Source organism: Schistocerca serialis, chromosome 9 (assembly GCF_023864345.2).
Source record: "Schistocerca serialis cubense isolate TAMUIC-IGC-003099 chromosome 9, iqSchSeri2.2, whole genome shotgun sequence".
Taxonomy (NCBI): Eukaryota; Metazoa; Arthropoda; class Insecta; order Orthoptera; family Acrididae; genus Schistocerca; species Schistocerca serialis.
This window is the reverse complement of record NC_064646.1, coordinates 374,647,925-374,792,103: the sequence shown is the minus strand read 5'-3', so window position 1 is coordinate 374,792,103 and position 144,179 is coordinate 374,647,925.

Genomic DNA, 144,179 nt, shown 5'->3' with positions numbered 1-144,179 from the left:
ATACCATTAATGTAACGCAAGTGTTTGGCAAATTAGCATCTTTTGTGTGACTTCCCGTATCGAACAACGTTATTTCAATTTTGTAAACAAAATTAGTAACAAGCTAGACTCCACTGACACACATTTTCGAGGAAAACATTAACGTAAAATACAGAGAGAAATTAGTCAAACATCTTGTACAATATTACTCTAATCTGACGCTAAGGAAGTCAAATAAATATGTTTTAAGTTGCCTTTCATTTTAAGTGCAAGGAGCATTTCATCTCTGAAATAATTACAAAGAGAACACAAATTTGCTGTGATACCGAATCATGTTTTCTGAAGCAAGCCCGCATTGTCTACCCATCGTACGAAAGAACTTTCTAAACATTTTTCATCGATTTTAATCGGAACATAGTTTCCACGTAACATATTTAAATTATTCTGGATACATTTAATGTACAAGTTTGGCGTACAATAGTTGCTGTAGGATTATGTTGTCAGTTTAATCAACCATGCAGAGATGCCTTGCAATATCAATTAATATTTGTACATCCGTTATCTGGATTTCGGTTCTTGGTTGAAGCCGTTTTTTTATATTACAATACTAAATGACTCTCGAGTATGGCAGTAATAGAATTTCTATTCTTTACAAAAAAGAGGGGTGACGGGATGCTTTCATATTCACATACTGGTGTGTTAAATTTGATTATTTTTCTGCTTATTTCTTAGCTGTCTTTGAGGAAGTACCGCATGAGAGCTGGAAGTCAGTCGCAGAGACTTAAGTAAAGGACATGGATCCAGAGGACACTCCAGTTTGCAAAAGAGTGTTGCAGTATGTACCTGCTCCGCGCTTTGTTCGCAAATATGGATTTCTACTTTGAAGGCAGTCTGCCACTAAGCCACTGCAATACAGTATAACTGTTTGTGACAATTTCACCTCACTGTGCATAGATCTAAGAATGGGCTGATACGGTGCTGCTCGCCCAATATGAGGAAATTCGTTGCCTTCGTACTCCAAATCTTGTTATCCAATCAACTGAGCCTAGTACGCCAACGTGTTCAGGCACGAAGAGGTCGACCAGTGAGTGGAACATGGGTAGCAGTCGATACCAAATTCTTGCATGTGAAGACGATTTCAATACAGGAATGAGAAAGCAGGCTGTTCATGTAAATAACGCAACGTTTCTGACGTCAGATTGGCAGTAGCACTGGAGTTTTCTAAAAAGTGGGGAGTTAGTTTCAGAGGAGGGCAATTTTCACACTTACAATCCTGCGGGGCTTATAAAAGCACCATTTGTTCATGGGCGGTTACTGAGAAAAGCTCAAAAAACCATGGTATTTGGGAACCAAAAGTACCAACTATGGGATTGATCACTTCTGTAACTTCTATTCATACCAAATCGTCGAAATTTTAATCATATTCTCTTAAGAAGATGTTCTCGAGTAACCTTGGAACTTTTTCCGATATCGTTTCCCGTGTTTCAAAGCACCTGGCGCCAGGTGGGGGATACACTTGATGGCGGCGACATTGATGATTTTATCCCGTGGTTATCAGCGAGGTCTGGTGCACGATCGCATTTCGCATTAGCGCTGTCCATTTTCTGAGCCGCTCACAATTCTGGGAGATTTTTTACGCTGCAGATTAACTGTATTTTTCCGAGGATTTTAGACTCATTTACTTTTCATTTGCAAACTGCACACATTAGAAAACCTTATACCGTTTTCCAAGCAGTCTTCCACAAAAAGAGGTTTTTTTGCCACAGTGTTAGCTGGAGAGTCTTGATTAAACTGAGCTTCTAGAGAGTTTTGTATTTCATTATATTATGTGGACTGGTGCTCGTTGCTTTGTAGCAAATTCTCAATCAGCTTTACGAGTCGTTTCGTTGTAAACTTATTCTCTGTCATTTCAACTTATTAAACGTAGGTCTGATTTGAATCGCAGAAGGAAACTATTGTCCAACTGATCTTGGTTGGGCGACCCTCAAAAACATTAATATAATCAGTTTATCTGCATTTTTAATTTGTTTGATTATGACTTTGTTCCGTTTCAGTACAGTGGCCAAAGCCTCTGATCATTCAGTTTATACTCAGATATTGTGACCATTTCCTTAACTGATACATAACGAGCATTGCACTCGCTCCTCTAGCATGCTACTAACGATATCGTAAGTACAGTCGGATAGCGTTCCACACGTAACAGAAGCAACATACGAAGCATACATATTACTTCAATTACGTTATTAATCAATGAATTACTTACTCTTACGGACAACACATCATCATTTCTTTAGATAATTACGGTCTCCGAACTTTGAGGTCACTGAGGGTGATGGCAATCTGAAATAGAGTACAGTCTATTCCAAGTGTTCCGAACACGGCCGACTTTTAACTATCGGTGCTTGGGTGCCGGCAGCCAACTTATCACGCCCTTACTATGGTTAGTATATTGAAGGTTTATAACAGACTAATTTATGTAGGTGATCAATTAAGAACAAGTTCCGTACGCATGAGGTCCGAGAAGCCACTCCACAGTGTTGGTATTGACTCTTGACCAAACAATTTGACAACAACTGTTGCAGGCCAATGGACATCATCATTCCAAACTTTTTATTGCTGCAGTTTGAACAGACAACATCTTCGACAAGCATTTACGATTTATGAACAGGGGCAATTTCTGCACTGGACACATTACAGCCAATTATGTGTTATTTTGCAAGAGAGCGAACTCAAGGTCGGTGCCGCAGGTAGTTGTAAGGACAACTAGGGCAGCTGACAGACACGTTGCTCACAACGATTACTCATTCAAGTCCTTATGGCGTCTGAAATGCGAATATTCGACGAGTTGTTCACGATCTCGTAATATTCTGTTTAAACCTCCTTCACACAGGACGTAAAAGTTGATGTGGACGTGGAGTTGTACTATTTTTCTGACGTCAGTTCCTGTCATATCACGTTGTGGGTGCATTCCCACGCGTGAAATACGAGGTACGTTCTGCTATATTTCGGCAGCGTGCAACGAAACGTGTAACCAAGAGGAAAGAACGACCTCTACGTAACGTACACCTTTCTTCCCGCTTCCATTCAGAATTCAGAGCAATGTGGTTACCTCGTCGACCAAGGAACGAATGTGTGTTTTAAAAGAAGCTGTAAAAGGACGGTGTCTGTATAGTGTGAAAAGCAGCAAACTGTTGTACGCAGGCGTTCTCTCGTATCTTTTCCAAAGCGAAACATGTTAGTTCTTAACTGAGCGAGCTACACTACTGCCAGACAAAGTTCTTCAACACGTACAATATGGAAAATCGAAAGAGACAAAATAGTCCGAGAAGTGGAGCAGGAACAAATGATGTAGGTATTTACCCTTTATCCGCCTGATTGTTAACTTAGGTACTTAACAGTACGTTGTAATTTGAAAATGAATTGCAAAACATTTTACAATTCATTTTAAGCTTATACACATATACGTACACGGGCTTTGTGGTATTTTCATAATCTAGACTTTCCAGAAGAGCATTACATACTTTGAAATAGCAAGGCGACGCCATTAATGTCTACCGAAGACGTAACTGCCGTTTCCATGTTTGCACAGTTACTTAAAGCAGGTTTTGCCGAATTGTTGTTAATTGCATGCATGTACTCGCCTCTTATTTTTGCAGTTATGTTTAGATTTATTGATACTGGCGACTTTTCGTAATAAATGTCTCGCATACAGTGTACTTAGATATTCGTCCTGCCACGATCACGATTATTCACTAGAGCTTGTATGTTCACAGTAGATTTGTACATAATATTGCATAATCCACGCATTGTGTGGTTTTAATTAAAGTGGAGAGGAGGATAAAATTTTAAAAGTCAGTTATAGCATATTTCATTAATAATACAAACTACACAGTTACCAATGAACTTGGAGAACTGAGAGCAGTGATTAATGAATAAAGGATACACCTGTAACCCCTGTCACAGTACAAAACCTGATCAAAACGTAACGATTTTACAAGAGAACCATGTACGAACATGTGCAACAGATGATACTAATATCTTGTAATTGTGTTGAACTCAACGTCTTACTCGTCATTAGACTGGTTCTCAGGTGGATTGAAAGGAGGACATGAAGAAATGCATGAGACATGGTTGCATGTTAACAGGCATGGAGTCACTTGTCCCAAAAAACTTGAATTAGCACAAAGGATATAGCAACACGTTTGTGGCCGAAGAGTAACTAGTGGGCGTCCGTAGTATACGTAGTGATAAATTATATTTTATACTATAAATTAACAGCTGCAAACTGTGAATGTTCCAACGACAATTGTACTATAAGAACCAACCGAATGAGGCAACGCGGTTGTTTAGGAACTAACCTCATATTCGAGAGGATGGTGTTTGCTCTATCCACGATCTTGATTTAGATTTTCCTGAATAATCACAGGCAAATGCCGGGATGGTTCCTTCAGCAAGGCCACGACCAACCACCTGCCCTATCGTTGTTAAAACATACGAGGGTGGGAGAAATGTTATGCCTCATCCGCCATAAAAAATTCAATAATGCAGCAGAAGTAGTAGAGATCACAGCCTGAACTGTGCGCTGCACAACACTACCATTGAACACAGGTACCGTACGTCTGCACACATTTACGTAATCGCTGAACCCAGGCACGAAAACCAGTCAGCGGAAATTCAGTGTTTTACTTCCTCTCCGGAGATTTTAAACCTGTTTTAAATCTCATCCAAGCCACTGAGCCTGTAACCATGTGTTTCATAGATCTGACCAGTAGAAGTCAGACGGGGCCAAATTAGGGCTGCAGTGTGCATGAGGCGCCATCAACAGGGCCTTATTTGCAGTCACTTGGGTCTTGAGAAATTACGTGTATGGGCGTGCATTATCACCTCCATAAGTTTCTTAAGAGTGTTTTCACAGGATCCGCTGTTTATTGTGAACTATGACGCATCTGTCTCCTTTCATTACGTAATTAGCTCGATTTCGACGGATGTTGTCAGCCGGCCGCTGCACTGTTTATCTGTAACGTCCTTTTCTCTGTTACCAAACTTCTTCTCCCAGCGCGGCACGTTACAAATATCCGTTACGTGGATGAAGTTGAGAAAGCTTTAAAATCATGGTTCAAAAATTAGAACCCTACATCTTTCCAAACTGATTTATGACTGGGTTCAACGATAGCGCAAATGTGTACAAATGCTATATTGCATGGTAGTGTTGTGTAGAGGACAGTTCAAATTATGATCTATACTAATTCCGCTACTATATGTTCATCATTAAATTTTTATGACACATGAGGCTTTAGGTTCTGTACTACTTCCATGTTCTACGTGTGTGAATATGAGCTATCTGTTTTCAACATATTATGATGATAAATCTTATTCCATTGAGTGATGACCCCTGAATGCATAAAAAAATAAACACACAAACTGTTACCAAGAAATCAAAAAAGCACTTTCTTATAATACATTTCGATTCCTACTGTACTGGTAGTTAGCGAGTACGTAGTGTTAGAGATACATCAGTTTTATGCACCTGGTTTCGAAATTATTAGGAATTGTACGTATTGTTTCTGAAATCATTACCGATAATGTATTTGAAGCTATTCGAGTGACATGACCTGCAGACCGGGAAATTTCTCCATCGGCCAAAAGTCTTAAAGTGACTGCCAGTCTACAATAAAATAGGGGTAAACATAACTTTATAGAACGAAAATTTGTGCTGCAACGAACATTATTGTAAAAGACAACTACCTGCCTCTTGGCTTTCTCGATTCTCTCTTCTCTCGCACTGATATTTTGCTGGTGCGTAAGGAGGTTTGAAAAAAAAAGTTCTCATCTGTTCGGGCATAATTACCGAAACGCTCTGGCTCTTTAAATCTCCGTGACAAAATAAGTTACATTTAGGGCAATATGTCTACAGAGCTTCAAGAAGGCGGTAATGACACAGAAGGTGGACACTAAATTTTAAAGGTATTCAACACAAAATCGAGAATGTGTGACTAAAGCATTTTTGGTCATGAACAATTTGTGCCAACACATAACTCAGATCATTGTGCCAACATATACGAGGTGTGGCTAGAAAAAAACCGGACTAGTACTGGTGAAACAATAAAACGAATGCAATAAGGCTGAAAGTCGCGTGGCCTGTCACGTGACTCTCGCTCCGCCTACTGCTCGAGTTTCATCTGCCTCCTGCACTCAGTCTGCCCGTGGCGTCTGTTTTAAGTAGTTGACGTTTTGTCTGTGCGTCGGAAAATGTTGTCAGCAAAAACTGATGCAAACATTGAAAAAATCGGTAAACTTGTTCGACAAGATCGCCGTTTAACAATCAGAGCAGTGTCTGAGTTAACAGGAGTTGACAAGGAAAGTGTTAGGCAGATTCTTCATGAAAGTTTCAACATGAACAAAGTGTGTTCAAAAATGGTTCCAAAGTGTCTCACAATTGAACAGAAGGAACGCCGAAGAATGATTTGTTCTGACATCCTGGAAAACATTGAAAGTGATGCCACCTTTTTACAAAATGTTATTACTTGCGATGAATGGTGGTTTTTTACTTACGATCCCGAAACTAAACGCCAATCGATGCATTGGAAAACTCCTGGTTCTCCACGACAAAAAAAAGCACGAATGTCAAAATCGAAATTCAAGGCAATGATGATTGTTTTTTTGACATCAAAGGGATTGTGCACATTGATTGGGTACCAGAGGGACAAGCAGTGAATCAGCATTACTACATTAGCGTCCTGGCTATCCTACGTGAGCGAGTACGGAGAAAACGGAACGATTTGTGGAGAAAAAAGTCATGGATCCTTCACCAAGACAATGCCCCAGCTCATAGTGCGTTTTCAGTGAAGACGTTTTTGGCAAAACACAACATTCCCATCTTAGATCATCCACCCTACTCACCTGATTTGGCCCCCTGTGACTTTTTTCTTTTCCCTAAAGTCAAGTCAGCTTTGAAAGGAACTAGATATGAGACTGTTGAAGCAGTAAAAGAAAAAGCGACGGAAGTAATTTATGGACTTACCGAAAATGATCTGCAGCATTGCTATGAACAGTGGAAAATTCGTATGGAGCGATGTAGAGACCGAGGAGGAGAGTACATTGAAGGAGATAACATGAAATTGTAAATAATTGTAAATAAATGTTTTTTCCAGCATCAGTCCGGTTTTTTCCTAGCTGCACCTCGTATATTGCCTTTCTCCCAATACTGGGCTGCTAAATCGATTACCGTGTCCAGATTCATCTTTGGGATTTTCTCCGTCAATTTGCATACATTTTCACAAGCTTCTTTGCGCGGTAAACTTATGCTTTGCGTGCCGAATAAAGCCAGCAACTTTCTCTGGAGCACTGATAACGCAAGTCATGTTCAGCATACGTCCCATGCGCCGCTGTCTCTCGTTCGGATGGATTTAGCGTCCGTGTTCACGTCCACATCAGTGCCACTCCCCGTGTGAGTATGGCATTAGGATCAGTTACCGGCTGTACAATTTTGACACACCTACATAAAGGGAACTTAGTTACAATTTGACCCACCGATATTTTCCCATGATGATGATGGCAATAACAGGGTTTCACAACTTACTTTACACAATTTGAACGGAAGAAAATATTTTTACGTTTACGAGTTTTTTCTGCAGTGATATAGCTTTTGACACATCAAGAAAAATATACGTAGAAAATATGCTTCTATAGAGCAAGAAAAAATTGTGATCAATTGTGAGCCAGCATAAGCGGAACATTAATCGCCGTTCCCGACAACTGTAGTATATGATGTAGGATTTATTTAGCACAATCAGCCCAATCGTCCAGCTTGCGTATGGTTGTCCGCAGTTGTAATATCGCAAATAGGAAAGGACGGTCATTTTTTAGTACAACAAATATGTTCTTCAAGGGCGTAGAAGAAGAAATGAGACGAGAAACCTGTCTCCCGGGACTGTTCGACACATATACAACGCAGGCCTACCCGATCTCTGGCTCGTATCCAAGTGAGCTTTCACTACATTTTATTTATGTGTACTGAGCAGATTATGGCCTTCAGCCACTCGCTGTCCAACTTTTTTGTAATATTTAAAGTTTTCATAACACCGTACATGTCAACACGCGAGGCAATACTGACCTTACGACTTATCTTAGAAGAAAGATTAAGGAAAGGCAAACCTACGTTTCTAGCATTTGTAGACTTAGAGAAAGCTTTTGACAATGTTGACTGGAATACTCTCTTTCAAATTCTAAAGGTGGCAGGGGTAAAATACAGGGAGCGAAAGGCTATTTACAACTTGTACAGAAACCAGATGGCAGTTATAAGAGTTGAGGGACATGAAAGGGAAGCAGTGGTTGGGAAGGGCGTAAGACAGGGTTGTAGCCTCTCCCCGATGTTATTCAATCTGTATATTGAGCAAGCAGTAAAGGAAACAAAAGAAAAATTTGGAGTAGGTATTAATATCCATGGAGAAGAAATAAAAACTTTGAGGTTCGCCGATGACATTGTAATTCTGGCAGAGACAGCAAAGGACTTGGACGAGCAGTTGAGTGGAATGGATGGTGTCTTGAAGGGAGGATATAAGATGAACATCAACAAAAGCAAAACGAGGATAATGGAATGTAGTCGAGTTAAGTCGGGTGATGCTGAGGGTATTAGATTAGGAAATGAGACACTTAAAGTAGTAAAGGAGTTTTGCTATTTGGGGAGCAAAATAACTGATGATGGACGAAGTAGAGAGGATATAAAATGTAGACTGGCAATGGCAAGGAAAGCCTTTCTTAAGAAGAGAAATTTGTTAACATCGAGTATTGATTTAAGTGTCAGGAAGTCGTTTCTGAAAGTATTTGTATGGAGTGTAGCCATGTATGGAAGTGAAACATGGACGGTAAATAGTTTGGACAAGAAGAGAATAGAAGCTTTCGAAATGTGGTGCTACAGAAGAATGCTGAAGATTAGATGGGTAGATCACATAACTAATGAGGAAGTATTGAATAGGATTGGGGAGAAGAGAAGTTTGTGGCACAACTTGACCAGAAGAAGGGATCGGTTGGTAGGACATGTTCTGAGGCATCAAGGGATCACCAATTTAGTATTGGAGGGCAGCGTGGAGGGTAAAAATCATAGGGGGAGACCAAGAGATGAATACACTAAGCAGATTCAGAAGGATGTAGGTTGCAGTAGGTACTGGGAGATGAAGAAGCTTGCACAGGATAGAGTAGCATGGAGAGCTGCATCAAACCAGTCTCAGGACTGAAGACCACAACAACAACAACAACAACATGTCAATCTTTATTTTCCTCTATCATAATAGACAAAGACGTAGACCTAGTAGCAGACAAAAGGATGAAAAATGAATACTAATATTATGTTAAGCAGGTCCACATTAAGGTGAGCAGGAATAGCATGAAACCACTAAGGAAAAAAAAGAATGAATCACTAAGTAAAGAGTCTGTAGTTATCAAGAATTGAAAGTACTCGGTGTCTCGCCATAGGAAACATAAATACGCAGCATTTTCCTTCCAGAATTTCACCAATCCACATATGTGGACCAGCCGGAGTGGCCGAGCGGTTCTAGGCGATACAGTCTGGAACCGCGTGACCACTACGGTCACAGGTTCGAATTCTGCCTCGGGCATGGATGTGTGTGATGTCCTTAGGTTAGTTAGGTTTAAGTACTTCTAAGTTCTAGGGGACTGATGACCTCAGAAGTTAAGTCCTATAGTGCTCAGAGCCATTTGAACCATTTTGAACATATGTGTGCAAGTCGGCTTGAGCTTCGTTTACCAAAATTGACATTTTCATTGATTAATTAACGTCAAAATGTTCCAAGAAAAAACATAGGAGAATAATGAAATATAAATTTTTGTTGAACTGATAGGCATTTACTAAAAAGGCTCCACCGCTGTGGTTAGATTACAAACATTGCTCTATCATATTCCGTTGGACCAGATATTTGGAACCTGTTATCTCCGTCACGGGGTTTGTCGAATCATGGAGCGTGTGGGCGGTTCAGTCTCTCGAATTAAAGTCTATATCACCATAAACATATCATGGCATGAAGGCATGTGGCATAGTTGGAGCTGTTTGCCCTATGAGGAATTCAAGTTTTGTGCTATTTTGCAAGGAGCAGATTACGGGTGATAACCAGCTTTCTTCTGAAGCCTTGCATATATCAAAAACAACAAAAACACCGCTAGGGAATATTAGATTGTCTAATGTGAAAGTATGGTAATTGGTCCTACTGTGTGACATCAATTAATCAGACACCCTCCAAAATAATGAGTTAGAAATTCAATGATGATTAAGTGAAACAAGAATAACAATTAATTCGGCTAATTATGATCATAAATCATCTCTCAAGCAATAATAATTCCAAAGTGGAACCTTGGCACCTATGACCGAAGCGTCTGGGCAAATATTCCAATAATCACGTAAGAAAATAAACATTTGCAGTCGCGAAGCTGTACCATGATTGTTGTGATGTTAGTGTAAAAGACAAATACACTCCTGGAAATTGAAATAAGAACACAGTGAATTCATTGTCCCAGGAAGGGGAAACTTTATTGACACATTCCTGGGGTCAGATACATCACATGATCACACTGACAGAACCACAGGCACATAGACTCAGGCAACAGAGCATGCACAATGTCGGCACTAGTACAGTGTATATCCAGATTTCGCAGCAATGCAGGCTGCTATTCTCCCATGGAGACGATCGTAGAGATGCTGGATGTAGTCCTGTGGAACGGCTTGCCATGCCATTTCCACCTGGCGCCTCAGTTGGACCAGCGTTCGTGCTGGACGTGCAGACCGCGTGAGACGACGCTTCATCCAGTCCCAAACATGCTCAATGGGGGACAGATCCGGAGATCTTGCTGGCCAGAGTAGTTGACTTACACCTTCTAGAGCACGTTGGGTGGCACGGGATACATGCGGACGTGCATTGTCCTGTTGGAACAGCAAGTTCCCTTGCCGGTCTAGGAATGGTAGAACGATGGGTTCGATGACGGTTTGGATGTACCGTGCACTATTCAGTGTCCCCTCGACGATCACCAGTGGTGTACGGCCAGTGTAGGAGATCGCTCCCCACACCATGATGCCGGGTGTTGGCCCTGTGTGCCTCGGTCGTATGCAGTCCTGATTGTGGCGCTCACCTGCACGGCGCCAAACACGCATAGACCATCATTGGCACCAAGGCAGAAGCGACTCTCATCGCTGAAGACGACACGTCTCCATTCGTCCCTCCATTCACGCCTGTCGCGACACCACTGGAGGCGGGCTGCACGATGTTGGGGCGTGAGCGGAAGACGGCATAACGGTGTGCGGGACCGTAGCCCAGCTTCATGGAGACGGTTGCGAATGGTCCTCGCCGATACCCCAGAAGCAACAGTGTCCCTAATTTGCTGGGAAGTGGCGGTGCGGTCCCCTACGGCACTGCGTAGGATCCTACGGTCTTGGCGTGCATCCGTGCGTCGCTGCGGTCCGGTCCCAGGTCGACGGGCACGTGCACCTTCCGCCGACCACTGGCGACAACATCGATGTACTGTGGAGACCTCACGCCCCACGTGTTGAGCAATTCGGCGGAACGTCCACCCGGTCTCCCGCATGCCCACTATACGCCCTCGCTCAAAGTCCGTCAACTGCACATACGGTTCACGTCCACGCTGTCGCGGCATGCTACCAGTGTTAAAGACTGCGATGGAGCTCCGTATGCCACGGCAAACTGGCTGACACTGACGGCGGCGGTGCACAAATGCTGCGCAGCTAGCGCCATTCGACGGCCAACACGCGGTTCCTGGTGTGTCCGCTGTGCCGTGCGTGTGATCATTGCTTGTACAGCCCTCTCGCAGTGTCCATTTCCAGGAGTGTAGTACTAGAGAAGGGAATGCATTGTATCTGTGGCTGGAGTTGTAAGCAAACTGGTCATTCGAATCTGGAAGCAAGTTTTGAGATTGAAGATGAGGTTATTAAAATTCTACAAAAATGATTTTGCTATTCCGATGGACAATCTCACTGCCTAGGCTCGATCTTACAGCATCGATCTGTAGGTGTAGGCTGAAGGGGCTGCACAATCAGCCATTGGTGGTGCATCAACGACCCGCACCTGCCTGAAGATGGACCTTGAGGGCAGCGAAGACCAGTGGAGGAGAAGTCTGACGGTAAATACTCTCGAAGATGAAGAAGTCAAAGATTCAGATGCCCAAAATGGAATGAAGTTGTATCGGTCGATTCTTTTTTGTGTTCTTTACTCCGTTCGAATTGGTTAGGCTACTGATATTCCAAGTGACAACCAGTAGAAAGATTCCTTAAAACTACTGGTTCCTTTCCCTGATCTCATCTTCATGTGATTAACCAGTAAGGCACTTCCTACCGTTTAGTGTTGAAAAAAGGCACCTCACTCTCGTTAGCTAATCCTGGCAGTTATTATATTGCTTAAACATTTCTTTTTTGTCGACCTGACTTTCAGCGGCATCCCACGCTCACAAATAGATCCCAAATAGTGGGTCCTTAACCCGTTTTATAGATGTTTTCTGTGGCCTCCGGTGTGTCCCAAAGAAGCACAGGTTTCTACGTTTTGTTCCCAATTGTGTGTTTTCTGGATCTTGTTAAAAATAGTATTAGTATACCTTCAAGTCGTAAAAGTGTCACTGCTGGAAGCCTTACACCAGTGGAGATCGTATCTAATTCGCCTGTGATGTTCCCGGTGTCCAGCTGTGGCAACTCTAAACGAAAGTCTGGTCAAGGGAGTTGCATTGACCTGCGGCCAATCCGGCAAGCCGCTCTGGCAATTCACCCTGCGGTGGTTCCTCCGCGTGGCTACAGAGCCTCGTTATTCGCTCAAGGACTGTCAGCTCGTTCCAGTGTGCTTCCAAATGGTTTCATAGTCATATCCAGCATGCAAATGTGAATAAAAACATAAATTGAGATAATTAACTAACATCAACAACTGTTATTAATATGTATTTCTCTTCTGAGTGTGGATTAATTATTCTGTTATAATGGTTCTTTATATTCTGTTTTTATGTTAGTTATTGGACAATTTTGGAAGAAACGATCGCGTAACAACACGATCTGCATTATCTGAGTTCTCCTCACTTTCGTCATCGCAAACCTATAAAGGAAAAACCGTTTAAAAATTGTGGTTTACTCAGTCAGCAATGTCAGTACGTCCGCAATTGACATGAAAGACGGGGAAACAATAAAAATTGATCTGGTAACAACCTGGCGTGAAGAAGTGTTTATGGTTATAATGTAAGTGGGACGAAGGCGGTTGGGATGTGTAGCCACACTACTGATTGGTACGAGGGGGCCCATAAGATTTTAATTAACACTTCGAAAAAATAGAGTTACATAGGTAATCTTTTGTTTAGTTCCAGGCATATGACTGCAGACCAGGAACGCTCTGAAACTCCCACGTCACAGCTTTGTCTAATGTCATTAGAGGTGCCAAAATAAAATGTCGCGGCCCATTGATAAAGTTATCGTACGGTAATTCTTTTCCAGCAACGGTGGGCCCGTTGAAGCTGTGTCAGGCCAATCGACACGGCTACAGAAGTCATTGAGGTTGGACTGAAACATCTGTAACATTTCTGATTACCACACGGCATTCTGCTTCATCAGCGGGATGTGCCATATAGTTTTGGCCCCTCTTTCGGCGTGCTGCCGTACTATGGCGTGGGTATTTTCCAGTGTATACCAGGCCTGAACACATATGCCTGCAAACAAACAAAAATTACCAGAATGAGATTTTCACTCTGCAGCGGAGTGTGCGCTGATATGAAACTTCCTGGAAGATTAAAACTGTGTGCCGGACCGAGACTCGAACTCAGGACCTTTGCCATTCGCGGGCAAGTGCTCTACCAACTGAGCTACCCAAGCGCGACTCACACCCCGTCCTCACAGCTTTACTTCCGCCAGTACCTCGCCTCCTACCTTCCAAACTTTACATAACCTCTCCTGTGAACTTTGCAGAACTAACACTCCTGAAAGAAAGGATATTGCGAGACCTGGCTTAGCCACAGCCTGGGAGATGTTTCCAGAATGAGATTTTCACTCTACAGCGAAGTGTGCGCTGATATGAAACTTCCTGGCAGATTAAAACTGTGTGCCGGACCGAGACTCGAACTCGGGACCTTTGCCATTCGCGGGCAAGTGCTCTACGGACTGAGCTACCCAAGCACGACTCACGCCCCGTCCTCACAGCTTTACTTCTGCCAGTATCTCGTCTCCTACCTTCCAAGTTTGGTGACGGCAAGTAGTAGTAGTAGTAGCTTTATTCATCTGTAGATTCCTTTTTACAAGGATATATTACATGTCAACGTATTTACGAGTTTAGACTAACTTAAAATAAGCTAATTCGTATACACATATATTTACAGACTTCCAGTTAGAGACAATCACTAGAGTTACTCCTGGTATATCTTTTTTTACAAATAATTTATTAAATAATGTAGCGACACACTGTTCACTCATATCTCACTATCAGTCACTGCACACATTATACACACATTGTTTCATAACACTTCACTCACTACACACATAAACTCACATTCACACACATTCACACACACACACACACACTCACACACACACAGACACACAAACACTGGTGATCTCTGGGCCATTTCCTGTACCGCAACGTCCCATTTTCTACCCTCAAAAACTAAGTCAGCACGCCTCCATAATGAGTGAGATATCGAGCTCAGAAAGAAGACGAGGTGTCAGTATTGTACTATGTATAGCTTGGGGGAAGCATTTTTAGAAAGGAAAAAGAAGGGAAAGAACACAAAGTGAAGGTGTTATGTAGACTGCTGGATGTTTTATAATTGTTATTATTATTATTATTTATTTGTATAATTTTTTTATCAAACCCCTACTCTGTTTTATCTAAGTAATCCTTCAATGTATAAAATATATTGCATAACAGGTGCATTTTAGGTGCCTTTATAATAAGTGTATTTTTGCAGTTTCTTTAATCTCTTCTGGTAGTTTATTCTACAGTTTTATTTCTTGGTGGAAAATACTGTTTTGAGTTTTATGTTTACTTTTTTTTGGTAAATGTAAGTTGAGTCTATCTCTTGTTGCTTGGTCATAGACAGAGCTGTTTTGCGCAGCAATTTCCAATGTTATTTTTGATGTGTACAACTGACTGGTAAATGTATTTACATGTTGCAGTTAAAATCCCCAGTGTTTTGAACAGATCTTTACAATGAGCTCGACTTCTATTTTTAGTTATTATTGTTATGGCTCTTTTCTGGACTTTGAAAATTGTGTTCATATTTTGTGCGTCTGTTCCTCAAAAAAAAAAAAAAAAAAATTAAAAAAAATGCCATAGCTAAGAGCTGAGTGTACGTATGAATAATATGTAACTAAAAGACACTGATGACAGGTTTCTAAGTGCATAATATACTGATGACATTCTGTTTGCAAGTATGTTTGTGTGTTCACACCACTTCAACTGAGAATCAATATTCATTTCTAGAAATTTTGAATTTGTTTATCAGTCTATAGAGGTGCCATCTACATTTAAGTTAACACTGTCATATTTCCTCTTCAAACTGAAATTCATGGCACTAGTTTTCTTTATGTTCAATGTCACTTTATTGCTTATTGACCAATCATAAACTTCCTGGAGAGTTTCATTTGGTTTCTCGGCAAGGAGTTCTCTTGTTTTCTCAGTGACTATAATATTGCTGTCATCAGCGAAGAAAATTTTTTCGCTATGAATAAGACTACTGGGAAAGTCACTGATGTATATCAGGAATAGTATTGGCCCTGATACGCTACCTTGCGGAACTCCTATGTTAATGTATTTTGCTTCTGATAAGTGTTTTACTAAATGCTTGGATCTATTTGAAGTATGTGTTAGCTCAACTCTTTATACCCTATCTGTTAGGTATGATAAACCATTCATTTGCTACCCTCTTATTCCTAATGCTTCTAATTTATTTAATAGAATCTCGTGGTCGACTGTATCAAACGCTTTAGAAAGATCCAAAAATATGCCTGTGACACACTCATCTTTATCAAGAGCATCAAGTAAATCTTTTGTGAATTCTACTATAGGTGACTCCGTATTTTTGCCACTTCAGAACCCAAACTATGATTCGCTTACAAGATTGTATTTATTCAGGTAATTCATTAATCTGTCTTTCATAATTGCTTGTATTATTTTTGAGAATGCTGACAGCATTAAAATTGGCCGGTAATTCTCTATGTCTTCTGCATTACCTTTCTTAAGCAAAGGTACAACTCTTGGCTGTTTTAACTGCTCTATAAATGTCCCTGATGTGAAGGATTCATTTATTATATTTGTTAAGGGGCTTTGTATAATTCCTATGCATTGTTTCAGTACACACATCGGTACCTCATCTAAGCCTACTGACTTTTAATTTTTTAGTTTTTGAACAGTTTTGTTGACTTCATTCTGTGTGGTTGGAAGTAACATCATTGTATTTAGTGCAACATTATTTAGAGGTGTTATATTAGTTCTGGGGAATTTTTGTTGTAACTTCTCTGCAAGTGTTATACAACCATTAGCTGACTCAATCGAAATGCAGAGAACAAAAAATAAATAAATAAATAAAACCGCTATGTGGACCAGGTGGCCTATGGTGTAGCCAATGTTCTTAAAACTGGTTAGTACTGTCCACTCCACCCCTTCCGCTCTACACATCGGCGATTTTTAAGTCGGCTACCCGCAGGAGTAAACGCTGCAACACGTACAATGTGGACACGCCTAGGAAACGACATATTATTTCCTTAATGTGTGACTTATTTGTGTTACAAATACGGAAAACCGAGCGAGGTGGCGCAGTGGTTCGCACACTGGACTCGCATTCGGGAGAACGACGGTTCAATCCCGCGTCCGATCATCCTGATTTAGGTCTTCCGTGATTTCCCTACATCGCCCCAGGCAAATGCCGGGATGGTTCCTTTGAAAGGGCACGGCCGACTTCCTTCCCGCCCTTCCCTAATCCGATGAGACCGATGACCTCGCTGTTTGGTCTCTTACCCCAAACAATCCAATCCAAATACGGAAAATCGTGCTGTAGTGAAGAGCCTCTTAGAGAACATATGACCATCGTATGTGATGTTGGATCAACTACAGGTGAAGGTGATCTCTGATCTATAGTAGTAGGATATACTTCATCACGGTTCAAAATACTGATATTGTTCCTTGATGATGACATTGACTAATTATGGAGGTTTTTGGCAATAAATATATTGCAGATGCTGCTGGTTGCGCTCCATCTAGTACTCGCTACGTCTTGTTGCAGAGCCATAACGTTAAGTTCGGACACTTTGCATTGTCTTGTAGTACACCTTCAATTAGTTGTCATTTGACGTTTCAGTTATGAAGTAGCGATGTTGTTGCAAGAAGTGCACTGGTTTTCAAAAGCTAAGGACGAAAGAAACTTTCGCATTATGTATAACGGCCAAGAGTCATAACTCGGCTAAACTTGGATCATAGAAAGAACTATTACAGTGTAGTATAGTGGGTAACTGAAAGAAATGCGCAATGAGACGAACAGATACGACACTTTTATTCAAAGACAATAATTACTTTGAAGTAACCACGACTTACAGTGGTACATTGGACATTACAAAAGGCGGGACATGTTTCTTAATAGGGCGTGTGATTCCTACGGACGACAAGGCATACTCTGAAACATGCTACCATTCTGATCATAACGTTAGTAAGACGTTATTGTGGTAGAGCGTTCCATTATTCCACCAGTGCTGCTGACAACTGCTGAGTGGTCGCTGGTGCATATGGACGTGCCGAAAAACGACTTCCCTATGCATGGCACACTTGCAGGGTGGGATTTATGCGTTGTGGCCGAGCGGTTCTAGGCGCTTCAGTCCGGAACTGCGCTATTGCTGCTGTCACAGGTTCGAATCCTGCCTCGGGCATGAATGTGTGTGATGTCGTTAGGTTCAAGTGGTTCTAGGTCTAGTGGTTCTAGGTCACCCATAAACATGAAGTCAGGACCGAATGCATCCACGCAACGACGCACATGGGACGGAATACACAGAAACTTAGGAACACAGTATGTTTCCTTACCGCTGTTTCAGTCTAATGTTGTAGTCTTCAGTTCCAAGATTGCTTTGAAGCAGCTGTCCATGCTACTCTATTCTGTGGAAGCCTCTTCATCTCCGAATCACTACCGTACTGCAACTTACATCAGTCTGAATCTGTTTACTACATTCATCCTTGACTCGCTCTAAGATTTTTGCCCTCCGCACTTCCCTTCAGCTCTAAACCGGTGATCCCTTGGTGTCTCACAATTATTCTATCAATTGATCCCTTCTTCCACTCAGGATGTGTCAGAAATTTCTTTTCTCTCCAATTCTGTTCGGTAACTCCACATTAGTTATGTGATGTGCCCATCTAATTTTCAGCTTTCTTCTGTAGCACCACGTTTCAAACCGATTATTCTCTTCTTTTCTAAACTGTTTTTTGCCCGTTTTTCATTCCCATAGATGGGAACACTCCATACAAATACTTCTAGAAGAGACTTTTGAACACATAAATCTATATTCGATTTTACCAAATTTCTTATCTTCAGAAACGCTTTTCTTGCCATTGCCAGTCTATAGTTTATATTTGCACTACTTCTGCCATCAACGTTATTTTACTGCCCAGACAGCAAAACTCGTCTACTACTTAAAATGTCTCGTTCCCTAATCTAATTCCCTCAGTATCACCTGATTTAATTCGACTTTATTTCTCTACCCTTGTTTTCCTTTTGCCGATGTTCATCCTACATCATCTTTTCAAAACACTGTCCATTGTGTTCAAATTTTCTTCCAAATCCTTTTCTCCCTCTGACAGAATTATAATGTCATCGGCAAATCTCAAATCTTCCTGAACGTCAATTCCTTCTTCAAAATTTTCTTTGGTTTCCTTTATTGCGTTTGAAATGTACGCATTGAACAGCATCAGCGGTGGGTTACAACCCTGTCTCATCCACTTCTCAATCTCTGCTTCCTTTTTGTGCCCCTCGACAATAATAACTGCCGTCTGGTTTCTGTACATGCTGTAAATAACCTTCCGCTTCCTGTATTTTACCCCTGCTACCTTCAGAATTTGAAAGAGAGTATTGCAGTCAACATTGTCAAAAACTTTCCCTAAGTCTATAGATACTATAAACACACGTTCGCCTTCCCTCAGCCTCTTTTCTAAGGTACATCGTAGTGCTAGTATTGACTCATGTGTGCCCACATTTCTCTGGAATCCTAACTGATTTACCCCAAGGTCGGCTTCTATCAGTTTTTACATTCTTCTGTAAAGAAATCGTGTTAGTATTTCGCAACCTTAACATATTGAACTGAGAGGTCGATAATTTTCACATTTGTCAGCACCTGATTACTTTGGAATTGGAGTGATTATATAATTTTTTATGTCTGAGGGTGTTTTGCATTTCTCATGTATCTTGCACACCAGATGTAAGAGTTTTGTCATTGCTGGCTGTCCCAAGGCTATCAGTAGGTCTCATGTAATGTCGTCTACCCTCGGGACTTTGTTTTGACTTAGGTCTTTCAGTGCTCTTAAAAATTGTCTCGAACTATAATGTTTCCCATCTGCTCTTCATCTCGTCCTCTTCTATTTCAATAATACTACCTGCAAGTGCATCTGTCTGATATAGAACCTGTACAACCTTCTTCTTCCACCTTTCAGCTTTCCCTTCTTTCTTCCATCTAAGCTCTTGATATTCATATAGCTGCTTCTCTTTTTGCCAAAGACCTTTTTAATTTTCTTGTAGGAAGTATCCATCAATCCCATAGTGATACATGCGTCTATATCCGAATATTTCTCCTCTAGCCGTCCTGCTTAGCCATTTTGCACTTCCTGTCAATCTTATTTTTTAGAAGTTTGCATTCCCTTTCGCTTAAATCATTTGCTGAAATGTATATTTTCTCTTTTCATCAGTCTAGTGACTGATTTCAGAATCACATCAAGCAATGCGCACTAGAAACAAACATAAGCAGTTTCCCGCATTTTATACGGTTTTTGTTGTTCTGAGACATGAGAGTGTCTTGGGCAGCGTTTATAGCTATTACGAGTTCTGTGTATTTAAGCTCTGTAACATACATTTAAGCTATCTGTACGATATTGTTAATTATTTAGTCAGGAATGGAGAGAGAACTTCTGTATATTTTTAAAACTAGTTACATAACGTGCAGACGGTTAAGTCATACTTCCTCGGTCGTGCACCACCTTGTACAGTCTTAGATATAAAAATTTACCGCTGGCCGGCCCCCACTGAGACTAAGTCCGAGTCGTTCACTTAAGGTGGCCAATAAAGCCAACCGCCCCTGACAACGCTAAGTACAGCCATCTGCACAATCTGACAACAATGTAAGATGCGGAAGTGTCAAGAGGAAGTGCTGTCTACTTGCAGAAACAATTCCGTAAGACAGCTCGTGGCTGCGTCGCGATCAGAACTGCTCACGCTCGAGCGTTACGTCGCGGTGTAGCGGCTATAGGCCACGGCCAGACGCCACCCGCCGCCTGAAATCGGGCGCGACTCAGGTGAACGCGGCGCAACGCTGTCAGTGTATGTATCAACTGTCACTTTCGAATTTGAAGTTTCAGGTATCATCTCGCAGTTGAACATTGGATTTTGCATACTTGAAAATTATGAACTACAGTTAAACATTGCAAAATTGGGTCGCGAATGGAAAAAGATGTAACATCTGCAACACAACATTAACTTTTGGTATAATAGAGGGGTGAATGCAGAGGAGGCACTCGAAAGATTTGAACTGTGTGTGGAACGAGTGCTTTTTGGGAAAATATACCAAAAAAATATTCTCGTTTCAACAAAGACCGTTCTGGCATACATGATTTTTCACATTACGGAATTCTCGACTGCTGATATAAATGTTAGATTACCATTTAACTATCATGCGACATTTGCATTCAACAGGCAAGCTTCAGAAGTCTGGTGTAGGAGTACTGCATGCTCTAATTCGAAACAACAAAAATCAACGGAGTGACTATTATTGCAATTTTGCTTGAACGTCATCAGGTCTCTCATGGGGCACTTCTACGCGATACTGTTATTGTGACGAGTTATGATGCCTTTATCGTTAACTTCCCTTGAAGAAATGCTACCAAAAGACGTAAACTCGAGCAAAGAGTAGTGTGAACATGAGGAATCCTGTAAAATATTAACTCTTTGACATCGCTGCAGCCGGAAATAGATCCTGCAAGAACGGGACCAACGACGACTGAAGAGAATCGTTCAACGTGGCGGAAGTGTAACCCTTCCGCAAATTGCTGCAGATTTCGATGCTGGACCGTGAACAAGTGTCAGCGTGCGAATATTTCAACGAAACATCATCGATATGGGCTTTCGGAGCGGAAGGCTGACTCGTGTAGACATTGGACTGTTGATGACTGGAAACATGTTGCCTGGTCTGACGAGAGTCATTTCAAATTGCATCGAGTGGGTATAAGTGTACGGGTATGTAGACAACCTCATGAATCCATGGACCCTCTATGCCACAGGGGACTGTTCACCCGGCTGAAGTGGCCGTGCGGTTCTAGGCGCTGCAGTCTGGAACCGCGAGACCGCTACGGTCGCAGGTTCGAATCCTGCCTCGGGCATGGATGTGTGTGATGTCCTTAGGTTAGTTAGGTGTAACTAGTTCTAAATTCTAGGGGACTAATGACCTCAGCAGTTGAATCCCATAGTGCTCAGAGCCATTTGAACCTTTTTTTTTTTTGGAGGGGGGGGGGGGGGAGGGACTGTTCAAGCGGCTGGAGGCTCTGTAATGGTGTGGGACGTGTGCAGTTGGAGTGATACGAGACCCCTGTTACATCTACATACGAATCTGACTTGGGACACGTACGTAAATACCCTGTCTGATCACTTGCATCCATTCGTGTCCATTGTGCATTCCGACGAACTTACGCAGTTCTAACAGGACAATACGAAACCCCACACGTTCAGAACTGCTACAGAGTGACTCTAAGAACACGCTGAGCATTTAACGCTTTCGCTGGTCACCAGACTCCCCAGACATGAACGTTATTGATCACATCTGGGCTGCTTTGCAATGTGCTGTTCCGAAGATATCGCCACCCTGTCGTACTCTTACGGATTTATTGACTGTCGTGCAGAATTCATGGTGTCAGTTTCCTCCAGCAGTACTTCAAACATTAGTCGAGTTCATACCACGTCGTGTTGCGGCACTTCTGCGTGCTCGGAGGCCCTACACGATATTAGTCTAATGTACCAGTTTCTTTGCTCTTTAGTGAAGAAAAGTCGTCAATAAATCATCGAACATCTTTATGGTGGTTCACATGACAGTCATTGGGGTAGCATTCGAGGCCTGTAGCTGTAAGACTGCACGTTGTGATTGGCCGCTTCGTTTACTATATATACGTTTCAATTTTTCGCAACTTGAGTTCTATTTTTTTAATGCTTTTTAGCTCTTTGTTATTTATCTACTGAATTCTTTTTCGTTTGAGCTTATATGTTCTGCCGAGCGGAGTGGCTGCGCGGTTAGAGGCGCCATGTCACTGACTGTGTAAGTCTAGGGACCGATGACCTCTGCAGTTTGGTCCCTTAAGAACTCATACATATTTAATATTTTATATGTCCCTAACAATTCTTTGGCGAACAGGGTAATGGCTATACTACTACTATTCATACTTTAGTCTGCGTTTTTTTTTTCATTTCCTAGAACCTCTTTCCCCTGTTGAAACTACTTTTCATTTCAGTGGAAACATAAATGATTTATGGGTGAAGATTTATTGCACTTTGTGCGCGAGAGAAACTAAGTGTCCAGTCGTTGCTGTAGCATTCTTGTAATATCTCGTCTGCACGAACCTGTTTGTCATATTAAATGATAAACGTGCTGGAGGGGTTTTCCCGTCCGCTCACTGTAATCACGCCGTAATATGTAGACTCGCAACGTCGAATAAAAAGGAAGCTGAAGTCAAGTCTAATTAGCATCAAAAAAACACTTGTGTTATTGAATCACAATAAATGGCTGTTACTGTAAACGACTTTCAGAAAACTGACACAGGCTCATACAACTAGCACAAACACTCAACAGGAAAAATGTTAAGCGTATGACATGGTTCCGAACCTCATGCTAATAACTTCATATCTGTGTTACTATCTCTTCCAACGTCTTTAATAGTACGTCCTACGTTTTTCTTTTTCATCTTGCTAAGTCAGTTCGAGTTTTACTTCTCCCTCCCTTTGTGGAGTTACGTCCTGAATTCCTTGTCCAGTTATCACTAACCTCTGTCTGTTAAAGTTAAAAAGTAGTGTCTTCTTCATTTAATCCATTTACATAGGTAGTTCCGTCAAGGAACAGGATCGATACCGTATAGGCCAATATATTTTTTACCAATAATGAACTCATAAGAAACACAGGAAATAATATTTTTGTAAACATTGTTTTGCATATTAACTCCTAATACTAAAATTACGTTGACAAGTTTACCTGGAAATACTTAGTAGTGATGCTCTTCAACACCCGTATATACATTGGGATTCTGGAAGCCATTTTTCGATATGCAATGTAGTTAGTTAAAAAATTCAGATATCCGTAACTGTCTCGGTCAGGTCATTTGTTTTGTGTGGCAGATATACACTATGTCATCAAAAGTGTCAGGATAACTAGCTGAAAATGACTTAAAATGGGTAGCGCCCTACATCGGTAATGCTGGAATGCAATATGGTGTTGGCCCACCCTTAGCCTTGATGACAGCATCCACTGTCGCTGGCGTACGTTGAGTCTGGTGCAGCAAGGTTTCTTGGCGAATGGCAGCCCATTCTTCGCGGAGTGCTGCACTGAGGAGAGGTATCAATGTCGATCGGTGAGGCCTGGCAAGAAGTCGGAGTTCCAAAACATCCCATAGGTGTTCTATGGAATTCACGTCAGGACTCTGTGCACGCCAGCCCATTGAAGGGATGATATTGTTGTGTAACCACTTCGCCACAGGCCGTGCATTATGAACAGGTGCTCAATTGTGTTGAAAGATGCAACTTCCGTTCCCAGATTGCCCTTCAACAGTGGGAAGCAAGAAGGTGCTTAAAACATCAATGTAGGCCTGTGCTGTGATAGTGCCACGAAAAACAGCAGGTGGTGCAAGCCCTTTCCATGAAAAACACGAGCACACCATAACACCACCACCTCCGAATTTTACGGCACTACACTCGCTGGCAGATGACGTTCACCAGACATTCGCCATAGCCACACCCTGCCATGAGATTGCCACATTGTGTACCGTGTTTCGTCACTCCACACAACATTTTTAGACTGTTCAAGTGTCCAGTGTTTGCGCTCCTTACACCAAATGAGGCGTAGTTTGACATATACCGGCGTGATATGTGGCTTATGAGAAGCACTCGACCATGAAATCCAAGTTTTCTCACCTCCCGCCTAATTGTCATAGTACTTGCAGTGGGTCCTGATGCAGTTTGCCGGCCGTGGTGGCCAAGCGGTTAAAGGCGCTACAGTCTGGAACCGCGCGGCCGCTACGGTCGCAGGTTCGAATCCTGCCTCGGGCATGGATGTGTGTGATGTCCTTAGGTTAGTTAGGTTTAAGTAGTTCTAAGTTCTAGGGGACTAATGACCTTAGAAGTTAAGTCCCATAGTGCTCAGAGCCATTTGAACCATTTGATGCAGTTTGGAATTCCTGTGTGCTGGTCTAGATAGATGTCTGCCTATTACACATTACGACCCTCTTCAACTGTCGGCGGTCTCTGTCATTCAACAGACGGGTTCGGCCTGTACGCTTTTCTGCTGTACCCGTGTCCCTTCACGTTTCCACTTCACTACCAAATCGGGAACAGTGGACCTAGAGATGTTTAGGAGTGTGGAAATCTCGTGTACAGACGTATGACACAAGTGACGCCCAATCTCCTGACCACGTTCGAAGTCTGAGTTCTTCAGAACGCCTCGTTCTGCTCTCTCTTGATGTCTAATGAGTAGTGAGGTCGCTGATAAGGATTACCTGGCAGTAGGTGGCAGAACAATGCACCTAATATGAAGAACGTGTGTTTTTGGGGGTGACCAGATACTTCTGATCACATAGCTTATCGTTAATTGTTTTGTATATAGGTGATATATGACTGACTCTATACTTCTCTGCAGCGGGCAAAGACAGCAGCAGCAGGGAAGTAACCGATTTTGTGACAGTACAAGAGTTCCTGAGCAGGAGAATATTATTTAATTTCGTCTGTGTTCTTTGGTAGTTTAATTTTTGAATTTCTGGGTGTTAATTTAATGTTTACTAGACACAGATTTCATGTTTTTTGTTTGTGTCGAAAAATAAGCCGACATTTTCACGTTCCTAATCAGGAGCGAATTATTTAGACACACTTCTTGCAATTACGTTATTGTCTACAGTAGAGTCCTGTGGTGCGTGTCGACAGTCCTTTGTTTCTCTGTGTAATGTACTTTTACACAGACTTTAGTGTGGATAGAGACTGTGAATGCTGTGTGCGGATCCGAGCCGAGGTGATGACACTTGACACTCAATTCCAGGTGTCGATTACACAGCTTGAGGCTGCAGTGGATGGTCATCACTGTTGTGGACCAGCCGTGGGGATCCAATGGACGTCCAGTAGGGCCCATGAATCCATTTATCAGTCTACTCCATTGGCCAGCCCAGTTACTTTGAGGTTGACCCCTCACCAATGGTTGGGTGGGAGGTCGCCTCGGGATGTGGCGGGCGACAAAAGACTTCCCGAGGGGCTAATCTGACAAAAAATTTCCAAGTGCTGTCTGTGGCTGACACTGTCCTTCAGCTAGATGCAGTCGCTTGTCCTTTTTCAGAGGAAACCTCTCACCCTGCAAAGTCCGAGCAGTCACAGAGGGTTGAATTATTGGTAGTTGGGAGCTCCAATATTAGGCATATTATGAAACCCCTTTGATATGTCTGTGTAAGCAGAAGAAACTAACGATCAAAGTCCGAAAACAATTTATTGGACTGTTCAATTAACCAAAATAAATTCATCAAGTATAACACCAACACAAAATAGTGATCTGTCTTCGAATCACAAATACATACAAGAATAAGATAGAAAACAACTGAAATAATTTCCTACCAGTCTCCGCCAGAGACTTCTCCGATATACCAAGCCTAATCCAGAGATCAGCGAGAAGATCCAAGCCGAGCTGCTGAGGCGGCAGCTATCCAAGTCTGTCGATGAACTGCCGATGTGCGGCCGAGCGCCGGCCTTTATAGCGCTTCGGCAGATGAGTACCTCGGAACTGTTTTTCACCACGTAGTTTGTTTGACATGTGAAAATAGTTCCGGGATCTGCAGCGACCTTTTCCTTATGTTTATGTGGGCCGGTAGTGGCCCCTGGTGGCCGCTGGTGTCTTTGCTGTGGTGTTGTTGTTGTGGGTGTTGCTGTGGCCGTTCATCAATATTGCCTGTCGGTTGTGTAGTGCTTCGGTGTGCCCGCGAGGCGGGCAACCCGCGGCTGCAGGCTGTCAGTTTGGTTGCTGATACTCAAGGGGCCGTGATGTCTGGTGGAGAAGGCCACAGCACCCTTAAAGATATGGCTGCTAAGGAGGGGAAGAAAGCCTGTGTGCACTTTGTGTGCAAACTGGAGAGAGTCCCTTCAGATGTGCAATAGGTCCTTCAGGATGCCATTCATGCTATGGGACACAGGAACTAGCCAATTGCAGGAGTTGGCTCACATCAGTACCAATGACGTGTGCTACTTTGGATCAGAAGACATTCTCTCTGGTGTCAAGCCTCTATCAGAAGTGATAAATATTACCAGTCTTGCTTGTGAGATGAAAGCGGAGCTCACCATTTTCGCATAGACGACAGAAACGATTGTGGACCTCTCATACAAAGCCGAGTGGAGGTATGAAGCAGAGTCAGATGGTTTTGCGACTTTGTGAGCTGCAGATTGCTCGACTTCCTCCATAGCGTGGTGGGATTTTAGGTTCGACTAAATAGGTCAGGAGTCCCTCACACGCAGGAGGCTGCTACATGGGTAGTGTGAGCTGTGTGGATTGGACTGGCAGTGTTTCAGGTTGAAGGGTCTTTGGGAAACATAAAATGGGCTTCAATCTGAAACGTTACAGGTTCAGCACATGGTGAACATAGATCTAGGAGCCATCGGTATAACAGTTGTAAATTGTCGTAGCTGTATTAGGAAAGTTTCAGAGCTGCAAGCGCTAATAGGAAGCGCTGTTATCGTTATAGGCACTGAATGGTGGCTAAAGCCAGAGATAAGTTCAGCCGAAACTTTTTCGAACGACCTAACGGTGTTCATAAGGGATAAGCTGAATATAGTTGGCAGCGGGCAGCGCGGGATTAGCCGATCGGTCTGAGGCGCTGCAGTCATGTACTGCGCGGCTGGTCCCGGCGGAGGTTCGAGTCCACCCTTGGGCATGGGTGTGTGTGTTTGTCCTTAGGGTAATTTAGGTTAAATGGTGTGTAAGCTTAGGGACTAATGACCTTAGCAGTTAAGTCCCATAAGATTTCACACACATTTGAATATTTTTTTGAACAGTTGGCAGCGGCGTGTTTGCTGCTTTTGGAAGTAGTTTATCTTGTAACTAAACTGAAGTAGATAGTTCCTGGATGGGTAGAGGTCATTCTTGGCAACCGCAATAAAATAATTATTGGATCCTTTAACTTTCCAACTCAGGCGATACAACTGCTGAAAGTGTAAAAGAAAACTTGAGTCTAATTTCAAACACGTACCCGACTCATACAATTATAGTTGGTGGAGACTTTAATTTACCCTTGGTATGTTAGCAAAAATACAGGTTTAAAACAGAAGGATGCATAAAAATCATCCAAAATTGTGCAAGTTCTCCGTAAATTATTTCGTGCAATTAGTTGATGGGTCCACTAGAACAGTAGAAGTTTGTGAAAACATATTTGAGCTCTTAGTAAATATTCCAGAATTCGAGTCAAAATCAGTTGCCAACATGAGTGACTTAAAAGTAGACATTCTCGGAGTATTGAAACAATTTAAATGATTAAATAAAAACAATTCAACCAGTCCAGACTGTATGGGAATTAGGTTCCGTTGAGAGTATGCTGAAGCGACTGCTCCATACTTAAAAACCATATACAACCGCTCGCTCGACGAAATATCCGTACCCAAAGGTTGGAAAGTTGCACAGGTCACACCAATATTCAAGAAAGACAATAGGGGTAAACCAGTAAATTATACGCCCATATAATTAGACTTTAGAACATATATCCATATGATTTTAGAACATATATTGTGTTCGAACATTATGAATTACGTTGAAAAGAAGGATCTACTGACATACAAGTGTACTCAACACTGATTTAGAATACACTGTTTTGTGAAACATAACTGACTCTTATTCACACGAAATATCGAGTGTTACCGACAAAGGTTTTCAAATTGATTCCGTATTTTTAGATTTCCAGAATGCTTTCGGCATCGTGCCTCACAATCGTCTTGTACACGTTACATGTCATGTTTCGGCGTAGTCTCCCTAACGCTGAATGCACGTATTCCACCGCCTCGGAAGGGCGTAGATATCAAGGTAAAAGTATTCTTTTGCTTGTATGCGTAGTCAGTCATGTACTGCGGTTTCCACCTGTTAGTCATTTATGAAAGGCCCTGCCTCTCACTGCTCAGAGTGCACCAAACTGATACAAGTCACTAGGAGTCAGGTATGGCGGACGAAGAGGATGTACCAGGCACTTTATTTCCTGTATATCGTCAGCTCTCTTACTGTCTGTACGTGGTTGGCCGTTGTAATGCTGTAGCAATACTCCTCGTTGCTTACTACTGATTGCTGAATAAGCATGATTTTTCAGAATGTCTAAACAATAAGTCTCGTTACCATCTCTCCCCTATCCATATAATGCTCCCAAATCAGTCCATTTGTGTCCCAAAAGAGAATGAGCGTGACTTTTACAGCAGAAATTTGAATGCGGAATATTTGTGGTTTCGTGGTGAGCTATGGCGCCATTCATGTTCAAAATGTTCAAATGTAAGTGAAATCTTACGGGACTTAACTGCTGAGGTCATAAGTCCCTAAGCTTACACAATACTTAACCTAAATTATCCTAAGGACAAACACACACGCCTATGCCCGAGAGAGGACTCGAGCCTCCGCCGGGACCAGCCGCACATTCCATGACTGCAGCGCCTTAGGGCGCCATTCTTGGTTTGATCTCTTCATTTCTAGCTAGTGGTCATGGACCCAAGTCTCATCACCTGTAACAACTTTTCCCAGAAGCGCATCCCCTTCGACATGGAAATGATGGAAATGTTGTTCGCATGCGTCAGCACAATGGTGTTTCAATTCGGCAGTCGACTGACATGGTACCCATCTTGCTGGCGCCTTATTGAAGTGCAGTACAGTGTGAACAATATTCTGCACTGATGCAACACTAATCTTCAAACATGTGGCTATTTCGTTCAGAGTTACGCATCTGGACCCCTTTATAACCTCCTCCCCTAACGCCATGCTCTCGTCCATCACTACACGGTGAACCTGCCCTGGGCTATGGGCATCCTCCACAATATTTACACTGGTTTTAAACGTCGTGCAACACTCACACGGTTGCTGCAACGACAAATGCGAATCACAGTACTGCTCTGTTGTTCTACGACGAATTTCGATCGGTTTGACTCCTTCACTACGTGAAGAACGCATCACAGATGACCGTGTATGTTGACAGTGGAATGCCCATTTTGTTGTGGAAGCTGCTGTCTTCTCCTGACTTGCAGCATCATCTGCCACCTGTCGATCACTTTCTGAACGTCAAGTAACACTACTGTCACCTACCATTCCATGACACAACTTTTTGAAACTGTTTGAAACTTTTAAGGTGTTCATTCGAATCGCACTCTAAGACCTGCAACTGACCAGAGTCTTAATAAATGATTCATTCTTGCCTTTCCTAAAATTATTCGTGAAAACAGAGACATACCTAAATTTGGAAAACCTACTAAATCTCCGTATCACAGTACACCTCATTACTAGAGTTGCCATCATCTACATCCACATCTACATGATTACTCCAAAATTCACTCCTAAGTGCTTGACTGAGGGTTCGTCGAAACACCTTCATACTATTGCTCTACCATTCCACTCTCGAAACGGAAGGGAGAAACGAACACTTTAATTTTTCTGTGCGAGCTGTGTTTTCACTTATTTCTTATCCCAGTGTAGGTAGGCATAAAAATGTACTTTAGCATTCGGACGAAAAAAAAAAATGCTATCGAAATTCGAAATTTCGTAAGACGATCTCGCCTCAACGAAAAGTGATTTCCACCCAACCCTCCTATCTTATCCGCGATAATACAAAACGAGCTGCTGCTCTTTGGACTTTTTCGGTGTGCCCCGTCAATCCTATCTTATACGTATTCCATACCACGCACCAATGTTCCAGAAGAGGATAAAAAATTAGAGTGCAGGCAGACTTTTCGTAGATCTGTTGAGTCTTGTAAGTGTTCTGCCAAAAATTCTGTCTTTGGTTCGCATCCTCCACGCGGTTTTCTATATAGCAGTTTGAATTTATATTGTTCGTAAACGTGACATGAAACGTCCCCTTTGAAAAATTAAGAATGACTGTGCTGGTAAACTTCTACGTCATTTGATACAGAAACAACTGAGTAAAAGTCAACGTACTCAAACAGTTTTCTCCTTACTTATTCTGATCAGCACTAAACTGACACACAATATGTTTGGCGCAACGCAATCTGACTTTCAGTAATCCATACAAGAGAATGGCCCTGACTAACAATAACATATACCTTTAATGAATCACTTACCTCACAAAAATCTTCGTTACTCGAACTACTGCAATACAGTGAGCGCCAATACTGCGAGCTAAATAAAAGATTCTAACTACTGAAGGCACTAACTACTGATAGGCATAGTTAGCAAATGAAAGATTTTGATGGAGTACAAACAATGTATTTACCTTAATTGTGTTCAAAAGTCATATATCAACTCATGACATCCATCTTTACAAATTTCCTTTTTCTGGCGGACACACGTCCAGATGGTCTGCTTATAGTAACTTCTCAAAACTATGGCATCTCTCTCTCCACATCCACCACTGCTGGCGGCTCACCTCCAACTGCCCAACGCTACGCGCTGTTCATATCCAACTGCCCAACACTACAACAGCAAATATTCCAACAATGAGTCTAACCAGCCACAGACTGCACACGGCGGAGTCAGCGATTTCCATACAGCGCACTACGTGCCGTTGCCAACATAAAAACCTAAACAGCCTACCTACAGTAATCCCTAGGAATTTAGTTGCATTTACAGCCTTTACATGTGTGTGATTTATCGCGTAACCGAAATTTAACGGATTCCTTTCAGAACTCATTTAGATGACCTCACTTTTTATCGATTAGAGTCGATTGCAATTTTTCCAACTATCTCGTCAAGATATTTTGCAATTGGTTTTGAGTTTCTGATGATTTAGTTAGACGATAAACGACAGCATTACCTGAAAACAATCCAAGAGGGCTGCTCCTAAATCGTTTGTGTAGATGAGAATAGCAGAGGATCTACAGCACTTTATTGAGTAACGCCAGATGTAACTTTTGTTTTACTCTCTGACATTCCGTCAGTTACTGCGAACTGTGACCCTGACAGGAAATCACGAATCCAGTCGCACAACTGCGACAATAATCGATGTGCGCGCTGTCTAATTAGGAGCACCTTTCGAGGAACGGAGTCAAAACTTTTGCATATCCTTAAATATCGGCTGCCCTCTGTGGATGAGGGGTTCTAGGCTCTTCAGCGTGGAACCGCGCTACCGCTGCAGTCGCAGCTTCGAATCCTGCCTCGGGCATGGATGTGTGTGATGTCCTTAGGTTAGTTAGGTTTAAGTAGTTCTAAGTTCTAGGGGACTGATGACCTCAGATGTTAAGTGCCATAGTGCTCAGAGCCATTTGAACCTTAAACATTGAATCAATCTGAGATTCCCTGTCGATAGCACTCATTTGTTCATGAGAATATAGAGCTTGTTGTGTTTCACAATATATGTATTTTTTGTATCCTTGCTGATTATGTCAATAGGTCGTTCTCTTCAAGGTAACTTATAACGATCGAAAAGAGTATACATTCCAAAATCATATTCTTGGAAGTTTGTAAACTGGGTAGCAGGTGGTGGCAGAAAGGAGGCTGTTACAACATGCCATATCTTTTGTCTGGAGTGCTCATTCTGTAAGAGCATTGCCCGCGAACAGCAAGGTTCTCGCTATCAGTACCTGCAGGCAAGGTTCATTAGTCAGGAAGTTTCATTAAATGCAAATGTGGATGACCCTGAAGTGGGTAATGTCCCGCTGCACCACACAGCAAATAAATATCTGAAAGCATTTTATCTAGTATTCCTCCATCATCAACAAGTCTTATATTGTCAACAATAGTAAACTGTGCTAAGGACACTTCAAAGCTACCTTCACCATTGTCGATGTTGAAGGCTGTTGTTTGTTATGAAACACGTAGACACTGCATAGCGCAACATTGTCGTCGTTATTTATTTTTAGACGCAACAACCTGCGATGATCGATCTATAAAACAATAGTAACTGATTGATCTAACTATGGTAGTTCAACGCTAACAATGAAATATACTCAGCAGTTAAAACAGATCACAGAAGAAAAAAAATCTTTTATAGAACCATAAAAGTATAGAAAGCTCACTGGGAAGAGATTTACTTAGCAGACGGTGCCAAAGTTGTCTATCATAATTGCCAACATTCAGTAGTGATATTCCTTCATGTATTGTAAATCGTCGACATCTACAAAGAAATGTTCTGTACCGACAAATCGCTATCTGAAAGTATGAGTGTCTAAAATAACCTCAGTAGGAGTCCAAGAGAAAGCGCTACAGCGAGGCAGCTATTGCGGCCAACGAGATGCAAACGCCACGCGTAATTTTTAAGGACTGTTTAGTCAGAATACACAAAGAAGGTACTAGCTGGATGCTGACAGCCCGCATGGGCTGGTATATTGAAGCTTTATTATGGCAGGGTAAGATATAGGAAGAACTGAAGTCAGAGTCTATTGTTCACTCTCGGGTCTGGCGTTACAGCTATTTTCTGAATCGTATTGCAATATTTGGTCCAGTGAAACTGACAGTTTGTACAGAGCTTTAGCGAGAGGTTATCTGTGGTGAAACGATGCGTTCGTTGCTTGATGAGACTGATAACTTTTGAAGGGTGGTACAGAATGGTGTTTACATTAGCCCATCCGAATATTAGGCCAGCTGAATTCATCTCAGCCTCATGTTGTTGTTGTGGTCTTCAGTCCAGAGACTGGTTTGATGCAGCTCTCCATGCTACTCTATCCTGTGCAAGCTTCTTCATTTCCCAGTACCTACTGCAACCTACATCCTTCTGAATCTGTTTAATGTATTCATCTCTTGTTCTCTCTCTACGATTTTTAACCTCCACGCCGCCCTCCAGTACTAAATTGGTGATCTCTTGATGCCTCAGAGAATGCCCTACCAACCGATCCCTTCTTCTAGTCAAGTTGTCCCACAAATTTCTCTTCTCTCCAATTCTGTTCAATACCTCCTCATTATTTATGTGATCTACCCATCTAATCTTCAGCATTCTTCTGTAGCACCACATTTCGAACGCTACTACTGTCTTCTTGTCTAAACTATTTACCGTCCACGTTTCACTTTCTTACATGGCTACACTCCATACAAATACTTTCAGAAACGACTTCCTGACATTTAAATTTATACTCGATGTTAACAAATTTCTCTTCTTCAGAAACGCTTTCCTTGCCATTGCCAGTCTACATTTTATATCCTCTCTACTTCGACCATTATCAGTTATTTTGCTCCACAAACTCACTTACTACTTTAAGTGTCTCATTTCCTAATCTAATTCCCACAGCATCACCCGATTTAATTCGACTACATTCCATTATCCTCGTTCTGCTTTTGTTGATGTTCATCTTATATCCTCATTTCAAGACATTGTCCATTCCATTTAGCTGCTCTTCCAGGTCCTTTGCTGTCTCCGACAGAATTACAATGTCATCGGCGAACCTCAAAGTTTTTATTTCTTCTCCTTGGATTTTTATTCCCACTCCGAATTTTTCTTTTGTTTCATTTACTGCTTGCTCAATACACAGATTGAATAACATCGGGGATAGGCTACAAACCTGTTTCACTCCCGTCCCAACTACTGCTTCCCTTTCATACCCCTCGACTCTTATAACTGCCATCTGGTTTCTGTACAAATTGAAAACCGCCTTTCGCTCCCTGTATTTCAACCCTGCCACCTTCAGCATTTGAAAGAGAGTATTCCAGTCAACATTGTCAAAAGCTTTCTCTAGGTCTACAAATGCTAGAAACGGAGGTTTGCCTTTTCTTAATCTATTTTCTAAGATAAGTCGTAGGGTCAGTATTGCCTCACGTGTTCCAACATTCCTACGGAATCCAAACTGATCTTCCCCGAGGTCGGCTCTAAAGAATTCGTCTCTAAAGAATTCGTGTTAGTATTTTGCAGCTGTGCCTTATTAAACTGATAGTTCGGTAATTTTCACATCTGTCAACACCTGCTTTCTTTGGGATTGGAATTATTATACTCTTCTTGAAGTCTGAGGGTATTTCGACTGTCTCATACATCTTGCTCACTAGATGGTAGAGTTTTGTTAGGCCTGGCTCTCCCAAGGCTGTCAGCAGTTCTAATGGAATGTTGTCTACTCCCGTGGCCTCAACCTCATATAGGGACCTTATTCCGATTCCATTGATGCATAGAACTAATTTGCTTGAAAATTTAAATTGTAGTGACTCACTTTACCACGTTTTGCACGCATTTGTGTTGTGCATGTTATGGTGACCATAATTATGTCTTAAACGCGATTTCATATTTTCTTATTTAAAGATTATAATATTTATTCATCCCTTGCCAATAATTTAATTTTTTGAGATATTTACTACTGAATGTGCACTTTGCAATCAACATCGAGCTCTCTGACGTTACGTTGATCACCATCCACCCTCAACAGAGATACTCATTCCTATCAACCATTACTGAAATAGCCCTATACGTCTTTAGAAACAGAAGTAAGCGGCATACTATGTCTTTTGTTTTGCTGGCGAGAAAGTTGCGTCAGCTGTTGGAGTTGTAGAGAGAGATGACAGTTCATCACTTTACACAGAATGTGATTGCTTTGTGTCTTTGAATATCAGACCTATAGGCAGAAAGATTAGGCTAACAGCTTGGGACAAGCATGTCAACTGAACGTAACTTGGCTATTGGATAATTCCTAGGACAAGGTTTAGCCAACTGTTGAAACTCCATTATTAACAACATCACCATACCCTGTTATCTTTTATTAAGAAAGCAAAACTCAAGTTCTTTGCTGTAAAATGAAACACTCCGAGAATAAAGCACAAACTTCTTGCAGCGTTATTAAGCACGAAACAAACTGAGATAGTTACACAACTGGAATTGAGACTCCAGAAATTTTTTCTTGTGGAAGCAGTGACACAAATAATTGTCCACCAAACTCAATGACCACTTTCTCGCAGTGATGTGAAATACTGCACCCTGTAATGAGCAACGGAATACAGATCTGTTGGATTTATTATGTGCAGACAGTACAGGTGCAGCCAATAGACATTAATTTCGAAATGTAAACCCTGAAATATATTAAAATATTTATGAAGTGCCTAAAAGTAATAATTCTGCAGGCTAGGAATGTATTTCTGTGCTGAATTTCATACGATTACCAACAGCGGTATCTTTGGACACAGTTGATAACTGTGCTTATATCCTGATTGACAAAATATGCTGTAGTAACAGGCATCTATAAAACAGGAAATAAGCAAACCACACCCCTTTCAGTTTTTTTCGGAAGTATTTGACAAAGTGTCCTGTGATAGAATACTAACTCGTTTAACTTAACAGAACTTTCACCTTGGCTTTTGTAAAGGATACTTCACGGAGAAAGCAATATGACACCTTCGAAATGAATTGGTATAATTTGTGAGTTTTCCAAATCCGTTAACTGTTTAGGCCACAAAACTTTATTTGGGACCCTAATGCGTAACGACATTAATGTAACTGCTTTAGTGTATATGAAATCTTAACCTTCACAAAATAAATCAGAGGGTGTCATTGACAGCCAGTGTCACGAACGCAAAATTACTCTCAGAAACGAGGAATGTAAGGTGTGGGGTGCCACAAGGACCAATATAATTCCCACTCTTGTTCTTAAACTTCATAAATAATCTTCAAATGACTTTGAAGGGCAGTTCAGAAACCATAACTTCTGCTTATGACTCAAGGATGCTAATCAAGGACAGAAACCCAACATTACCACGCAAGGCTCAGATAATAGCCGAACCGCCCTTCAAGTTGAGAGGAGATGGCTAGCCACATCTAACCCTTGAACAAAGATAGTGAGAACGAAGATGCAAATGATAGACGGGATGTAGAAAATACACACAAACATAACAGTAACTGCAGAGCCACTAGTAATCATCCATGCCCGCTCTTAATTTTCTGGGACTCTGTATCCGGGGGTGTAAGAATATGGACACTTGGCCCTTCTGGGCAGATGATTACGAGGCAGAATAGGACCGATGTAATGGGCGCTCGCTCGGGAACCCTCAAGACCCCTTAGCGGTGCTTTTAGATCATGGTCGTGTAACGCAGCGACGAGAAAGCAGGCAGGATAGCTTCGTGCAGGCGACTGGACTGGCCCTGAACAGACCACTGACTTAGGGCAATGCAGCCAGAACAGGTTGGGGTGATAAAAATACGAACTCCCCTATTTTACCGCCAGCCCTGTCCGCAGGAAACATACGCCTTTGGAGGTGGACGAGAAAAAAACATGGCAGTGGCATGAAGGAATTCGGAGAGACATTCTTCTGCCTGGAAGGAATATGGGCTGTGAAGGGAGGTAACATCTTCCGATACAATGCTAAAAGAACATAAATTATTTTTTCCCTTTTGTAATCCCAGGGTGGCGAAATCGCTTCAGCGCAGCGAGGAAAACGTCATTGGTGGATGGACAATGACGCAGGTCTCATGTGCCATGTTTTTAGCGGAAAAACGCTCTTAAGGAGTGGATTAGACGAGGTGTTAATATGGAGCTGAAGGAGGGAATGAGAGTTTATAGTGTTGGCAGATTTCGCAGCAAAGCTTTCGACTGGAAACGACGCGACCCGTGGACATTGAAGCTAATGTGGTCAAGGAGTTTAGGAATGCAGAACTCGATTCAACAGCTAGGAACAGCGCGGTCCGTGCATGTACACATTAACATTAGGAATATTATTCAGATGAAGATTAACATTCGGACCGAAAGAATGGGGATCAGGAGAATACACACCCAACAACAGTGGTGGAGGGGCACCACAGATGGACAACTGCGACTCGAAAGTAGACGCAGCTCACTGGGTAAGGTCGCCCTGCGGCAGTGTCAGTGGCGGGCTCTGTAATGGCACTTCCGCCCCAATAGTAACGTTCCTTCACTGTCAGTTCAACGCCTTGAAATCGCTGCTTACTTATCATACAACGTTGCGTAACTCCGCATGTTATGACACAGTACATCCTTCTTAATATTCTTACTCGTCTCCAAACTTTGCCAGCACGTAATAATAAGTATTTATATGAAAATATGTCCAGTAATTGACATGCGACTGTGAACCAAAACTGGCAACCCTTCCAAACTACGTTATTAGTGTAAAAATTCCAGATATTGTAGTTAATAACTATTATTTCAAAGCTGCTCACAATACTTTGCTTAGAGGCCTTAAAACTAGTTCGTATAATCCAATAATCCATCGTACTGATTTATTAATTAGCATTATTCCCAGAAACGACATCTCTTACGGGGTCAAACCCGTCAGACCCGACAGTGGAAATCCGTCTGAGGCAAAAATTACTCCGTAACAGTTAGAAAATTAAAATATTTGATTATCGACAATTGGTGGTGCTCTTCTTCTGGTAGCAGGATGTTAAATTGCTCGTCATTTGCATAGGGGCGTTGACGAGTCTTGGATAGGGTGGAACAGCACCTCACTACGTGTATACGGAGCATCTGCAGTGGACGAGGACTAACAGGGTGCAGGCAGACCATCACTGAGTGGCCAGGTAGTTCCTGTAAATATTAGACGCCATTTTCACACATTTTTGCAGGGGCGCAAATTTCACTGAATGCAGTTTTCGTACACCAGTAATTGGGAATATATGAGCAGGCAGAAGTGCCACAACACGACGTGCCATGGACTCGACTGATGTCTGAATAGTGCTACGAGGAATTGACACCATGAACCCTCTGCAGGGATGCATAAATCCGTAAAAGTACGAGGGGCTGGAGATCTCTTCCGAACAGCACGTTGCAAGGCATCCCAGATATGCTCAATAACGTTCATGTCTGGGGAGTGTGGTAGCTAACGGAAATGTGTAAACTCAGAAAAGCAGCAATTCTGGACGTGTGAGGTGTCGCATTGTCCTGCTGGATTTGCTCAAGTCCGTCAGAATGTACAACGGACATGAATGGATGCAAGTGATCAGACAGGATGCCTCCGTACGTGTCACCTGAAAGAGTCGTATCCAGGCTTATCAGGGGTCCCCTATCACTCCAACTGCACAAGCCCCACGCCATTACAGAGTCTCCACCAGCTTGAACAGTCTACTGCTGACATGCAGGGTCCGTGGATTCATGAGGCTGTCTCCATACCCGTACACATCCATCCACTCTATACAATTTCAAAGGAGACTCATCCGACGAGGCAAAATGTTTCCAGTCGTCAACAGTCCAATGTCGATGCTGTCGGGCCCAGGCGAAGCGTAAAGCTTTGTGCCGTCAGTTATCAAGGGTAGACGAGCGCGCCTTCGGCTCCGAAAGCCCACACCGACTATGTTTCGTTGAATGATTCGCATGCTGACACTTGTTGATAGCCTATCACTGAAATCTGCTGAGGTTTGGGGAAGGGTTTCACTTCTATCACGTTGAACGATTCTCTATAATGAGATTTTCACTCTGCAGCGGAGCGTGCGCCGATATGAAACTTCCTGGCAGATTAAAACTGTGTGCCGGACCGAGACTCGAACTCGAGACCTTTGCCTTTCGCGGGCAAGTGCTCTACCAACAGAGCTCAGAGCTACCCAAGCACGACACTCGCCCCGTCCTCACAGCTTTACTTCCGCCAGTACCTCGCCTCCTACCTTCCAAACTTTACAGAAGCTCTCCTGCGAACCTTGCAGAACTAGCACTCCTGAACGAAACGATACTGAGGAGACATGGCTTAGTCACAGCCTGGGGGATGTTTCCAGAGATTTTAACTCTGCTGCGGAGTGTGCGCTGATATGAAACTTCCTGGCAGATTGAAACTGTGTGCCAGACCGTACTCGAACTCGGGACCTTTGCCTTTCACGGGCAAGTGCTGTTCGTAGAGCACTTGCCCGCGAAAGGCGTAGGTCCCGAGCTCGAGTCTTGATTCACTATAGTCGTCCTTGGTCCCATTCTTGCAGGATCTTTTTCCGGCCGCAGCGATGTAGGAGATTTGATGCTTTAGCGGATTCCTCATATTCACGGTCAGCTAGTGAAATCATCGTACGGGAAAATCCCCACTTCATCGCAGTTGCTGGGTTCCATCGCTCTTACGCCGACTGTATCACCACGTTCAAACTCACTAAAGTCTTGATAACCTGTCATTGTAGCAGCAGTAACTGATCTAACAACCGCGGCAGACACTTGTTGTCTTATATAGGCGTTGCCGACCGCAGCGCCGTATTCTGCCTGTTTACGTATCTCATACCTACAAACATTCTTAGAGAACCGTATTCTACATGAACTGACTGGCTGTTGTGTGAAGCAGTCTCTATGAACATAACGGCACAATACACGTTGTGATATATAAAAGAACTATTGGATATTACGTTTATACTGTTTCTCTTCATGCATGCACTATACAAGGTAGAATCGGTCGAACCTCAGTCGTTACATAAAATTTACGTACGGAGTCCTCTGTGACCCTGCAACAGTCGAAGATGCGAGGGCGCGGTCACTCAAGGACACAGCGTCCGTATTTCAGAAGAAATCTGATCAATTGGCACTAACGACGAGCTCGCAGAAAAAGAAAAAACAACCGACCGCAGCCACAGTAGAAAAATCTCGTCCAGCTGCTGCCGCGGCACGAGAGCGGCTGCGCAGTGAGTGGCTGAACAGGTTCTGAAGGTCAGGCGGCGGGTAGGTCGGCAACCAGGGCAGCAGGCAGCCTCTGACCCGCCGTCTCTCGCCTGCCGTTGGGGCATCCCTACTGTCCTGGCGGGCCGTACTTCGGACCTCGCTGAGCTCAGGAAACAGCTGGAAACTTAGACGAGTTGTTCACAGATTACAGTCACACTATGCATTTTGCACTTTCAAAGAAGCAATAAAGAAACGATATCACCAGTACTAGACCTCAATTATCATATTCTAAACGAAACACACTGTCTAAAATGCCCCCAGAGAAGACGTACTAACATTTCAGTTTGTACTGGATGGGAATTTTTTTCTTGTTATTCAAATGGCTCTGAGTACAATGGGACTTAACTGCTGAGGTCATCAGTCCCATAGAACTTAGAACTACTTAAACCTAACTAACGTAAGGACTTCACACACATCCATGCCCGAGGCAGGATTTGAACCTGCGACCGTAGCGGTCGCGCGGTTCCGGACTGTAGCGCCTAGAACCGCTCGGCCTCTTGTTATTACCAGTCTGAATTTTATTTTACATTATTTCGTCTACAGTCAGTATCTTGCTGCACAAACAACCAAATTCATGTAATTACTATTTTTAGTTTCTGTTTACCTAATAGAATTGCCTCAGTAGTGCTCAATTTAATTCTACTGCACTTTCATATCTTGTTTTACTTTTGTTGACATTCACCTTATATCCTCTTATCAAGACATTATCCAACCCCTTCAACAGATCTTTCGAATCCTTTGTCGCCTCTATTACTTCTCTCTGAACTCCGTTTCAGAATTACTCCTATGTTTCCTGAACTGCTTGTTCAATGTGCACGGCGAATGGCAAACCTGTCTGACCGTCTGCTCTTCCATAGCTTTTGACTCTTACATATGTAGTCTGATTGCAATACAAGATGCTGATAAATATTCTCCCCTCTCTGTTTTATCCCAGCTGTCTTCAAAATTTCGAAACAGTGTATGCCAGTCAGTTTTTCAAAGTTGTATCTGGTCCTACAAATGCTATTATCGTAGATTTACCTTCACCTCTCGTCAGCCGGCCGGGGTGGCCAAGCGGTTAAAGGCGCTACAGTCTGGAACCGCGCGACCGCTACGGTCGCAGGTTCGAATCCTGCCTCGGGCATGGATGTGTGTGATGTCCTTAGGTTAGTTAGGTTTAAGTAGTTCTAAGTTCTAGGGGACTGATGACCTTAGAAGTTAAGTCCCATAGTGCTCAGAGCCATTTGAACCATTTTGAACCAACCTCTCGTCAGGCAATATTGCCTCCCGACAATCTCATCCCGGAATATCATCTGCTCCAGGTTAGTTAATTACATATTGCAAAGATCGTTTGAAAGATTCTTTTGTTGCAATGATGTGAAATTGACAGGATAAATGTACGTCGTTAGTGCTGATATTACTGAAAATATTACATTTTTAGAACTTCTCCTAGAAATACACTTACATAATATTTTTTTTATATCGACAACCAGGTTTTAAGTATTAATTCAGGCATCGAATAGAAGGAATTGACCAGAAGAAATGCTTTAGGTTAGACTTACTTCGCTACTTCTATGACATTTTGTGTTGATGGACAAGTGATAAAATCTTTTTGTTGTTGAACACGGAACTCCCTTCTGCGCCACTGCAATCTTTAATAATGGGTAATAAAGGTCATTTTCTTTCTTTACTGTCGTAGGTGTGGACATCAGTGCTCTCAGACTGTGATCGATTGATCAAGACGAATTTCGTTATCAAATGTACGTGTTGTGACGGTGGAGTTAAAATATAACTCCATGAAGCGGTGCTTATATGACAACCACGGGTGAACACCACATACCATTGTTACTGTTCGACTTTGTGCAATCAGTACTTCCTTCCTAAGTGAAGAATTAAATGGGTAAGTCACTCTATAAGCCATTAATAAATGGAATTATGCGAAAAATGTCAGGAAATTGATTCATTAGTTTTCAAGACTAATAATTGTCTGCAAATAAGGGGTAGCTAACATTAACAGTTTGTGCAGTTCAGTAATATATGCTTCTTTCAGTTAAAGTTTTCATCAATATATAACCCTAAAATTTGGGCATTTATCTTCTTTAGTGACTCTGTTCATCTGCTACATCACTTGTTGATATGACTGCTTTTTTTTTTTACTGATACAGTGTTTTCTCAAAATTAAGAGTGTGTTCTCTGTCAGGAAAATGCTTAGTAATTCTCTGAAAAATATCATTAGCAATCACTTTATTGCTTTCTTTCTAAAGGGATTTATTATAAAACTAGTATTGTCTGAAAAAAGCAGTAGCTCTGCTTGGTGAATGTTAAGTGGAAGCTCAGTCACATACCTTAGCGGTAAGAGAGGACCCCAGTTGGTCCCTGTGTGATTCACTTCATGATTTTGCACCACTCAATATAATTTCCTCTCCTTTCAACATTGTTTGAATCATTCATTGCAGGTTCTAGCATTCTGTTTGTTAAGTATAATTCAGATCAGTTTTGTGTTAAGTCATCATTTCTATCAGGCTTCGGTTTTTCTAAGAAAGTAACATGGTGTCAAACGTCTTGAAACGCTTCTAACACTTGGTGAGTGAATGTAAAAGTTACACTCTCAGTCAAGCAACACTTTTGGAAGCCAAAGTGGTGATATGCTAGGTAAATTGTTTCAGCTTAAACGTTAGACTACCCTTGACAACACTAATTTTTCCGAATATTTTGGAAAAGACATCAGTAAGGAGGTTGGACGATAATTATTTAAGTGTTCCTTGACACATTTATTATTAAGAAGCACATTTTAGTCTGTTGGGAAGAATTCCCTATGCCAATGAAGTATTACGGGTATCAGTGAGGTTATTACTTATGAAGTCAGAATAACTTTTCAGATTTCTGTTTGATATTCCACCAAGACCACATGAACTTTTGTTTCTTAGAATTTTTATAATTCTGTTAGTTTCAGTTAACGACGCCGGTGCTACTTGTAGCCGCTTAAATTTTTATGGAATGACATTTTAAATATAGTTTTTTATTTCTTTATTTGGATCATGTATTCCTACTTTTCCTGCCACATTTAGAAAGGTACTTAAAATAATTGCAACTTATTAATTATCAGTCACAACATTGTCATTTAATTAATTGCTGTGGTATGTTGCGCGGCGAGTGGTTGTCATATGTCCCATTTCACACTGTACCATATAATTTTGTTCTTTTTTTTTGCACTATAAAGTGCATATTTCTGTTTACCTAATAGAATTGTCTCAGTAGTGCTCGATTTAATTCTACTGTATTTTTATATCTTGTTTTACTTTTTTTAACATTCATCTTATAACCTCTTATCAAGACAGCCAAGACACTATCCAGCCCCTTCAACAGATCTTTCCTCATGGTATTACAAAAATTTTTTTTAATGAAGAATTGAAGTAACATCAGATCTTAAGTTATTCTGGACTCTATATATATGTTTGCCACCATCTCTTCTATAAAATTTTAATCTCTACAGATAATGGTGCCTTAATTCTTTTCTAACTTTTTAGGTAATCTACTTTCAAGTACTGACACAAATTTACTATGGCTTATATAGAATTTTACAATAGGCTGTTTGTCTACATACACCTTGGCCCATACCATTTTCTCTACGTTGTTCTTAAAACATTGTATCCTGTTCTCATTAATAAGCTTTACTGATTTTATGTGGACATTTGTCAGAGCTATATGGTGTTACATTGTTTATTTCTATTAATTGCAAATTCTGCATTCTGATCAGATAGTCCAGTAGCAATTTGGGTTCATATTATTTGTTTCAGTCTAAGCACTGTCTAGTTGAGAACGCCTCTCTGGGAACCATCCAATGACTGGCATCAACATGTGACATACCACCCTGTAAAATTTATCCCTCATTGTTGACATGACCACAGAAATTCCTGGTTTTGACCATCCAGGAGTACTCTGGACGAGGTTAAATAGAATAAGGTCTGGAAGAGGTCGCTATAAAAGCTCAGTGACAAAATGGAATCCTGCAAATCATCCGTACTGTATGGTCGATTTCAGACTACAGAGCATCTGAGAATTGTGTAATTTATAATTTGAAAGGAAGAAGAATTAATGACATCCTCCTTGAGGAGCTCTCCAGTGACAGAGTAATCTTTGGTATTCTATTTGATTATAGTGCATGTATTGTACTGTATATCTTACCTCATTAACAGACTTCTTTTTATTTCAATAATTCCTTTAGATTGATGATGTGCTGTACCTTCACTTGAGATTTGATTTCTGTATGCGGAGTCGATAGTGTATTTTCTTATGTACTTAATATTTTTTTCTCATTTGTTATTTTGTTAAATATGATACTTGATTTTTACTTTGTACTGTATTATTCCTTAGTAGAGAAGCTTGAATTACTTTTTAAATTGTCTTTGCCATGTCGAACACACACACAAACACACACACACACACACACAAACACACCCACACACACATCCACACACACACACACACACACACACACACATATATATATATATATATATATATATATATATATATATATATATATATATATATATATATATATATATAACTGGCTATTAAAATTGCTACACCACGAAGAAATGCAGATGATAAACTGGCATTCATGGGACAAATATATTATACTGGAACTGACATGTGATTACATTATCACGCAATTTGGGTGCAGAGATCCTGAGAAATCAGTACCCAGAACAACCACCTCTGGCCGTAATAACGGTCTTGATACACCTGGGCATTGAGTCAGAGCTTGGATGGCGTGTACAGGTACAGCTGTCCATGCAGCTTCAACTCAATACCACAGTTCATCAAGAGTAGTGACTGGCGAACTGTGACGAGCCAGTTGCTCGGGCACCATTGACCAGACGTTTTCAATTGGTGAGAGATCTGCAGAATGTGCTGGCCAGGGGAGCAGTCGAACGTTTTCTGTATCCAGAAAGGCCCGTACATGACTTGCAACATGCGGTCGTGCATTATCGTGCTGAAATGTAGGATTTCGCAGGGATCGAATGAAGGGTAGAGCCACTGGTCGTAACTCATCTGAAATGTAACGTCCACTGTTCAAATTGCCGTCAATGCGAACAAGAGGTGACCGAGACGTGTAACCAATGGCACCCTATACGGGTGATACGCCAGTATGGCGATGACGAACACACGCTTCCAATGTGCGTCCACCGCAATGTCGCCAAACACGGATGCGACCATTATGGTGCTGTAAACAGAACCTGGATTCATCCGACAAAATGACGTTTTGCCATTTGTGCACCATGGTTCGTCGCTGAGTACACCATCGCAGCCGCTCCTGTCTGTGATGCAGCGTCAAGGGTAACCGCAGCCATGGTCTCCGAGGTGATAGTCCATGCTGCTGCAAACGTCGTCGAACTGTTCATGCAGATGGTTGTTGTCTTGCAAACGTCCCCAACTGTTGACTCAGGGATCGAGACGTGGCTCACGATCCGTTACAGTCATGCGGATAGGATGCCTGTCATCTCGACTGCTAATGATACGATGCCGTTGGGATCCAGCACGACGTTCCGATTCCATATTCTGCTAACAGTCATTGGATCTCGACCAAAGCGAGCAGCAATGTCGTGATACGATAAACCGCAATCGCGGTAGGCTACAATCCGGTTTCGGCTTATCGCCATCTTCAGATCGATAAAATATTCCGACATACATCATCATCATGTACCATGCACTTAGATGTGTAATAGATTATTTATGTCAGAATATTTTAACGATCTGAAGATGTCGATAAGCCGAAATCTGTCATAAAGTGTAAAGAAATTAATGTGATCAAGACGGACTTGTGAAAATAAAAGTGCTAAAAAAATGATCGCGGACTCTTATACAGACTTCGTGTCTTCAGCTGATTAGTTACATAGTTGTCATTGAAGCCTGTTGGAGCCAACAGGTTGTCAACTTCAAGACAAAGAGGTTAAGGAGTTACGTAAGTAAGTCCAACATAAAGTAACGTATTTCACTGGCCAGCAAATAGGGTAAGTCTATGAGGAAGTATTCCCCGCTGTTGAGTTAAACATATATTATTATTATTTTGAATCATAATGGCGTTGTGGCAAGTTTTAGTGACAGGGTTAATAACATCTTCTCTCTTATTTTTGTCTTTGAAACATAATCGTTTTGATTTACACACTTTGATTTTAGTGTCTAAGGAATGTATTAGTTTCTGTACAGTATCCCAATAGCGAAATATACAAATTCAGCACGTCCTACGTGGCAACTTCAAGAGCAAAACCGCTTCTTCAATATTATGAAATGAATTCACAAATTTTGAATACGGTCTGATATCAGCTGCACATTTAATTCATGGCACATGAAAATCTGTTTTGGACAGGGACCTGAACTCACATTTTCTCCTTATCACAAGCAGTCATCTTAATTACATTTCCTACCGATCCAAACTTCCATATGTTATATCGTCAGAATCTGCTACGCTAGCACTCTGTAGTTCCAGCAGAGGAGAGATAAATTTTCGTTATCCTCATTTTAAGCTCATGATTTACACAGTGTCCGTGTTCATACAATATCCATATACTACATTAAAAAGTCTTTAAGACATGCATGCATGTCTCAAGGACACTGTAATGTACTATACAGACACTGTACAAACACAGATATAGTGTAAATCATTATTTCTTTAATATTATAGTTTCAATAGAAAAAAGAAGGGAAATGGTGTGAATATTTTGTATCAGTGTCACCACTCTTACTGATGATGGGGTCGAGGCTAATTGCCCAAAAATAACATGCATAAGACGTTTTGAGATTGATTTGAGTAATTTTTGTTGAATATTTTTGGAGGCCAGGGTAACTGGGGTCTCTATTTCTTTGGGATGCATAGCTTGGAAAGTGGGATAGTGGTCTAGACGCACCCTCGAGTCTGTCAGTAAGACAGTGATGGCTGTAATAATATTTGTTATTAGGATTTATACAAAGCAAAATAACTTCTCCATGGCATTGGCCGAGAGCGGTAGATCTGCATGTGTGGTTAGGAGTTGCTGAATGGCCCAACTCAGCAGGCGTTGACGCCACTTGGTGTGGTCATGGACTGCGCAGTCAGCAGAGGCAGATACCAGCCTGGAGGTCTGCAGGAACAGCCCACACAGAGAGGATGCTATCAGCTTGGAAAACTGTTCAACCAAAGCTTTCCATGGTCATTTGAGTTTCGCCTCTGGTCGGAGACCAACATCTCTGTGCAGGATGACTGTAGCTGTGCAAAAGTATGCCTTAGCCTTCCAGCAACAGACGGCAAAGACACCACAAGTAGCATGCAGGTACAGTCAGGGGGTACGAATCGCCCTGTCACAGAAAGCCCGACGTCAGAACCAAGCAGACCACTCTCAATTGACCCCTCCAGGTGGTCGTTGGAATAAAGTGCTCAAGTCTTCATATCAGTGGCAGCAAGGAATGCAGCAACAGCAGTTCACAGCAGTGGAGTGTGTCAGGTTTGAAGTCATCAGACGAACGGTAGGTGGAACGTCAACAAACTGATCAGGTGCACATTCACTGTACATTACAAGACTGTAATACCCACTGATTCTGTGCTTCCGAAGTCAAAGTATTGATACAGGTTGGCTCGCGTCTGTGACGTTATCAAACCGTGGTGATGAGTGAATTTGGCACTGTGTTCTCAATTTTTCGATGCCCTATATCCCACTGTGGTGTCCCAATTATTGCTTTCTTATCTGCAACTTTGCACTATCTGCAACATCTGGATGTTGTGGAGGCGCCGTTGCATGTGTGTTAGGCGTTCTTACTTCACCTTGGGCTCCCGTCAGAGTGATGTTATAGGGTGACTATTGTGCTGTGGTTCCATGCTGCGCTCTCTGCTCAAGTGCCCCAGAGGTGTGTATCGCTGTTTGCAGCATTGTCTTTGCTTCCTTGTGTACTTTCTGATTGAGACAGTGCTTTCGTGCCTATCTTGGCTTGACTCTATAATTACCAGGGAAAATCTTTGAAAACATTTACTTTCACCCAGAAATCTAGTGCGTGATGCAACATTCCCTCATCTGTAAGAAATTCAGCCAGATATTTCCGCACAGTACTTCTCAAATCATGTCATTACACATATTTTGCATCAATACTTATACACTATACAGGTTTTATAATTCGGGTGCTCATGAGAGCTGAACGATAGAATTCTTACTCTGCTTCTTAGTTTCATGACACTACTTTATATGTTCAGTTCATTGAACTCATATGGTTTAATCCCACGCTATCTCTGATTACTACTAATATGCTAATGGAAATTCACAACTTCATTATGATATTCTTTCTGATCCCTATTTATACTAGTACACCATTCCAAAAATGTCTGATTTACTATTAACTCAGGTGTATGGACATTATATGTTTAAAGCGAAAGTATAGTGAAAAAAACTGCTATTAGAACCTTAGCAATACTGGCAGTCATAATACTTTATAGTCATGATGTAGTAACGTTGATTATGTCGGTATTGCTAGAAATGTCGGAAAATTGTCTCCCGGAACTTAATCCGCTCGTTGATGCTACAAGTTCATCCAATAAGTGTAATAGAACATGTTTCAATGCGTCATTTAGGAGAGTCAGGTAACAGTGGTAACAGTTTTTCCCGCCATTACAACGTGGGATGTGATAACTTGATTGTAGTGATTTTGGTGATTGGAACTGGTAGGGGAATTTACGCTCCTGCTATATCAGAAGTTGTACCATTTATCAACATATTACTGTTCTGTAACTATTTTTTTGTCATGCCATGGATTTTCCATTCTAGTAACAATTCATGATTACTATTCCTATCGAGAGAACTGAATAAATCCAGTGCAGTCCCACTTGCTGGAAATGAAATCACGGCGCAGTCACTTCCCTTTGGCACTCTGTCACTTCCATTTTCCCCGAGAGTAACTGTGTGTCAAATGCCTATGCCTTAGTCTGTACCATTCTGGTTTGCTTTGATGTCCTGGATATGTTTTCGTCAATTTTCCGTAGACACGAGATTATCAATATTTCCTGAGTCCCAATTTGAACCACTTGCCTATAATTCCCCATTTCATTGCATACAGATGAACTGTGAAAGACTGATTTGTGCGTTCATGCCCACTATCGAAAAACAGTTTTCCTTTGTTAATAATAACATCGACAATTGCTAGAAGATGCAATAGTAGCAAGTTTTTCTCAGTTAATGCTACCACTTTTCTAGTTCCCGGGAAATTACTTTTTCGCCTGGCGTAATCGTTCTAAGAACTGTTGCACAGGCAACAGTGCAGAACCCAGTTGCACACGAGCCCGGTGTGGTAAACTGCTTTTCGCAGCACTGCTGCTTCCATTCTTGCATCACAAAGTCTGTTCGTGAATGCTCGTAAGATAATAACCTCAGAAGTGACACAAAAGCCTGATCATAAACTACGTATTTATCCCATGATCAGAGTGCCACATACACTGTGTGCTATATACGCTAGATGTATTCTGGATATCATTACATAATCGTTTCTTTGGCTCTTGCGCTGCTCATAGAACTTCCTGTAATGAATCCTCAGCCCCTCCGAATGGCTTAACCCTGCTCGTATGAGAAACAGATGTTTTTGCTAGTAATTGCAATTTTACATTTACTGGCGAAGTAATTCCAGTAACTTGGTATGGACAGTTAAAAACTTCTTAGTTCTACCATCAGGAGCATATGGATTTGTTACTAACACTGTCTGTACTGCAGCAGTTTCTGTGCAGGTTGCATCGTCTTTTCCTGACTTACTAAAGCTTTTGTGTTGACTTCTTTCACATATTGCCAAACTTAGTACAAAGATTTTAGAAATTCCTTTACTGGATTACTACTAACACTAAGTCTAGATTGTATAACATTGAAAGGAGATAGCATCTTTTTGCCATACATTTCCTCATATGGTGAAAGGCCAGCACTGGTACGTACTTTGGAACTGTACACCAAGTCTACGAATTCAAGGTCAAGTCCCAGTCGTTATATTGCCTGTTTACACATTGAGTTAAACTGTATCATTAAATTTGAACTGAGATTCGTAGATTGATCAGTAATTAAGGTATCCAGGACATCTAACTTGAGTACCCAACTATTTATCATTGCTTGTGTAAGTGTGTTAGCTTGATTATCAGAAATTGCTGCCATTTTTATGATTTGCAAAAAGTGGTATGTTATCGTGAGTATACACTTATTCCCTGACCTGACAGTGTTCTATGAGATTTCTAGACTAATCATTTTGAAAGGCTTAGATACCTCTGGAAATCTCTGTAACAGGATTTGAGATCTAACTGTCGACAAGCGGGCTAGCCTCACGTGAGTCTGGCATTTTGTATATTATACAACTGCCATTGCAACAAAAGAAAAAATTGGACGAACTGCACTTGCAACACACAACAAAAATTGACTACATGTGTTTACAGAATATCGTGGCCCAACAGGATTCAAAATAGTCCTGCGCCAAATGACCAAATCGTCTACAAATGACCACGTGACTGATACTGCCTTAGTGCATGGCTGCTCATGCACTTAAAATTACAAAATTTATACCTGTTTCGTGTTAAAACGTTCGCTACACTTCTCTTTAAACTGTGACAAGTCAGCTGATTGCTGAGGTTTCAGAAATGTAGCCCAGAGATTATGGTACACATCAGCACGTCCTAACATGGCCACAACAAAATAAACAAAAATAAAGCCAGCAGGAAAATATTCACTCGCTGCTCTAGATTGTGTCGGACCGCAAGTCCAGACAGATGATGTCGGTTGATGCTGCAGCCGTGATTCCACTGTCACTGAAGTTCAGAGTTTTGTCATGTCTGATATCGACTGTGGAGATCTGGGCAAGCATGGTCTCTACGTACACATGACGCAGAGCTTGGACTGCGAGAGTGCGGTCTGGTGGTGCGCTTGAGGATGTCAGTAAGATAGTGTTGGCTGTCAAAAAAATTTATTGCCAGGATTCATAAAATGTAAAATAGCTTCTCCATGGCGTTGATCGGCGACGGCAGAGTGCTACGTGTGGGCAGGAGTTGCTTACTCGCCCGGCTACATAGGTGCTGTGGTCATGATCTCCACACTCAACATAGGCAGTGTCATACAGGATACTGGTTTGGAGGTCTGCAGATGTTGCTCATCCATCCAGGATGCTAAAAGTCTGGCAAACTGTTCCACCAAGGTGCTTTCATGATCATTGTAATTCAGCAGCTAATATCTCCACATGAGATGATAGTAGCCACGCAGAAATATGCTGTAGCCTTCCAACAAGAGACGACAATGACATCAGCGCCTCCTCATGGTATAACCAGAAGGTGTGAGGTCAGTAGCTCACAGCTCACTGTCAGTTGACCCCCCAAGAGCGTTGTTAGTCTAAGCTACTCCAGTCTTGACAATAGTGGCAGTAAGGATGGCAATCCACGGCAATGGAGTGCATAAGGCTGGCTGGATGGTGTCTTGTAGCTGAAGTCATCAGTTGAAAGGTAGGTGGCACATCAAAGAACAGCTTCAAAGCGGATTCACCGTAAATTACGACTGTCATACCGAATGAGTCTGTGATTCAGAAGTTTAAGTATTTATACCTGTTATCTTACGCGGTTTAGGTTATCGAGCCGTGCGGAAGAGCGGCTATGGACCCGTTTTCTAGGCTTTTCAGTACTCTGTAATGTAGCAAGTTGCCACAGCTGTCACTTTAACGTCATGTATTTAGCATTTTCTGCAACCTCGGATGTTATGAAAGCGCTCTTGCGTGTGTGTTACATGATCTTACATCACAATATGGTGTTATCAAAATGATGCTACCGTGTGGTCAAGCTGCTGCTGTTGCGTTCTGCACTCTCGGTGCAAGTGTTGTGTGGTAATTTCTCAGAGGTGTGTTCAAAAAATGGTTCAAATGGCTCTGAGCACTATGGGACTTAACATCTGAGGTCATCAGTCCCCTAGAACTTGGAACTACTTAAACCTAACTAACCTAAGGACATCACCCACATCCATGCCCGAGGCAGGATTCGAACCTGCGACCGTAGCAGTCATGCGGTTCCGGACTGAAGCGCCCTAACCGCACGTCCACCGCGGCCGGCTCTCAGAGGTGTGTCTCGCTATTTGCAGCATTGACTTTCCTTACTGGTTTACATTCCGATGGCTACACTAAATTCGAGCAAGATTTAGTTCGACTCGGTGTTTGCCGGAGAAATGCTTTAAAAATTCTCATTCACCAAGAATTTCATTTTGCAGTGTAGTGCTGTGTTTATTAGTAGGACTTAGAGTAGTCTGGAGCGCAATTATTCGAAATTTAACACCACTAATGTATATATCGTGGCTTAATGTTAATTAGCATAGAAAATTAACCGGAATGTCACTCTCTCCTTTGCAAAGTTATTGGAGGGGGGGGGGGGGGGGGGAGGAGGAGGACACTACCTCAGTTTTGCAGGAAAGCAAATGGGAAGTTGCGATACATGAAAGGAAAGGAGGCATCATCTTCATGATCCAAATGGCAGATCTTAGTCTGTGGAAAGTGTGTATGGCGATACGAGCTGGGAAATAAATGAACTGTATAGCAACAGATTTCTACAATGTTAAATAACTTCTTTGCAAGAATATGTAAACAAAACAATAATGCGTATTAGAAATTATATGCTCTTTTAAACAGAATAGCCTTGTATTCGGGAAGATAGTGCGTGTAACCTCCATACGTGTATCCCGATTTTGATTTTGATATTCACTTTCGCTGTCTTTCAGATACAGACACTGAGGGTGGTGACAACTTTTGTGGTATTTTTTGCAGATTGAATGCTGAGGAACAAAGGTACACATTTCAGCTAAATGCTGGAATGATTCCAACTGTATCCTTTGTCAAACCAGCACTTTAAGTATGGTAATGCTATGTCATTTTTGTTCTTAAGGTGTAATATTCTCATACAACGGGTTCACAAATGAATAAATCTACCACTACTAGTAGTAGTATTTTGAGAGAGAAAAAGCTTTCGAATTAGTCGTAGGCCCTCATCTACCCTCATATACCTTGACATCAGGTAAGTGGAAGTCCTAATAGAGACTCTGAAATCTATTCGAGAAAGGTTGGAAAGGTATTGTGAGGTGCTGCGAATTTGCGGATAGCAGAATTAGGGCATGGTTTAGTCTTTCCCCTTGTCTGAAAAGTCTTCACTTGGATCTCTATACTTCTTCAATGATTATTCTCAGACACATGTCTTTGTGTATCCTATTACGAAAATCGAAATATATAATTATTCACCTTCGACTGCTTGTTGCGATGAGATTACGAATGAAAATTATGTTGCTACATTAATTTCTGCCCATATCCACCTTTAAAAGGGCATCAGTTCACCGATCTCAGTGGCAAGTCTAAATTTTGTCCTCTTGTGTTTCATGAAACTTCGAGAAACTCTCTAGAAACATAGTTTTTTTTCTTTAAAACAGAGAAACATAGGATAACAACGGCTTTCGTCCTGTCTCTTTGCAAATGGTATGTTGCGGAGTGCGTACGGAGAACTGACGATGCGACGTAATGAGGTTCTCCGACCATCTCACTGGTGGGGGGCCTGGGACGGGACACCCACTCCTCTTTGACTTTGTAATCACTCAATTAGGGCACCTGGTTTGTCTAACCCCGTCCCTCTCCTCTGTCTCAACAGCCCGAGGAATCTCACTCGTCCTAATGTGTCGACGGCCGTCCTCGCTCTTTTCAGAGGGCTTTTTAAATGAACAGGGAGAATGGAGACTGGCAAGTGGCTAGGCGTTCACTAAAACGCTGAAGATGTCATTTCATAAAAATAAGAATCGTTAATTTGCACTATTTTATAAACACTATGTTACAAATTCTTTTGAAACAATTATAAAAATTTTACTAGTGAGTCTGACACGTTGTAAACTCCTCCCTCCACGCAGACTTACGTTTCGTGCAAATTAGAGATCGTAGGTTTAATTAAGGCAATATGAATTTGAATAATTGGCGTCAACAGCTCACTTACAGGTAAACAAGGAAAGTTTCACTATCTGTGCCGTGTAACTAGTACCACTCCAATGTTTCTGTCTCGGTTTTAATAAAGCTTGATTGCGTTTGAATTGCATAGATCGTACCACGACGGAAGAAGCAAGGGGGACATAAAAAGCAGACTAGCATAGACAATGAGGACAATTCGGCCAAGAAAAGTCCACTGGAATTCATGAAATCCTGAGAATGTACGCCTGAAAAACAAAATTGTTAGTTGGTGGATCATGGACAGTGGGTAAACCGGAACAGAAGAGAATCCAAGCGTTTGAGATGTGGTGGTTCAAAGAACGACGATAATTTGGTGGACTTTATGTAATATGGAACGAAGAGCTTCCGCACTAAAACGGCGAAGAAAGAAACATACGAAAAAAATTGACAAGAAGAGGGGGCTGCGTGGTAGGTCATGTGTCACGATAGCGTTGAATAATCTCCATGGTACTAGAGGGTAAAAACTGTGAGGCAAACCAGGTATTGGAATACATCGAGCAAATAACTAAGGAAATAGGATGCAAGTGCTACTCTGAGGTAAAGAGGTGGCGCATGATAGGTATTCGTGACGGCAGCATCAAACCAGTCAGTGGTGAAAGGATGTACATACTTGTATTTAATAATTCAGAACGATCAAATATTCGTAAGTGCAGTTACTATCTTCTTGACAAGCATTTAAGTCCTAATGGTTGGACTTGCATTCTGAATCGTCATTATAGTAATCAATTTGGTCAGCGTCACGCACTATAATTTCCCATGGAAACAAAAATTTAGATGAAATGTCGTGTACTAAATTTACCTTTCGTATCAGTCAAACCTCTTCTAATGATCTCTTTGCAAAGAGCTGGTAACGCTAATCTACTTCCTGTTTTTGTAGTTCACATATAACTGTTAACTTCAGTTATTGTGAATATTTTGTTTCAAACGCGGTGTGAGGTATAGACAGGCTTACGGCACTTTTCCAACGGACCAGGCTGATTTTTGTCGTGATAAAAACACCGCACGTGGATGTACCTATCTTGTTTCCTCGTTACTCTGCAACAGAACTTATGTGCGGTACCAATGTTGCCACTGGAAACAAGTTGACACTGCTCCTCACCGAAACTGCCAGGCCACAAAATGTTTGACGGTGATTCCAACCGAGAAGTTTCACGTACTAGTCGGAACAGCACGACCCGACATCGGACGGATAGTTGCAGTCAGTTTCAAAAGGAGCAAAGTAAACACTGAATATAGATGCCCATTCTATGAGCAAGAACCTGCTGCTCAACGTCTTCGCAATAGGAAATTCTTTATCTCGAGTATCGCTAACCTAGTAAAATGAAAGGCAGAGCTGAGAAATAGTGATAATGTGGCTGAGCTAAGCTTAATTGGATACCAGCAAAAGAGAAACTGCCCATCGCAAACAGCATTCCTTGGCCCAAATGGAGACCACTTAACAGGCTTCAAGTGGGAATTGGCTGAAGTAAAACTGCCATGTTAAAATGAGGTAACCAAGAAGGCTCCCTTGTGTGTGGTGGGACGGTGACGATCAGTCATTTCCTTATCTATCCCACTTACACTGTCTCCTCAGGCACTGTGACGGAAGAGGATGTAGCAACAGGAAGCCCAGCAGTGTACCTTGTGTGGTGCACCATTCAATCTACAGGCCATACAAACGACTGTCACCGACAGGCTAAGAAGAAGCACTTTAATCACTTAAGTGACATTAATGTCTGCTTCTTACCATTTTTACAAATGTTTATTAGCTGATATTCCTACTCCCATCACATTTCCCAGCTTTACTTATCGTCTGTACTAACTTTACGATTTACGTTCATCAGTATTCTACATTAGGAGATTCATACAAATTTTAATTGTCTCCTCTAGACTCCAATTAACCATGTAGTACATGTAAACGCATCACACTTAAATCAATAAACCTTGCACTCTCAGTACTAGAACCCATGGTGAATGTCTGTCTAGGTACCCTTGAAGTTAACACCAATGAGATATGGTACACTAGTGAGGTGGTGTGTCCAGAACCATCCCTTGCTGTTTTCTACAGGGATGATGGATGAGCGTTCATAATGTTTTATAAACAGGTTAGTATACTGAAATACCACTTTTTTAACAAGTCAAGTACACAGAGTTGGAGTATTTCGTTTTGTAATCAATATACGGACGCGATTTATACAGCGTCATTCAGATGCCCCTACTGGTGTTGTTTTATGCAACACGCAAAGTTATACCTGGTCTACATAAACCATGGGTGGGATTTTCATATTTTCTCTCCCACTACATGCAAACTATTAGTTGTCCAGAAAAAGGGAGGAGGACCCGTCTGTAGGAACATTAATATAGTTAAAATTTGTAATGAGATACACTTATGTTGGGGGATACAGTTTCCAAATTAATCAAGAAAAATATAGAAAAGTGTCCATCAAATTGACTTCCACCCCACAGTCATCAATCAACAGCCAATATTTCTAATATATTGTTCATGGGACTCGCTGCTACCATTCTACAAAAATATCTGACTCCACAAACTATTCCCAATATTTGGCTTGTCTTGATCTCTATTGACTGGACTATTGTGGCCCAGCTACTTCGCTAGCAATAACAATTTAAACGTGCGCCTGAAGGTTGTTGTTGTTGTTGTTGTTGTTGTGGTTGATCCGAATCTGCTTAGTGTATTCATCTCTTGGTCTCTCTCTACGATTTTTACCCTCCACGCTGCCCTCCGATACTAAATTGGTGATCCCTCGATGTCTCAGAACATGTCCTACCAACCGATCCCTTCTTCTAGTCAAGTTGTGCCACATGTTCCTCTTCTCCACAATTCTATTCAATACCTCCTCACTAGTTATGTGAGCTACCCATCTAATATTCAGCATTCTTCTGTAGCACCACATTTCGAAAGCTTCTATTCTCTTCTTGTCTAAACTATTTATCGTCCACGTTTCACTTCCATATATGGCTACACTCCATACAAATACTTTCAGAGACGACTTCCTGACATTTAAATCTATACTCGATGTTAACAAATTTCTCTTCTTCAGAAACGCTTTTCCTGCCATTGCCAGTCTACGTTTTATATCCTATCCGACTTAATTCGACTACATTCCATTATCCTCGTTTTGCTTTTGTTGATGTTGATCTTATACCCTCCTTTCAAGACACTGTCCATTCCGTTCAACTGCTCTTGCAAGACCTTTGCTGTCTCTGACAGAATTACAATGTCATCGGCGAACTTCAAAGTTTTTATTTCTTCTTCATGGATTTTAATACCTACTCCGAACTTTTATTTTGTTTCCTTTATTGCTTGCTCAATATACAGATTGAATACCATCGGGGATAGGCTACAACCCTGTCTTACTCCCTTCCCAACCACTGCTTCCCTTTCATACCCCTCGACTCTTATAACTACCATCTGCTTTCTGTACAAATTGTAAATAGCCTTTCACTCCCTGTATTGTACCCCTGCCACCTTCAGAATTCGAAAGAGAGTATTCGAATCAACATTGTCAAAAGCTTTCTCTAAGTCTACAAATGCTATAAACGAAGGTTTGCCTTTCCTTAATATTTCTTCTAAGATAAATCGTAGGGTCAGTATTGTCTCACGTGTTTCAACATTTCTACGGAATCCAAACTGATCTTCCCCGAGGTCGGCTTCCATCAGTTTTTCCATTCGTCTGTAAAGAATTCGCGTTAGTATTTTGCAGATGAGACTTATTAAACTGATAGTTCGGTAATTTTCACGTATGTCAACACGTGTTTTCTTTGGGGTAGGAATTATTATATTCTTCTTGAAGTCTGAGGGTATTTCGCCTGTCTCATACATCTTGCTCACCACATGGTAGAGTTTTGTCAGGACTGGCTCTCCCAAAACTGTCAGTAGTTCTAATGGAATGTTATCTACTCCCGGGGCCTTGTTTCGACTCAGGTCTTTCAGTGCTCTGTCAAACTCTTCACGCAGTATCATATCTCCCATTTCATCTTCATCTACATCCTCTTCCATTTCCATAATATTGTCCTCAAGTACGTCGCACTTGTATAGACCCCCTATGTACTCCTTCCACTTTTCTGCTGTCCCTTCTTTTCTTAGAACTGGGTTTCCATCAAAGCTCTTGATATTGATGCAAGTCCTTCTCCTTTCTCCAAAAGTTTCTTTAATTTTCCTGTAGGCAGTATCTATCTTACCCCTAATGAGATAAGCCTATACATCCTTACATTTGTCCTCTAGCCATTCCTGTTTAGCCATTTTGCACATCCTGTCGATATCATTTTTGAGATGTTTGTATTCCTTTTTGCCTGCTTCATTTACTGCATTTTTGTATTTTCTCCTTTCATCAATTAAATTCAATATTTCTTCTTTTACCCAAGGGTTTCCACTAGCCCTCGTCTTTTTACCTATTTGATCCTTTGCTGACTTCACTATTTCATCCCTCAAAGCTACCCATTCTTTTCTACTGTATTTCTTTCCCCCATTCCAGTGAATTGTTCCCTTATGCTCTCCCTGAAACTCTGTACAACCTCTGGTTCTTTCAGTTTATCCAGGTCCCATCTCCTTAAATTCCCACCTTTTTGCAGTTTCTTCAGTTTTAATCTACAGTTCATATCCAATAGATTGCGGTCAGAGTCCACATCTGCCCCTGGAAATGTCTTACAATTTAAAACCCGGTTCCTAAATCTCTGTCTTACCATTATATAATCTATCTGATACCTTTTAGTATCTCCAGGGTTCTTCCATGTATACAACCTTCTTTCATAATTCTTGAACCATGTGTTAGCTATGATTAAGTTATGCTCTGTGCAAAATTCTACCAGGCGGCTTCCTCTTTCATTTCTTAGCCCAATCCATATTCACCTACTACGTTTCCTTCTCTCCCTTTTCCTACTTTCGAATTCCAGTCACCCATGACTATTAAACTTTCATCTCCCTTCAATACCTGAATAATTTCTTTTATCTCATCATACAATTCATCAATTTCTTCGTCATCTGCAGAGCTAGTTGGCATATAAACTTGTACTACAGTAGTAGACGTGGGCTTCGTGTCTATCTTGGGCACAATAATGCGTTCATTATGCTGTTTGTAGTAGCTTACAAGTACTTCTATTTTTGTTTATTCATTATTAAACCTACTCCTGCATTACCCCTATTTGATTTTGTATTTATAACCCTGTGTTCACCTGACCAAAAGTCTTGTTCTTCCTGCCACCGAACTTCACTAGTTCCCACTATATCTAACTTTAACCTATCCATTTCCCTTTTTAAATTTTCTAACCTACCTGCCCGATTAAGGGATCTGACATTCAGCGCTCCGATCCATACAACGCCAGTTTTCTTTCTCCTGATATCGAAGTCCTCTTGAGTAGTCCCTGCCCAGAGATCTGAATGGGGGACTATTTTACCTCCAGAACATTTTACCCAAGAGGACGCTATCACCATTTAATCATACAGTAAAGCTGCTTGCCCTCGGGTAAAATTACGGCTGTAGTTTCCCCTTGCTTTCAGCCGTTTGCAGTACCAGAACCGAAGGCCATTTTGGTTAGTGTTACAAGGCCAGATCAGTCAGTCATCCAGACTGTTGCCCGTGCAACTACTGAAAAGGCTGCTGCCTTTCTTCAGGCATCACATGTAAGTCTGGTCTCTCAACAGATTCCCCTCTGTATCGTTGAGGCACGCAAGCCTCCCCACCAACGGCAAGGTCCATGGTTCACGGGGGTAATGAACGAAAAATTACTTCTCAAACATTGAAAAAAACCTGAATTTGAGTAGTGGGTTAAAGGAGGTTCTGATGCATTTTGTTGGTGCAGATTACATACATCCAGTGGCAAATTTTAGCCCACTCCCCGTAATCTATTGTTACACTAACAAATTTATGACCCCTGATGGTTGATTCATCATCGCATGGGGATAATCTGTCATTCTAAGAAACCTCCTACCACTCTCCCCCTCTCATATATATATATATATATATATATATATATATATATATATATATATATATATATATATATATATTTAAAGACCAACTACTGTAGTCCACAATATGACCACCAGAGGGTGCTCAAAACTGTCTTACAAAATAACCGCCACTCATAAACGATGGATCACAATGTAGTACACTAGGAGTTGAGAGCAAGCATTGTAATAATGCAACTACGACAAAACCCGATGCCACAAGATATCACCAGAAGAGAGCAGCGGTTGCTGCACATGTTTTCATCTCAATATGTGATTACTGATCATTCAGCTTAGAAATAGTCTTATAACCTCTCCTATCTCCCCTCCTGCCTCCCCCTCATTGTCCTCTACATACAGATAACAGTTCTCCAGGCGAATTCTTGCCTGTTGTTCATGTCACACAGGAATTCAGGTTGAAATCTTTATAATCACAAGATGACACAAGCATCCTTCTCCATTTGTTGCCCATCCTATGAACTACTACACGACACTGACTGTGAGATCGAAGCAACTGCGGCATCAGAAATGACTGTAAGTAGTCCATTTGCATGACCCCGTCAAATTAATGTCCGCCCCTGGGTAGCTGAATGGTCATCGTGACGGATTGTCAGTCCTCTGGCCCCGGGTTCAATTCCCGGCTGGGTCGGGGAATTTTCTCCACCGAGGGCAGGATGTTGTGCTGCCCTCATTATCATCCAATCATCCTCATCGCCTACAGGTCACCGAAGTGGCGTCGAATTGAAAGACCGGCACCCGGTGAGTGGCCTGCCCGACGGGGGGAGGGGGGGGGAGGCTAGCCATATGATTAAATAAACTAAATCAAATTAATTGCTTAACAATTTGCTAACTAACTAACTAAAAACTCTCGTCACCACCATCGCCTTACAACGACTCTTCTTCGTAATAAAACATATTTTCAATGTTTGAGCCTCACTTACAAACGTTTTGTACAGACAGATTAGAGCACAAATATATCCAAGGTCTTGCATACCCTGATTTCTGAGAACACAGGAACTCTCTTCCACCACAACATTTCCACTGAACATATCTGGAAGAAACAACCTTCCAATCAAACACATTCCCGATCATAAAACACGCACCATCTTCTGACTGCCAGGCTAATGTGTCTCCAGCAGTTGTGAGACACTGACACCTGTGTCGGCCACGCCGAAACTTACGCGCACATCTCCAGCCATAGCCGATGCTCAGAGGTATTGGCACGCTGTTATTGTGACTTCCAAGCAATCAGTATTATCGATTTACATACAGTGAATAATCGTCCAGCACAAGCATTTCCATATTGAATCTTCTCATGCAACATGCATGTCTGCTTCTGTCACCATTCAACCAGCATATTTGCTACTTCGTTATTCAGCACCCATTTGGAACTGCTGCCAGGGCTGATCCCCTTGGCTACAGGCAAGAGCTGACAGGTAAGAGCATTCTTTGTAACTAACCAGTCATCACAGGCTAAGCAACAGCTTCCAGATGGTGAAGCCCCTACTACGCACCCTGCAGCTGACTGTGGAAAACTGCAAGATAAGCAGGTGAGGCTTGGACATATAATTCTGACTGCAACTCCACCTGAACATAGACTCTCTCCAGTTAAAAAAAAATCTACTTTACCCAATCCAGGAAAGCTTTAGTATCGTTACTTGTGAAAAGTCCTGTGGAACAGTATTATGACAGTCTCTCTCTCCCTGCCATAGGCACCATACACACAAAATAACACAATGGTTTAACAGTTTATGATTGGACTGCCAGCGCAATAAAATTCAGCATGTATGACCAGAAGATCACGTGACTAGAAGTGCCGCCATCTTGGATCTTTAGAGCATAAAAGGACGCTTGCAATGGCAACCTATCTGCCTTCTGTGGTAGTTGAAAGATACACCATGGATTTCTCTAAAGAGCATAACATTCCTCAGCTATTAATGAGAAGAACGAGACCAAATGACGAATGCTTTGGTTTACAGTTACTACCGGAGAACCTGGACAATCTTGTTGCTGACACTGGTAATATAAATTACTAGGTTACCTCCCGTTCGGATAGTTGGTGCACTCAGTGCCTGTTATATGGCTTATAAATTATAGATTGTATTAATCAGTCGTCCATTTTTAGATTTTATTTTGCAAATCCAGATTTCGGCTAGTGGCTAGGCATTCTCAATGCACTATTTTCTATTGTCGATGCATGTACGTCCATGTTGCTCGGGCGTCAGTCACATTTCTTTGAAATGTATTTGGCTTTGGGTGTTTTCTACCACTACCAGTCACTCTTTCTCCTAGTCCTGTCGCGAGAGGAAGAAGGGGAAAATATCTGGATGGAAATCCTGGTGGGTACCCTAAGACACCAGCAGTATTCACGATTGAGTCGTACAAACTTTCTGTCTGCAGTCTGCTTCATACTAGTTTCCGGTTATTTCGTTCTTTTGCCCTGCAGTTTAACCTGAGTGTTAAAACTGCTCAAAATACTGGTTTCGGAAGTAACAGACTTTTATTTTTTTATTTTTATTACTTCCTGTAATAAATGTAGAAATCGAACGGAGATTGAAAAATTTTGACTACCAGTTTCAAGATTCATTGGTTCAAATGGCTCTGAGCACTATGGGACTTAACATCTATGGTCATAAGTCCCCTAGAACTTAGAACCACTTAAACCTAACTAACCTAAGGACATCACACAACACCCAGCCATCACGAGGCAGAGAAAATCCCTGACCCCGCCGGGAATCGAACTCGGGAACCCGGGTGTGGGAAGCGAGAACGCTACCGCACGACCACGAGATGCGGGCAAGATTCATTGGATCAATGTATTAAATTAAATAGGAAAATAAAAGAAACCTCAGTGTGTACAGCTTTCACTGCTTTTCTCGAGAAGTGATAAGCGGCTGAACAGTAGAAAAAGATAACCAATATTCTCCATTTGAATCTAAGGTTTTGAAACTCTGCTCAAACATCTTGCTGTAATCGGGGATCATACTACTATTTGTTCATTACGAATGTACCTACACAGCTCCGGAAATTACTCGCATTGATTCTGCCTGCACTGAAACAGCTCAAAAGTATTTCACACAATGTTCCTCAAGGATATATCTAACATACAAAGACAGCAAATTATATAGATATACGTGAAGCGACATAAAACAGTTAATTCCATTTTAAGTTTTTAGCGTACTTGTTGCAATAGCTTGAATTTGCAGAAGTTAATTTTATAATATGTATTAACTTTTTTAGAGTATTATGGTTTCACCTTGCGATGAAAAGGAATAAAATATATTGCGACGTTGATTGAGATGTAAAAGAAATTTACGCACAGCTGTTGTTTATAAAATCATATTGCTCCAAACGGTAACTATAATAATTTAACTGAAGAGCACATAACGAAAACTACACAATGAACTGATATTTACAGCAACGTGACATCAAATGAAGAGTTCACTACCGGATTAAACGTACTTCCGTGCTTTATAATACATTACAGTTGCACAGACATGTTATTCTAGACTTGCATCGCGCTCCACGGCACAATTTTCTGATTTACATTTCTTCACTTACTGAGGGACACACTATGGAACCCTGTTGAGGTAGGTATTTCTACACTCCTATGTTAACATGTTAGAGAAACGAAATCTTCGTATATATATCAACGTAGATATATCAACTGTCATAGTAAGAACAGCTGGACTCTTTATTCTCCTCCGGACGAACGGCCACAGGAATCGGTTCTCCGAAAGTGAATATTTGACCATGTCTAAGCTTTACTACGCGTACACAAGAACGCAAGAGAAGGCACAGAAATCCAAAATCGTACGAATGGGTTCAACAGCAAACAAACATACCTAAATCAGACACGGTCAACGAAGCAATTACCTTCAATTCATTCGCTGTGCAGGTCCAAGTTTGAAGTAGATGCGTGCTAACGACCAAGTAATCTAGTTATTATTCCTATAGGTAACAGTAAAGCCTCAAATATTCTTTGCTGATAGTATTCCACTGTTATGATATGAGGAAATGACGCAATATATCATAAGCTTGTGGTTTTATAAAACGTCATTTCTCAAGTAATGTCTAAGACGTACAGTTGCCTGTACCATAGAAGTCGTTCTCAAACTTTGCTGTCAGGCAAAGAAGTATATATAGTGCGGGAGATTGTAAATAACATAAATAACATAATAAATAACAAGGACGTATATATATAGTGCGGGAGATCGTAAATAATATGCTGTAATTCAGGGACATACGCGACATAATTTATCATAGTTAATGGCAACACCAATAACGTAAAAAGGACAATATTTCTCCTATAAGCACTGCCATGTTTGGGAGCGACAGGTGGGGAGGGTGGTAGATAAAGTATAAATTACCGAAAGATTTTATCACTAATGTAATGGACATGGGCGACATAAGCAACCGGACATATTCTATATTTTGGAATGTAATTAAAACAATCAGTTTTGGTTCCGGGAGTTTACTGCACCAAGAAAAGAAATATTAAGCGTCACAACTACTGTGCTCAATCAAAGATTACTAAGATAAACATTAATCAGAATGAAAAAAACCAAGTACAGGTATTGCACTAAGAGATCGCTGCAGTACAATGAATACCGCGATTAATGACATGATCGAGAATAAAATTATATTTATAGTCGAGAAATACTTTGACTACGTATATTTAAATCTACGAACTTGCAGGAGAGCTTCTATGACGTTTGGAAGGTAGGAGACGAGGTACTGCCGGAACTGTGCTTGGGTAGCTCAGTTGGTAGAGCACTTGCCCGCGAAAGGCAAAGGTCCCGAGTTCGAGTCTCGGTCTGGCACACAATTTTCATCTGCCAGGAAGTTTCATATCAGTGCACACTGCGCTGCAGAGTGAAAATTACATTCTATGTGGAGACTTTATTTTCTCTAAACAGTCAGACAGTCACACTCAAATGTTACAGAATTGGAATCTTTGTGTCACAAAATCGTCAACGTTCATAATTGATTTGGTGCTCAACAAGCATCCATCAGTCTAGTCCTGTTGAAGGTCAAGATCTGGGTATTTGTAATAAATGAAACGTTTTTATATTAAAATTAGGGTGAAAAAATACCATGAAATGCAAGGTATTTTTTAGTGTGAAGAAATTACATCTCTTCTATGCGTATGAATGTCAAACTGACGTCTGCTTAAAATGAGAAAATGATAAATAGTGTCTCCAAGATGTTGGGATGAAAAGTGGAGCTTCAGTGGTGTTAGTGATCCAAATACTTCGTTCCCGAATATGGTATGGTTGGACAAAAAACCACTACTTCTCAACTCTACTGTTTCAAGTCTAAACTGCTAATTACATCCATTACATCCATTAAATTTCGGGCATTCAGCCACGCAAATAAACTTTCTTCCACAGATATTTTGGCAGCGTATCGTCTGGCCATCCTCAGAGTGAGTAGCAAGACTGATGACAAGGTTTTTTTTCTTTTCTTTCCTTTATTGTAGTTTCAGTTCCCCACCCGGGGCGGGCTGGCGGCATCGTAGGCGGTTCTCTTCAACCTGTACGATTGTGCAGGAGGACATTTAAAACAATAAAAAGAAGAAACATGGTTGAACATAGATATAAACAAGGGAGAACATAACAGGAGAAAGTATACAAGAAACGGGTGACTGTAAAATGGACATAAAAAACAAAAAAAAATATTTTTCAGAAAAAACCACACTCTGTGAGAATTAAAAGAAGACACAAATCGAAGTACGGCAGAAGCATTAAAAGTCTCAGAACGATTAAAACAGCCACGTGATGAACGGCGCAGCACGGAAAAACCACGGACGGCAAAACTATAGACAAGTCGAGCACACGATTAATAAACACACCACTCGACGACACTGTGGAACTGCACAGGACAGAGCACTGACGACGATGAAAAAAAAGTTAGGAAGATATGTCACGGGAGATGACAAGGTGCCAAGCACGGCCTCTGATGTCCACCGCAGCGGTGCTGCACATGCGGGTCACAAACGCTGGTTGGCGGCAAAGAGATACGCTTACACACGCGCCGCCGTCCACAGCGAGAACTGGAAAATGCACATGCTGATTAAGTGCTTTCAAAACATCCATCATAAAGTTCGTGTGGATCTTGAATTGGACGGCTGTGTACAATATAGGACTTTCCGAAAATAAATCAACCCCTGCTTTCCAGCTTATGTCACGACAGTAGCATATAGCTGCAGTAATGTAAATACTGCTTGCTTATACGAGTTTCCAAATAAGGTCTTCATCTCATAGGCTGAACAACTGTTCTGTGTGATTCAGACACACACAAAAAGTAGCTATTTGACAGATAGATTTAGCTGCCCCTACCGCTATCGTTTTATGCAACACGCTATGTTATACCCGACCTTCAAAAACGATGCTTGAGATTTTCATATCCTCTCTTTCGCTACTTGCAAAATATTAGTCTACAGGAAAAAATTAACAGATCTTTTCTGTAAGAAATTTAATGCCGGTAAATATGTTGTGCTACGTTTTAGCTGGGGACCACGTTTTGTTAGTTACTCGAGAAAAATGTGCAGAAGCGATCTTGGAATGCACCTCCAACCCCACGCACTTCCCTCACCAGTCACAATTTACAGTATGTTGTCCGTGGCACTTCGTTCTACCAGTGTACAAAAATTTCCGACTACACGAATTATTCCCTACATTCGACCTTTTTTGGTGTCTGTTTATTGAGCTAGTTGGCTATCTCAGTAATACTGTTGATTTAACTGTGCCCGTGAAGGTAATGAAAGAAAGGTGATTTTCGTAAACGTTACACTAAAACAATTTACGTCGGTCCCAACGAAGCCCTTAGAAGCATAGTAGTTTTGTACTCAGAAGGCCTGACGAATACAACGATGCAACTGTTTATTTTACGCTGTTAAGCTTCAGAGAACTGTTAGGTAAAAATTTATGAAAGCGTCAGTTTTGCGATTTGTAAGTGCTCGACTATGCCAGTGGCTTTGTAACGCCAGTCAGTGAAGACTAAAAAAGGGTGAGTGTGGGAAATAATTCGTGGAGTCGCACATATTTTTACAGTGGGATCAGGGTGTGCCACGAACAAGGTACCAGAAATCCTGACCAGAGGGTGCTTGTTGTGGGAACCGGGGTGTGTTTGATGGTCACTGTCCAGCGTTTTCCTTGAGTAAGATGAGAACTATAGCTCTAGCGAAAACGTATCCCAATACAAAATTTAGCTACGTTAAACTTCCAGCAACAATGTCCTGCTCATTTTTCGATAGAGCTAACAGTGTGCGTATAGCGAGCCAGGGGATATGGAAACCTCGCACGTGATTCATTAAGTCTAGGTACAGCACTGAGTGTTGCGTAGAACGACACCGGTAAGCACAGCTGAGGCGCATTGTATAACCCATCATAAAGTATTTCGTAGATTTTGAACTGAGTTTCGCCACATACGTCATCTTGGTTTCAAAACACATTTATTGCACTTTATGATCCGCGATTAAAAAGATACGGAGGGAAAGAGACATTCACTGATATATACACCAAATTATACTGAAGTGCCAAAGAAACTGGTATAGGCATGCGTAATCAAGTACGGAGATATGTAAACAGGCAGAATACGGCGCTGCGGCCGGCAGCACTTACATGAGACAACAAGCTCATGGCGCAGTTGTTACATCGGTTACTAATGCTACAATGGCAGATTTAAGTGAGTTTGAAGGTGGTGTTATAGTTGGAGCGTGAGAAATCTCATGGGACTTAACTGCTAAGGTCATCAGTCCCTAAGCTTACGCACTACTTAACCAAAACTATCCTAAGGACAATCACACACACCCATGCCCGAGGGAGGATTCGAACCTCCGCCGGGACCAGCCGCACAGTCCATGACTGCAGCGCCCAAGACCGCTCGGCTAATCCCGCGCGGCTTATAGTCGGATCACGAGCGATGGGACACAGCATCTCTGAGGTAGCGACTAAGTGGGAATTTTACCATACGACCATTTCACGAATGTATCGTTAATATCAGGAATCCGGTAAAACATCAAATCTCCGACATCGCTGTGGCCGGAAACAGATCCTGCAAGAACGGGACTAACGACGAGTGAAGAGAATCGTTCAACGTGACAGAAGTGCAACCCATCCGCAAATTGCTGCAGGTTTCAATGCTGGGCCTCCAACAAGTGTCAGTGTGCGAACCATACCATGACACATCATCGATAAGGGCTTTCGGAGCCCAAGGCCCACTCGCAGCACGATGCAAAGCGTTACGCCTCACCTGGGCCAGACAACATCGACATTGGATTGTTGATGACAGGAAATATGTTGCCTGGTCTTGTTTCAAATTAAATTGAGTGGATTGACTTGTACGGGTATGAAGAAAACTTCACGAATCCATGGACCCTGCACGTCAGCAGGGGAATGTTCAGGCTGGTGGAGTCTCTGTAATGGTGTAAAACGTGTGCAGTTGGTTTGATATGGGACACCTGATACGTCTAGATACGACTCTGACAGGTGACACGTACGTAAGCATCCTGTCTGATCATGTCCATTCATTCATGTCCATTGTGCATTCCGACGGACTAGGGCAAATTCAGCAGGATAATGCGACACCCCACACGTCCAAAATTTCTACAAATTGGCTCCGGGAACACTCTTCTGAGTTTAAACACTTCCGCTGGTCACCAAACTGCTCAGCATATCTGGGATGCCTTGCAATATGCTGTTCGGAATAGACCTCCACCCCCTCGCACTTTTACGGATTTATGGACAGCCCTGCAGAATTCATGGTGTCAATTCCCTCCAGCACTACTACAGACATTAGTGGAGTTCATGCCACGTCGTGTTGCGGCACTTCTGTGTGCTCTTGGAGGCCATACACGATATAAGGCAGGTGTACGATTTTCTTTGGCTCTTTTGACAATAAACTATGCAGCTCACATGCTGCAACGGAAAGATCCTACTCGCTGATATTGTCTTCAATACGTCTAAGAAACTCACTCACTGTAGATGCTTTAGGCTTCCGCCACTCAACACACCAGGGAATGGAGAGCGCACTTTTAACACAAGAAGCAATGTGTCCACATGGATGGAATATAGCACCCACTATGTTGCAGAAACCAAGTTTACACAGGTTAGTTGCATTTGCCACATGCTGTTCAAATGACACTCTTTCGGAATATTTGTTGTAAGTTAAATATTAGACAATCATTTTCTGTAATTGTTGCATATTTAGTTCGGGAATTGCCGTCTACAATATCAGTGCCCTTTAGATGATGCAGAAACATGCATTTGAAGGACAACAGAGCGCATGCTACGCATGAATCATCAAATTTCATTCCAATGCTTCAAACCACCACCGCAATTAGAACATACTTTCTCATCACTATTACTGGTGTAAAAGCAGCCTTCTTCACTAAGTTCATCCGGCCGGTGCTTAACAGCAAACGGCCAATCACAGAAGGAAACTAACTTCGCCTCCTGCTTGCTATATTGAGATCACGATGGTCCCGGCACGATTTCAGCTGAACTGTAAGGAAGCATCATTTCTGGAAATGAATTTGGACGCCGCTGAACGAAAGAAGAAGAACATGAACACTATCATATCTCCAGGATTCACTTGTCCAATAATCATGCACTCCAGATGTCGTCCTATTTCTAAGATGCATGCTCGGGAACATCACTGAGCTAGCAAGCAAAGTATTATTCTTCCACGGAAAGTATTGGACATATTGTCAGAATACTGACATGTGGAGTGTATTTCTGTGGAAATCGCTGCATGGTGCTTCTGAAATATGTTGCACTAGATTCTTCTTCCGCACACTTTTCGTCGATTCTGGTGCTCTTGAAAGCTGACATGCAGTCCCACGAACTCGTGGAAAGTAAGTCTGGTGGAAAAGAAAAGTCGTGCCTCTAATTGTTTCCGTAATAACAAGCCAGCAAATATTGCGCTCCTGTGGTGTGGAGTGTTTACCTCACACGTGTCGCTGATTCTTACGAAACAGATTATGATGTCATACATTTCCACAACTGTCGATGTATACACAGACTGAAAATAACAAAGCGCAATGCAACTTGAGTGGAACCACATGCGTGCCCTCTGAGCGCTTATCTATGTGCTATGGTCAGCTGCCCACTGCTGGCTTTGTATCTTTGAGTGTGCAGTGAGGTCACTGTGACTCTCTTATTTTCGAATGAGGATATGAAGACAAGATATTCAGCTTCTATTGGTTTTATACTTATCTGCTCAACACTGTATAGACTTTAGTGGGGTTCGGGTTGTTTGGGGGAAGAGACCAAACTGCGAGGTCATCGGTATCATCGGATTAGGGAAGGATGGGGAAGGAAGTCGGCCGCGCCCTTTCAAGGGAACCATCCCGGCATTTGCCTGGAGCGATTTAGGGAAATCACAGAAAACCTAAATCAGGATGGCCGGACGCGGGATTGAACCGTCGTCCTCCCGAATGCGAGTCCAGTGTGCGAACCACTGCCCCACTTCACTTGGTAGACTTAAGTGCTGGATGAATAAACGCATTTATACACTCTTCTAATTGTCTCGTGTTTACACTGCGCTCAGGTAGTCATAATATGAACCCCTAACACACAAGTAGAAAAAAATGGTTCAAATGGCTCTAAGCACTATGGGACTTAACGTATGAGGTCATCAGTCCCCTAGACTCAGAACTACTTAAACATAACTAACCTAAGAACATAACACACATCCATGCCCGAGGCTGGATTCCAACCTGCGACCGTAGCAGCAGCGCGGTTCCGGGCTGAAGCGCCTAGAACCGCTCGGCCACAGCGGCCGGCGCCGACAGTAGAGTCTTGCAAGCACGCACCTGCGGTTTGCGAGTGATACGTTCCGCTAACTTTGGCGGAAGTTCCCGAAGGTTAACGAGCCTAATAACAGCCGCTTGAGCGTCTGTACACAGATCATGCGGTTGGCAAGGGTGTGTGAGGCCTTGTTCGCAGCCACGCGCATTTCAAGCACCTGCACTCCTTCCCTGCACATAGGCTGTGAAACTACAGAACGCACATGTGCGATACGCTTCGCTTACCGCCAGAGTTGGGCGATATTTACGCGAATGACGAATAACGAATACAGGTACAAATTATTATTCTTTATTCACGAATAACAAATGTTATTGAAAATACTATTCACTCCACCAATAAAAACACTTAACCGTCACCTAAAAATAAAAAGAGTCAGGAATAATAGGCAAATTTGAAATGCAGTGCATTTATTGCCCCAATTTGTTGTCGTTTACTGAATAAATGTATTTTTGTCATTTAAATTAGTTTCGGAACGATTCGTTTTTTCCACACATTCATTCTTGATTTTTGAAGATTTTCCATTATGGCAAAATAGAAAACACGTCCTGAACATGTGAAGAGGGCACTGATGCATTATACCGCCTGAATTCGTCTTTATTTCGCGATAACGATTTATGAGTTTCAGCTCACGATCTCCTTGAGCAGAAGTTGAGAAGCCGTATATTTCGCTGTAGGTTTTGGGAGATATTGTGATTCCATATTTCAAACGAAATCTTGTTTTTAAGTCATAGTGTCATTCGATACTCTTGGCGCTATGTCTTCCATATTTCTGTGGCTGTTATATTATTTCTGTAGTTTCTTGTAAACCTTCCTTGGTCATGAACAGCAATATAGGAGAATCGCCTGGTTTTAAATCGTGGGTGAGATAGTGCTGCAGTAATTGCAGCTGGTGCAGATAGGCGAAAATAACCTTCCAACTGTCGCTTGACACTTTTACGATACGTAAGTACCCAGTGTTCTGCAATAGTATGATCTGTTTTATGTACTCAGACCCAGTGTTCGGAAATTTTTTAATCACAAAGACAAATGTAACTGCATAGATCCATGTCGGATCGAAAAAACTACTACATATTCCAACGGCATGCTAACTCATAATTAATCTTAGAACAATATCGGATGACTTTGAACGTCGATCAGCATGTCATGAAAGTTCTAGGAGACATCATGTAAAAAATCTGGTGATGTTAGTCGTCAGCAACCACTGTTCCTTCTTGGGTCACTGCTTTTTTAGCACCGCAAACACAAACGAATTGCGTAATTATATCAAGGAGGCAAGCATAGCTGACAGTGTTAGCAGTCTAAGGAAGGTGTTGAAGATTAAATCTGTCAGCTTAATTGTAATCATTGGCTACTTACGTAGAGTACTTGCGAATCTTAGCAAGAAAATGGGGAGAAGTACTGGCTGGTTAGAGACAGCTGAATGGGGTAACGTCGGCAGTGATATTGGTAAGGCCTTATGTTGTGTCTAGGCAAGACAGCCTAGACACAATGAGAGGAAGCCGAAAGGCACGCGCTAAGCTAAAGCCGGATGCGTGAGGTCTGAAACAGGATATGTAATGAAGGCTATAAAGAAAAGTACGTAGCTTCGGGAATACTTAACTTTAATCCATCCTTTTGGTACATCTGGAGATTGTGGCGATACAAGTGAGACTCTTTAGATACATGCAATGTTACTAATGGCGCCTTGCTAGGTCGTAGCCATTGACTTAGCTGAAGGCTATTCTAACTATTGGCTCGGCTAATGAGCAATGCTTCGTCCATGTAGTCGCTAGCAAAGTCGTCCGTACAACTGGGGCGAGTGCTAGTCCGTATCTCGAGACCTGCCTTGTGGTGGCGCTCGGTCTGCGATCACACAGTGGCGACACGCGGGTCCGACATGTACTAATGGACCGCGGCCGATTTAAGCTACCACCTAGCAAGTGTGGTGTCTGGCGGTGACACCACACCTTAAGCCTACACGTATTTTCCTGTTTCATTGTTTATGCTGTAAATAAAGTAAAGCTTTGCTGAACTCGAAGGCTGGTTTGAACACTGCAGTGCCTTACTACGCATGGTGGTGTGCCCTTGATTCCTCCCACCTTTAACTTATACAGCCACTTATAGGGGATCTACACTTCCGGATGTACTCGGAAATACAGTATAGCTTTACCTGGAATTATTGTCATTGCTACAGATGAAAGACGCGATAAGCAATTGAGAAATCCCCAAGCCTTTAGTTTTGTAGTCTGGAAATTGAGCCGCTGTTCATATTTCCGGACAAACTGTTAACAAGTTATTTATCAAACAGAAACTGCACTGAGCCAAGAAAACTAATTATAATTATCGAATTCTGAACAGAAGTAAACAAAAACAAAAATACAGTATAGCTTTACCTGGAATTATTGTCATTGCTACAGACGAAAGAAGCGATAAGTAATTGAGAAATCCCCAAGCCTTTAGTTTTGTAGTCTGGAAATTGAGCCACTGTTCATATTTCCGGACAAACTGTTAACAAGTTATTTATCAAACAGAAACTGCACTGAGCCAAGGAAACTAATTATAATTATCGAATTCTGAACAGAAGTAAACAAAAACAAATACTGTGACATTATACGTTTTTCCTTATTTAAGCTACAAATAATTTACATTCGAATAAATTTATTTCAGTGATCTACTTACTCTGACTATCATCCAGATAGAAATTTGTTGGAATAACGCACATCTATACTTTCTGCTGCACCTTTCACTTCGTTTCTCTTTCCGTATATTGCCGTTCATACACTCCTGGAAATGGAAAAAAGAACACGTTGACACCGGTGTGTCAGACCCACCATACTTACTCCGGACACTGCGAGAGGGCTGTACAAGCAATTATTACACGTACGGCACAGCGGACACACCAGGAACCGCGGTGTTGGCCGTCGAATGGCGCTAGCTGCGCAGCATTTGTGCACCGCCGCCGTCAGTGTCAGCCAGTTTGCTGTGGCATACGGAGCTCCATCGCAGTCTTTAACACTGGTAGCATGCCGCGACAGCGTGGACGTGAACCGTATGTGCAGTTGACGGACTTTGAGCGAGGGCGTATAGTGGGCATGCGGGAGGCCGGGTGGACGTACCGCCGAATTGCTCAACACGTGGGGCGTGAGGTCTCCACAGTACATCGATGTTGTCGCTAGTGGTCGGCGGAAGGTGCACATGCCCGTCGACCTGGGACCGGACCGCAGCGACGCACGGATGCACGCCAAGACCGTAGGATCCTACGCAGTGCCGTAGGGGACCGCACCGCCACTTCCCAGCAAATTAGGGACACTGTTGCTCCTGGGGTATCGGCGAGGACCATTCGCAACCGTCTCCATGAAGCTGGGCTACGGTCCCGCACACCGTTAGGCCGTCTTCCGCTCACGCCCCAACATCGTGCAGCCCGCCTCCAGTGGTGTCGCGACAGGCGTGAATGGAGGGACGAATGGAGACGTGTCGTCTTCAGCGATGAGAGTCGCTTCTGCCTTGGTGCCAATGATGGTCGTATGCGTGTTTGGCGCCTTGCAGGTGAGCGCCACAATCAGGACTGCATACGACCGAGGCACACAGGGCCAACACCCGGCATCATGGTGTGGGGAGCGAGCTCCTACACTGGCCATACACCACTGGTGATCGTCGAGGGGACACTGAATAGTGCACGGTACATCCAAACCGTCATCGAACCCATCGTTCTACCATTCCTAGACCGGCAAGGGAACTTGCTGTTCCAATAGGACAATGCACGTCCGCATGTATCCCGTGCCACCCAACGTGCTCTAGAAGGTGTAAGTCAACTACCCTGGCCAGCAAGATCTCCGGATCTGTCCCCCATTGATCATGTTTGGGACTGGATGAAGCGTCGTCTCACGTGGTCTGCACGTCCAGCACGAACGCTGGTCCAACTGAGGCGCCAGGTGGAAATGGCATGGCAAGCCGTTCCACAGGACTACATCCAGCATCTCTACGATCGTCTCCATGGGAGAATAGCAGCCTGCATTGCTGCGAAAGGTGGATATACACTGTACTAGTGCCGACATTGTGCATGCTCTGTTGCCTGTGTCTATGTGCCTGTGGTTCTGTCAGTGTGATCATGTGATGTATCTAACCCCAGGAATATGTCAATAAAGTTTCCCCTTCCTCGGACAATGAATTCACGGTGTTCTTATTTCAATTTCCAGGAGTGTATTATAAGCTAACGAGTCCTATTAGCTCGTTTGATCGACTTACTCACAAAAGCCTACGGTGCACCTGGTCTTAGGTTTCCTTTTTAATAACAAATTCGACAATTCTAGTATGTTTCCACGGTCCTCAACGTAAATCTTTGTAATTCGTTCCTTGTCAAGGAACAAGAGCGGCAGGATGTTTATAGTGCTGATAACATGGACGATAAATATAATGCTTTCCTTAACAGATTTCTCACGCCCTTTGAGAGTTGATTTCCATTAGAATGTTCTAAACGGGGTACTAACAGTAGAAGACAGCCTTGGCAGATGACTAGTGGGATAAGGATATCATGTATAACAAAACGGGAATTACATCAAAATGTTAGGAGTAGTCACAATGAAGCTACAGTAGCCCATTACAAACAGTATTGAAGGTGCTTAAAATGCTATTATGAAGGCAAAGAGTATGTGGTACGCAAATAGAATAGTTAATTCAGAGGATAAAATTAAAACTATGTGGTCATTTGTGAAGGGAGTATCGGGTCAGCAGCACAAGATTGACGATATAAAGTAAGTTAGTAGTAAAAATATTTCTCTTACTGATAAATCAGTTATATGTACAATATTTAACAATAATTTTCTGAGCATTGCTAGTAAATTAATTTAAATTCAGATTCTACAGGGAATCAAATAACTCTCTTGGCAAACGCCTTTCAGAGATTGATCTCTGAAATACTCCTCTGTGATACAGACAAGGAGGATATTGAGTCAGTAATTAAATCACTAAATACTAAAGACTTTAATGGATATGATGGAGTGCCTATCAGAACATTAAAGTACTGTACTGCACATGTTAGCCCTTTACTTAACCAAATTTATAATTTTTCCTTTAGGAATGGCCAGTTTCCTGAACGGTTAAAGTACTCAGTAGTAAAGCCGCTTTATAATAAAAGAGAAATGAATAATGTAGATAGTCTTAGACCTATTTCTATGCCATCAGTGCTCACTAAAGTTATTGATAAGGCTGTGTATGTAAGGATAATTGGTCATTTTATATCACATAATTTGCTATCATATGAACAGTTCGGCTTCAGAAGACGTTTAATAATTGAAAATAGTATATTCTCTTTTCTCTGTGAGGTACTGGACGTGTTAAACAAAAAGTTTCGAACATTAGGCATATTTTTTTTATTTAACTAAGGCGTTTGGTCGTGCTGATCAGATAGTATTGCTCCAGAAGCTGGACCATTACGGAATACGGGGAATAGGTCACAACTGGCTCACCTCTTACTTTAACAACAGACAGCAAAAGGTCATTACTCACAGTTTTAAGAATGGCTGTGTTGTGGAGTCTGAATGTTCTGTGCAACATTGGTTAGGTTTCAAATGGTGCAGTTCATGACATAAGTTGATGGGTTATAGAGAATAAACTAACGTTAAATCATAGTGAGACTCAGTTTTTGGAGTTTCTGACATACAATTAAAAAAAAAAACAGTCTTTTAGTTTCACAGAATGGGCATATGATTAGTGAAACTGAACAGTCCAAATTTCATGGTGTTCAGATGGACAGTAAACTGTCGTGGAAAGCCCACGTTTGGGATCATGTTCAAAGATTTAATGCTGCCGTTTTTACTATTCGGACGGTATCTGTGGTAAATGATCGTTCGACACGAAGATTAGTTTAGTTTGCTTATTTTCATTCGCTTAAGTCACGTGGTATTATATTTTGGGGTAACTCTTTCCAATCTAAAAGGATATTTTTAGCTCAGAAACGGGCGGTTCGGGCAATTACTGGTGTAAGCTCGAGAACGTCTTGTCGACCCCTGTTCACTAGTCTGGGTATTTAGACATTGGTCTCTCAATATACATATTCTTGACTGTCGTTCCTTGTTAACAATATCATCTTATTCCAAATAATAAGCAGCTTTCACTCAGTTAATACTTGGTAGATATACAACCTGCGTTTATAATGGACTTCCTTAACTCTTGAGGAGGAAGGTGTGCAGTATACTGCTGCATCCATTTTCAATATGCTACCACTCGAATTCAAAAGACTTAGGAGTAATCCACGCGCTTTCAAATCGAAACGGAAGAGTTACCTTAGATGTCACTCCTTCTATTCTGTCGAGGAGTTCCTTGAAAAATTAAGCTGGTTCTTGTGTTGTATTGTTAATTGCGTTTACTTAAACTTATGACTTGGCTTTTTTTGGGTTCGTGGACATTTTATTTTTGTCTGTTATTGCTTTTGTGTTGTAATTTCATCTGCCGACACATTCCATGACCTTGCAGTTTGCTCTTCAGTTTAGTCCTCCGGAAATTGATGCGTAAATAAAATAAAATCATTAACATACAGCATAGGTCACCTAAAAACTGATCGTTAATACCTTGCTTCTAAACGTGGGATGGACCATATGCGCCTCGGTGGCATGCAGGGACCTGAAGAAAAGGAACAATGGCGTGATGGTGCGTAATATTGCAGGAACCAGCCTCCCACCGAGATTCATACATTCAATTTCGGAAACTCCACCACCTCGCCGACTATTGTGAAATAGCATCTGCGTCTTCGCTGTGTAAGCAGTACCATGCACGGAAGCGACGGTCTAGGAGGGCTAAACGCATCGTGCATACTCAGGCCTACCAGAAAAGAGATCTCTTGCGTAAGGATCTTCTTAAAGAACTGGATTGACTTCCTAACCCACCAAATCCTAGGATATTTTGAAAGGAGTCTACTGGGGCACACCAGTATGTGGCACTCGATTATGATTGATAATATTAATGTAAACTAAAATATAACTATGATTTTATAAACGATGTATGTCTCTGATACGATTTATAATTCGGATCGCTGTCTGTTTTTTAGCGCAGAGCCAAAGATACTGCTTCTGGTCTGAGACAGTGTTGGTGTAAAAGAACGCCTGGCTCTGTCGGTGAGCGAAAGACGAGGGAGTAGCCAGTTTTTGTGGCGTGCTCAGTGAAGCCACCAAGTGTTGGAGTAACACACTAATTACGAAACATGGAAGCAGAAGGCTTCATGAAAGCAAGATAAAGATGTTAAATAATTATGATTTTCGTTTTGCGAGCGCGTTAGTATAGATGAGATGGCTGATAATTTGTAATTGTTGAGTAACGCCAGACTGTATGTAAACTGACTGATAAAAAGGCAGATTAGACATTTCCTTCTTGTAATGTGTCTAAGATTTGTTAACACAGGTATGTGTAATTTGACGATTTGTATTTATGCCTTTTTAGCGAGCTTAGATAATACTTGGTGTAAAAAGCTCATTGTTTGTCAATCAATTAGTAAAGAAAGATGTAATTTTTCTGCAATGTAATTTCAATTTTCAGATGTTTTGTGAAGCTAAACTTAACTTGGAATATAGTTTCGCTAAAAAAACTCAGTGTTAGTAATTCACCCCAATCAGTACCGCCTCCCTGTCCAGTCATATGCGTTTCAAAGAAGTTGGATGTTTTCATTTACCATCCAAAAGAATTTAATGTACGTTCAAAGGTATCACAGTCAGCACTGCACACCGCTGAGCCTGTAGCTAGCATACTTATATTTCCTTAATGAGAGACCAGAATATATTGCGTTCCACGGTTGCTGCTTTAGAGCTAAGACAATACATATATAATAGTATGCACAGGCTTTCATCTAGTGTGTTAAAATATAAAAAGAAAATTATTCTTAAAGAACGTTACGCATGGCGAGAGCTCTGGCTGTCCTTCGCCGTGTGAAATATTTCATATTCAAATAGTCAGGTATATACACTCCTGGAAATTGAAATAAGAACACCGTGAATTCATTGTCCCAGGAAGGGGAAACTTTATTGACACATCCCTGGGGTCAGATACATCACATGATCACACTGACAGAACCACAGGCACATAGACACAGGCAACAGAGCATGCACAATGTCGGCACTAGTACAGTGTATATCCACTTTCGCAGCAATGCAGGCTGCTATTCTCCCATGGAGACGATCGTAGAGATGCTGGATGTAGTCCTGTGGAACGGCTTGCCATGCCATTTCCACCTGGCGCCTCAGTTGGACCAGCGTTCGTGCTGGACGTGCAGACCGCGTGAGACGACGCTTCATCCAGTCCCAAACATGCTCAATGGGGGACAGATCCGGAGATCTTGCTGGCCAGGGTAGTTGACTTACACCTTCTAGAGCACGTTGGGTGGCACGGGATACATGCGGACGTGCATTGTCCTGTTGGAACAGCAAGTTCCCTTGCAGGTCTAGGAATGGTAGAACGATGGGTTCGATGACAGTTTGGATGTACCGTGCACTATTCAGTGTCCCCTCGACGATCACCAGTGGTGTACGGCCAGTGTAGGAGATCGCTCCCCACACCATGATGCCGAGTGTTGGCCCTGTGTGCCTCGGTCGTATGCAGTCCTGATTGTGGCGCTCACCTGCACGGCGCCAAACACGCATACGACCATCATTGGCACCAAGGCAGAAGCTACTCTCATCGCTGAAGACGACACGTCTCCATTCGTCCCTCCATTCACGCCTGTCGCGACACCACTGGAGGCGGGCTGCACGATGTTGAGGCGTGAGCGGAAGACGGCCTAAAGGTGTGCGGGACCGTAGCCCAGCTTCATGGAGACGGTTGCGAATGGTCCTCGCCGATACCCCAGGAGCAACAGTGTCCCTAATTTGCTGGGAAGTGGCGGTGCGGTTCCCTACGGCACTGTGTAGGATCCTACGGTCTTGGCGTGCATCCGTGCGTCGCTGCGGTCCGGTCCCAGGTCGACGGGCACGTGCACCTTCCGCCGACCACTAGCGACAACATCGATGTACTGTGGAGACCTCACCCCCCACGTGTTGAGCAATTCGGCGGTACGTCCACCCGGCCTCCCGCATGCCCACTATACGCCCTCGCTCAAAGTCCGTCAACTGCACATACGGTTCACGTCCACGCTGTCGCGGCATGCTACCAGTGTTAAAGACTGCGATGGAGCTCCGTATGCCACGGCAAACTGGCTGACACTGACGGCGGCGGTGCACAAATGCTGCGCAGCTAGCGCCATTCGACGGCCAACACCGCAGTTCCTGGTGTGTCCGCTGTGCCGTGCGTGTGATCATTGCTTGTACAGCCCTCTCGCAGTGTCCGGAGCAAGTATGGTGGGTCTGACACACCGGTGTCAATGTGTTCTTTTTTCCATTTCCAGGAGTGTATATTCTGTTCTCTCAACCACTCTGTAGCGATAATGGCAGCTTGATTTTTTTTCCACAACATAATTTACTAATCTGTACAAATTTTTTTTTCACAGTTCATCGGCATTCTTATGCCCCACCTTGTTTTCCATTGATTTGATTGTTCAACATGTTTTGTCTTTGGAATTGTGTATGTGATTTACGATGCCACGTGAAAGTGTTAAGTTTCCGGCGTGTAATCTGGCAATTTAAGATATCGAAATGGACGATTTTCCTATTATTAACAACAACGTTGAAAATGATAGTAACCATTCTGAGGTGCAACAGTTGTAAAACACCACAGAAAACATGACCTCCATTTCCCAAAGTAATGTACAGTTTCCTGACAGTACGATTTCACCCAATTTACCATCTGCTCAGACTATCGATTGCGGTATGGTGCGCGACGCTGATATTGCTAACACACAGGTGCCAGAACACAATTTTTTACCGAATGAGGTCTATAAAATTCCCAATTCTTGTACAGTCAATCAGAATGCCAATACTATGTCAGAAGACACAGTAATGCAAAGTACTCAGTCTGTTTTTGAAAACCCGTTAGGATCCATTATCAGTAATTATGTGGATAATGCAACAAACGAGACGTCCATGGATGTAGATGACGTCTCCACACGACAAATCGCAATGCAGGTGACGCCCGGCACATCAAATGAAAAGAATACGGAAGCGACGCTTCAAATTCTCATGAAATGATGGTAAAACATAACTACACAGTTGATGAACAGCTAGCCATCATATGAGAAATACGAGAAAAACAAGATGCCTTCATTGCTCAGCTCAATGAACGATTTAATAAAAATGATGAACAGTTCGCCAGCATGCTTTGCTGGCAACTGCATGACGACGCTACACAGTTCAATGAACAATTTTCCCGCGTATGTGACGAACCTAAATCGTACATAGAAACGACTGATAACCGTTTTAAACACGCAGGTACTGATATTAGGACCTCTGTAAATAATTCCATAGATTCCGTTACAGACGTTGCCACGTCGCAAACCTCAAATCCTATTAAAAAATCCATCAATAGCACAGAGCAAAATTTTACTAAGGAATTATGTGTGACCCTTACTAAGCAATATGAAAAAATGGTGAGGACGGACAGACAAAGTATGATGTCTGCAACAGGTAAGTGCCACGCCGTGTTGATACTAGCAGTGACGTGGTCAACAATACCGTCGGGCGGCCCAACGGCACGCCACAGCTTACTTCAAAGCGAAGTAGCGGTACGCCGACCAAAACAAAATTCTGCTCCGCATGTATCAAACCCACTGAGGTCAAAGGTACTTCTTTTAACTCACAAAGCCAGTCTGATTTAACAGCAGTGGACAGATCCTATGAAATTAGTCTCCATGTCATCAGCAGCAAATCAGTCCACAGTAAAACAACCAGGGTTCAATATCACCAGCATCAAACTCTCAAGCATATATATTGAAAACATCGCTCTCCAAAACTAATCACATCAACATTCATCTCAAAAATATTACGCCAAGCCAACAACAGAACTGGATCAAATGTTTTGCGCTATGTAAATACAACATAGCAGATTCTGCCATCGCATAAATTACGTTTTATAGGATTTTGCTTTCCCGGACTGTGATGCTATACACGACTTTGTCACTGACACACTGAAGTTGTCCATTTTGTACGTCTTCTGTAGCTACGCAACACCTAATTGATATGTACTGAATTTACATCTCCATCTTATTGCAATAATGTGAAATTACTGAAATGCCAGTAAGGTTAATTTTATCGTGAAGAATACAGCTGCGATAATGAACTAAATTATACGCACACTTATTTCAGCAGCAAGAATTTCAAAAGAAAATTTTACGGCAATTATTGTACGAAATTTACGTATCCAGCTACTTTATTTACACTAATGATATGCATAAATTTTGACGACATAAATTATTTCTTCAGTTCGACATCTTGAATTTTAAAGGCATCACAGTACTAATATATATATATATATATATATATATATATATATATATATATATATATATATATATACGCTTTTCAGATTTTTATAAATTTGTTTCCTACTTTTTGGGAAATATGATATTTGGCATTTGTCTTGCAGAAGTCGTTCTTTGCATTTCACGTGCTTACACAGATTGTATTGATACCTTGTCTTATGGTTCCTTGATTATTCAGCATTTTATTATGTGGCGGCGTGCTCAGTAAGGAGAATCTTGAAGGTTGGTTCTCTTGCTGTGACATTAGATCTTGCAAATTTTTCTTTTTTCGTAAGCAATCGCATGAAGACAACAACTGAAAGAGACACCTTTTACTTTGACATGTATCCAGCAGATCACATCCCTTGTGTGGTGTGACTTCTCTTTTCTATATGGCCTCTATATATCTTATGTTCATTTATTTCTCATGCCATTATGTCTTTACTAATACCAAGTAATGTGCTATATTTTTACGATGCTGTGCTGAAATTTACCTTATTGTCTGATGAATTATTTAGGTTAGTCACTCTTTGTATTTTATAATGTTTCCATGTTTCATTTATGCCCAGTCTCGTGCTCTATTTGCTATACGTTTTCTATACCTCATGACGTCAAAAGTTTACTTACTTTCACCTACGTAGATTTAAGAAATCAATGTACCATGTAACTCATGTCCATTGGATGTACTCATCCATTTTGTATATTTTGTAGAACCAATGTACAGAAGCCTCATTGTATTCACGTGAGACATTATGCTCATAAGTAGAAGTATATGAAAATGTGAAAAGTGCCACATGTAAAGATGTGCAGGAAAGCCTGACATAAGCAATTTATGTGTAATACCAAAACCCATTGACACTTCTCACACTGTTTCCTGGCAGTCTTGTATAACCATTTTTCTGTCAGTGTACTAGTTAACCAGGCAGATTGCCTATAAAGATTTAGAATTAGAAACAATTTTCCTCTGCATTTTGTATTAGGTATAAGAGTATTGTTAGAATATTTAATGAGTGTTCATGTCCTGAGCTGCACCAATTATTTTTTTTTCAATAATTGTGGAATGTTGATGTGTAATGTGTGGTCATGCCCTGTGCTGTACTCCAGTAATGAGGATTATATGGGTATATTGATGTATCTTCTATATTTATATTGTATGATGTATTTTATGTATGTTGCGTCCTTTCTAGGAAAATATGTCTTACCTTGTGTACATGATGAAAGGGTACAGTACCGCCCGACATTGAAAATAGGTACAAAATACTTCATTATTTTTGTCAGAACAACACATTTTTTTTTGTAAAATAACTCAATTTCAATTAATACAGCGAAGCTGGATACCAGTGTGGGAAAGAATGACAATTTATTTATTTAATTGTTCACATGTACACTCACACAAAATATATCCCTACATCCAGTTTGGTGAGATCTGTGAAATGATGAATGTATGGTCATCTGCTAACGCAGATAGTGAATGTGAATATATGATCATCTTTGAGACGATCCTTTGGTGGGACCAAAGAGATGAAATTTACCTGAGCTTTGAGCGCCTGAAATGTGGCTGACCAATACGGTAGCATGGTCTTCCCCCACCTCGACAGAGGTACGAGATGACCTGAAGAACGGCCATGTTTCAGCACTCTGCCGCTGGGTCTTGTGCTGTTAAGACCTGTCTTAGTTGTGCTCCATAAAGACAAAAGAGTGGGGACATGATATGCATGTGGAATATTTAAGAGTAGTTTGAAATAATAATTTCTCTACTTCAGGAACTTTTGTGGGGAGAATTAAATGTCAGGCAGGTAATATGAATGGGATCGTAGGAATCTTCGGAAGTGACCAGCGGTCACAATGAAACCATGTGTAACAATAAGTTGAAATACTTCCGTGTGCTTAAGCTAAGCTGAATTACTAGCGTGTGTACTATTAGTTGAAATATTTAAGAAATAGTGTGTACAGGACTTGAAATTAGAGGCGAGTACTTCCACGTGGTGAGTACTGTGTGAGTCTCAATCTGTGTATGAGACAAAGGATAAAGAGAAGTACTCGTCCATGGTAGCAGTTGAGGACTCGTGTGTGTGATGAATATGTTCTTAATATTACTTTGCGAGATATGTTTCCATGTGACGCTTGATTCAAACTATAACACTCTGAGAGAGAAACAAGGTGAGTCAGCCGTCTATCCAGCAACGACACTTGCACAGGAAGACGTGCATATATCTCCAGAGTTCATAATAGGGAAGTAGAATTACGAAGTGGGGCAGTGTCGTTTGAAACTGGGATAAATATTAATTGAAGTGGGAAAGCTGAAAGTGATAATGTTGTGACTATTTATTGTATTGTATTCCATGTTGTAGTGTGGTGTATGTCATGTAATTTGGGTATGTGTGGTTTGCATGGGAGAGTAGCAAGGTAGTTTCAAAAGATTAGTGGGTTATGCTTGTTCCTTCTGTACCGCTCGGTCTGGAGGAAAGTTTCGTGATGATGATTGTGAGAGTCGAAGTGTGAGATATAATAAAAGATCCACCATCTTATCCAGAAAGTGCACTGTAGCGTTAAATAATTACGAGACCATAAGGTAGAGAATCACCAATGCAAAGCCATGCCCACTGGGCGGAATTTCTCATGTGTTATTGTTGTATGTTATAGAATTTGTGTGTTTAGGTTATAGAATTTATCTGAATAAATAAGATAGTGAAAAGAAAAAGATTGGTGGACTTTTCCTTCGAATTGTATGTTGTCATGATGTCCAGAATTTATAATGTGTGCGCCATTCATATTCAGTGCGGTGGCCACGTGTTGATAAAAGCCGTTAAATAAAAGAAAAAAAAAGAAAATATGGTATTGCCAGTGCGTAGTGAAGAGTCAGAGTTCTGTAAATTACTGATAGTCAGATATGCGTTTCCGTTGCGTATTATTCATACAGAAGGTTGATAAGTGACTTAATTGTGAGTACGAGAGTTCATGTTACTCGATAAATAAGAATGAATCCACTCGCTTGGCAGACCACTCAGGTTTGCAGGCCTGCCTGCTTGATGCCACAGTATGAGCAAGGCACGTGGGTGCCTCTCAATGATTGGAAGTGTTTGCGGAAGATTGTCACAGAAGCTTAATGATCCAGCCACTTCATCATGGTCATAGTTTCAGCCATGACTCTTCCTTTTCCTTGCCAAATCCTATACCATTATCTTAACGATTAGGATTGCATACTGATTTTGGTTTACATGATTTATTTGTCAGCAACCTTATTTACGAGACAGTATATTCATAATATAACCAGATTATTATTCATACTAGTGCACCTGAACACTCTCAATTCTTTCAAGTTTAATGGTGTTATACAGTTAGACATTTTTGTACTCTCATTGCATGTTACTTGAGGGTGGTTCTATACTACTCAAGATTTCTATTTATCAGTAATGAGATAAATTTGCTACACATTTGTTGTAGAAGGTACTTTCAAATATTTGCCAAATTTGTTAAGTCCCGCTGGAGGGTTGTGAAAGGAGCCTACTGGAGCGCACTTGTATGTGGCACCTGAATATGATAATAATATTAATGTAAGCCAAAATGAAATTATGATTTTATGAATGATGTATGTCTCTGATAGGCTTTATAATGCGGATCGCTCACTGTGCTCGACCGCAGAGCCAAAGGTACTACTTCTGCTCTGAGTGTTGGAACAAGAGAGTTCTTGGCGCTGTCTATGAGCGGAAGACGATTGAGTAGGCAGTTTGTGTGGTGTGCTCAGTGAACCCACCAGGTGCTGGTGGCTTCACTTTCATTTCTTCTTAGGAAGTTAACGATAGGGGCACCATAACTCGTCACCAGCGACGTTATTGCACAGAAATGTTCGATGAGCTACCTGATGACGCTCAAGCAAAACTGCAATAACAGTCACTCCGTTGATTTTTGTTGTTTCGAATTAGAGCATGTAGTACTCCTACACCAGACTCCTGAAACTTGTCTGTTGAATGATAGTTAAATGGTAATCCATCACTTATATCAGTAGTCGAGACTTCCTTGATGTGGAAAATCATTCTTGCCAGAAAGATCTTTGTTGAAACAAAAATATCTTTTTCTGACGTATTTTTCCCAAAAGCACTCGCTCCACACTCATTTCAAATCTTTCGAGCTGCCGCCTCTGCATTCACCCCTCTGTTATACCAAAAGTAAATACTGTGTTGCAGATGTTACACCTTTTTCCACTTGCGACCCAATTTTGCAACGCTTAATCGTAGGTTATGAATTTTAAGTATGCAAAATCTAATGCTTAACTGCAAGATGATAACTAGTGCTTCAAATTTGAAAATGACAGTTCAGACATACACTGACAGCGTCGCGCCGCGTTCACCTTGACGGCGCCTAATTTCATGCGGCGGGTGGCGTCTGGCCGGTGACCGGTAGCCGCTGCAGTGCGAGGAAGCGCTCGAGCGTAAGCTGTTCTGGTCGCGACGCAGCCACGAGCTGACCTGCGGAATCGTGTCTGGATGTATTTGTTATTACTGCTGGGTTGAATGTGAAGCGAATTATCTTCGATGTTCAATTAGACTCATGACTCTAGACGAGAGACGAAATGTTGAAAAAAAAAAGTACGGATGGACGCGAGCACGTGACTATAGGTATAGACTGCAAGACGATTACCACTAGGCCACGGGCTCACTCTACACCAAGGAAATACACTCCTGGAAATTGAAATAAGAACACCGTGAATTCATTGTCCCAGGAAGGGGAAACTTTATTGACACATTCCTGGGGTCAGATACATCACATGATCACACTGACAGAACCACAGGCACATAGACACAGGCAACACAGCATGCACAATGTCGGCACTAGTACAGTGTATATCCACCTTTCGCAGCAATGCAGGCTGCTATTCTCCCATGGAGACGATCGTAGAGATGCTGGATGTAGTCCTGTGGACCGGCTTGCCATGCCATTTCCACTTGGCGCCTCAGTTGGACCAGCGTTCGCGCTGGACGTGCAGACCGCGTGAGACGACGCTTCATCCAGTCCCAAACATGCTCAATGGGGGACAGATCCGGAGATCTTGCTGGCCAGGGTAGTTGACTTACACCTTCTAGAGCACGTTGGGTGGCACGGGATACATGCGGACGTGCATTGTCCTGTTGGAACAGCAAGTTCCCTTGCCGGTCTAGGAATGGTAGAACGATGGGTTGATGACGGTTTGGATGTACCGTGCACTATTCAGTGTCCCCTCGACGATCACCAGTGGTGTACGGCCAGTGTAGGAGATCGCTCCCCACACCATGATGCCGGGTGTTGGGCCTGTGTGCCTCGGTCGTATGCAGTCCTGATTGTGGCGCTCACCAGCACGGCGCCAAACACGCATACGACCATCATTGGCACCAAGGCAGAAGCGACGCTCATCGCTGAAGACGACACGTCTCCATTCGTCCCTCCATTCACGCCTGTCGCGACACCACTGGAGGCGGGCTGCACGATGTTGGGGCGTGAGCGGAAGACGGCCTAACGGTGTGCGGGACCGTAGCCCAGCTTCATGGAGACGGTTGCGAATGGTCCTCGCCGATACCCCAGGAGCAACAGTGTCCCTAATTTGCTGGGAAGTGGCGGTGCGGTCCCCTACGGCATTGCGTAGGATCCTACGGTCTTGGCGTGCATCCGTGCGTCGCTGCGGTCCGGTCCCAGGTCGACGGGCACGTGCACCTTCCGCCGACCACTGGCGACAACATCGATGTACTGTGGAGACCTCACGCCCCACGTGTTGAGCAATTCGGCGGTACGTCCACCCGGCCTCCCGCATGCCCACTATACGCCCTCGCTCAAAGTCCGTCAACTGCAGATACGGTTCACGTCCACGCTGTCGCGGCATGCTACCAGTGTTAAAGACTGCGATGGAGCTCCGTATGCCACGGCAAACTGGCTGACACTGACGGCGGCGGTGCACAAATGCTGCGCAGCTAGCGCCATTCGACGGCCAACACCGCGGTTCCTGGTGTGTCCGCTGTGCCGTGCGTGTGATCATTGCTTGTACAGCCCTCTCGCAGTGTCCGGAGCAAGTATGGTGGGTCTGACACACCGGTGTCAATGTGTTCTTTTTTCCATTTCCAGGAGTGTAGACAACACCTCCTCCTGACACTTCCGCATCTTACAGTGTTGGCAGATTTTGCAGATGGCCGGACTTAGTGTTGTCAGGGACGGTCGATTTTATTGGCCACCGTAAGTGAACAACTTGGACTTTGTGGCGGCCGGCCGGCGGTCAGTTTTATATGTCATCGGCGTTACCGGTAAATACCTGACGCGACACAAACTTCATGCCCTCATCCTGGCGGATAGCCCTAACTGTCTGAGGTGTAATGTACACGTCATTGACGAAACATCGTTTCCCCTGCGGCGCGGCGGTGTGTGATTAGTTCCTTCTCCAGTAGATATTTGGTTTCATCTCCAAGTGCCATCGCATATGGTCGTCCGCAGTGTGCTCCTGTGTCTGGACGAGACGAATTTCCCACCATCGAAGGTACATGCTGTCGCCTGAATAAAGGGTATAGCCGTCCTGTATCTTTTCAGATATGGAGCCACGAAAGTAATTGATTTGTATACGCTTTTTGTCAACACTACACCAGGTAATGAGACGACACGTTAAATACCAGTTCACCTTTGCTAACTATCTAGGGAGCATTTTCTCCAGCGAGCCCCCCCAGTTGGAACCTTCCAGGTGGGTGAATTTGACAGGTGAAGCTATATTTTCATGATCATCAAAGGTTCGGCGTTCGCTTTCTTAGGGCATGTCTCCAGCCGGTTGTTCAAAACGAGCGAACGCCGATTCGTTTTCGCACCCCAAGAGCAACTTTAATTTATTTTCCAGCTTTCTATATTAAATAAAGGAGATGTCTCTTATCATTTTTACATTTTGTAACGACCCAAACGAAATTGTTTCGTAGTTATCTCTATTCTGTAATTTCTACCGAATTGATAATCGTTAATTTTATAGTAATCTCTGTTTCATGTAAGAACTATGATTATTATGTTCATATACATAATTTGTTTTGTTATTAGCATTTCTAAGTGAGGTATTGCGTTTTGTAATGCTGAAGAACGTTTTTCTAACACTGAACTGGCAAAAAGAAAAAGAAAAAAATAGAGAAATGGCAGTGCGCACACGCTTCCGAGACTGGGTGGTCAGCGAAAAAAGTGGTTAGGCAACAGCTCGCGAATAAGCGGACAATCCGGTTTCGAGTCCCGGTCTAGCATAAATTTTCATTGTTTTCTTTCCATTATACTGCTGATGGTAGTCCGTATTCGCAACTGCGTATATATTTTACGTACTTCATAATGGCTTTAGTTGCCTCAGTGTCGGTTCCTTCGGCCATGTATCCATGTACTAAGGAACATTGCACTGTAATTCGGAATGACACACACACTGAAACACTGTACAATAACAACAGCCACAAAGATATTTATCACACTGTCAACAGAGAGATAACACACCAGCTCCCACACGTCGCAAACATCACACATAAATGTCACAATACAGGAAAAAAATGCAGGAGGGCTGTCATTTTCGCTGTCTGCACATATGTCCAGCTCTCATGTGCTCAACTGCTGAGGCACTTGCATTGAGCAAAGAGGATTTTATATGTCTATCTATTATAAACGTCTATCACAAGACAATTCGGTTGTCGAGGAACAGGACGAAAGGTCCTCGGTATACGTTTTTCTCTATCGATAATACAACGAGATGCCTATTTGATCCGTTATATTGAATAGATGTAGCCGAATACCTATGGCATTGACGTTGGATATAGTAGAAACTCAACGCCATACGGTATAGCGTGTGCAGCCATCCTGCATAAACAGTTTGCTTCTGTAATTCTGTAAAATGTCCAAGGAGGGGCGTAATGTTAGCTTACAGATGACGTCTTGCATGTTTAAAAAGGCAGCTAGCGTTATAATTTACGATAAGACAGTCGTGGTTGACCTCCAGCTGTAGAGTAAAAATATGTTATAAATTAATACGTCAAATCACCATCACAGGAGGCAACAAAGTTATCAGCAGGCACATATTTGTCTCTGTGCTGCTACGTTCAATTAACTAACTATGCATTGTACTAGTAAAATTCAGTTACAAAACACGCTGTAAAATCTGCATTTTACTAATGAGGTTCAGTAACAGATTATAAGGAATACCTTATGAAGAAAGTCTACTGTAGCAAAACATGACCTATTCCTAATATGAACGTGTTCAAATCATTAATTAGCAGGACGTTACACTGTTTTTACCTCTAAACAGTATTTCTCCACTGCAGTTTTGTCTCATTCGTAAAGCGAGCAAGGTGGCGCAGTGGTTAGACACTGGACTCGCATTCGGGAGGACGACGGTTCAATCCCGCGCCCCGCCATCCTGATTTAGGTTTTCCGTGATTTCCCTAAATCGCTCCAGGCAAATGCCGGGATGGTTCCTTTGAAAGGGCACGGCCGACTTCCTTCCCTAATCCGATGAGACCGATGACATCGCTGTCTGGTCTCCTTCCCCAAACAACCCAACCCAAACTCATCGGTAAGTAGATTTACCGCACTACCACAAAGGTACTGAAATTGGGTTAGATGGTATTCCTATGGAACCAAAGTTCTGCAGTCATCGGTCCCTGGGCTTATACACTGCTTACTCTAACAAACTAACTTACGCCCGAGGGAGGACTCGAAACGTCGCTGGAGTCATGGACTGTGCGGCTGATCCCGACGGAGGTGGATCTTGCTGAAATAACGTCTGTTGGTGGATCGACACGCATGTCTGATCAAGTTCCCATAGTAATTTGTTTGCAGCAACATAGACCAGTCCGCAGCTCGTGGTCGTGCGGTAGCGTTCTCGCTTCCCGCGCCCGGGTTCCCGGGTTCGATTCCCGGCGGGGTCAGGGATTTTCTCTGCCTCGTGATGACTGGGTGTTGTGTGATGTCCTTAAGTTAGTTAGGTTTAAGTAGTTCTAAGTTCTAGGGGACTGATGACCATAGATGTTAAGTCCCATAGTGCTCAGAGCCATTTGAACCATTTTTTGAACGTAGACCACGTTCGGGACTTGTCATAGACATACGTTCGTGCCCTGTTGAAATATCTAAGATATTGCTTGGGGGCTTTTCATACCTGCAGGGTCCATAGGTGCTTAACGTACTACTCACCGTGTAGAGAGTGGGTTGCATTGTTGTGTTTTTCCCTCAATAAGCACATTATGTTGACAGCACATCGAAGGCTTTTCCATTCATTCCGTTTACATAGTCATCATATTGTCGAGATCATCTACACTTGATGTAAGGATTTTTTGTTCATAATGGATAACCTTGCGTTGTTTGATTTGCGAGTAAATGACACCTTTGCATGACTGTTTCTATCACACGCAGGTGCGAAGTGTAAATACACATACTGCACTTCTTCATTTTAGTATATTCTATGGTGCACGATTTTCGAACGGCAGATATTCATAGCACCTGTTTTCAAAACCTTCCCACGCTTGGAATGTAAACGTAATGAACATGGACGCAAATGGTTCAAATGGTTCTGAGCGCTATGGGACTTAACATAGGAGGTCATCAGTCCCCTAGAACTTACAACTACTTAAACCTAACTAACCTAAGGACATCACACACATCCATGCCCGAGGCAGGATTCTAACCTGCGACCGTAGCAGTCGCACGGTTCCGGACTGAAGCGCGTAGAACCGCTCGACCACCGCGGCCGGCGAACATGGACGCATAATTTGGGTATATTCAAGAAACTTGCTGTTACTGCTGGCACCGGGATGGTACTTCAAATTGTGCTTTGCGAGCGCTGAGTCGAAGGTGTTCATGAACAAGGAACGCGCTCCATAGTTCTAGACAAATATTGCGTGTCTTAGTTTAGGGCACAGAGGGAACGTCTTGTCAAACGCATTACGTCGCGTTTGACGGAAACTGCTCTAGAATTGTGGGGACGTGTTTGATCGTATTTGAGGGGAGTCGAATATTTTTCTGCCAAGGACGCTTGAAAGCAGCCGTAAACCGACAGAGCAGCTGCTGTGGGTTGTTTAACAACCTTCTGCACTTTGTCTTTCCGTGTAGGGGTAAACCATCCAGCCAATCAAGATTATTATTAATTATGTTCTAGGTTTAATAAGCATGTCAAAGTAGAACCCATAAGCAATGTCATTCCGGCAGTGCCACTTTTCCCACGTACGTAATTCACTATTCCATCATCACAAAGTCAGTCAGTTCACAATCACCGACACTAGGCAGAAAATTATTCGTGTGTTTCTTAGGTCACACTACTGAGACAAGCAAAGCAGATTTCAGCAAGGCAGAGTTCAGTCGAATATTTAATGCAACTGCAGACAGAAGGCAGTGTTAGACGTGTTTTCTGGTAGCAATAGTTTCGATCTCGTACTTAGAGTGGATTTCCTGTAACGAATACCCTAATCCTCATCCTCTCACCATAGAGCACAAACTCAGCATGGAGAGAAAATTTCCTTAGAGCACGGCACAGTCTTTCCACAGGCACACTCGATATTTGAAACTGTGAATTTTTTTCCCTGCACAAATTAAGTACGAAACCGCAGTGCTCCTCCGATCAACCAAAGTGACAGGCGACCCCGCAATGTGCAACCCTCTTCTGAACTGTAAATCGCCCTTACATTACTTTTTATTACCTTTGGGTTCTTGCTCTTGTCTTATGTAGGTAACTGAGACGTGTGTTTTTATGTTTTTCCTGATTAATTTTAGTTATGTCACTTCCTGTGTAACTTTAACGTGCCCATATTACCTGCTAATTGTCTTACCACCAGGTACCGTGATAACGCTCGAGGGACAAGAATTACTTAAGCGCTGTTAATGAAATGAAGTGTTTATTTCAAGTAAACAAAAATAAAAGAAAACAGCAACACAGAGCACTGTCTTCTTTCAAGCAAGTTATAGCCATTCAGGGCCTATGCGTAAATAAAAGACTGGTGGATACAGTTTTAAGTGCTTTCAGCCGATCAAATGCAATCTGCAATTCAGAAACGACGAATTATACAAATAGATCATGAATCTTTTTAATATATCTAATAATGTGTGGCAGAACGGAATGTTAGAAGAGAAACTGAAGGAGGTTTCACAACTAAAAGTGACTGGATAATTTCATGTATTACATTCCGATTTCCAGAAAATTCAAGAAGTTAAAACAACGATTAATAGTGAACATACTTCATCAGGCACTGATTTTACATTTTGCTGTCACTTATTTCTGTCATTAACGTGCCGGTCGCTGTGGCCGAGCGGTTCTAGACGTTTCAGTCCGGAACGGCGCAGCTGCTGCGGTCGCAGGTTCGAATCCTGCTTCGGGCATGGATGTGTGTGATGTCCTTAGGTCAGTTAGGTTTAAGTAGTTCTAAGTCTAGGGGACTGATGACCTCAGATGTTAAGTGCCATAATCCTTAGAGCCATTTGGACCATTTTTTGTCATTAATGTTCAGAAAAATTTAGCCTGGTGGCGTACAGAGTCCTATTAATACGTAACAGATTTAGACGGGAAGTTAGTAGACTCGTTCAGAGACGGAAAAGAGAATCCAAAAGATAGATATGGAATCATAAATGCACTGGCTTAGAGATTCATGGAAAACTGAAATGAGGATGACAGTGCGATTGCGAGTACTGCCTTTTCCTGCTGCGTCGATTTTTTGTTTCACGGCACGTCAGTACGTGATGCACCAGAGAGCCATAATTTATTACAGAAATGTCTCACAACGTATGGCAATAACTTCAAGGACTCAGAATAACACTAATCTCTGCAAGGGATCTGGATACTTCTAATTATCTCGAGGAAAATTTCTGTGTGGTAGTTTGAACGTTGTCGCTTACATGAGTGTGCAACTGGAAGGTCGTTCTGCATTCAGTCACCACACGATACATTCCTTATTTTTTTTTTCGTAAAAAGTTCAGCTACTAGTTAAGCACAAAAGAAACATGAAATAATACAGCGTAGTACCACACAACATGCATGATTTTGAAATACATTTTCCTAATATTGCAACTACCACATTTTTTGCTGAAGCCAAACGAAACGCATGTTCAGCGCATCACTTGTGACTCTATGGCTATGACATACTAAAATAAAATGTATAAATAAAACCAAAAAATTAAAAAAGTGGAGAGAGGATAAAGGAAAGGGAACAGGCTATTGGTGTCAGTTTCATCGGGAGTTTACGCGGAATCAGCGGCGATGAGTACATATCTGTGTCAGACCAGGACTCAAACCCGGGATCCCCCGCTTACTTGGCAATTGCGTTAACCACCGCGCCACCTTTCTTTTTAATGCTCTACTACTTTTTGCCGCCCCTGGTCAGGAAAGGGAAACTACAAAAAAATCTACTTGCCACTGCCACTCGTGTCCTAAAGAAAAAAAAATGCTCCTCTTCAGATGTTGGCGCGTATATACGCCTATTCCAAAACAACTAACATATTATTACAAGAGTGTAGGAAAAGAAGAAAATAGGGCGGAAGAATATAGAGAGTAGCGATGAAAATGAAAGTAGTTGTGTGCGGGCTTTTTGTTTTTTTAGTTTATTTTAATGCACTTTTTGTTCTTTGCGTTTATTGTATGTATATTTTTATTTTCTTTTATTTATTTTATATTTTTTAATTTTTAAATTTTTTTGAATTAAATTCGTCTATGTGCCAGAATTCCAGGTGTCGCTAGCGCCTTTCGATTGGCCGAACATCCAAACGTGTCTTCTCTAAATTTTAATGAACATTCCGTTTGTAGTGCATTCAGAACATCATGTCGACAAAAGAGCATCAGCATCTCATGACTTGGAGGTTCCAGCTGGAAGGCGAGTCATGAAAGGCGCTCCGTAGAAAATTGGAAAAGAACTGCTTGTATCTGGGGTTGCGAACAAGTACACAGTGTTGATCGTTAAAGTACGTTCAATAACGTTGTTCTGATATCACGTCGGTGCCAAAAAGGTAGCGTACCCAATTCCCAGCTTTAGTTTTTGTTGCGGAATAATAAATCACATTCGGGAATAAAAGCGTCAGGAAAGTGATCTGAGAAGGTGCCTGTCGGGTAAGGAAAGCCAAGATACACTGCGCGAGCCTCCAAACGTCTGACGACGGATCACGTGAGAAGCGATGAGCATCCGTGTCCTCTACACCACAGTAAACACAGACGGGGGGGGGGGGGGGGGGGGGTCAGCGAGGTGGTTGCGGTGCAAACGAAACTGGTTGACATGCTTGCATTGACAGTGATATACCAGGTGGATTGGACGCTGGTGTCGAGATAATCAGTATGCACCGCTTTCCACACACGACGCCATATGATCTGGGAAAACTTGTGTTCAATGGGGTTGGGTGTACGACGCATTTGTAATGTGTCGTGTACAGTCTTTGTCTGGAGTATAGCCGCGAGGGATTAGCCGAGCGGTCTAAGGCGCTGCAGTCACGGACTGTGCGCCTAGTCCCGGCGGAGGTTCGAGTCCTCCCTCGGGCATGGGTGTGTGTGTTTGTCCTTAGGTTAAGTAGTGTGTAAGCCTAGGGACTGATGACCTTGGCAGTTAAATCCCATAAGATTTGACACACATTTTTTTCTGGAGTATACGAGGAAGGGGTAAGGAGTGCAGGATGTAACTTAATTCAAGAAGGATGTGCCGAAAGTGATAAAAGGGGGGGGGGGGGGAGGATGGAAAGTCTGATGACATGACTGGGGCTGACATGAACACTGGCGCGTAATCATGCAAAAGCAATCCGATTAGGCTCGTCGGGCAGTGACGTCAGACTTTCAGTTGGAAGCTAACGAAAAGCGCCGTAATTCTGTTTGGCATATGGAATAAGCCCACTCTACCGCTCTCCGGTGGGAGGGCAAGGGAGGAATATTGGACTTTAAATATGCCGGTACAGACAAAGGATCCCATCGCCATCAACATACGACGTGCGAGGGTAATCGGGACCGGAAACACTTCTGCCACATGGGGGATGCGTGAGGCGTCGTAAACATTCACGTATTGCGCACGCTGTTCAATGTCGAAGAATCTATGCCGGTGGTCTACAAGGCGAGCCCTGATCGTTTGGAGGAGAAGTCTACTATTGGTTGCCGCTGAACGACGGAGGTCGTTCATAAAATCAATGTCCAAACAGTGGACGCTGGTGGCCACACTTACAGAAGCGACATATCTCTCAGGTAGACCCACACCAACGAGCAGAACCTTCGATTTGGAAATGTTAATAGGACTGCCCGTTGCCTCACCATACTCGCCACCCAAGTCGGAGTGGTGCAAACATCGTCTTCATTGCGAAGGTAGGGGACTAGATCGTCAGCATAGGCACACGTACACTGGTGTCGTTGCGCTCTTGGAAGTAGGAGCCACATATTATTAATAAGTTACATTGAATGGAACTTTAAGATTTTCAGATGTATTAGCAGCTATCAATGTTGTTCTTAATCACGCTTTAGTTATGTAGCTATTATTTCAAAACTCGTGTATATTCACAGTCTCTGCGCTGTACTGCTGTGATTTGCATGCTGTTAATACACAGTATGAAAGTGGCTGAGGCTGCTTCCTGTTCCATAGAGAAACACGCGTGTGGAACACGGTTAAAAAGTGTCGAGAAATCGGTTGTTCTTAATGTTTGTCATAAATTTACAGAGGTAATTGGCTTTGAAGTTTTCCGAAGCACTATCTTAGATGATCAAAGCAGAAGTGCACAGACGATTATAGCAGTTTGAGGTACCGTAGTAAATTGAGAATTTAACGCAATAAATGGTTCGATGGTTCAAGTCGCGCCGGAGTCTGTTTTTCTTCTCTCGTTCAATTTGAATTACCTACCGCTCGTAATTGTACAGTTAATCATCATTAATTTTGTTGAGTGAGGCACGTCTTCTTAATTACATATTGCATGCGAAATTCCTGTTTTCATTCTAATATAGATTCTCGGTTACCGATATTTTATAAAAGACTGTTAATAAAAGTTGCTTAAATTAAGAAAACATGACAGATACATTTTTAAGACGATAATGAAAAACTAAATAATCTTTGTTTGGACCATGTCCATGTTTTTATAACACAAATGTAGATATGTGTCGTAGAAACATGAGAAACAAATCATTTCCGCAGCTTCGAGCACACCATACAAATGTTGCATTTTTACATTTGCCACTACACCGTGACAACATGAACCGAAGTGATCTGGAACCAAGTTAAGGGATTTGGCCAGAGAGGTAACAAGACTGTTAAGCTGTCAGACATACTGGAACTAACGCACGCAGCTTTTTTTCATGTCACTGCCGAACGTTGGCGGGATATAGAACGGCACGTAGTACAAGAAGAGGATTAGATGTGGCGCCTACGTTTATCAACGTAGCAGATAAAAGTTCCAGTACTGAAATGTATTTCTCGGACTCGGATAAGGAAGGAGCTAAGAGATTACCAGATGACTGACTGTAATGCCTTCAGTGGCTTCAGTATTCAACAGTACGGTGAAAGCCCTGCAGTATGCTTTCGCATCATACATAGCTCGCTCAAAAAATTAGCCTGTGTTTGTGTCAGGAATTTTTATCAGTCTTGTTTGTCATTAGAATACTACGTCAGGGGAGAACAAGAGTATTTTATGCTTTCCGTCTGGCCGCCTTAGAAGTGCGCGATGGTGCTAAAGTTTTGTTGAATATTGTTTCAATCTCTTTAAAAACTAAGCGACATCACTTTTTAAGTCTGAACTGCAACTGCTCATATCATTGCAGGTTAGTTGAACCGCTGGTTGGTCATTGCTTTCCAAGTTTAATGTGCCGGTAAAGCTGTTGTCCCATACATTATCGCTCAGTCTATGTGCGTGTAATACAGCATAAAACGTATCTTTACGATAGTACTTGGCTTCGGCTCCCCGTGAAACGAAATCCAATGAGATTCAAGTAAAAGCGGACGAATGGCGTAATGTTTACATCAGATTTATTCTTATGACGAACGGAGTGTAGCACAATCTATCTGCAGGCCCTGTCCATTTCCTGAATGCTCGCTACTGTAAGATTCCCGCAGGAGATCAGACGTAAGTGGGTATCTAAACTGGAGAAGATGGATTCGTTGCCCATTGAGATGGATCAATCATATGAATACGTGGTGTCTGTTCTTTCGGACATGTCTGAATGCACTGAAGTAGATGGATTCGTCACCGATCGAGTCGAATCATTTATATGAATGCGTTATGCCTCGTCTTTCGGTTAGACAGTACGCATTCTGCCTAGACTAAAGGAGGTTTCAACTTGTTTTAAACTGAATATCTTTACCCAAGCCGGTGAAATTATCATTTGCCGAGAATAAACTATCAGACCACAGGTATACGGGCATCACTGCGCATTCACCATTAGATATCACGAGATGTGGGGGATTTCGTGCTGCCAGAAGAGAAACATTGAACAGCGGGGCAGTCGGGGGACCTCAATGACTTCGAGAGTGTACCATTCTTTGGATGTTATTTTAGTAACAAATCTGGCATCGACATTTCACCGTTTCCAAAGAAGCCCAAGTCGACTGTAGGTGATGACACAGTGATGCGTAGACGTGAAGGGATAACCATAGCTAAACCAAGACAAGGCACATCTCATGTACTGACGAACGGACACCGACGAGCATACCTGTGCGTGGCTGCAGAAAAACAAATGAATTTAACGGAAGGCATCATTCATGATTTCTGAAGTGCTATCAGCAGTCCAGGTAGCACTGTGACAGTTCGTAGCGAATTAAAACGAATGGTATGCAATGATGGAGCATGTCCTCAGAAGTCACAAACTTTTGTAATCAACGCTATGCGACACTTGAGAGGATGGTTAGGGTGTGGCCCCTTATCGCTCTCAGGGGGAAGTATTTAGTGATCAGCCGAGGGTAGAGGAACAGTTCTGTGGCGATGATTGTTTTGACATGATAATGCACTATGTCATGAAGGAGCATCTGTGAGGAAGTGGTTCATGGACAACAGCGTTCCAGAAATAGACTGTGCTGTCCAGTGTCCCGAAATGGACCCAACGGAATCACCTTTGAGATGAGTTACAACGTCGACTTCGCTTCATACCCTAGCGTCGAACAACATTCTCTGTTTTCAGGTCTAGAGGAAGAGTAGACTGAAATGAAATGTAAAATGATCGTGTGGCACTGATGGCAGGGAGTCCCACATGGGGATGCTTGGCCGTCGATTTGTAAGGCTTTTTAGTTGTCGTTGGATTGGGAGACTTATGTGTCAATGATGATGAAATGATGATGAAGACAACTTCCAGCTTCGCAGCGGAGAAAGTCTTCGACACGGCAGGAAGTCGATACCTTTCCTCCGCAGACATCTTGACATCGTACTGGAAGTGTCGCCCGCCGAGTTTGTCATTATAAATGCAAAGAGTGGTCCCCCTATATTCATGTTCATAAATAAGATTCAGTATCCAACGCCTGGTCTATCTAACGAGTGCATTAGTGTGTCGTACTGTTTACATTGCATCCAGTAGCCATTGCTTTAAATAAAAATGTCTGATACTTACAAGGTCAATATCTCTGGAAGCAGTCAGAGGACATTATCCATAAACTAGATCAGGAGGGTACAGTGTCACATCTCAAGAAAGAACTCGAAACCCTACAAGGTCAATATCTCTGGAAGCAGGCAGAGGGCATTATCAATAAACTAGATCAGGAGGGTACAGTGTCACATCTCAAGAAAGAACTCGAAACTCTGCATGAACTTGAAAAGAACCTATGGCTCAAGTCACACAGTTTACTAAATATTGGATAACTATGCAATTCTTGTGGCAGTTCCTGATGATAGGAACGAACCACAATATAAAGTCTCTGTAAGGGAGCTTGTAAAGAAAAAGTAGCTACTGTACAGCAGGTGTAAAATAAACAGTAGGACTAGAGTTTAGCTGACAGTAGGTAAATACGTGAAGCCTTCAGCAACTAGCAGAATACTGTGTATCTTATCGAAAGACCTCTCAACAAATGTCAATGAAATTCTGTTCATATGTAGAGCCTGTCGGTGAAACCGAAATTTCAGCCCAGATAGTAATCGACGACACAGAAAGTTTAAATGAATGTAGCAAAAAAAAGCAGGATTGATGAACAACGCTTTCAAATGTACCCCTACAAAGGATGATACAAAAGTACGGCTACAGCTTAACCATCAGATCTTTGCTAAGATGTATGATATAGATCTTATTACAGCAGTACTGAGAAATGCTGAAATCATTTAAATTGGCCAAGACTCCAAGGCCAGACGTAGTTTTCATTAGTTCAAGAACATATCCCCTCAGTTAAACATAATAATATTCCACAGCAGATGAATAAAAGTCGTCTCAGAAAAAAGCATAGGTCATATCCGTTTGCTGTATGAAGGTTAGCAGGATTAATTCACTGAACTGATATCCATTTCCTATCGAATCTTAGCTCTTACTCTGGGCTTAAACGTAATGAGGTATCGCGTGCAGATGACCTCATCGATGCCAACCAGCACGGATTCCAAAACATCGGCCATACAAAACGCACTTCGCACTTTTCTCACATGTCACCCTGGAAACCACGAATAAAAGCAGACATGTTCATTGAGTTTTTCTTGAATACCAAAAAACATTTGACTCAGTACCATACCAACTCGCATACCCCATAACAGGGAGGAGTGTTATACCAAGAGTGTACCTAGAAACACCTGATTTCTTCTCGTCGGTATTGAGTTTAGATTCAAATGAAGGAATGCACGGTACAGACCGCATAAACAGTATCCGCCATTTTCTACAGTTGTTCTTGTTTTTAGTCATGAGCTTCTGATATGGGCAAAATTTGTAAGTATTTAGCATTCTAATTATCTAAGTGCTTTATAATATGTTAATGCTATTTGGAATATATTACTAATTCTTCAGTTACATAATTTTATAAAGAGTAAGAAAACTATGCAGGGTGTTTCAAGAATACTTTTACAAACTTTCGTGATACGTTCCTTACAACAAAACAAGGGAAAAAACTCATATAAACACATGTCTCAAACTCCTTAATTTGCGAGTTACTACTGAAAGTTGACTTTCAACGGCTTTCCAGGAACTACACAAGAGCCTCACTTCTCTGTGCATCCTTTTGACTCATTATACCCCAAACGGCGTTGTGTTGCTAAGAAGACTTGTTTAATTCACCATTCGTTTGCCACCATCGTATCCATTGTGTACATATACTATAGGTAGTGTGTTAACTAAAGTACTCCGTTCGACATGGCATTATATTCATTTCGTGATCAGGCAAACATGACGTTTCTGTACGGCCGTACAAATGGTATCTGAGACGAGGCAACACGGCTGTATCAGACGGCGCTTCCAGAAGGAAGACAGCCTAGTCAGCTAACCTGAGGTGTTGTTTATTATCGCGGTGCTGCGATTGGATCCGAGCACCACAGATTTTGGAGCACCACCGATTACAGATGGGGGAAGACAGCATGTTTCTCGTTCACTTTACCAAGAAGAGCATGTTCAATGGGCTGTCAAGGAAGAGTCATGTATCAGCGCAGTGTGGTGATTAGATTAGATTAGTTTTTCGTTCCATAGATCCGTACTGAGAAGATCCTCGTGGATATGGAACATGTCACTTTACTAATAGTATGAGTATATACAATACATCATTTTTTTAAACTGAAATAAAAATACTAATAGTATGAGTATATACAATACATGATTTGTTTCTATTCAAAAATTCGTCAATAGAGTAGAAGGAGTTGGCCTCTAGTAAGTCATTGAGGCTTCTTTTAAACTGATCTTTGTTTGTAACTAAATTTTTTATGTTTGCTGGAAAATTAATAAAGGTGAGTGTTCCTGAGTAGTGGACCCCTTTTTGAACTAAAGTAAGTACTTTTAAGTCATTGTGCAGATCATTTTTGTTCCTGGTATTGTATGTATGAACTGAGCTGTTTGTTGGAAAAAGACATATATTATTTAGGACAAATTTCATTAAGGAGTAAATATACTGAGAGGCAGTAGTTAGTATATCCAGTTCTTTGAAGAGGTTTCTACAGGACGTCTGTGAATTTACTTCACAAATAATACGTATTACACGCTTTTGGACTCTGAAAACTTTTGTTTTACTTGAAGAGTTACCTCAAAATATTATACCATATGACATTATGGAATGAAAGCAGGCAAAGTAGGCAAGCTTTTTCATTTTTATGTCACCTGTGTCTGTTAACACTCAAATTGCAAAAACAGATTTGTTAAGGCGTTTCTGCAGTTCTGTGGTGTGCTCCTCCCAACTGAATTTATTATCAAGTTGTAAGCACAGGAATTTAAGGTTGTCAATCTCTTCTATCTGCTCTTCTTCATACTTTATGCATATGCTGGGTGAAAACCTCTTACAGGCTATGAATCGCATGTAGTGAGTCTTTTCGAACTTCAGTGTCAGTGAGTTGGCTTTAAACCATTTATTAATATCCATGAAAATATCATTAGCAGATCTTTCTATAACTGCACTTGACATACTATATATTGCAAATACTTGTGTCATCTGCAAACAAAACGAACTCAGTTTCTGGCAGTGTATCTGATGAGAGATCATTAATGTACACAAGAAAAAGCAATGGCCCTAATGTGGATCCTTGTGGGACACCACATGTAATTTCTTCCCATTCTGATGATGACTGATGACTTAATTCACTAGTCCCTTGCACTGACACCCTTTCTTTCCTGTTAGCAAGGTATGACTTGAACCATTTTGCAGCACTGCCCGTGACACCATAGAATTCTAATTTATTTAAAAGGATGTTGTGATTCGCACAATCAAATGCCTTTGAAAAATCACAGAAAATACCTGCTGCTTGTAACTTGTTATTTAATGCATTATGTACATTTTCACTCTAAGTGTAAAAGCCTTCTCGATATCAGAAGCCTTCAGAAATCCAAACTGTGTTCTTGATAATATGTTATTTGTTGTCAGATGGTTGAGAAGCTGCCTGTACATTACTTTTTCTAAAATTTTTGGGAATGGTGGCAAAAGTGAAATCGGTCTGTAGTTTGATGGTATCTCTTTATCCCCTTTCTTGAATAGAGGCTTAACATCTGCATATTTTAGCCAGTCAGGAAATGTCCCAGTTATAATTGATTGCTTACACAAGTAACTTAGAATTGTACTAAACTCACAAGAACATGCCTTAATTAACTTTGTAGATATTTCATCGTAACAACTAGAATGCTTTGTTTTTAAAGACTTTATTATGGAAATTATTTCGTTTGGTGAAGTGAGTGACATATTCATGCACCTGAAGCTATTTGTAAAGGCTAGTTTCAGATATTCTAGGGCATTATTAACTGATCCTGACAATTCCATTCTATCAGTAATGGATATAAAGAACTTGTTAAATAGATTTGCCACACTATGCCCACCGGCTACTAAAGTGTCATCTACCCTTAATGCTATTTGCTCCTGTTCCTTTCTGGTTCTACCAGTCTCCTCTTTCACTTTATCCCATATTGTTTTTATTTTGTTCCCTGACATTACTATCTTCTTCTTGTAGTGCAATTGTTTAGATGTCTGAATTACTTTTTTTTAATATTGTACAGTATTCCTTGTATTTAGCTAAATCATCAGCACTGGAGCTATTCTTGCTCGACGGATACATTTTCCTTTTTGTCTTACAGGAAATCTTTATTCTTGTGTAATCCATGGTTTTATTATAGACGTCTGTTTAATTAGAGTAACATTTAGAGGAAAACAGTTTTCAAAGATGGTACTGACATTGTTCATGAATGTGTTATATTTTTCATTAATGTCATGAGCACTCTAAACATCTTTCCAGTTCATATCTTTGAGCAGTTTTCTAAAACACTCAATTTTTGGTTGATTGACTACTCTCCTGTACACAGATTTAGCAGTCTTGATAATCTGCTTAGAATTTACATCTAAAACAAGGAGCTGCATGTCATGATGCGATAGTCCATTTATTACAGGTTTTATGATATGATTTTGTTCCTTTGCTTTGTCTATAAAAATGTTATCAATGACTGTCCTTGAGGATTTAGTGATCCTAGTTAGAAAGTTTACAGTGTGAGTTAGATTGAAAGACAACATTACTAACTGCAGTAAATATTTACTGGAAGATTGCATTAGAAAATCTCTATTAATGTCACCAGCAATCAAAATTTCTTTGATTCATTCTGTTAAATAACCCAAAAGAGTTTGTAGATGATTTATGAATAGATTATAATTTCCTACAGGTGCTCAGTAGATAGTTACTATTATATAGGGTCTGTTATGGAATTCTACGCCTGTTGCACATGCTTCTAGATGCTGCTCTAAACACAATTTATAATGTCAATGTTCTTGAATTTATGGCAGCTTTTAATAAATGTAGCAACTCCTCCTCCAACCATATCTGCTCTGCAGAAGTACGAAGCTAGCTTAAATGGTTCAAGTGGCTCTAAGTACTATGGGACAACATCTGAGGTCATCAGTCCCCTAGACTTAGAACTACTAAAACCTAACTAACATAAGGACATCACACACAGCCATACCCGAGACAGGATTCGAACCTGCGACTGCAGCAGCAACGTGGTTCCGGACTGAAGCTCCTACAACCGCTCACCCACAGCGGCCGGCAGCTAGCTTAAACCCTGAAATGTCTAACATATCTATACCAATGGTCACTTGATGTTCAGAGAGGCAGATTATGTCAATTTGGTTAGATGAATTCATTTCATCAATACAAATGCGTATGAAACTTCCTGGCAGATTAAAACTGTATGCTGGACCGATACTAGAACTCGGGACCTTTGCCTTTCACGGGCAAGTGCTCTACCAACCGAGCTACCCAATCACGACTCACGTCCCGTCCTCACAGCTTTACTTCTGCCAGTACCTCGTCTCTTACCTTCCAAACTTTACAGAAGCTCTCCTGCGAAACATGCAGAACTAGCACTCCTGAAAGAAAAGATATTGCGGAGATATGGCTTAGCCACAGCCTGGGGGATGTTTCCAGAATGAGATTTTCACTCTGCAGCAGAATGTGCACTGATATGAAACTTCCTGGCAGATTAAAACTGTGTGCCGGACCGAGACTCGAAATCGGGACCTTCATATCAGCGCACACTCCGCTGCAGAGTGAAAATCTCATTCTGGAAACATCCCCCAGGCTGTGGTTAAGCCATGTCTCCGCAGTATCCTTTCTTTCAGGAGTGCTAGTTCTGCAAGGTTCGCAGCAGAGCTTCTGTAAAGTTTGGAAGGTAGGAGACGAGATACTGGCAGAAGTGAAGTTGTGAGGACCGGGCGTGAGTCGTGCTTCGGTAGCTCAGTTGGTAGAGCAATTGCCCACGAAAGGCAAAGGTCCCGAGTTCGAGTCTAGGTCCGGCACACAGTTTTAATCTGCTAGGAAGTTTCATATCAGCGCAGACTCCGCTGCGTAGTGAATATCTCATTCTGGAATACAAATGAGTAGTTCCTCAACTTTATTTCTGAGTCCCGGAATGTTCTGGTGTAATAAAGATAACTGATACTGCATACTAATGGGGTTATAACTGCTGTGGCGAAGGTGAACTGGCAGGTTTTTATTACTTTCTGTTAAACGTTTAAATGGAGGCTGTATGCTAAAATGTGACTCCTGTTCATCTGTTTTCTCAAACTGTGGGTGTCTGCCAATGTCTCTTAAAATTAGTTTTCTGTCCCCCTTCGCTACCCCAAATAAGGCATCCCTCTGACACCTGTGACCACTGGTATTTTACCACTTACGACAGTGTCCCCCCTTAAGTTTTCTGCAATCAACCCAGACAGTTTTCCCTTCCCTTTCCTATTGAGGTGAAGGCCATGCCTAGTGTAGTCCCACCTGTCGATAGTATCCACAGGAGTCAAACCAATATGGGACTCCATATCCGTCCTAAGCAGCCACTCCAAGTTCACCCTCCCGACAGAAGAGTTCAAATGAGGCCGATCATGGCTTCTCAAGACAGACACAAATCCCACACTCGTATGCTTCGTTGCTGATGCTATCTTCACAAGGTCACTCTCTATGGAATATTCAGAGTCTCTGTCAGTGATATTTCCTGGACCACCCACTATAACCATGGCATCCTCCTTTGTGAAATCCTTGCATAAAGAACCTACATCCTCTGTTACCTGATCCAGATCTGCACTAGGCTTGAAAAAGCTTGTGACCTGGTACTCTGGACCTAGATTTTCCTGCAGTACTTGGCCAACACCTCTACCATGGGAACTACCTAACAACAGAATTTTCTTTCTCTCTACAAATTTCCCTACCTTTTTCAAGTTATTGAAAGCTTGTTGTGCACTTTCTACAGCTTCAGCTACATGAGGCTCATCCGATTCTGACTGAGGCAACACATCAAATCTATTTTCAAGAATTACGACAAAGCTGTCTGATGCTATCCTTTGCCTGTTTCTCCTATTACCTGTTGCCACTTCCCACCTCTGTTCACCCTTCTCCCTCCTGAACCTGTCCAGATCCTCTCTTGCCTTGTCTAAGTAAGCTTCAAGAGCTGCAATTTTCCCTTCCTGTTCCAGTATTTTCCTGTCACTACTGCAGATCCCCTCCCCCCGTGAACAATGGACCTTGCTGTTGGTGGGGAGGCTTGCGTGCCTCAGCGATACAGATAGCCGTACCATAGGTGCATCCACAACGGTGGGGTATCTGTTGAGAGGCCAGACAAACGTGTGGTTCCTGAAGAGGGGCAGCAGCCTTTTCAGTAGTTGCAAGGGCAACAGTCTGGATGATTGACTGATCTGGCCTTGTAACAATAACCAAAACGGCCTTGCTGTGCTGGTACTGCGAACGGCTGAAAGCAAGGGGAAACTACGGCCGTAATTTTTCCCGAGGGAAAAATGATTAAATGATGACGGCGTCCTCTTGGGTAAAATATTCCGGAGGTAAAATAGTCCCCCATTCAGATCTCCGGGCGAGGACTACTCAAGGGGATGTCGTTATCAGGAGAAAGAAAACTGGCGTTCTACGGATCGGAGCGTGGAATGTCAGATCACTTAATCGGGCAGGTAGGTTAGAAAATTTAAAAAGGGAAATGGATGGGTTAAAGTTAGATACAGTGGAAATTAGTGAAGTTCGGTGGCAGGAGGAACAAGACTTCTGGTCAGGTGACTACAGGGGTATAAACACAAAATCAAATAGGGGTAATGCAGGAGTAGGTTTAATAATGAATAGGAAAATAGGAATGCGGGTAAGCTACTACAAACAGCATAGTGAACGCATTATTGTGGCCAAGATAGATACGAAGCCCACACCTACTACAGTAGTACAAGTTTATATGCCAACTAGCTCTGCAGATGACGAAGAAATTGAAGAAATGTATGATGAAATAAAATAAATTATTCAGATAGTGAAGGGTGACGAAAATTTAATAGTCATTGGTGACTGGAATTCGGTAGTAGGAAAAGAGAGAGAAGGAAGCGTAGTAGGTGAATATGGATTGGGGCTAAGAAATGAAAGAGGAAGCCGCCTGGTAGAATTTTGCACAGAGCACAACTTAATGATAGCTAACACGTGGTTTAAGAATCATGAAAGAAGGTTGTATACATGGAAGAACCCTGGAGATACTAAAAGGTATCAGATAGATTATATAATGGTAAGACAGAGAGTTAGGAACCAGGTTTTAAATTGTAAGACATTTCCAGGGGCAGATGTGGACTCTGACCACAATCTATTGGCTATGACCTGCAGATTAAAACTGAAGAAACTACAAAAACGTGGGAACTTAAGGAGATGGGACCTGGATAAACTGCAAGAACCAGAGGTTGTACAGAGTTTCAGGGAGAGCATAAGGGAACAATTGACAGGAATGGGGGAAAGAAATACAGTAGAAGAAGAATGGGTAGCTTTGAGGGATGAAGTAGTGAAGGCAGCAGAGGATCAAGTAGGTAAAAAGACGAGGGCTAGTAGAAATCCTTGGGTAACAGAAGAAATATTGAATTTAATTGATGAAAGGAGAAAATATAAAATTGCAGTAAATGAAGCAGGCAAAAAGGAATACAAACGTCTCAAAAATGAGATCGACAGGAAGTGCAAAATGGCGATGCAGGGATGGCTAGAGGACAAATGTAAAGATGTAGAGGCTTATCTCTTTAGAAGTAAGATAGATACTGGCTATAGGAAAATTAAAGAGAACTTTGGAGATAAGAGAACCACTTGTATGAACATCAAGAGCTCAGATGGAAACCCAGTTCCAAGCAAAGAAGGGAAAGCAGAAACGTGGAAGGAGTTTATAGAGGATCTATAGAACGGCGATGTACTTGAGGACAATATTATGGAAATGGAAGAGGATGTAGATGAAGATGAAATGGGAGATATAATACTGCGTGAGAAGTTTGACAGAGCACTGAAAGACCTGAGTCGAAACAAGGCCCCCGGAGTGGACAACATTCCATTAGAACTACTGACGGCCTTGGGAGAGCCAGTCCTGACAGAACTCTACCATCTGGTGAGCAAGATGTATGAAACAGGCGAAATACCCTCAGACTTCAAGAAGAATATAATAATTCCAATCCCAAAGAAAGCAGGTGTTGACAGATGTGAAAATTACCGAACAATCAGTTTAATAAACCACAGCTCCAAAATACTAACACGAATTCTTTACAGATGAATGGAAAAACTGGTAGAAGACGACCTCGGGGAAGATCAGTTTGGATTCTGCAGAAATACTGGAACACGTGGGGCAATACTGACCTTACGACTTATCTTAGAAGAAAGATTAAGGAAAGGCAAACCTACGTTTCTAGCATTTGTAGACTTAGAGAAAGCTTTTGACAATGTTGACTGGAATACTCTCTTTCAAATTCTAAAGGTGGCAGGGGTAAAATGCAGGGAGCGAAAGGCTATTTACAATTTGTACAGAAACCAGATGGCAGTTATAAGAGTCGAGGGACATGAAAGGGAAGCAGTTGTTGGGAAGGGAGTAAGACAGGGTTGTAGCCTATCCCCGATGTTATTCAATCTGTATATTGAGCAAGCAGTAAAGGAAGCAAAAGAAAAATTCGGAGTGGGTATTAAAATCCATGGAGAAGAAATAAAAACTTTGAGGTTCGCTGATGACATTGTAATTCTGTCAGAGGCAGCAAAGGACTTGGAAGAGCAGTTGAATGGAATGGACAGTGTCTTGAAAGGAGGATATAAGATGAACATCAACAAAAGCAAAACGAGGATAATGGAATGTAGTCGAATTAAGTCGGGTAATGCTGAGGAAATTAGTTTAGGAAATGAGACACTTAAAGTAGTAAAGGAGTTTTGCTATTTGGGGAGCAAAATAACTGATGATGGTCGAAGTAGAGAGGATATAAAATGTAGACTGGCAATGGCAAGGAAAGCGTTTCTGAAGAAGAGAAATTTGTTAACATCGAGTATAGATTTAAGTGTCAAGAAGTTATTTCTGAAAGTATTTGTATGGAGTGTAGCCATGTATGGAAGTGAAACATGGACGACAAATAGTTTGGACAAGAAGAGAATAGAAGCTTTCGAAATGTGGTGCTACAGAAGAATGCTGAAGATTAGATGGGTAGATCACATAACTAATGAGGAAGTATTGAATATGATTGGGGAGAAGAGAAGTTTGTGGCACAGCTTGACCAGAGGAAGGGATCGGTTGGTAGGACATGTTCTGAGGCATCAAGGGATCACAAATTTAGTATTGGAGGGCAGCGTGGAGGGTAAAAATCGTAGAGGGAGACCAAGAGATGAATACACTAAGCAGATTCAGGAGGATGTAGGTTGCAGTAGGTACTGGGAGATGAAGAAGCTTGCACAGGATAGAGTAGCATGGAGAGCTGCATCAAACCAGTCTCAGGACTGAAGACCACAACAACAACAACAACTGCAGATCCTACAATACCACTGGTGAGCCTCATTTATGTCCCCATTTCCCACGCCACTACATTCGCCCCAATGAAAGAAACTAAAGCACCCATCACACCACACCCCGGAACTAACGATCCTACGGCATGTCACACACTTCTCACTCATGGTAAAAACAAAAATCGTATAAACTGATTTAAGTACTGACTAAAACGTAAACAAAGGACCCCAGAAACTATTCAGACAGATATAATTAAATTGAAAGTGTACTGAATAAAAAAATCTGCTGATTACATATAAGTTTAAGGCACTGTTTACTTACGATACGGGCGCGTGAAATTAAGCCTAAAATCCGTGCTATAGGTGCGAGAAGGAAAATAAACTTCTTACCCCTTTTAGTCTTCTTTAACACTTCACTAACACTTCCACTAATGTAAAAACGCTTATGTTATATTTATACCAACTGGAAACGTTTACCTATAAGTTGAATTCGCTGCTTACTTACGATTCGCGCGCGTGAAATTAGGCCTAGGATTCGTGCTACAGCCGAGAAGAAAAATACGCTTCTTACCCCGTTTAATCTTATTTTAGACATCACTAACACTTCCACAAATTTAACAACACTTAGTTTATATTTATAACAACTGTAAACGTTTAAAAACAGCTTAATTATTTATTGCAGCAAATATTCGAAGTGTCCGCGTCGGTGCAGCGTAGCCAACATTTCAGCATCCTGAGAGGATACTAGACGTGTAGCTAACGTATCCGTATTATTTCATATGTGTGAAGGGTCTTACGTGTGTGGATCACTCACCACAGTTGAACTTTTGCCGATGTTTTGTTTCACAAACTGCCAGTTCGTTGTTTGTCCCTTCAGTTCTGCAATGTGTGGAAAAGTCGGAATAAGAGACTTCCACAACCAACCCATATGCGACGATCGGAATGCTCATGATACACAACAAGCTACACCTCAGTTTAAGATTAACGTATGGAATGGAACTGTGGGTGACTGGTAGTGTCATACGTTGTGCGCGACCCAGAGTGGCCGCGCGGTTAGAGGCGCAATGTTACTGACTGCGCGGCCGCTCCCGCCGGAGATTTGAGTCCTCCGTCGGGCATGGGTGTGTCTGTGTATGTTCTTAACATAAGTTAGTTTAAGTAGTGTGTAAGTCTAGGGACCGATGACCTCAGCAAGTTGGTCCCTTAGGAATACACACAAATTTGAACTTCATACGTTGTCCCAACACGTCTTGCAGCTGCTGTCTACAGAACATCCTCCAGACATGGGGTTTAATTAAAAAAAAAAAAAAAAAACCATAAGTTCAAAAAATGTCCGGCAGATGGCGCTTCATCTGATCAAAATAGCAATAATCAGCACAATAATGTAAACCGGCCGGAGTGGCCGTGCGGTTCTAGGCGCTACAGTCTGGAACTGAGCGTCCGATACGGTCGCAGGTTCGAATCCTTCCTCGGGCATGGATGTGTGTGATGTCCTTAGGTTAGTTAGGTTTAATTAGTTCTAAGTTCTAGGCGACTGAGGACCTCTGAAGTTAAGTCGCATAGTGCTCAGAGCCATTTTGAACCATAACAAAGTAAGACAAAGCAAAGATGATATTCTTTACAGGAAATACTCAATTAGTCCACTGTCATTCCTCAACTATAACTGTACTCGAGGAATAATGTTGTGAACAGCACTGTAAAGCATGTCCGGAGTTATGGTGAAGCATTGGCGTCGGATGTTGTCTTTCAGCATCCCTAGAGATGTCGGTCGATCACGATACACTTGCGACTTCAAGTAATCCCAAAGCCAATAATCGCACGGACTGAGGTCTGGGGACGTGGGAGGCCAAGCATGACGAACGTGCGCTGAGCACACGATCATCACCAAACGACGCGCGCAAGTGATCTTTCACGCGTCTAGCAATATGGGGTGGAGCGCCATCCTGCATAAACATCGTACGTTCCAGCAGGTGTTTATCAGCCAGGCTGGGGATGATGCGATTCTGTAACTTATCGGCATAGCTCTCACCCGTCACGGTAGCAGGTTTGCTGTCCAGAGCGATCTGTCGGACATTTTGTGAACTTCGTTTTTCTTTTCTTTTTTTTTGTTCTAATAAAACCCCATGTCATTCCAAGTATGGGTGTCAATTTTTACCTCTCTATCTACATTATTCCGTGGTTTATTAAGTTTTCAAATTTATACTGACTTTTTGATCACTCGGTAGAAACACGTAGCTTATGCACGATGGAGCTCCAACGCCGTTCAGCCTCAGTGTTCGAGACCCACTGATTGGTATATACCACGACGGACTGACAGGGAGAGGAGGATCAGTTCCGTGGCCCACGCGTTCCCCCAACCTTAGTCATTTCGATTATTATCTCTGGGGGCATCTTAAATAACTGATTTACTCTCTAGCAATTCTGGAAGTGTGGGGTGTTGCATTGTCCTACTGGAATTGCCCAAGTCCATCGAAATGCACAATGGACATGAAAGGATTCAGGTGATCACACAGGATGCTTACGTACGTGTCACGTGTCAGAGACGTATCTAGAACTATCAAGGGTCCCATATCATTCCAACTACACACGCCCTATGCCATTACAGAGCCTCTACCAGCTTGAAGAGTGCCCTGCTGACATGCAGAGGCCACGGATTCATTAGGTTGTCTCCAAATACCGGAAGAAAGGGCAGAAGTAAACAGGAAAACGTATATAACCATCTCTTGACCTAGAAAAAGCATTTGATATTGTTGATTGGTAATTATTATTTAAAGAAATGCGCAAAGTAGGACTTGACTGGAAGGACAGGCAAGCAAGAAAGAAGTAGAAATTACTACGGGAAAGAGACAAGGGAACCCTCTGTCACCTTACTCATTTGGTATGTTCATCGACGAGGCACTAACAACAGTCAAAGAAAATACAATTGGAATCAAAGTATTCATATTCATTTCATCAAATTTTTAAACGACATTGCAATAGTGCCAGACTCACAGAAGCCATGAAATGCACTGAAGAGACAGGTACACCTGACATCGTCTAGGCCCCCGCGAGCACGCAGAAGTGGCAAAACACGTCGTGATATAGACTCTTATAAAGTATGACGTAGTGTTGGACGGATGACACCATCAATCCCGCAGGGCTGTCCATAAATCTGTACGCAGGGGTGGAGATCTGAACAGCACGTTGCAAGGCATCCCAGATACGCTTAATAATGTTCCTGTCTGGGAAGTTTGGTGGCCAGCAGAAGTGTTTAAACTGAGAAGAGTGTTCCTGGAGCCATTCTCTTGCAATTCTGGGAGTGTGGAGAGCCGCATTGTCCTGCCAGCACTGCCGAAGTCCGCCTGAATGCACAATGTACATGAAAGTATGTAGGTGATCGGATAGGATGTCTAAATACATGTCAATTATAAGAGTCGTACCTAGACGTATCAGGGGTCCCATATCACTCCAACTGCACACGCCCCACGCCATTACAGAGCCTCCACCAGGCTGAATAGTGCCCTGCTGACATGCAGGGTCCACGGTTGTCTCCGTACCCTTACGCGTCCACCCACTGGACACAATTTAAAACGATACTCGCCCGACCAGGCAACATGTGTCCAGTCATCAGCAGTCCACTGTCGCTGCTGACGGGCCCAGGCGAGGCGTAAAGCTTTGTGCCGTGCAGTCATCAAAGGTATACGAGTGGACCCTCAGCTCCGAAATCCCATATTGATGATATTTTATCGAATGGTTCTCAAGCTGTAACTTGCTGATGGCCCAGCATTGAAATATGGAGCAATTTGTGGAAGGGCTGCACTTATTTCACGTTGAACGACTATCTTCAGTCGTCGTTGGTCCCGTTCTTGCCGGATCTTTTCCCGGCAGCAGCGATGTCGGAGAATTGATGTTTTGCCGGATTCCTGAAATTCACGGTACCATTGTTGTACGGGAAAATCACCATTTTATCGCTATCTCAGAAATGCTGTGTCCCATCGCTCGTACGCCGACTATAACACCACATTGAAACTCATATCTTGATAAGGTGCCATTGTAGCAGCATTAACCAATCTAACAACCGGGCCAGACACGTTTTGTGTTACCGAGGCATTTCCGACCGCAGCACCATATTCTATCTGTTTACATATCTCTGTATTTGAATATGCAAGCCTATACCAGTTTATTTTGCACTGCAGTGTAAAATGCCTTAGGTCTTAAATCCAGAGATTAGGAAACTAAAAGAAGCCAGAAGTCATGGTAATAGACCGGAAGGAGGTAGAGGCAAGATTGAAATGAAATAGGTATTGAACAACTCGAGGTGGTAATTGAATTTACTACCTCACTAGTATTGTGGAGAAAAACAATAGATGCTTCAAGGAAATCAAGAGAATAATAACACTGACCATGGGTTCCTTCCGAAATAAGAAGAAACTTTTATTGAACAAGCACATCATCTCCCACATTAAGAAACTGTTTGTAAGCAGATTTCTGAGTGGAGTGTAATGTGAAACATGGACTTTAGCAAAGCACGAGAAAGCTCGCCTCGAAGCTGTGGAAATGATGTTCTTACGGAGAGTTACAAGAAATAGCTGGACTAGCAGAAAAATGAACGAGATGGTTCTACAAAAAATATGAGAGAAGAAAGATTTCATTAAAGCTATTGGCGAACGCAAAGCAAAACTCATTGGACACTTCATCAGACTGCTAAAAAGCATTTTAAAAGGCAATATCGTAGGGAAGAAAGTGAGGGGTCGATCTAGAACATTCTATTTAAAATATATGTTCGGGTGTTCTTTACACATGGAGATTAGGAGTATTGTTGAAAAGAGGAAGCCGGAGACACAATCACAAGACAATCTCATTAAAATAAGAAATATAGGAAGTATTAGCCACGATCAAAGGACAACATAGTTAAAAGAACACATATTATCGTGGTTTTCTTTGGACAAGTCGTAGATTGCAAAAATAAGACAACATTTTCTAAAAAAACAACCCTTATCGAGTTACTCTTTTCTTCACGTGTGAGCCTCCACTCACGCATGCTAACAAACTCCGATCATTTACTGCAGTACCGAACTTCAGTAACTAATACAGTCACAGATCGGCATAATGTAATTCTTGACGACTCTGGTCTTCCTACTGCAGCTCTGATTAACGTATTTGATAAAGTTTTTGAACAACGAAAACAAGACTATCGCCCAGAGTACTGTCGGGCCCGTCTTTTTCGAAACACTTGAAAATTACACTCAGAGCCACATACGTATTTATTACGTATAGGCTTATTCGGCTGAATTTTTGAGTGGATGGCTGATGTGAATTAAGTATGCATCCACCTCTCAAACCTCAAGCTACGCGTACCAATGTCTCAGTGGCGCCCGGTCAAGCACTTTTCACTGCAAGCAAGCTAAGGCTAAGAATCTGTCAGTAGCAAAACTGAAATACCGACTTCTGCATGGACATCAAACTCAATCTTACATTATTCTTCCTTCAAAAATACGGTTATTCAAAGAAAACTTAATAAATCGTGTTGACTACCTTTATGCTTCGAATTTTCCAATTTTTTTTAAAAATCTCATAAATACGTTCAATCACACCCCTGTTTATAGGGCAGTCAAACGAAAACGGTACAGATGAAAAAAGTAAGTAAACTGTTTGTAATCCCAAAAATAATGGCCACAGCTGTTAATACATTTATCCTAGGGTGAGATAAGAGCATCAATGCCTTCTTGGAAAAATGTTTACCGTTGCCTGCAGAAAAATGATTGTACCCAGACGTGCATATTTTGTCCGAAGCAAATCGACGATCACGAACGTCGTTCTTCAGGGTTCCAAAATCACGGTCTTAGCATCATTTTGATGAATTTTAATTTCCACTTAATTGCTTTAGTAGTTATGGATTATTTCTTTGATGGTACAACAACTACGAGAATAACATTTTTGAAACACTAACACTAGAAAGTAGGATTGTAGGCCAATAACTCTATCGTGATAGTTAAAAGCACATTCGTGAAACTTAGGCGACAAAGAGTATTTTCTTGTGTAGTTATTAATCTGTAGTTTAGTTGGTGGCCGCTGTATGCTTCAGTACAGTACAGACGTTCCAGGCGCTAGATATGTAGACACGCTAATAACCAGCTGCGTTCTCCCTCAGCTACCTACCTCCCCGTCTGTCCATCCTCAGGGAAGCAAGCTTGTTTTTGGCAAGTGAGTTCAGTGCATAGTTTAGCAAAGGTTTAAAGTGATGATAGGTACAGTGTCTGTGAGATAGAAGAACGACACCGTAGAAATAAAGTTACACAACTAATTTTTGTTTGTTTGCAGGCACATGGTTCAAAATGGTTCAAATGTCTCTGAGCACTATGGGACTTAACTGCTAAGGTCATCAGTCCCCTAGAACTTAGAACTACTTAAACCTAACTAACCTAAGGACATCATACACATCCATGCCCGAGGCAGGATTCGAACCTGCGACCGTAGCGGCCGCGCGGTTCCAGACTGTAGCGCCTTTAACCACCTGGTGGTTAAAATTAATGTACAGCTACTCACGGAGGTTCCGTGTCGGTTGTAATTATCGTATGGCAGCGGAACTTGGTAGATATGTTAACGCATTAATGAAGAACCCATTTACACCGGAAAATTTTTTTTTCGAAATTTGGCCACCAGGTCAAAATCTGGCGCTGTAAAGCACATCGTCGATGTCTCCGGTGCTCTTATTGAATAAATAGTGTAAGTGGAAGCTAATAACAAATTCAACATGCTGCCTTGCTCATTTGTTTGACCTTTTCTGCCCATGTCCCGCTCCCAATCCATTACGTAAGAAAACATTTCTGTCTGTCTTTTTTGCAACACAGCGCCAGATTTGAACCCGGTGGCCAAAAGTGGAACTAATTTTTTTTTTCAGCGTAAATCGGTTGCGCGTCAACGCATTACAGTATCTACCAAGTTTCTCTGAGTTGAAATTAGTTGTAACTACTTAATAAGTGGGGAAATAATGCAATTATGCCTGTCTTAATTCCAGTTCGAAGAGATATCGCAGTAGAGACCACATCTCCAGCGGGAAAGTAATCGACGAAGGTTGTGAGTTCACTTCTCTTTCGGGGCAGAAGGCCACAGACTGCTACATTCCAATGGTTCAAAATATGACTGTTGTTTTTCATCCTCAAGAAGGGAGGAGGGAGGAGATGGGATAACATCAGGGACACGATTTATATGCAACACAAGGACAGCAGTCCTTATGTGTCCTCGTCTTCTGCTTTTCCTGGCTCCTTCCCAAAATTGCGAACCATTGGAGCGTCGTGGTCCTCTTGAGTTGTTAACAACGTAGCCTTACTTGCCAAAAACAAGCTTGCTCCTCTGAGGATGGGCAGGCGGGGAGGTAGGTAGTTGAGGGAGAACGGAGCTGGCTATTAGCGTGTCTACATATCTGGCGCCTGGAACGTCTAGAGTGTACTGAAGCATTACGTACTACGGCCACTAACTAAACTGTAGGCTAATAACTACACAAGAAAATACCATTTGTCGCCTAAGTTTCACGAATGTGTTTGTAACTATCGCGATAGAGTTATTGGCTTACAATCCTACTCTCTAGTGTTACTGTTTGAAAAATGTTAATCTCGTAGTTGATCTACCATCACAGAAATAATCCATAACTACTAAAGTAATTAAGTGGAAATTAAAATTCATAAAATTGTTGCTATGACCGACTTGCGATTACCATGATTTTGGAGCCCTGAAGAAAGACGTTCGTAGTCGTCGATTTGCTTCGAACGAAAGATGCACGTCTGGTTACAATCACGTTTCATGTGGTCTAAAAATATTATTTTCGTACATACTATCTTCCGGTGGTTGGTGAGTTGGTGTAATGGTCATTCCCTTATTCATTGATGATGCTATGTTCTGATTGTAACCATCAGTTCCAGATCCAAGTTCGACCAGGGACGCTACGCCACTCGATCGTTACTATCCCTTAGAATACCGCAACGCAACTATAGTTAGATATCTTCTTCAGGATTTTTTTTTTTTGTTAGGTCACCACACAAATCACTGGCCTTGGACCTTTATCTGCATCTGTACTTCGCAAGCCACCGAACGGAATGTTTCGGAGGGCACTCCTGCTATTACTATGTGATCCTCCCTTCCCTTTTCCGCTCGAGATTGGCACGTGGTAAATCGTTACCAAATCTCAAGACTATTATATATGATCTCAGTCCCACGAAAAAGAGAACTATAAGCCTACTGAAAATCTTGTTCTGATAAATAAACTATAATACAAGGTTAAATTAAAACAATTACAGGCCTTGGTCGCAAAAATGAATTCTTTTTACCTAGGTTTCGGCCGCTTCTAAGAGTGCCTTCATCAGAAATAAAACATTTAAATCTAGCATGTCACGTACAAAGCAACTATGAAGCGACAACGCTTTAGTCACAGAATATTAAAATAGAACACACAGAGATAGACCACTAAGGGCTGCACCACAACGCAGCCATGTTTAAAGCTTTCATCTCCAGTACGATACTTTTTAAATACTAATGGACTAGTCTAGGCCAAAATCATTATTTGAGTACAGCCGTACTTGGAAATCTCAAGTTATCCTTTAATAAGAGTCTGAAAATTATCAGTCGAAGTCAAAATTATTCATTATTATTAACAGGAACTGAATGTTTGACCTGCTATTTAGTGGAAACAGTATCGTGAAAGCTTCCAAGATAAGCTACCAGCGATGTTAATTACAAAATGGATAAAATTAACGCCGGCCGGAGTGGCCGTGCGGTTCTAGGCGCTACAGTCTGGAGCCGAGCGACCGCTACGGTCGCAGGTTCGAATCCTGCCTCGGGCATGGATGTGTGTGACGTCCTTAGGTTAGTTATGTTTAATTAGTTCTAAGTTCTAGGCGACTGATGACCTCAGAGGTTAAGTCGCATAGTGTTCAGAGCCATTTTGATAAAATTAACGTATCTCTTCAAACTTGCTTGAACGTTTGTCGCGGAGGTTTTCTACTGCAGTACTGAAATAATAAGAAATGAAACATTTAGTATGTAGATTTTAAATTAATACCTCTTCAGACTCTTTCGGCATAACTCCCATCGATTAGCTCATAGCAGTATCAATGACAGAAGAAAATGAAGAACGTTGTCTATAATACGATGCTTCTCCTTGCACTAATCTTAACAGTTTTTCTTGTGAGGTTACGGGAAACGTCGTCAGATCACCAAAGTGCTGTCGGGCTCGCCTAGCACTTGGATGGGTGACCATCCGGTCCGCCGAGCGCTGTTGGCATACGAGGTGCACTCAGCCCTTGTGAGGCAAACTGAGGAGCTACTTGATTGAGAAGTAGCGGCGCCGCTCTCGGAAACTGACATACGGTCGGGAGAGCGGTGTGCTGACTTCATGCCCCTCCATATCCGCATCCAGTGACGCCTGTGGCCTGAGGACGACACGGCGGCCGGTCGGTACCGTTGGGCCTTCATGGCCTGTTCGGGAGGAGTTTTTACGGGGAAACAGCCGAGAATATTACATTTATACGGTGTTCTTTAATCCGTATTTTTGTTATTTACGATTTTACTATAAAAGTGACGCAACAATGGGAAGGATGTCGATAAACCTCCGTATAAGCTCTAACTTCTCGTTGTGCTCACTTCACGAGACATACGTGAGACGAAGTGGTATGTTACTCGAATCTTCCTGTAATGTATTGTCTCGGCATTACAGTACTAACGTCTCTGTGATACACAACACAGCGCGTTTAACGTCTTCCACTGGAGCATGGAAATGCTCTCGCGCCGGTTAAACTCTCCCGTGGCGGAACGCACCCAATCGAACAAATGTGTTGTAAGCCATTTTTTTCGTGGATGAATCACACTGAGGTGACAAAAGTCATGGGATACCTGCTAATATCGTGTCGGACCTCATTTGCTATGCGGAAATATATAGCCGCTGCAGGATTTTGTGCAAGACCTTACGCCCAGATTATGTCCCATAAATGTTCGATCGGAAATATTTCAAGCGATAAGGGTGGCTGCATCATACGCTCTAACTGTCCAGTATGTTATCCAGACAATTCACGAACAATTGTGGCCCAATGAGATGGCACATAGTCATCCACAAAAAGTCTATCGTTGTCTGGTAACATAGTCAGTGAAGGGCTGCAAATGTTCCCCAAGCACCAAATACAGCCATTGCCACTCAATTGGACTATAAGACTCAGTCCATCCCCTGTAAACACAACCCACACCATAATGGAGCTTCCATAGTGCCTCGTTACAGCTTAGGACCATTGCTTCGTGGAGTCTGCACCGCACTCGATCCTATCGTCAGCTCTTATCAACTGAAACTGGGAGTCGCCTGACCAGGTAATAGTTTTCCCGCGGACTAGGGTCCAATCGATTTAGTAACGAGCCAAGGAGAGGCACTGCATTCGATGTCGCTTTTGTTTTCTGCTGCCAGAATCCATCAATGTCAAATTTCGCCGAACTGTTCCAACGGAAGCGTTCATCGTACGTCCCACGTTAATATCTGCTGGTCTTTCACGCAGTGTTGCTCGCCTGTTAGCACTGACAACTCTTCATCAACGCCGCTGATCTCGGTCGTTAAGTGAAGACCGTCGGCCATCGCGTTGTCCGTGGTGGGAGGTTATGCCTGAAATTTGGTATTCTCGGCAAGACCTTGACACTGAGGATCTCTGTATATTTAATTCCCTAACGATTTACGAAATGGAATATTCTATGCGTTTAACTCCAACTGAAATTCTGTATTAAGAGACTGTTAATTGCCGTTGTGCGGCCATAACCATGTCGGAAGCCTTTTCACATAAATTACTTGAGTACAAGCGACAGCTCCGCTAACGCACTGCCGTTTTGTACCCTATGCACACGATACTACCGCCGCCTGTGTATGAGCATGTTGCTAACCCAGGACTTCCCACCTCAGTGTATTTCTTCTTTTTCTTGTGCCTTTGTCGCGCATCCACGCACTGTCAGCGTGGTTTTTGGCGGATTTAGCACGGGTAAATTAAGGGATGGCTATATTAAAGCCATGAAGAAAGACAGTACAGCCAACTCGTCGACGGCCGCCATTTTGGATCCAAGCGACTACAGCAGTTCTATTGAGCGAACGGGTAAAATCACGTTAATGAGGAAGTGAATTGAGTTGTACGTGCGTGCGATATCCTAGTGAGTAAACAATGAACCATCGTGTTTAGTTGTTTCTCGGCATCTACTGAAAATATAATGCGATTTCGTATGTCCGTCACTGAAATCATGGATTTTATTTTGTTCGTAATACTCGTCACACTTTCTCGTTCAAATGGCTCTGAGCACTATGGGACTCAACTGCTGTGGTTATCAGTCCCCTAGAACTAACCTAACTAACCTAAGGACATCACACACATCCATGCCCGAGGCAGGATTCGAACCTGCGACCGTAGCAGTCGCACGGTTCCGGACTGCGCGCCTAGAAACGCGAGACCACAGCGGCCGGCACACTTTCTCGTAATTGCTTTTATGGTAAGTACTGTGTGCTCTGTATGTAATGGCGTTGTATATGAGGCTCGTCCTGTTTGTCTGAGGGAGATATTTTGGAATTGCAGAGCATACAGAATTCACAAACTCATAGTTCTGTTTTCATATTAACGGACTTAGCCTTGTGGTGCGGTTGCCTACTGGATTGGACAGCTGTCAACGTCTCTCCTTTGGTGTTTTTAGGCGGAACTGAGGCTTCAAATGCACTCCTTCCCGGTTCTGTGGCTTGCGTGCATTTGCAGCCCCAGGTCCGCTTAAAAACGCCAAAGGAGCGACGCTGACAGACGTCCACTCCAAAGGGCAGCTGCGCCACAGGGATAATGCTTGTGTTTGGTTTGCAGGTTATAGCACTTTTTACATTTACGTAAGTTAACTCGGCGAAGAAATACAGAAAATAAATTATCTGCATGGTGACTGCCTCTTCAAATAGCCTTGCTGTATTTTCCATGCCGATGTTTTTACTGCCACATTCTGTAGCTGCGACCGTCTCTGCTTGGGGGTTATATTTCCTCGAAAGAATATTAGTTAAAAATACGTGCGACAACACGGGCTACTTCGTATGAATTTCTTGGCTGCTTCATATGCATCCCCTTCCAGTACTTGAAGCGTTAAGTTCGCTGCCAAAATGTGTTTTTCATTGACACGGAAATTTTTTTCTGCCATTTAAATAACGTTTAACGCTGCTTCCGATACGCGTGCTAACCTGGCGTTGGTCGGGTTATTCTGAGTTCTGTTAATCTACGAACTCTTTCGAGTTCAGACTGTTCACTCCCTGGAAGTGGTACACGGCAGACACCACGTAACATGTAATTCTGCTTAGCTTGTCTTACCGATCTCAAAGGTACATAACTCATAGACTGTTCTTCTTCGGGTGAAATCTCATCTACGTATCTTATCTAGAAATTTCCACCTACAGGCATGACTACATCGTGGTTGCTTTGTGACTCAAACCAGCACGACTATGTTCGAGGTAAGTAAGCATTTTCTGTCTGATAACTGCCGCAACTACTGGAACGAATATACACTGAGGCGACAAAAGTCATCGGATACCTTCTGATATCGCGTCTGACCTCCCTTTGTCGGGTGTAGTACATCTGTTCGTTCTGGTCCCGCCGGAGATTCGAGTCCTCCCTCGAGCATGGGTGTGTATATCTGTCCTTAGGATAATTTAGGTTAAGTAGTATGTAAGCTTAGGGACTGATGATCTTAGCAGTTAAGTCCTGTAAGATTTCACACACAAACACATCTGTTCGGTGTGGCATGTGCTCAACAAGTCATATAACATAAACATAAACGTAGGCTTCCGCGGCCATTATCACAGTCAATAAGGGTGTGACTGTGGATTAGTGTATGTAGGCGGGACGGGGGGACCCATCAAATGGTTCAAATGGCTCTGAGCACTATGGGACTTAACATCTGTGGTCATCAGTCCCCTATAACTTAGAACTACTTAAACCTAACTAACCTAAAGACAACACACACATCCATGCCCTAGGCAGGATTCGGACCTGCGACCGTAACAGTCGCGCGGTTCCGGACTGAGCGCCTAGAACCGCTAGACCACCGCGGCCGGCGGGACCCATCAGCACACCGATATATGAACACGAAAGATATATCCGACTAAGGCAACTCACCACGTCATCGGTGGCAGAACACCAGGATGAGTGCGGCAAACAGATTCATTTTGATGAAGCTCGCGTTCTGGTTAAACAGCCTCTTACTTTGAGAAGGAATATCAGGGAGACAATAGAAACAGCCAAGCGACACGCCCACGTGAACTGTGATGGATGCCGCCTTCCGACGTCTTGGCTGCCTACGATAACACCTTTACGAGACGACAGCTCACGTGAAGCAACACACACACAGCAGCCCGAGAGGCCGCAGCGGCCGCGGGTACATGGCGTACCGGCGCTAGAAAGCAGGAAAACACCGCCACGTCACAAGTGCCGCCTGGTTTTCCATTCGCCGATTTCCACCAGTCACAAGCAGTAATGCAAACACCAATCAAAGCGTCGGGTTTCCACCAATGAAAAGAAATAATAGAAACACCAATAAAGAACTCCTAATGCCCCTCCCATTCATCCTTAACAGTTTATCAGAATTAGATAACAGGTATATCAGAAACAAAGTTTTCTCATTCGGCATTAAAAAAACCTCATCATCTATATCTACGTGATTACTCTGCTATTCACAATAAAGTGCCTGGCAGAGGGTTCAATGAACCATCTTCAAGCTGTCTCTCTACCGTTCCACTCTCGAACAGGCTCGCCTGGAAAACGAACTATAAATTTTTCTGTGTGAGCCCTCATTTCTATTATTTTATCCTGATGACCATTTCTTCCTATGTAGGTGGGTGCCAACCGAATGTTTTCGCAATCTGAGGAGAAAACTGAAATTTCATGAGAAGATCCCGTCGCATCGAAAAACGCCCTTGTTTTAATGATTGCAATCCAAATTCACGTGTCATATCTATAGCACTATTTCCCCTATTTCACGATAATACAAAAGGAGCTGCGCTCCATGAACTTTTTCGATGTCATCCGTCAGTCCCACCAGATGCGGATGCCACACCGCTCAGCAAGACTCCAGGATAGAGTGGGTAAGCGTGGTGTAATCAGTCTATTTAGTAGACCTTTTGTAGGTTCTAATTGTTCTGCCAATGAATTGCAGTCTTTAGTTTGCTCCACAGACGACATTATCTATGTGATCGTCCCAATTTAGTACATTTGTAGTTGTGAGGAACGGTGGCAAAAGCCTTCGGGAAATCTAGAAAAAGGGAATCACTTTTACATCCCCTGACGATAGCACTCATTACTTCATGAGTATAAAGAGTTGGTTCTGTTTCACAAGAACGATATTTTCTGAATCCGTGCTGACTATGTGTCAATAAATAATTTTCTTGGAGGTAATTCATAATATTCGAACACAGTGTATGTTCCAAAACCCTACTGCAAGCCGAGCGTTTCTAGGCGCTACAGTCTGGAACCGCGCAATCACTACGGTCGGAGGTTCGAATCCTGCCTCTGGCATGGGTGTGTGTGATGTCGTCAAGTTAGTTAGGTTTAAATAATTCTAAGTTCTAGGGGACTGATGACCTCAGAAGTTAAGTCCCATAGTGCTCAGAGCCATTTTTGAACGTACTGCAAATTGACGTTAGTGTTAAGGGCCTGTAATTGAGCGGAATACTCCTATTTCCCTTTTTGTTCATTGGTGTGACTTGAGCAATTTTCCAGTCTTTAGGAACGAATCTATGAGCGAGTGGTTGTGTATAATTGCTAAATACGGAGCTACTGTATCCGCATACTCGGAAAGGGACCTAACTGGTTTACAATCTGGACCGAAGGCCTTGTCCTTATTAAGTGATTTAAGCTGCTTTCCTACACTGAGGATATCTACTTCTATGTTTCTCATCTTGGCAGTTGTTCTTGATTGGAATTCAGGAATATTTACTTCGTCTTCTTTGGTGAAGGAATTTCGGAAAACCGTGGTTAATAACTCGGGTTTAGTGGCACTGACAATGACTTCAGCGATGTTATCGAGCAGTGAAGGTATTGATTGCGTCTTCCCGCTGGTGTGCTTTATGTATGACCAGAATCTCTTTGGGTTTTCTGCCAAATCCCGAGACAGAGTTTCATTGTGGAAATTATTAAAAGCATCTCACATTGAAGCATGGGTATTTCGAACACCTGCAAAACTTTGCGACTCTTTTAAATTTAACATGCTTCTATCGTTGCTTCTGCAACAGCGGTCTGACCCGTTTTGTGCAACATGGGGGATCGGTACCATCACTTATTAATTTATGGGGTATATATCTCTCAACTGCCGTCGATACTATCTCTCTCTGAAATCATTCCACAGCTTTTCTATGTTTACATGATCACGTCGGAAGGAGTGGAGACCGTCTCTTAAAAAAGCCTGTAAGACCATTTTTATCAGCTTTTTTAAATATAAGTACTTTGCGTTTCTTTTCGATGGTTGTGGGTGTTACGGTATTCAGCCTAGCAGCAACCACCTTGAGGTCGCTAATCCCCGTATTCGTCATGATACTTTCTATTTGTCCAGGATTATTTGCTGTCAAGAGATCAAGTATGGTTTCTTTCGATGGTTGTGGGTGTTACGGTATTCAGCTATTCAGCCTAGCAGCAACCGCCTTGTGGTCGCTAATCCCTGTATTCGTCATAATACTTCCTATTTGTCCAGGATTATTTGTTGCTAAGAGATCAAGTATGCTTTCGTAACCATTTACTCACGAACTAACTGTTCAAAAAATTTTCTGAGAAAGAATTCAGTACAATTGCGGATTGCGTTTTATGTCAGCCGCCGGCTTCAAACGGATAACTTTTCCAGCATATGTAGGGTAGATTGAAGTCACCACCGAATATAATTGTATAAGTGGGGTACCTGTTTTAAATGAGAGTCAAGTTTTCATTGAACTGTTGAGCAACTATATTATCTGAGTCGAGGGCTCGATGAAATGATCTCATTAATAGTTTACTCCGATTGTCAAGTGAAACCTCTATCCATACTATTTCGCAGCAACTATCTACTTCAGTTTCATTACAAGGTAAATGAGCCGTGTGCGACTAGCGTTCTTGCCGTTCATAACTTGGCGTCTTGTAATAGTGGTGGTGGCGTCTTGTTTCCTTCTTGTGTTAATGGCACCACTCATTTTGCTAGTATTGTTTGCCCGCGAGTGGCAACAGCAGCGGTTATCGATAGGCAGTACTGTGGTACTATCTTTGTTGCCACGGCTAGTGTTTCCGGGTCGTCGTGTGTGTCAGCCGGAAGGCCTACAGCGGGAGGACAGGCACAGTCGGATCGTGGGGCTGTAGCCGACGACCGAACCCAGGACGTTAAGTGAACCGTGTCCAGTACTGAAACCTCCACTGTTTGAGATTTTGCTGTTGTTTGCGTGTTGCTGCTCCCAGGGTCGGTGACACCAACCGCAACAAGTGGAGTATGTCAGGTTGGTGGAAGCTGTCAGCCGCCTTCTACTCCTTGATGTTAGTATGGATTTAGTATTATTCTTATTAGTGAAGTGCAACCAGCGGTAACCTGCTCTGGGCCCGCCCGGTTGGCAGTGCGGTCTAACGCACTGCTTTCCGGGCGGGAAGCAGAGCCTGGTCCCCGGCACGAATCCGCCCAGCGGATTTGTGTCGAGGTCCGGTGAACCGGCCAGTCTGTGGATGGTTTTTAGGCGGTTTTCCATCTGCCTCGGCGAATGCGGGCTAGTTCCCCTTATTCCGCCTCAGTTACACTATGTCGGCGATTGCTGCGCAAACAAGTTCTCCACGTACGCGTACACCACTATTACTCTACCACACAATCATAGGGCTTACACTCGTCTGGTGTGAGACGTTCTCTGGGGGAGTCCACCGGGGGCCAAGCTGCACAATAACCCTGGGTTCGGTGTAGGGCGGCGGAGAGGTGAAGTGGACTGCGGTAGTCGTCGTGGGGTTGTGGACCACTGCAGCTGCGGCGGGGAAGGAGCCTCTCCGTCGTTTCTAGGTCCTTGGCTAAAATACAATACATACATACAATACAACCTGCCCTGGAGGTTAGCGTACGTTCCCGGCAGTGTGCCTTTCCTCGTCGTGTTGATGCTGTCCGACACGGCGTGTACTTCTACAGCCTCTTGAATTGTACTGTGCATATGTTTTTGGAAGGTCTACCTTGGTTCTAGTGTTTCCTTCGGCCTTGGGTGCGTTTCTGAAGACGTGGTGCTGTCCGTCTCTTTGCCCTTGCCTAAAAGTATTCCATCGTTATACCGGTTATCGGGCGTTAGGCGGATTGGCTAGTCGGTCGGTCGGCGCTTTAGCTACCCATAGTGTGAATTGCCATCCCGTTACGTGAGTACAACTCTTGGCTGCCTGTCTCACCGCTTACTCGGCTGTAGTCACCTTCCTCAGGTCGATCCAGCAAACACTGTCTGGGCATCACTCTGTCTTATTTGGACAAGTTGTCATAATTGTTTAAAAATTACCCTAATGTCTTAACATGTTATTGCCTTCTCCACTTGTAATTCCGGTCTTCAAACGTTAATTGTTTGTAACAGTGCTTGTGGCCTTCATCCGACAATTTTTTTCAATTTTCACTTAATAAGGCCTGCAGCCGACACTATAGCCTGTTACTGTTCGTTAAGACTATTTTAAAAGGGTATTAGTATTTTAACATGCAACTGCCTTCCTTACTTCTAATTCAGGCCTTCAGCCGTTGAGTATTCTGGAAACTGCTTGTGGCCTTCAGTCCCCAATAATTTTGAATCCTTTCTTAATCAGGCCTTCAGCCATTAATTGTTTGTAACATTGCTTCAGCCGACAAATAATTTTCAATTCTGTTTTAGTGAGGCCTTTAGCCATCACTATAGCTTGTTACAAGTTATTAAGATTATTAGAAGTGGTTTTAGGATTTTTAAGGTGTAATTGTCCACATTATCTGTAATTCAGCCCTTGAATAATTTTCAACCTTCTTAATCAGGCCTTCAGCCGTTAATTGTGTGTAACATTGTTTGTGGCCTTCAGCCAACCAATAATTTGCTATTTTTTCTTAATAAGGCCTTCAGTTGTTACTATAGCTTGTTACCAGGAAATATGTTAGTATTTTTTAAAGTGTTTCCTCACTTGTAATTCAGACCTTCAGCCTTTATGTATTCTGAAATTGCTGCTGGCCTTCAGCTGTTAATTGTTTGTAACATTGCTTGTGGCTTTCAGCCGAAAAATAGTTCCAGTTCTGTCTTGATAAGGTCTTCAGCCGTCACTATTACTTGCTACAGTTTTTAAGATTGTTAAAAGGATTTCGACTATTTTTAAAGTGTAATTATCCACCTTATTGGTAATTCAGGCCTTAAGCCGTTGTGTATTTTTGAAATTGCTCCTGGCCTTCAGCCAACGAATAATAACAAGTAACTTATTGCGTATTATCTCCTCGCTTTTAGGCGGACGCCATTTCTGTGGTTTCCTGAGAGCCTTTAATGCAAGAAATCGCCTAGTCCTTTCCACACAACCCCCGCTACCCATGTAGCCATTTCCTGTGTGTTGTGGACTCCTGATCTATTAAGCGGAACCAAGAAACCCACCACCCGATGGCACAAGTGAAACAATCTGCAGCTGGCACGGCCACAGAACCGCCTGAGCGTCTGATTCAGACCCTCCACTCGGCTCCGCACCAAAGGACCACAGTCGGTTCTATCGACGATGCTGCAGATGGTGAGCTCCGCCTTAATCTCTGAAACAAGTCTGGCAGTCTTATCATTTCCGCTAGCTGCGCGAAACGATAGAGAATGTCCTCCGATCCAAAGTGGCACACGTCCCTGGTACCAACATGAGCCGCCACCTGTAGTTGGCTGCACCCTGTACTCTTCATGGCAGCCGGAAGCACCCTTTCCACATCCGGAATGACTCCTCCCGGTATCCACACGGACTGCATACTGACTAGCTTCAACTACTTGGCAGCCATGTTTCTAAGGCGACCCATCACGCGCCTAACGTTGGAGTTCCCAACTACCAGCAAACCCACCCTCTGTGAATGCCCAGACCTTGCAGGCCGAGAAGCTTCCTCTTCTGAAGAAGACAACGAGTTACGTAGTCAAAGTATCGTGCGAGAACAACGCAGACATACGGCAGAAGTCCCGATTTTTTTCAAAATGTCAAGCCTTTCGCTGCCTGTCAGACTTTGGATTGATCTCCGAATTGACCACGGCTGGGAAGTCAACCTTAATGCAATCAGTACCCGGCACGGCCGGAGCAGTGGACCGATCGGGGGCACATGGGGTGTGCTCGACGTCCCTCGTATCCCCGCATCCCCGCGTTTTTCTGCACCATTAAATAATTACAGCTGACTTTCATACAAAATAGATCAAGAGATTGTAGGCAACACGCTCCTCTGAGGGGCATAATCAATACAAAAGGAGCCCTACGGTCACCAGGAGGCGCTGGTGAGCATTTTAATTTTGACTATGTCGAATAATTTATACTGCCGCAGTCACTTTATACTGATATTTAATTAGCACAATTCATTTCGGCAGCATGATGCCATCATCACGTGCATTATACATTTACTTATATATCAGCTGATACGTTATGTACATTAGCCGTGTGTGCCAGTGGGATTAAGAATCGAAAAATAAACATTTATGTTGGCTGTTTCATTTTCTGGCACACAGAGCACAGTAACAGGTGATTTAACTGCCAGAAAATGAAATACATGAATACATTATTGTTGTTATTATCATCACACATTTCATCTTTAAGATGTGTCTCAACTTGGATTTTTACGTAATATTTATTTTTTGTTTTCTTCTTCTTTTTCTCTTCCCAAAAAGCTCTCGGCCGGCCGGGGTAGCCGAGCGGTTCTAGGCGCTACAGTCTGGAACCACGCGACCGCTACGGTCGCAGGTTCGAATCCTGCCTCGGGCATGGATGTGTGTGATGTCCTTATGTTAGTTAGTTTTAAGTAATTCTAGGGGACTGATGACCTCAGAAGCTAAGTCCCATAGTGCTCAGAGCCATTTGAACCAATTTTTGAACCAAAATCTCTTCATTCTTTGACTGTGCTGTTGTTTCCTGTTCTTTCTACACATTTCCTGTTATACTGCTTTTTTTTACTTTAAATTTCGTGTTCATAATTTTCTTTCTGGTTTTTCATCTCTCCTTTATCGTTTCCCTATTGATTTCTGCTTGTCTTACGTCTTCTATACCTTCACGTCAATTGGTTCTAATATATATAAGAAACTATCAGCCTCAATTGCGGTAATGAAACCAACCTTTACCTAGGTTTCAGCCAAAATAATTGAGCCTTCTTCAGAAGATATACCTGAATCTATAATTTGTCTATGAGGGCATGTTCTAGAAATACAACTAAACAGCATGAGTAGGCGTAGTCACATTTTAAAAATGCGGTTCATAAGTACTAAGTCAACTCCAAGACTTAAGATCTGGCGTGCGCCTTGTCTCCATGGACGCCGTGCGGTGGGCCTCGGGTGCTCACGTGAAACCAAACTGCTGAGGTCATCGGTCCCTTGGCTTATACACTACTTAATCTAACTTAACTTACGCTAAGGACAAGACACACATCCATGCCCGAGGGCGGACTCGAATCTCCGACGGGGGTAAGCAGCGCGAACCGTGGCAAGGCGCCTGAGACCACGCGGTTCTGCTGAGATTCTGTTGCTTTTTGGTAATTTTATAACCTCCTCTACCTCTGTGATTCTAGGCGGTTTCGAATCTGGAGTTGGTGTCATTATGGTGAAGTGTAATTTTTCTTTCGGCTTTTCGAAGCTGATGAGTTTATTACAGTATTTTTTAAAGGTTGTGTAGTGATCTCCAGTATTTTCTTCTGACGATTCGACTTTTAAGCAGACATTTGCAAGTTGAAAACCATTTTATTTTCCTTGAATGCTCTGCAGAAGTTCCTCATGTTATTTGTCTTGAAGTCTTCCTCGATTTCGTTATGCCTGTTCTTGTAGTATGACCTTTTCACTCTTCTAATATGTTTCGAGGATTGGTTCAGGACTCTATGGAAATTCAACAACGTTTATGTTGTTCTGTTACCAGTAAAATTCTTCCATGCATGGATTCTTCGATCAATGGCCTGACTGGGTTCCTTCTGAAATTTCTTCAGTGGGCGTATCCTATTTTCTACTGTATTTTGATTAATTTATTCGATAATTTTGCTTGTCAAGCACTCTGGATCCAGTCTTGTAAATTTCTTCTGTGTTGTCTTTGCGTTTCTTGGGACTGGCCGTAATCTTTAATTGTAGCAAGTGATGGTTGGACTCGAAGACCCCTCTGCGTTTTCTCACTTTCAGATTTTTGTTTGTTAACGCTTATGCGTTCATTATAATACCGATGCAATTTTGAGCGTTTCACACATAGTAAGTTTGTGTCTTGTTGTTAAAATTTTGCCAATGACGTACGAGGTGTTACCCACTCTTATTCGTGCATTTCTGTGCTATATATGAGCCCCCAATTTGCTTGTACGTCGTCTCTGTGCCTAGTCATGCACTGAAGTCTTATAACACAATTTTAAGACTTTTTCTGGTAAATTGTTTGTTATTTCTTCCATTTCTTTTCAAAAGCCCTTGCCTTCTTGTGTTTCTTTCTACTGTGCTCATTTATCGGTGCATGTGTTTTAAAATCAGTGTATCTTTTCTTCCTAAGTTGAAGGTTATTGTAGAGATTTTCTTCAGCTCTGTAATGAAATCTAGGAAGCTGACTATATGACAAAAGATTGACATTTCACTTTTGACATTGGGTTGTATGATTATGCTATAAAACAGTCCTTGACTGAAACGAGTCGCAAAAATAAATACATAAATAAATAAATTGAGAGCAGTTACACAATGAAGTAGGATTTAAGAATCATGAGACTTACTTCTACTGGCGTTGCTCCGCAGGACGTTTAGAAAAGTGTCGAATATTTTGAAAAGTTCTAGTTCTCAACAGAAGAAGGAGAAAGTCCAGTAAAAATGGATTCAGAAACTGATACATTCTGAAATATGAACAGTTATTCATAGGAGAGGCTGTAAGGAGTTTTGTTCTGGTTAGTACTATAGTCTTTGAATCAAAACTCGGTCAACTGTGTTAAAAGAGTTTTATAATTATTTCAGGTAAGGTCCACATGCTATGCAAACACCTTTTTTTCGTATCACCCAAACGTATTTTAGTATTTCTGTGCCATCATCATTTTTTTATATGTGTGAAATGTGAACATATTTCCAGTGGTAACTAATCTATGAAAATTAGACCTAAGGACAGTTTTTCTTTGTTTTTGACGCTACCCTAATAGTACATTAATGTTTTACAGGACCATTCATACATTATCATGTGGATATTTAAGGGAAAAGTAACTTTACATAAAGGCCAGTGTAAGTGAACACGCAATATTGCTTGCATACAACAAAAAATACTTTAATATTTTATGGAAAGTATTTAAAATGCCCAGAAATATTCATGTCCCGACATAAATAAATAATGCTTTCAATTACGTTAAAATATTTTTGATTTTCTCAAATGGGAGACAGGACAGCCAGCCAGTATTAAAGATACTATGACAGTCAACACAAAATCTTGGCGCCTTCATCGAACATGGGACTCACCGAAACCGAATGCGTTCACAAACTCTATGGACTTTTGTTTACTGCTGAGGAATCTGTGACAGGAATGTCATACCTGAATTGGTTCATTTTTATTCTTGATGGCGTACGGCCTTACTTTCATCCTGAGGTGCTACGTTATCTTAGCAACACTATCCCATAACATTCGATTGCAAAAAGTGGACAAGAAGATCTAGTTCATTGCTTTTGGTCTCCAGACCTCTCACCTTGCGTTTTTCTTTCTGTGGAGGTACGTAAAAGACAGAGTCTTTGTCCCGCTTGTGGCAGGTACTCTTCCAAGAACTGAGGAATTGAATTGCTGAATCTGTCATTTCAATAAACAAGGATTTGCTGATGTGTGTGCGGAATGAAATGGACTACTATTCCAATGTTTCTCGAGCAACGCATGGTGCCCATGTTGAGTGTATGGTGTAGAGTCTGTGCTAACATAAGTCTTTCAACCTTCCTATATCCAGCGACATGTACAATGCGTTCCAGTCTTCCATAGTTTAGTTCGTAATCAACAACTGAAATCGGTTCACTCTTTTTGAATCATCCTGTATATGACCCTAGCTATCAGTGATAACGACTCTGTTGGTGAGCCTCTCCATGTTCATAACAGTTTAATGAAAGGATGTGTGATTGTCTTCACGTTATCTTCATGATATGTTGGTGCTGTCATGCATTTAGTCAGATATAATCTTTTTCCAGAAATACAGTTAGCTCACAGAATGTATAGGAAACTGTTAAATATAAGCTTTCTCAAATCAAGGGCTCCAGAATTTACTAGAGTATTAGTTGAGTTACAGTATGCTGTTGATAATGCACTTGTGCCTTAGTCTAAAGGAGCACTAATGTTAATGCTGAGCGTCTTTTATGCAGCATAAAGTCTGATGTCAAACTCAGTATCACCGAAAAACAGATCCTTCATTAACCAGCACCTTGAGAAGGACAAAGAAATAACAGTGTCATCATTGACGTAGTAAACCTTCAAGTAGTTAACTCCCCTCTTTACGCTGGCAGTATCCTCTCAAATGCAAGCATAGTTTCTGGTATTCAGTGTAGAACTAATAGTGCTGAAGCATACATTGCCTGACTAGAATATCAAGTATTTGACAACCACGATATCAATGTAGCAACAAATATCGTCTTACACGGTTCAGTTGCATTGCTTTATAGACCTGAATGTTCGTCACGTTACATACAGCACCTGAAGACGGTGGAACAATACGACCACCGATGCCTGAGGAGGATTCTGCGTATATCATGGCAAGATAGATGTACAAATATCAGAATCCTTGAAGAAGCATATACAGCCAGAATAGCTGCGATAGTTTTAAGACGCCATTTACGATGAGCAGGGCATGTTGTTCACACGTCCAATAATCGCATTCCCAAACAGATGTTTTACTCTGCGTTAACAGAGAGCAAATGACGTGTGGGGTGTTGGAAGAAACGATATAAAGATTTATTTAATGCTAACATGGAGATGTGTCGCACTGATGTTAACAACTAACGTCCATTCATCCTGGAGATCGCTAGTCCACCATGCGGCAATTGGTTTTGAAGAAAACAGCCAACAATCAGCGACTGATGAGATGCAGCGTTAAAGAGATGACGAAATGCTGAGATAAAATCAAAGGATTGAAGCTGTTCCACCTGGGACCGTTTCTCATCAACTGCGGCGCACTGGGTACCTCCCGGATTGGACTGTAAAGTCAGTCACCTCAGACTAACAGATGACTGGAAGACAAACCTGCTCGAATACAAGTGTTTGCTACTTTGTCACAGTTCTGTAAATCTTGGTAGATGCTCCAACGACTTATGTTTCAGATGTGGACCTGAATGTGTTGGGAGCAGACAATACTAATTTTTATTTTGTGGTCCTTAACAGTTAGAAGTGCTCTCTGCGGACTAGTGTTGCTTCCTTGAAGAATAGTCTCATACTCGTTTATTCTGTGGAAGTTCATCACACTGGTGCACTGCCTTATATCCATAGCTTCGAATACGTACAGTGGAATATGGAATCACATAGCACTGTGTATTCTTCAACGAAGTTATCAGCCTAGATCATCCCATCCCATTTAGATGCTAAATGAAAGCTAATGGTATATCTTTCCACGCTCTGACATATACATAACAACAGCCATCTACTTGCTTTTAAGGATCGCTCCATTACTGCTTGGTCACCTGTCAAGAGAATAAAATAAACCTGCTCGTGGCCTAGATTCATATTTCCCCAATCAGCCACAAAACTTAAATATAACTGTAGGATTTATATGAGTGCGTGGTGTCTTTTCTTTCGGACTTCTCTGGGAGAACAGACAGACGCATTCCTATAAATTTTACAGTTATATTTAAGCTATGTGGCTGATTTGAGGAATGTGTCTTTCAGACATGTACGAAAGAAGACACACCATACATTCGTATAATTGATATGGCTAGCTGGACAATGTATGGACCTTCTTCCTTACGGATGCACAAATACGTCCCATCTCCTGTGGGAATCTCAAAGTAGCGACCATGGAGACAATGGACAGGACCTGCATATAGGTGGCGTACGGTGGGATTGTTGATCAGCCGTGAGACGTGCCGTGAAGTCCGTGCAGTTGCGATGACGCTGTGTCCCGACTGGTGCAGCAATTAACGCACCTGTCTAGTAACGAGGAGATCCTAGGTTCGAATCCCGGCTCTGGAACGTTTACGGTGTCACTGCTGATTCCGCCTGATGCCACGCTGCTGCTGACAGAAGATATGTATGCTCTATAAGCCCAGCCACTACTTAAATTCTGAATAAAAATCATTATCAATGGTCAACAAAGACTTCCACAACAAGCAATTACATTCGTTCTTCCAGAGGCCTTGTCGAACATGGCAGAGGAGGAGACAGAGTAGCAGGATAACTTGTAAGCCTTGGGGCAGGAATCAGCCACTAAGCGAATAAGTAATGATCAACGACTTGAGATTGTAGAAGCCAAAGCAAACCAACACATTTAAGACACATAATGTGTGTTCACAGAGCATGCATCATGCAATTCAATATGTGACATGATGATCAGTCTATAGGCAAAAGACTGTCTCGTGTTTGGATCTCCAGGAGACAACTGACAAGAGAGAGGGAAAAATCAGAAAAAAAAAATTAAAAAAAGAGTAACATTCTGCGAGCAGGAGCGTGGAATCTCAAATGTCTGAATATGGTGGGGAAGTTATAAAAGCGTAAGGGAAATACAAAGAGCTCAGTCTAAATAGAGCAACGTTTAGAGAAGGAAACGGGAAGATGGTAAAGATTACTAAACAAATACAGTGACATACTAACAGTAAAAGAAAATTATATAAGCTGACTATGAATCGTCAGGATTGTGGAAGTACCGCAGACAGTGTGATACAGTGATACTCAGGTGATAGAGTTGTGATCATCAGAATCAACAGCAAACCAACTCCAACAAAAGTAGTTGAGGTATACATGCTGACGCCGGCCGCGATGGTCTAGCGGTTCTAGGCGCTCAGTCAGGAACCGCGCGACTGCTACGGTCGCAGGTTCGAATCCTGACTCGGGCATGGATGTGTGTGATGTCATTAGGTTAGTTAGGTTTAAGTAGTTCTAAGTTCTAGGGGACTTATGACCACAGATGTTGAGTCCCATAGTGCTCAGAGCCATTTGAACAATTCTTTTACACATCCTGCCGTCAGAAACAGAAGATAAAGAGATTAAAAAAATGTATGAGGATACCGAATTAATTCAGTACGAAAGGTAGATGATAATTTAATAATCGTGGGAAGGTGTAACTCGGTAAAGGGGAAGGAAGAATGATAGAGTTAACATAGAACATGGCTTGGTAGTTATAATGAGATAGAAGATTAATTGTATTATGCGATAAATCTCGGCTAGCAATAGCGAATATGCTGTTCAAAACTCACAAGAGAAGGAGATATACCTGGAAAATACCTAGAGGCAATGGAAGATTCCAGTTGGATTACATTATTGGCAAAAAGAGTTTCCGAAATCTGGCATTGGATTTCAAGGCGTGTCCAGGAACAGGTACATACACGGATCAGAATTAGTGATGATGAAGAGAGGACTAAAATTTAAGAGGATCATCAGCAAGGATGGAAGTGAAAGAAGTGTGATACTGAAGTACTGAATAATGATAAGGCGCGGTTGAAGTTCTCTAACGCTGCAGTTACTGCAATAATGTATTCCACAGTAAACAGTTCGGTTGAAAAGGAATGGACATCTCCAAAACGGCACTCTTGGAAGGTGAAAAAAATGTAGGTATAATTAAGGAAGCTATGAAGAAACCCAGAGTAACAGGAGAAATACGTAGGGTAACAGGAGAAATCGATGAAAGAAGAAAGTAAAATCATGTTCAGGGAAAAACATGAATATAGGAATATAAATCAATTATGACTGAAATAACTATGAAGTGCAGAAGAACACAGGCGAAATGGCTGCACAAAACTGTGAAGAAATCGAAAAAGAAACGATAGTTGGTATGACTACTTCAGCATACAGAAAAGTCAAAGCAACTTTCGGTGAAATGAAGGGATTCGATATTAAGAGTCCAGTAGGAATTCCACTGTTAAAAGCAGAGGGATGGGTGGAATGGACTCAGACTAAAGGTCTCTACAAGGGGGAGGACATGTCTAGTGACGCGATAGAAGAAGAAATAGGAGTTCCCGTAAAATACATAGGCTTGTGATCAAGTGAGGCAGAAAATTTCTAAAAGCTTTGGGGGGAGTGGTAATCAAACGATTATTGAAGTTGGTGTTTAGAGTCTATGAGACTGGAGATACTGAACAGCATTGAAGCACTATGCTTCGTATCTATGTTTGTGTCTGTGTGTGTGTGTTGTCTGTTCTTTTGAATATGCCCGAAAGAACAGACACTGTTTTAATCCAGCAGCCGTTATGAACTAAGACACAAAGGAATTGCAGATATTGACTGTGACAGGGAATTGATATAAATCAGTGACGAAAGTTGAAAATTTTTGCCAGACTAGGGTTTGAACCCCTGTCACTTGCTTGCTAGGTAGCTGCGCTGACCACTTTTTTTTTTAATTCCACAAAAACAGTAACAAAAATGGCTACAATGAAATGACATAAATAATGTGACAGATAATTGCAGTCATAAATTACAGCATTCAAAAAATGAGTCTTTAGCAGTAGCCCAATTTAGCACCTTCACTGTCACCTTCAACTGGTGGCAGATCAGCATGCACATTTTCTTCTTCTGCAGCCGGCTCCTCATCATCATTTCCCAGACCCAAATTAATCATTCAGTAAATCCTTGATGTGTGTTCCTTCCAGGGTAAATTACGTGGACAGAAGAGCAGTCCCGAACAGCGACATCGCGAAGTACTTCCAATTTTTGTCAGTTCAAGCCTTCTAAACGCATCCAGAGCCATCCAGAACACTGGTTAGACTACGCTGACCGTCATAGCATGTCTTCCGTCAGACCGAAAGTCTCACCTTATTCAGCTCCTACTAACGTAGTGCCTTTTGCCCATTATCCTAATTACTCGCGGCATTTCGCCAATTCCCGTGAGAGTTCGAGCCTGGTGCGTGTGTGCACTGAAGAGATCATTGTCCGTCTCGCCTTATATACATATTTATATACATATATTGATGAGCCTAAACACTATGACCGCCTGCTTAATAGCTTGATGGTTCACTCTAGGAACGCAGTACAGCAACAGTTCTGCGTGACCACAGTCGAGTTTCTCTCTATAAATTGTTTATGTTAGCCAGTCCTGGCAGTTATTACGCTAGGTTTTGCCATGCCTGAGATCGATGGCATCCCACCCCTTGAAAAGTGGTCTAACACCAGGGTTCTCACTCCACTTTCCAATGTTATCTCTCAAAGGCTTTTTATTTTGTGAATCATGAAATTCTTCTAGATAAGCTTAAGTATTTGGTATGAGTGGGACAGTGCATAAATGGTTTAATTCATGCTTAACTGGAAGAATGCAGAAGATTGAAATTAACAGTACAGATAGTCTACAAAAACCAGCAGAGCCCAATAACTGAGGATGTATCAAGAATGGTGGTCCACAGGATTAATTCTTGGGTCCCTTTTTGTTCTTATTATATATTAATGACTTTTCACTCTATATTTATGAAGATGCAAAGTCAGTTCTTATTGCTGATTATACAAGTATAGTAATTTCACCCAAGAAGCAAGAATCAGCTGAGAAACTTTCAAATAATGTCTTTCAGAAAATTATTAAGTAGTTCCCTGCAAATGAACTCTCACAAAATTTTGAGAAAACACAGTTTATACAATTCTGTACAGTAAATGGCATAACACCATTGATAAATATAGACTATGAGCGGAAGTCTGTTGCTAAGGTAGAATACTCAAAATTTCTGGACCTGCAACGTGTGGTCGTGCATTATCCTGCTGAAATGTAGGGTTTCACAGGGATCGAATGAAGGGTAGAGCCACGGGTCGTAACACATATGAAATGTAATGACCACTGTTCAAAGTGCCGTCAATGCGAACAAGAGGTGACCGAGACGTGTAACCAACGGCAAAACATGCGAATAAAATGTTTTGCCAATCGTGCACGCATGTTCGTCGTTGAGTACACTATCACAGGCGCTCCTGTCTGTGATGCAGCATCAAGGGTAATCGCAGCCATGTTCTCCGAGCTGATAGTCCATGGTGCTGCAAACGTCGTCGAACTGTTCGTGCAGATGGTTGTTGTCTTGCAAACGTCCCCATCTGTTAACTCAGGGATCGAGACGTGGCTGCACGATCCGTTACAGCCATGCGTATAAGATGCCTGTCATCTCGACTGCTAGCGATACGAGGCCGTTGGGGTCCAGCACGGCGTTCCGTATTACCCTCTTGAACCAACAAATTCCATACTCTGTTAACAGTCATTGGATCTCGACCAACGCGAGCAGCAATGTCGCGATACGATAAACCGCAATCGCGATAGGCTACAAGCGGACCTTTATAAAAGCCGGAAACGTGATGGTACGCATTTCTCCTCTTTACACGAGGCATCACAACAACGTTCCAACAGGCAACGCCGGTCAACTGCTGTTTGTGTATGAGAAATCGGTTGGAAACTTTCATCATATCAGCACGTTGTAGGTGTCGCCATCGGCGCCAACCTTGTGTGAATGCTCTGAAAAGCTAATCATTTGCTTATCACAGCATCTTCTCCCTGTCGGTTAAATTTCGCGTCTGTAGCACGTCATCTTCAAGGCGTAGCAATTTTAATGGCCAGTACTGTATCTTCTAAACATGTGCTCTAAAGTGCATAAATTTAAAGCTATGAGTACGTGTTTGTCTTCTCTATTGTGAAACCCATCGCTTTCCATTGAGCAAGTGCTCACAGATCTAACGGTTTTACCACCCTATTTCTTGTTTTGATCCGTACTATTTCATCCAAAAACGTGAGAAGCAAAGAACTTGCAGTTGAAGAGACTGTTTCACCGTATCGAAGATGAAGCTCGTATCTCTCAAGGTATAATTTTAGAGCCCATGTTTACTAGACTTTTTCGCTTCGAACGATCGTCAGGTTGTGTACCTTCTCTTAGGTTACCTGACGGCTGTAGGGTCGGGAATGACATTAAGGGACAAAGCTAAAATGAAATATATCTGCCATGTCACGAAAGCAGGCAAGATGAACGATAGGAAGGCGACGTTTCGTGTTCGACCACAGCGCTGCGTACTAGGCGTAAAGTAAAGGCAATCACACCTGCCTGACCCCAGAATTGGCTGCACAAAAAAGCAAACCCTGAAACGACTGTTTTACATGCAGGGCATACTGTAGACAACCTGTTTCAGAAATTTCTACGATCCACCCCATAGCTTCGCCTGCAACACAAAATATCAGTCGTTAAATACGCGGATCTGATTAAGCCTTCTTGACTATATGAACGAAATAAAGCGGAAAGTAAAATTCGCGAGACTGCGGCCATAATCGACAGCGTTGGTTCTACTCGGGGACTCTGCCCGTCAGTGGAATGCATCGGCCAACGTGCGGTCACGTGCAGCCCGGTGCGAGAGCAGGAACAGCTTTCACGATCCAGAGACTGCCAAGGCGAGCCACACGCCCATGTTGCGCGCTAGGAAACCTCGCCGTGCTTCCGGTCATACAGATACACAGCCACGCAATTCAAACGAATATTGTCCATAACCTGTTTGATTGTTTGCGTTCGCCAGTGCACCACCTACGCACGGTCATTTAACTCTTCTGTAGCACAACCAATGCGCTCTAGTGATCTCAAGAGTAACAAACATATGGAAGTACACGTCTTTTATGGATCGTTCGTGAACCCTATATTTTCCACTATTCAAAGATTAAACAAGGCGAAGTCTGATCACAAGACATTTAATATACAACCACACCAAATTACATTTCTGGTTTAACGACGCTTATACATCATTTTACCATTTTTCTCCACTCTTCTCTATTCCTCGGTAACTCTTCAAGATTTTTGTCTCCTCCATTAACGATTGCATACTTTGTACACAAGAACCAGATTTTCATCCTCTTTTTCTTCTGCCACTTCATATTGATTCTATTACCGGTATAGAGAATGCGTCAGCTGAACTCTTCACCTCAGATATTATAGGGCCGTCGAGAATTCACATTGGCTGAGGTAGCCCGAACATCAGTGGCAGTGAACTGTGAACATTTAGTCATGGGTTATTAGAGCCTACATCACTGATTCTTATTTCACTGAAGAAACCTCCACGGATAAAAGGTATGCAGCATTTCATACCGAAGTGCTACCAGGTAGACGAAGTACCTGTTGCACAGAAGATCAGTTTATTTGGTACAGCCACCGAAATTTCGGAGTATATCTCAGGTATCATCAGAGGCATAGCAGCATAGTCAGGCAGAATGCCTGAAAAGGGCCATTGTTGGAGCGCCCAATCCAGCAACTTAAAAAAAAAATGACATCATTTCGGCGGATGGACATCGTCAAATGGAGACTGGTTACAGTGGCACAAGAAGGCCGAAGTAGGACACAAGAATAGCTATTCAGTTACTGATACGGCAGAAAGAGCGTCTGAATAGAGCGAACGTGGTGACCAAACAGCAAAAACAGGTCGGATGATATCGTTGCCACCGCACTTAGCAGAGCTCATCAGTTCTTCGTGTAACAATACTGCTTCTGTTAAGGTGTCCTCTATTCAATTTACAGCCATCCTGTCAAGAGGAGAGGTTTATGTCAGTCTACTTGGCGCTCGTCTAGTTGCCTTTGATCTTCTATGGCGCAACAAGTCCTGTTTGAGGGACTTGGTCGCTGTGAGATGAAGAGTATTGAGGTATCGTTAAGCTCCAAGTTTATTTCTGAAGGAGTGGAAATGTTACACCCTCCCCTTAATAGGTCAGGCGTTTACGGTACTCAGGAAACAGCTACTTGGGTAGCAGAGTAAGAGTAGCCTGCACATGTGGGTATTTTACGATAATGAAATCACTGCCACATGCCCGACGAAGATACGTTCTGATTTCAGACAGAGAAGAACGCTATACCAATTACTTAGAAAGTGTAGTATTGTCCATGGAAGAACGGAGAGAAGAAATATTGATATAGTTCTAGTTCACTCCAAGAAAGTATATGGGAAGGTCCCAGAACTAGTCTCGTTTGTAAACGGTAACAATACCCACATAATACCAAAGACAGAAAGTTGGATGAAACTTGATATTAATGGCTACGTAATTCCAAATTTCGACTAGAATGTATATTCCAAACAAAGTTTTAACAGGCTTCTTTATATCTGTAAAAATACCTAGTGAAGTTAGTGCACATTCCTCATTTGAAATAATCTGAACGAAGCTGTTAAAGACGGATCAAACATTGTCATCGGGGGCCCCACTTTATTGAACCGCTGTCTCAGGACCAATAGTGGCGAACTATTTGAGGGAAGATTTATTGCGAATTCCTTTGTTGTGTTGTAGTATTAGATGGAAATTCAATTTACAATTTTTAGACGGGAAGACAAGAGATTACGGCGCGTAGTAAGCACAGGGAAACATGTGAAAACTCGTCAAATGCATTACCAAAAAATTGCCTTTAACAGGTAATCAGAGAATATACTCGTGAAAGCATCATTTTCATTATTCTGGTCACGAATAGGCGTGGGCTTTTCGTCTCATCAAAGAACCAGCAATCAGTGGCCATAAGAGTGTTACAGAATCATTGAATACGGTTGTAGGTAGGAATGTAAAGCAAGTAGGAAAGATATTTGTGCTTATCAAGAGCGGCAAGACACTGATTTCAGATTAACTGCGTGAAAGAAACGCAGAAATCAATGTGTGACGGCCGACGAATGTATCCGCCTGGACAATGCAGAAAATTTTGGCGTTAACGGGCAGTGGGAGCACACAACAGACGTGAATGTCTTTTCTAGCAGCTCGACGTCGTCTGCACCGGCGCGCCTAGGCTCGTGACCATATCGACGACTGTAAAACTCTGCCCTGGACAAGTGAGTTCCGATTTTAGTTGATAAGAGCTGATGGTAGACTTCGAGTGTGGCGGAGACCCCAGAAAGCCATCCACTCAAGTTGTCAACAAGGCACTGTGGAAGCTGGTAGTGGCTCCATAATGATGTGGAATGTATTTGCGTGGAATGGACTGGATCGTCTAGTCCATCTGAACCGATCATTGTCTGGAAATGGTCGTGTTCGGCTACTTGGGGACCATCTGCAACCATTCACGAACTTCATGTTCCCAAACAATGATGGAATTATGTTCCCAAACAATGATGGAATTTTTATGGATGACAATCGAACATGTACAGAATAGAGAGGACAGTTCGTGCACAAGGTCATGTACTGGCAACATTTTCACAATTATGGGTTGGCATATAGCAAGAATGACAACGGCCTTGCAGCAGTGGTAACACCGGTTTCCGTCAGATCAGAGAAGTTAAGCACTGTCGGGCTAGGCTAGCGCTTGGATGAGTGACCTTCCCGTTAGCCGAGCGCTGTTGGCAAGAGGGTGCACTCACCCCTTGTGAGGCAAACTAAGGAGCTACTTGACTGAGAAGTAGCGGCTCCGGTCTCGGAAACTGACATACGGTCGGGAGAGCGGTGTGCTGACCTCATGCCCCTCCATATCCGCATCCAGTGACGCCTGTGGACTGAGGATGACACTGCGACCGGTCGGTACCGTTGGGCCTTCCAAGGCCTGTTCGGGCGGAGTTTAGTTTAGTTTATATAGCAAGCATGGCTCAAAATATCTGCATGGGACTTCCATCTGCTTGCTGCGCCGATCTTATGTCGAGCTGTCGCACTACGCCGTGCGAAAGGAGTTCCGACTCGATATTGATAGGTATCCCATGACCTTTGTCACCTCAGTGTAATCTACAGGTGGTTTCTACGTTTACGTTGAATCGCTTCGAGAAACTCTCCGTCCAGAACACTGTGTAGCAAAAGGAGATGGAGCGAGATGGCGCAGTGGTTAGCCTACTGTACTCCCATTCGGCAAGACAATGGTTAATATCCACGTCCGCCTATCCGGATTTACGCTTCCTGTGTTTTCCGTAAATCGCTACCCATTCTTGAAAAATCCGATTATGTACTCTGTCTCTAATGACCTGAATGTAGGAGACGA